Below are 142,692 nucleotides of genomic sequence, written 5' to 3' on the forward strand. Positions count from 1 at the left end.
GTCATGGGAAAAGATGGCCTCAAATTTTCTGTCATCGTCATTCTCATAAGGCTCAACCTGTTTGATTACTCCAGTCTCACATTGAGATTTTCAGTTACGGAGTTACATCTATAATGGCTGAGGATTCCTCTTCCGTTAGTATGACAAGGTCCAATATGTTTACACCCAGCGTAAGCCGAATCTATTCAGACCATTCTCCATAATTTTGCCCATTAATTTAATGACAGAGTTAGCATATGCATACAAATTTTATAAAGCTGCAACATTTATACATGCTTATCTATACGTGCTTGAGTTCTTTAACACAGATTCATAAACAGTAATAAAAACTTTAAATAACATGCATTCAAGTAACCTTTGGGTAATACTTAAGCACATGTACTTTCAACGATGCTAAATATATACTTTAACAATTAATCAAACTAAACATATATCAAATAAGCATGTTGCCTTTGGGTGTACATACTAAATGACACATGAATAAATAATTAATACACTTCGTATTTATTAACTATATACAACGATCCACCTTTGGGTGATCTCCTAATATACAGATAATAAAATAATTGATCAATCAAACTCTCATGTCATTTATAGCATCTCTATAATCATGATCAATCAATTAACATTTATCATTTTCAATAAATAAATGCAATATAACAGGACCACTTTGGTGATAAACAAGTTATATATTATTTAAATATTGAAATCTTTAATGGGTATAATATCCTAATATTGTTTTAACATTTCATAAAACAATTACCCAACACACAAGCGGAAGCATATTAACCAAAATTGAAAAATCCAAGACCATTCAAATTTCAATTTTGAAATGTGAATTAACCAAATCTAGATTGGCTCTGATACCAACTGTAAGTCATATCTCATCTTTAATGATTTCGATAATGAAATCTATGTCTAGATTTGAATTAATTCAACCATGACATTTATACTATAACGTAGAGATAAAATCATCAATCTCCATCCATGCTTTCTTCATTTTGATGTAGAGGTTGAAATCCACCCATTGATGTTCGTCCTATCTTTAATTGGATCCTGCATAATTGATATTAACCCCTCTTTGACCTCAACACTTTAATAATTTTTTTGATGGATAAAGAATCAATATCATCTATAGTATAACATATGTACCGTGAGTACGCCTTATATGAGCATATGTTTTGGTAATTGTGTATATCTTTCACACATAAACACACTCTTATATAGGCATCACATACCCTTTTTCGAATGATTGCGTCGATTCACATAAAAACTCATGCAGTTCATGTAAAAACCGAATTCCACAAAGGGAAGTGTCGGTTGGCAATTGTGAATTACTCCCTCCGTTCCACGTTACTTGAGTCACTTCTTTTTTGCACTCGTTTTGAAAAAATAATAATAAATAGTTAAAATGTAGAGAAAAATTCTCTTTTTTATTTTATTTTCTCTACATTTTAACTATTTATTATTATTTTTTCAAAATGAGTGCAAAAAAGAAGTGACTCAAGTAACGCGGGATGGAGGGAGTAGTTTACTAGCAATAAACTAATTGGCCCTTTTCATCACAATTTCATGCGTAACATTGATATACATTAATATTTAAAATGTATAGCAATTCCTCACGTAACATACTTATACACCTTAATATATAATGCGTATATATAATTCATTATCCTTCATATATATTATAATATATAATATATATTATAAAGAAACTTTTCATATATATATACAATTATATTACATAATTAGAGGTAAGAGAAGAGGGTTATCAATACACCCGATTCTAATTCTTTAATCGAAACCGGTCTATCGTCTTTTATATTAGAATCCTTAATTTATTATGAACTTAATCCTTAATATTAAACCAATAGATACATAGGTCACATAAGAATATAATATTCTTACACATCAGTCCATGAATTATTTGGTCAAACATGCGTCCATGATATTGAAAGTACAATCAAAAAAGTGTAAAGTAAAGTTAAAGATGCTAAACTTACCAAAAAGTGGTTCATCACATACATTACCAATCTGCATAATCTCATCTAATGACCTGAAACAAAAAAGCATTTTTGGAAATTGAGTCTCATTAACTTCAAACATTTGTGTGCTTGAAATCATCTTAATGTGGTATGCATGATTTGTAACTGGATTGCGAGGCCGATTTTACCTCACGAGAAAATTGTGTATACGAAAAATACTCCCTTCCCTAATTAGTGCACCAAACCTTGTGTGTAGAATTCGTGGAATAGTTGCTTGAATCTTTATGCCCTGAACACAAAAAAATTCCATAGCTAATGATTTCATATAACTTGCAAAAACATAACTAAAAAGCACAAAACAACGTACCATTCGATCGTGAAGAACACATTCTAAACTCACGATATTAGTTATGTCTCTAGGAGCGGCAACTTCATAGACATGGATGAGACGGACTTTTATAATCGAATTAGTTTTCGTTGGTTGTACATCATCGAGTAAGGTGTTGTATGGTTCCATGATATCAACTTTGTTATTCGTGGGAAGAACAAAAAGATGAAGTTTGAGCTGTATAAGGGAAAAATATCACGATATTGCCTATGTGGATAGATCAAATGTCATATTTATAGGGAAAAATAATTTTATGATATTTAACTTATCTAAACTTAAAAGTAATTTATTTATATCTTTGAATAAAATTTCAATTCCGGGTATATAAGTAGCCTGCTATATGAACAAATATTTAATGTAAGATTTAAAGTGATGATAATTATATTTATAGTACTTATTTGCAAATAGTAGCCATACTTATCATTTATAAAAAAAGTAACGACAATTCAAATACTTTTTGATTAAATGATACGATCTAAACATCAATATAGCGTTTTTTAAAAACTGTCAAGCTAATCTAATTTTAATGTCATCAAAGCTTTCTAACCTTTCATTTTCTAAACTAATACATGCTATTTTATAAATATTAATATTTATCCCCTAACTTATGCGGCTCTTTTCAAATTCTTCACATTCTTCACTTAGGTTAAAATTAAATTTGGCATAATATTATATTATTGTAAACGGTTAGTATAAATGACACGGATTTCAATGTGCAATTGATAAAATAAGATAGAGATAAGAAAAAAATAAAAGAGAAAAGAAAGAAAAAGGTAGTGGAATGAGTGTTGGGAGATTGTGAGGTCCACATTATAAATGATGTGTAAGATTATTACTCCCTCCGTTCCCGATTAATTGTCACTAAATGTAAAGACTAGTTAGTTGAAAAAGTAATAGAATGTGGGACCTATTTTTTAATATTATTTTATAATAAAATGTGAGTGAAGTGAGTTAGTGGAATGTGAGACCTATCTACCATTTATGGTATAAATGAAGTGCGACAATTCTTGAGGGACGGACTGAAATAGAAAAGAGTGACAATTAATCGGTGACCGAGGGAATATTTATTGAAAAACTTTCAATATTTAGACTTTGTCTAATTTTGGAGGACGACAAAAAATGGTGAAATTAGTTTGTTTTTTTTTTTGGGCAGAGGGAGTACTTAAAAAAAGAAGGTAGTACTATATAAGTCTTATGAGTCTCTCTATCCTAAAATCAATTGGTGATAGGAGGATAGACCATGAGATTTATATAGTAATTTCAATCATCTATGAACACTGATGTGGGATACTTATATTAGTAGATTTAGTTTCAATTGCTAATACACTCACTTACGGGAATGGATCCCCTGTTGTGCTCCTACCACAACAGGAAGTGTTGTGCTCTCACAGTCTATTTTTTTAATAATAAAATAAAATATTAAAATGTTAATTAATTTTTTTTTTAAATTGTGCTGTGAGAGCACATCACTCCCTGTTGTGGTGGAAGCACAGGGGATCCATCTCCCTCACTTACACATTCCAAGCTGGAGTTGGACTTATTTTTATGTTTAGTTGGACTACTGACCTAAATTTTAAGCCTAGATAATCACAATGGTCCCCGAACCCCAAATGCAATGAAGATTATCAACAATTTTGTGCCCTAAAAAATAACCTACAAGGAACATTATCACCAATTTTGTGCCCTAAGCTAATACTTCCTTCGTCCCATTAAATATAAAACATTTGTTTTTTAGCACAAGATTTTATCTAGTGTTGTTTTATCAGTTAATGAAGCGAGAAGAAAAAGTAGTGATGATGTTTCAATTTTAGCAAACTTCTCATTTCTAATAGGACAACTGAGAAAAGAAAATATTTATATTTTAATAGGGCAGAGGGAATTAGGGGTGGTTTCGGTACGGTATATCGTACTTTGAGTGTCATACCGTATACCGTACCGAAAATTACGGTATGAAAAAACCCCATACCGATACCATACCGAATTTTTCATTATACCGGAAATTCGGTATGGTAGTTTTTGATACCGTTACCATACTGTGTTTTCGGTATACCGTACCGCATTCCGGTATATTGTCCTTTTGCAGTATACCGAACTTCTGTACGACATGTCGTTATACCTGTTATAACGGAAAAATAATATATTATACCTAAAATATTTAAAAAAAACAATTATATCGTTCAACTACTTAAAAATGTATAAAACAATTAAAATTCGTACAGTCATTCTAATATTCAAATTTATAAAACTTTGACAACCAAATCAAAAACAAATTATAAAATCATGAGCAACATTATCTTCACTAGTATCACACCTCGTGCGATGCACGACCCAATTGATTTTCTATTTGCATTAATTCAAAACTGTGAATTCACATATACCGAATGAGAAACAATATTATTATTTCAAGTTCTAAAATCACAAATTTATACAATAGCAATTTATTGTACCAATAAAAACTCATATAATTAAATAAGTTTATAAACTAAAAATTGCACACAAATCACATACTCCATCATTTAAATCACTTTTCGATCTATACTACTCCACAAAAGATCAATTCCAAACACATGTCAATAAAAATAATATACAAATATATATTAGAAGATCAATGTACTTGAATAAAAGAAAAAAAAATCACATAATTAAGTTCGACACTTCAAAACATACATCACTTCCACCATAAGGACCTGCAAGGAGAACAACATAAACACCATGATTGATGATCCACCATTAAGAGTAGCAGTATTAAAAGAAAAATCTCTTCATATTGAAGTATGAAAGAATACCTCGGTACCTCCACTATAACCCAACATTGACAACTATATAAATTGCAAAGTTTATAGGTTAGTGAGTAAGTGGCAATGAATGTTATTAGTGGGTAGTTAATCATGAAAAAAATGAAAAGTCATAATATTAATATTTCATTTAGGTTATATAACTTAATATTTAAATTTAATAATATAGTGAGTATATTAGAAAAAAAAATTTATATTATCAATGGCATTCATGTAATCTTTTCGGTACCATTGGTAACATGAAAACAAAATTCCAAGGAATACATAAAATGGAAAAATTGGATGTATTTTCAACGGATCACATCTAGTAAGAAAAAAATATTTTGTTTTGGTTTGCCCTGTCGTCACCTTTGAAATAACGTATAGTATAACTTTAGGAACACTTTTCGCTTTTCTCTATGGATCTATTGTAAGAAAGGAACAATGTGGAACTTCGAGGTGTCAATTATATCAATTATGAGAATGGTAAACCAATTCGAAGAATTTCTGATACAAATATTCAATTAGTTCGGACTTGATAGTATGGTGTTACAAAATCTTTTTGATATCAAATACACAAAATCGAACCCTAAACCTTAAACTTAAACCTTCAAACCCGATTATTATATTATAACACCTTTTTAGCATCCATTAATCTTCTTTCAAAAACTTTCACTTTCTCCATTTATTTATCATAGGAACCTTATTGATCTCCCTCACTTATGACATGATTTTATAGCAATTATATGACAATTATGTTAATTTCCTCCAATTTATATCAAAATTGTATATAATACTCCTATATACTGAAAATTGCATAAATGAAAAAAAATCCTTCCTTCATTAATTAGTTCACCAAACCTCGCGTGAAAAGTTCATGATAAAGTTGCTTGAACTCTTACGCCTTGAAAAAAAAATAGTCCATAGTTAGTGATTTCATATAATTAGCAAACACAAGCAGCACAAAACAGCATACCATTTGGTCGTGAAAAACAAATTCTAAACTCACGACATTGGTTGTCTCTAGGAGCGGTAAAATCATAAACACGAACACAATGAATTTTGATAATCGAAGTAGTTGTGGAAAGATGTGGATCATGAAAAAGGTGTGGAATTTTTGCATGGAAGCAACCTTTCTTCCCATGATAATAACAAAAATATCAAATTTGAGTCGTATAAGATAAATAGAAATGTGTCTTACCAAATGTCATATTTATAGGCCAAAGAAATAACCATTAGGTTTTCGAAAACCCTTCACATCCTTTATGCAAACGTTTGTAAAGAGTAGTAGTGTGCATTAAATTTTACAATAAAGGTGAGATATAATGTTTTATAATAAATATGCACTCATGCACAATTTTCTAACGGGTGCTTGGTTATTTATGTATATAGACATTTAGGATGAGTATTTGCATTAAAATGCACAGAATGATGAGAATTGATGTTTTGTAATTGATTTAAAAACCGTGATGTTTAATTGGCATAACAAAGTTATGGGAATTTATTTTTTTTAATTGCATTCGACGCCATACTACTTTGCATTAGAATTGAATGTACAATAATGATGATTTGATGACAATTTAATTTCTTAATTTCGGTAAAATGTATTGTACGGTTCGTCCAATTACATGCATCTCTAAAATTGTGCGTGGAATACATCAAAATGTAGAAATTAAATAAAAACAGTTTTAATTAAATTGTAATTTTTCATTTAAAATGACACTCTTGTAAATATTTACAAAACTCATTGATATATGTATAAATAGATTACTCCAGAAATATTAAAATGCATTAAATCTATTTTTAATTAAATTATTAAATATCAAAATGATGAGAATCTCCAAAATTAGCCCAAGACTTGTTCTTGTAAAAGCAACACAAATAGAATGGACGAGGGGGATCGAAATGGAAGAAATTGAGGAGTGAACAAATGACCCCTTGAAGAACGAAGGACCTCCACCAAAAAGATGATGGCAACCCTTGGCAACTTTCATCCAAGTAACCATTTATATCGACTCACTCGCTAGCTACATGACACTAGGGTATACTTTCGTTCAAGCTCCGCCACTAGAGGTATACACTTTCGAGCTCCGCCCCTAGGGTATACTCTCACTCAAGCTCCGCCACTAGCTACATGGTGCTAGTTGTGAATTTACCAAATGGCTAACCCCGGGCTAACCACAAAGTAACCATAGCCCGGCCATGGATTTTTCCAAACATTCATCTCACCCAACATGGGGAGGGACTCTCACAAAGGAGACACTCTTTTTCTAAACTCAATCTAATCTCTAATCTATTACAAAAGATACAAAAGGCTCTATTTATAGATGTGGGAAATTGGGAGATGAAAAGTCACTCAAACTAGGGTTAGAATATGAAAAGGCCCTTCAAATAATTCAAAATCCCGCCTTTTGAATTCTTCCCGGGCACAAAACACCCGGTCGGGTGTTTTCATATATTAAAACACCCGCCCGCGTGAACCTTCTGAAGCCTCCTTTGTTTGACTGCGCGATTTTCGTAAAATGACCATAACTTCCTCATCCGAACTCCGATTGAGTCGTGCAAGATACGCACGCGAAGCTCTTTCGACGATGAAGACAATGGTGGTCTTTGACGAGCATTTGGACATCATATGGATAGGCGAATCTTTGCTCGAATCTGACCCAAGTTGCGGCTTGACTCTTTGTCACCTCTTTCACTTAACTCTCCTTGGTTTAGCGCTACCCGGATTCGTATCACAAAATTAACAGTAAATTTTATTATTAGATAGATTTTCAATCATAAACGAATGCACTATTAATTATTAGGTTGTCTTTCATAAAATAGCTACAATACAATTTATATTAATTACTAATGCAATTAACATAATTTGTAACGGACAGTTTCATTTCAAAAATATTCAAAAGTTAGCCAAATATTCCAGGACATATGATATAACACGTGAATTAATTAGATAAAATTGGTACAGTAAGAAAGATGAGGAGAAAGAAGTTAAAGTAATGTTTTGATAGTGGAACCCACATTATTAGTAGTGTTTTGATAGTGGTATAAGTTATAAATAACTTGATATATAATAAATTGGAATAACTTTTCATAAATGAAAATGCTCATATTTTTATAGGACAGACGAAAATGAAAAGTACATGTATTTTTATGAGACGGAGGGGTTATAATATTAATCAGACAAAAAGTTAATAAAATTATACTTTGTACTCTATTGGGTCATCATTAGCTATTTTTTTGCGATCGACGTGAATTTTAAGAAAGGTAAAAGAATATAATTCGAAAATTTTTATAAAATATGAATGAAATTATTAATGAAATACAATATCAGTGGCGTATTAGGGTCTTTACACCAGACTTTCTTAAGAGTAAAACAAAGCACAAATCACAGCTCTTGGATCAATAGATTAGATGGTTCTGATAATAATAGTCGGCCTACATTATTAGACTAAAAATTCATATTATTAGTCGAGTTACATTATTAAACTGAAAATTTATATTATTAGGCTAAAATTCTATGTACATTATTAATCTAATCATTTAAATCACATGATCCAATAAAGTAACAAGTAGTATTTTATACTCCCTCTATCGCACGTTACTTGAGTCATTTCTTTTTTGCACTCGTTTTGAAAAAATAATACTCTCTCTCCCAGAGAAGTTGGCATACTTTGAAAATGGCACGGGATTTTAGGAGGTTTTGTTTTGTGTGTTAAATGAAGAGAGAAAATATATTTTTTATATTCATGTGAGAGAGATCATTTTCCAAAAAGGGAAATATGACATCTTTTGTGGGACAAACTAAAAAGGAAAGTGTGTCATCTTTTGTGGGACGGAGGGAGTAATAAATAGTTAAAGTGGGGAGAAAGAAAAGTAAGAGAGAGAATAATGTAGAGAAGAGTCTTAACTATAGTATTCTCTTTTTTACTTTATTTTTTCTCCACTTTAACTATTTATTATTATTTTTTCAAAACGAGTGCGAAAAAGAAGTAACTCAAGTAACGTGAGACGGATGGAGTATTTTACATATATTTAGCATTAGAATTTGAATACATCCCTACATGATCAATTATCTAATATCACAAAATGACATAGAGTATTTAATAGAAAATGAAAGAATATGCAGTGGCATTATTTATTCAACAGTCAACATTATAGGTTTAATTTAAATCTCGCCGTCGGATGGATGGATGCCTCTTTCGCAACATATAAATTACAAAATGATATGCGATATAATGGTGTATTGAATCGGATGTAATCGAAGTACTAATTAGAGCGTCTCTAACAAGGACAAACGTAAATAAAAGAGTATATTATATACTTATATTCTTAAAAAGTGAAATAAACTCTTCCAAAAAATAATATACATTCTAAAGAAAAAAGATATATAAAACAGTAAATCATTTAAAAAAAATAAAATAATACTACAAAATGCATTAAAACATAAAGTTTAATATCTTCTCAAATACCTTCTTCCTTGGAAAATGATTTTTTCATGAAAAGAAGGTAAATATGATAGTTATAAGATTTTACCTCAATTAAAGGAGAGATAAAGACATCTCTTCAAAATGACAAAATATATAATATCTTCTCAAATACCTTTCTCATTAGAGAACGATTTTTCATAGAAAAAAGAAAATATGATAATTAAACTTTATCTCTCCATTTATTTTCCCTTGGTGATGCTCTTACTAGTAATTCGAACTTAACGATCATTTTAAATAAATATATATTCGAAATAAATTGATGGCAATTTACCTTCACTTCAAACTTTTAAATCATCAAGCCAAATTTTCAACCATTAGTATGTAAAAAGAGTATATTAATATATACTATACAATTTAATTAAAAATATCAGTAAATAGAATTTCAGTTGGTCAAACGACTCGAATAAGGTAGACAGATCATGTGGATTGAGTCGTTATCACGTCAACCCAATGTTGGCCTAATCCAACAAGGCAAATCCTAACCCAACCCAAAATCGTACAATTATTATCATGTTTTAATCCATTAACTTCGTGCTTGTTCGTGCGGATTATTGTGACATGTCGAAAATTGTCAGTCGCACCATTAATTAACCTAAGTTACTATACAATTTAACTTAACACGATACAATAACGACCAAAACATAATACTTCATAATTAAAACTTGATATTACACTACAAAATATGATATTACAATATTAAATCTTATTATAACATTATTAAAACTTTAACATAATTTAAATATAAATAATAAAATTAAAGTGTATATTTTTAATTATTAAAAATTATAATTCTATTTCATATCAGATATCCCAAATCTAACATGACCCTAATCGAACCAACCGAAAATCATCGGATATTTATTTGGTCGATCAGAAAGGATCCGAACCAATTAATTTTCTGCGAATTCATATCGAATGATCGTGTCGTATCAAAAATTGTCAAGCCTCCTGGATAAGAACGATGGAACCTGGATAAGATGGAGCATCCTGGATGACATGGGGTAGGTAATAGATGGATTTTGGATACTGAGCGTTGCTCCTGTTCAACATTCTTCTTATTCTACCATCTTTGGCTACGTACCCAAATATACTCATTCCATGTGCTCTCCTCCCTCTAGAATTGCATCTTTAATTAGGTTACACTTCCCGGTTCAACAATAGGAGTCACTCTTATTGTGGGCACGAGTTTTAAAAAATATAAAGAATAGTTGGTTGGAAAAATTAGTGGAATATGAGATCCACCTTTTTATATTTGTTTTATAATAAAATATGAGTGAAGTAAGTTAGTGGAATGTGAGATCTATTTATCATTTATTGTAAAAATAAAGTGTGACTCTTATTATGGGACGAAGAACTACCTAATTGATCAAATATGAACATTAATGATGAGCTCAAGTGTTGTCAAGCGCAACTCTTCTTCCTGATCACACATTTTTACTACTACATATGTATGGACGATCCTTTGATTCGGATTGTGGAGCTTAAATAAAGGATTCTTTTCATTTAATTAATCAGTATTTAAGATTTTCCAGTTTTATTAATTTGTATCAAATATGAACATTAATGATAGAGCTCAAGTGTTGTCAAGCGCAACTCTTCTTCCTGATCACACATTTTTACTACTACTTACGTAGATATGTATGGACGATCCTTTGATTCGGATTGTGGAGCTTAAATAAAGGATTCTTTTCATTTAATTAATCAGTATTTAAGATTTTCCAGTTTTATTAATTTGTTTTATCTTCATCACAATATTTTTATCAAACTAGTGGCCGTTAGAATTTTGCATGGTATTGTAGTATTCTACTTACTACATTAGTACAGTAGTATTCTTAAAGGTACAGTAATTAATAAGTAATAACCATTAAATACATAAAATATAATCCTAGCTAGTTGTTAATATATTGCTGTGAAAAACGGCGAAGCTGGCTTATCAATATTTGGGCTCGATAAAGTTATTAGCAATTAAAAGTGACGGCTGAAGTTCTGAATACTGAACTATTTAAGCCTATTTAATTGCATCTATATTTGCCGACGTAAGAGTTGTTAAACTATGGCTTTGAACAAACTGCTAAGTTTTGGGGCTAGATAAAGCTACTATTAGTAGAATTTAAAATTAACGTACGCCTATAAATAGCACATAAATATTGTGTCACTAGTCTATTACTATGTCAGTTGGTAAAAATATTGACATATGATATAATATATGAATTAAGATAAAATTGATAAAGTAAGAAAGATAAGGAGAAGAAAGTTATAGTGTTAGTGGATGGTTGAACTCACATTATTAGTAGTGTTTTAACGGTGGTATAAGTTATAAATAATTTGATATATATGGTTAATAAATTGGGGTAACTTTTCATAAATGAAAATGCACATATATTTATGAGACAGACGAAAATGAAAAGTTCACATATTTTTATAAGGCGGACGGCGTATAATATTAATGAGACGAAAAATTAATAAAATTATACTTTGTACTCTATTGGGTCATCATTAGCTATTTTATCTGGGATCAACATAAATTTTAAGAAATGTAAAAAAATATAACTAGAAAATTTTATAAAATATGAATGAAATTATTAATGGAATACAAGATCATAGGGTGTATTAGGGTCTTACCTTCTTAGTGTAAAATAAAGCACAAAGCATAAATCACAGTCCTTTAATCATCATTGGATGATTGTGATAACAATAGTTGGACTATGTTATTAGACTAAAAATTCATATTATTAGTCGAGCTACATTATTAGACTGAAAATCTACATTATTAGATTAAAAATCTCTATTATTAGATGATATGTTGCATTAATCTAATCATTAGATCACATATTCCAATAGAATGACAAATGTTTTGTATTTTACATATATTTAGCAATACTTCCCCAGAAGATCAATTATAATATGTTGAAACCACAAAATGACACATGGAATATTTAATAGAAAATGAAAGAATATGCAGTGGTGTTATTTATTCAACAATCTGTTATAGGTTTAATTTAAGTCTCGCCGTCGGATGATGAATGCCTCTTTCACAACATATACTGTAAATTACAAAATGATATGCGATAAAATGGTATTATATCAAAGTCCTAATTTGAGGGTCTCCAACAAGAAAAGGTAAATGAAGTAGATATATTATTTATTTATCTTCTCAAAAGAGTAAAATATATCCTTTAAAAAATAATATTCTAAAGAAAAAAATTACTATAAAAAAGTATATTATTTAAAAAAATAAAATAATACCATAAAATGCATTAAAAACATAAAATGTAATATCTTCTCAAAACCTTTAATTTGGAGAATAATTTTTCATGAAAAGAAGGCAAACATGGTAGTTATAACATTAAAGGAGAGGTATACCTCTTCAAAATGGAAAAATGTATAATTCCTTCTCAAATACCTCTTCCGTTAGAGAATGATTTTTCATTGAAAACAGATAAATATGATAATTAAACTTTACCTCTCCATTTACCTTTCCTTAGAGATGCTCTTAGTCTCTTACTAGTAATTCAAACTTAACGATCATTTTAAATAAATATATATTCGAAATAAATTGATGGCAATTTACCTTCGCTTCAACTTTAAATTCATCAATCCAACTTTTCAGCCATTAGTATGTAAAAAAGAGTATTTTAATATATACTACACAAATTTAATTAATAATATCACTAAATTGAATTTCAGTTGGTCAAATGACTCAAATGAAAGGAGGACAAATTAAGTAGATTGGGTCATTATCGCGTCAACTCAACATTGACCCATATAATAAGGCAAACCCTAACCTAACCCAAAAATTGTACGGTTATTATTAGGTTTCAACCCATTAACTTCGTGCATATTCGTGCGGATTATTGTTGCATGTCGAAAATTGTCAGTCACACCATTAATTAACCTATGTTACTATACAATTTAACTTAACATGACACAATAACGACTAAACCATGATACTCCATAATTAAAACTTGATATTACACTATAAAATAGTATAATATTACAATATTAAATCTTTTATAACATAATAAACTTTATCACAATTTAAATATAAATAATAAAATTAAAGTAGGAGTACATGTTTTTATATAATAAAAATTACTATAATTTTATTTCTTATCTGATATCCCGAATCTAACATGACCCCAATCGAACCAACCGAAAATCATCGGATATTTATTTGGTCGATCGGAAAGGATTCGAACCAACTAATTTCGTGCGAATTCATATCGGATGATCGTGTCGTATTAAAAATTGCCAAGCCTCGATCAAATGAGCTTATATCTATGATACAATATTCATATTCAGTTAAAAATATAATTTCTTTTCCATCATGTAGTAATTCTTATTTGTGCTTTTAATTGTATGCGATGCTATTGGGCCTATTTTGTTTGAAGAGCCCATATCCATGATTCAATGGGTTGAAAAGTTTTCCATGAAAAATATCTACGAAGCCCAGCCCATATTAAGCCGTGTTCCAAAACCCCCTTTTTTCCGTCCCCTCAAATTTCCCACTTTTAAATTCTCAAAGTTAAACCGCAAAAAAACATAAGAAAGAGGCAGCCTTTTGAATTCGCAGGAACAATTTCCCAAAATCAATTTAATCCCTCGGAATGAGCAGTAAATTGAGTCCGCTGTAAAGAAACGAAGAGTTGAGATGGATCCGAAGATGGAGGTGAAGCAAGAAGTGATCGAAATCAACGATTCCAGCCCTTCTCCCGTTCAAAACACCTCCCCTCTGAAACCTATATTTTGCCTGAAAAATAGAGAAGAAATCCAGAAATTCGAGGAGAAAGAAGAGTGTTTTATCCTCGAATTCGATCCCTACAATAGTTCAGATGTGTTAAAGTTGCCTACCACTGTGAATGGCGATATTGTTGACGCCGACTTGAGCGTAGTATCTGAGAAGGGGAAGGTAATTTTTCATGTATTTATATTTATATTTTTCACTTATTAGTTGGTTTTTATGTTTTTCTTGAAATTTCTTGAATCCATTGTAATTGTGTTTCTGGTAATTTTGTTTTTTTTGAGTTCTCTTGTTGTGGTGATCATTGGTTTGGAATTAAGTAGTCAATTGTTGGTGAATAATTATTGTTATGCCTCTAGTTTCAATTTCATACTAGCATTTAGATGATTTAAATTGACTGCATATTGGCAATAGGGTTACAAATTCATATAGTAGTTTACATATTCTTGTGTTAGGTTTTAGTTTTAGTTTGAGATTGGAGGTTTTGAAACAACTTAATTAGTTGGATGAATTCAAGTAGGTTGCCTGCAGAGACTATCCACATCCAAGGAACACTTGTGCAAGGTTTCCCTTCGATAAGACGCCCCACGACAAGCACTGCGAAATGGTAAAATTTGCCTATGTTGCTCCATTTTTTAAAAATTTGAATCTAAGCTAACATCATGTTTTTTTTAAAAATTTGCAGTGCTACTGTTATGTGTGTGATCTATCTGCTCCGTGTCTCAAGTGGACTGGGACAGTCGGCCATTGCCATGCGTTTAGCAATGAAGCTTGGGACGAGGAGAGGAAGGCAACAAGGCAACTAACCAAGACTGTATGGCATAGAATTGGTAGTGTGAATATGATGAAGCTGCAGGAAGAGGGCTGATGTTTTTTTTTTTGTTTAATGCTGAACCTGTTTCTAATGAAATGGGAGTCATTAGAAGGCGATTTTGTTACTTGAGCGAGCGTTTGTTTTTTTTCCTAAGAAGCTTCAATTGAATTATATGCATTAGTTATTTTACTTGTTGCCGTTGGTTTTCTTCTTGTTTCATACCTATCATTTTTTAATTTTCTAAGTCACTTTCATCAGATTTTTTTGTGTAGTAGTACTACATTTGGGAGGGAAACTAGTTGTACACTATATTACTATATCTATTGACTAAATTTAGTAATTCCAAAAGTCAGAAGATGTCATAATCATACTCCATTACTTGCTTTTATGTTAAACGTGTCTATTATTGTGAATTTATAATTTCCCTCGTCTGTTACTCACCCACATTATTATGATCAACATAAATGAGGGGAAGTTCTTAAGCCATCTGGTTCCAGATAAACATGATTTATTCCAAACAAACTTAATAGTTAAATAAATGTAAATCGTAATAATTACAAATTTATTAACTAACTATGCCATTAAGTATTAACTCTCACCCAAACATACTCAATAGTCAATACAAATAGGTCTAGAGGTGCCAACGGTTCCGAAACCGGTGGTGTTCGGAACCGCCGGTTTCGATTTTAGAAATTGCCGAATTGGAACCAAACCGCGAGGGTGTCTCACGGTTATGGTTTCAAATCGATGGTTTTCCGACAGTTTTTTACGGTTTTTCACGGTTTCGAATCGTCGATTTTCAGTGGTTTTTGCGATTCCTGCTCGGTTTCACGATTTTCTGGCGGTTTTTCACGATTCCGATTTAGAACTATCTGGTTTTGGTTCGGAAATTTTCAAACCTAAACCGAACCACAGTTCTAAAATTGATGGTTTTGGTTCGGGTAAATTCTCACGGCTCTGCTTCGGAATCGTAACCGACGATTACAGTTTTACGATTAACCGTAAACCATGGGCATCTTTAAATACAATACATTCTCATGATTATTCGATGTATTTTTGTCACAAAAGAGTTCGATTAATAAATTGAGTGGATTACTTTTAGTTGAGCTTCATTTCATGAAAACTCTCTTATTTCTCAATCAAATTCCAATAGCTCAACCACTTGAGCTTTTCATCTCATTATTACTTTAGAAGCAAGATTTTCTTATTAAAATAGTTATTTATCAGCTAAATTCTCTTAATTCGGCTTCGATATTTAAATACATAGTAATACAATACAGATGATGAAATCTGATACTCCTGCAATCTCATCCACGAAAAATAGATATATTTTTACCATTTTGGAGCGTCCACCAAAATTAACTAATTCTATAAATAAAAAAGTTTTAAATCAATATTAATCCTATGCATTATTTTAAATATGGATCCCATAAAATTTGTGTAATATACGACTTTATCCTTTTTTTTTTTTTTTACGGAGTTAGTATTTTGGGCCAAGTAACATTGCTTAAGTAATTATTGGGCTAAAGCCCGAAAACGAACCCTAGAAATAAAAGTAAAGGAACTGAAATACTCATTTCACTCTCATCTATTTTCACTCTCTAATCCATCCCTCATCTCCGACGCCATGCCTGGACCCGTTGTCGAAGAGACTGAAGCCGAGAAGAAGCTTCTGGTATAAATTTTCTCTCGCCTTATTTTTCATAGATTGATTTCGTTGTGTAAAAAAATTAAATTATTATTGTTCGGTGAAGGATGAGCCATTGGTGGAGGACGTGAAGGAAGACGAGGAGCATGATGATGATATAGATGACACCGACGATGAAGATGATGACAAGGACGACGAAATTATAGGTCTCTTCTATCTCTCTAGATCTATCTCTGCGTTTGTTTGCTTTTTGTTCAGAATCGCATCTACTTTTATTTTTCGTGAGCGTTTTGATTGTAGAATATTTTCGCTCTGTTGTTAATTTTTCTGGAAATGTTGGTGCTCAGATTATTTTTTTGAGATTTCTGGTTTTGTTGGTTAGAAAAATATTCTGTTTAATTAGAAGGAAGGATTAACATGTGAGATTATTGGATGTTTCTAAGAGCATTCACAATAGTGGAACATGATGTGATTTAGGAATAGTGATAGCTTACTGCAATGCATTTTATTTTTCGAAAAGCCACATCACATGTAAATTAAGTATGAAATTGTTTAAATCATTGGACTCATTAACAAAGGCTATTAGATATCTGCTTCCATTGTTCTTGAGCTTGTAACTAAGTTTTTGGAGATCTTATTTGTTCTAAATTCTGCAACAATGAATATTTGTGGTTACACTGTTTTAGCTAATAACCAAGTTATTGATGATAAGTGTAATTTGTTCTTAAATTGATTGATGAGTGTTCTTTGATTATTCGTAGATGTTATGTTGTACCCTTATATTGAGTTAGTTAGAGTATTGGTTTCTCTTTTCTCTTTTAGACTTATTATCTAGCTTGTTCAAATGGTTGCATTGCTCTATGTCAAACATGAACAGGAGGAGGAACTGAAGGTTCCAAGCAAAGTAGAAGTGAGAAAAAGAGCCGTAAGGCGATGCTAAAGCTTGGCATGAAGGCCGTTCTTGGTGTCAGCAGAGTCACTATTAAGAGAACCAAAAACGTAAATCCTTTGCTCATTATTTCTTGGCTTTAGATGTGCTTTGTCTAATCAGTTTTACATATCCGCAGATATTGTTTATCATCTCGAAACCTGATGTCTTCAAGAGCCCAAATTCCGAGACCTACATCATCTTCGGTGAGGCCAAGATTGAGGACTTGAGCTCTCAGCTCCAGGCCCAGGCTGCTCAACAGTTCAGGGTGCCAGACATCAGCTCTGTGACGACCAAGCCAGAACTGTCTGCTTCGGCTGCATCTGACCAAGTGGATGAAGATGAAGAAGAGGTTGATGAGACGGGTGTCGAGCCTCGTGACATTGATCTGATCATGACGCAAGCGGGGGTGACGAGGACCAAGGCTGTCAAGGCACTCAAAACTCACAGTGGAGACATTGTGAGTGCTATCATGGAGCTCACAACCTAGACATTATTATATTTTTGCATCTTGTTATATTTTTTTGGTACAATCTTAGTTTCATTGCTCGATTCTCTTGACAGTTTTGTTGAAGTTATGAAAATGTGCCCCCCATTTTTCTGTTGAACTGAAGTTTTGTCTTGATATTTGACACAATAAACATGACAAATACTTGGTTATTGGATTTCTTTTGATGTTGAATTCTAAGCATAATGTGGCAAATGATCAAGATTTGATATTGCATGAAGACAACTTTTTAGCTGGGTGTGTAGTACTATTAATTAAGCAAACGATTCAAACATACACAAAACTATTTGACCCACTGACGCTTGTAAGTTATTTTACCAAAATCAAAGATACTTAACAACCAAGATTAACAAGGAAATTTTCACCAAATATACATGAAATCAAGAATTTAGTTTCCTAAATTCCTAATATTCGGAGACCAGGTAACACATTATGTTCAAAGTGAAATTCGATCATCACAATATGTTTTCCCAATTTACAAAGTGATGTGACAATCTCAAGAGGGGGAAGAAGTCGTACTGGTATGTCCCGTTTAGTATATAGCAGTTAGCACACAATCAAATCCAACAACTTCCCTAGTTTTTCCAAGAAAAATCCTCTTTAAGCACATGCTCCCACTCCGACGAGGATGAACTATCGCGCCACCCCGACTTGTTCTCACCGACTGTCCTGCTCCCGCTCTTCACCAGATCGATTGCTGCATCGTTAGTGACAGAGCCGCTACTGTACTCAATGGGAGAATCATACCCAGAGTGCTCAAAATACGAGTCAAACTTACCACCCCCAACAAGGCTGCCAGCTTGATAATGGAAATTGGGCTGCATAGCCACCACCACGTCTGGGCCTGCATCTTCCAACTGACCTCTGACGAGTGGCCGGAAATATTTCTCGCCTGCAAACTCGTCACCGATCGCCTGAGGTGGTTTTTCCTCTTCCACATCAGCTAATTTTGAGCTCTCTCGCGATTTCAAGATGTTGAATCTGGCCATGATGGAATCTGCATGCTTATCGTCGATTATCTCAGGCTGTTGCTGCTCATCAGTATTTACTGGATTCGGGTTCTCCTCTCGAGATTTCAAGATATTGAATCTGGCTTGAACGGAGTCTTCCATATTTATGGGATTCGGGTTCTCATCTCGAGATTTCAAGATATTGAACCTGGCTAGAACGGAGTCTTCCATATTTATGGGATTTTGGTTCTCCTCTCTGGATTTCAAGATACTGAACCTGGCTAGGGCGGAAGACTCGTTACAACCAGCAGGGTCACTCATGCCCGAAGCAGATAAGCCCGGTGAGGTGGGTTTAGGCGATGTGTCAGCATGAGCCTTTGGAGCCAGCACCGACATGATAACAGAATCCGGAGAAATGCAAGGCTCAGATGCCACATCTGCAACATCTTCATCCTCTGATAACATTTTAAGCCATTATTAGGATCAATGTTATGGATGGCTTATCTAATTTAGGATCATAGCAAACGAAAAAGCCCACAACGCATATCTAACCTTTCGGAGCTTTAAGCTTGATGCCTTCCATCTGAATCTTCATTCTCTCAAAACGAGCTTTATAACTGATGGAACACAGTTTAGCCTCCGCCTCGAGCCACAGATTCTTGAACAGAAGTGCTTGCGAGTGCATGTCCTCATCTATCTCGAAATTCTTCTCAAGGACCTTCTTTATAGCCTGCAAGTGAGGCCTATTAAAATGGACAGACTGTATCTACAAACGAACACAGTGCTATGGCTTCTACACAAACGATGGGAATATTAAAAACACAGCACGTACCTTCGCCATATCATCGTCTCCGGTTATGTGAAAATCATCCCTCAAGGGTGAAACTATTGATGATATCTCATCTTTCTTACCATGATCGGTGCAAGAATTCAAAACATCACATTTCGTATGAAGACCTCTTGAAACAACACCCTGGCAAAGAAGGGAAAACATTCAAATTATTTGCTTAAGGAAGATAGAATTGTTGTTGCATGAGTAGGCTTACCTCACAACACGGCTTCCCTAGAGAGGAGGTTTCTCCATAAATATCTTTCGGTTCTGGCTTATTCTTTGGTTGGATCTGTATGCCGTTTTTACTCAAACAAGTACTAAGATTGCTTATTGCATGTTTAAGCATCTCAGTATTTTCTTCCCCTAAAGGGCATGCGTCACTTGAAATGTGAAACTGAAGCAACTCTGAGAGGCTATGCATCGACTTAACAATTGGTGACACATCCAGTCTCGGATCTGGTGCTGCACTATGCTCAATGGGATCTTCCTGAGAAGCAGGAGACGCGAGGACCTTCTCTGCTGCAAGGACTGCCATGGCAGCACCTTCAGAGACGTCATTTACCGTCATCCCAACACATCCTTCATCGAATAAATGCTTGGTGTCAGACACTTTCAAATCAAAAACACTAGTTAAGTCATTGAGTTGATTGGAATCCTTTGTAAAACCACCACTCAAATCAACTCCCTTGCTCCTCGTCGCAGGTGGCATCCAAACTCTGTCTGTTATACTATCCAATAAACTCGGTTCTGAAGTCGAGCAGCTTGCATCAAGAGTCTTCTCAAAACCAAGCTTCATGCCATTTCTTCCACATTCATTTTCATTTCCCATGTTGCACTCAACTTTCTCAGTAAAAACTCGGTTAGAATCAAATAAGGGGAGACTTGGATGCTCTCCGTGACCAAATCCATATTGTTCGACCAAATTTACCTTGACATTATCACAGTTTCCCGATTCAATATCAAATACTGAAAACGGAGAAGATGGTGCTCCTTTCCAACAGGGTGAATCTACCGCAGTGCTATGATGATCTATGGAATCCGAAGGCTCCTCAGTGGAATTAACAACTTGAATGTTATCACCAGTCTTTGGAAAACCACTCGATACATTAACATCGGATATTTGAGGTCCTAGCGTTGCTTTAACCTTGAAATCAGAAGATGATGAATCGGGAGAGTTCCCTTGCTTGAAGAACTTGAAAGGACTACTCTCAAAGAAGCCGTCTTTAGGTTTGCAGATGGGTTTTAGACCAGAATCCGTAGGCTTCGAGGGATTGGAATAATCAGAATCCACAGTGTGGATTCCAGCAGCATTCTCACTACCAGCAGGTTTACGAGAAGCATTACCTTGACCAAAACTGGAAGCTGGTGGTGGTCTAATGACCACTGTGGGCGACGATCTCCCTACTGAAACGTAAGCCTGATAGGATGTATCGATGGGCTTGCCACATTTTTCATATGGGCTGCATGAGTTTTTATAATTTGGAAAGATCTTCTCTGTTGCACATGACTCTAGAGGAGGATAAGGTTCAGGGTAGTGAAAGAACTCTAGGCACGATTTTTCTTCCATGTATCCAGTACTCGAGGACCCAGTATAGACTTCACGGTCGAGAACCTGATGGGGATTTTTATATAAAACACCAGAATCTTCCTTGAATTGGTTACGGTTTTCACTGCCACACCCACCTGATTAACAGAAAATAAATTTAAGATACAATATGATATTTCAGATAGCAGACTGCTTCACATAATAAAACCATTAAAGATAAACTACGTAATTCTAAACTGATGCTCATGGAGCGTCAATCTTTACTTAGGCATTGAAGATGTACCACCGTCTAACATCGACCATTATCCCTATTTCAAATAAGAAAAGTTAACATATTTACCAGAAGTCCGGTGAAATGAGATCATATAAAGACCTCAAAAGATATTGGAATACTATTGAAGATGTCACTCTTAGTTTTGCCTCGTTCCAAATAATTATTATCTTACAGTAATTCACACCATCTTTTGGAATCACACTTAACCACAGTCTAACAAAAACAAACTAATGAAAACCAAGGTTCAGAGATAAAAACCACTAGAGAATAACAAAAATTATGTTATTTTAATATCACTTTTAAAATTCATAAACTGATCAACTCTCGGTCGTGTTCTCTTCACTTGTATTTTGACGGTGGTTTATATTCTCTCATAGTTCCCCATTCACAACCAATTTTCACAAGAAAACAGAAGCACAAGGTTTGCACAAACTTGTAAACTTACTTGCTATCTGCCATCAATATAAAAATATTAACTTTCACAAGAAAACAACCAAATGCAAGGATTGAACAAAAAATCACGGCGTACGAGCTTGTAATCACTGAATAAGCATGCAATCTTTTATCAATATCACAGTATACACAAAGGCCGGGTTGTTCAGGAGATTAGGTTCTTATGAAGTTGCTACATATCAGCGAATGCGATCATGACTCAGAGATAAAGCATCTCAATTTCAACCGTTTTCAGAAGAGACTCTAAATGATCTCAGTAAGAGCTAAAACATCTTAGCAACAAATACAACATTTTTAGTACTAGTAAAACTGTAAAAGATAGAAAGACATACCTTGGTACAGTTGATTTTCATAGCCATGTGAACCACCGACAAATAGCTTCTCCGACGAGAATTTCCCATCAACCTCTGATCTTTTGGCCCGTTTTCCATCATCAAAGCCCAAACCATCCACCCAACGATGCGTGTACTCCAAGTCATACAAGCTTCGCATATATTCATGCTGAGGTGCCACACTCATTCCACGAGTAGGCACCACATCGTAACGAGACCCCCCACCATCCTCACCCAAAACCCTATCCTCTCCAACCAAGGGCGTGACATACGATGAATAATAAGGTTTCACATCACTGCCATAACCAGAATTATGAGTAGACCACTGGCTGCTAGGTGCATTAACAGAAGCAGAGGTAGACCAGCTAGGTGCATTAACAGAGGCAGAGGCCGAAAATCGATAATCATCTGGCGCAGGCACGCTAATCATCTCACTAGAATTGATTGCAGCCTCAGCTCTAATCAGATACTGAGAGGAATGGGGAAAGGGCTCAATCCCATAGTCGGAGTAATGCAACATAGGGTTTGAATTGGGCTTAGGGTTCAATCTATCGACAGTAAACGGAGGTGCAGAAGCAGATAGATTGGATGTTGATGAATTCCCACCTCCCCCAAAACCCATGGAGCTCAAACCCATCATTCTTGCTGAGAATCAATTCACTGATCAATCAAAGCCACCAAATAAAAATCCCAACTCGAGTCACAAACAGTGATCGCAACAAACCATAACATAAGGAATCAAACGTTAAAAGCATCAATCAGCACAAGATAACATGATTCTTGTTAAACCCATGTGAGAAAAAAGAGATATTAACACAGAAAAGGGGGAATTCATACCAGATAACGAAAGTGGAGATAGAGAAAACCCAGAAAAAAAGCGGCCCCTTTTCTCCTCTTGACTAAAAAACTTCACTCTTGTAACCGAAGTATCGCATGTGTCGTTGGTTTTGTTAAGGAATTGTTATCTCAAAAGCTTTTGAATTTTCACGGAAATTGCATTCCTAATTGAGTACTAAATAGAATCCAAAAAGGCTAGAATTTGGGGAAAATTATTTTTCCTAGTGAATTTAATTAGTCATGATAAGTTTTATTTTTTAGCTTAATAAAAATTAATTATTCAAGTAAACATTTTTTCTGGAATTGTATTCCTTCTCTTTTTATTAGGTATCAAGTATCTTACGTCTATTTGCTAGCATGAGATTTTATGTTATTTTGTATTGTGTGTTAAACAAAGACAAAAGTGTTTCTATTTCTAAAAATTACTCATTCCATCCCTTAAAGTTTGTGACATTTTTTTCTGCATTTATTTTATAAAAATAATACTAATAAATTAAAGTAGAGAAAAAATTAATTTAGTTAAGACTTTTCTCTACGTTATGGTCCTCTTACTTTACACTCCATTCACTTTAACTATTTATTACTATTCCCCCAGTCCCACAAGATTATGCACTCTTTTCTTTTTAGTCCGTCCCACAAAAATATGTACTTTCTATTTTTGGAACTCTTTTCTTTCTAATGAGGTGAAACCCAATCACCACTAACAATATTTTATTTACTTTTTCCTTTTACATCTCTCATACTTTACAAATTTTATATTAAAATTCGTACCGCACCTAAAGTGCATATTCTTTGGAGACAGAGGGAATATATTTTTATAATTAAAGCGTAGAAAAGAAGTATGATAACTTCCTGGGACGGATAAAGTAGTTGTTTTATTGGGACAAACTTAAGAGAGTAGGTTCTAAAAAACTTTGTACTATGAAGTTTGATGGAAAATTTTACTTTAAAGATCTTCTAAATCAATACTCTTTTTTGGATGACTTCTAAGTTGGAGAAGTGAAAGACCATTTAGAGAAAAGATGAGACCTACATTGAGAGAGTTTAATAAAATTGATTCATGACCTAAAAACAATTAAATACTCCATATAACAAAATCAATTAATCTAATATTAAATCCCTTGATTCAAACTAAATTAAATAATCTCATATTCCGTTTTGTGGATTCCCAACTCAAATAATTGATTTCTGTTTTTAGTAAAAAATAATAATCAACTCTCTTGTAGTTTTATTCTATCTCTTATTTTATAGAATTATAGTATTAATTTTCAAATACAGTAAACATACTAGTTCACAAATACAGTATGTATATTATATCCAACTGCTATTTAAATGTAGACTAAATGAATTTTTCATGCATATGTTCACCTACACTAGTTCTATAGCACTGGGCTCTACATAAAATCTTTTATATTTGTCCATACAAACGTAAATAAAATTATGATTATGTTTATATAAGTAGTAAATTATATGTGGATGTCACAAACCAATAATATTATTGAACTATTCATAAATTTGCTTGTTGTTTGACTTTGGATTCTTTATATGTGGTAGGCCGAAAATTTAATAGATGGACTAAAATTCAGTAATAGTTAAACAAATATAAACAAAAAGATATTGATCAGAAGCTCAATAATTTTAAATACGTGAAAGTTGAGTTATGATCAATGTCGAACTAATTTTAAAGACCGAACTAGAGATCAAATTTGGGCCATTAGATCTAGTTTTTTTATGAGATGTGCTGCTGTGAAAATTTTTTCGGCTTCATTACAAGCCCATTTTACTTCATTAAATAAGTTTATTACTTCATTCTATACTTCAAATGCTTCTACACATACTTCATTCCAATAATTTATTACATTATTCCATGTGTTTATTAAACCATATTAGCGCCATGGCGTTGGTGATAGATATTGTAGAGAGAAAGAACGGCACGCGACGGCGAAACCACATTTACGTATTGGAATGAAGTAAAAACCTACTGGAATGAAGTAAAAACCTACTAGAATGAAGTAATATATTCTGGAACGAAGTTAAATCTTCGTAACATATTAGTATGACTTATTTACCTTCGGATGAATTAAAATAGGCTCGTGATGAAGGCGAAAATAATTTATAAATTTCTGTATCTTATCCATAAAAAAACTAGATTTAAAAGCCCTAATTTGATAGGGTTCGGTGGTTCGATCTTTAAGAGTAGATTTGTGGATAATGGGACTCTGTTAAAGTTTGTATATTTATCACAACAATTGCTCTTAGTTTTGTAAATAAATATATAAAATGCAAAAGATTCCATTTTGGCCCCTTTTCAGAGATTTCCCGAAATTTTTAACTTCCAAGCTTATGACATTATTATTTTACTTTCTATCGTAATTTTTTGTTTTATTATTATTTTAATTAAACTATTTTAAATTGCACGTTTAAAAGTAGGATAAGTTGGAGGTTAATCGTCAATAATTATATTAAGGTCCAAAACCTTATGTATAAAAAATAGTTTCATCACATATTAATATTGTCCAAACTCAATCTAAGTATGAAATGCAGAACCAAATATACGGAATATCAGTTTATTTTTAGATAATTTTAGTAAAAATGACTTAAAATAATTTTAAATTCGAATTTTATAAAATAACCTAAAATTATTAACCATAAGATTTACAAATCTCATTATTAGAATTTGGCATGCGTTTTGTATTGAGACCAATTTTTATTTTGATCACTTTCCATGCGTTTTATATTAAGACCAATTTTTATTTTGATCACTTTCCCTATCTCTATATAATTATATGTTCTTAAAACATGTTCAAACCACATCAAGTTAAATTAGAAGAAAAAATCAATGAAAGTCACAGGCACATTTATAAATGCGTATAATATATGTTATCCATCTTATCTCATAAAAATAGCAACATGGTGTGGGACATGAGAATGATAATAAAAATGGGTCTAATTTGATTAAAATGAGTCCCACTGGGTATGATGAGCCAATTCATTAACGTGGAGGTCAAATCGCCATATCATACTAGTGGCTCTTAATCAAATCTACAAACCACAAAAACTCATCCTCATGTATATATTTCAATGCTAACATTTCATCAATTATTTTTAGCTAGTAGGAGTATTAAATTTAAAATTTTCTCATATTTCAATACAGTTTAATTAGATGCAATCCACTCGATTATATGGTAGTAATAAAATGCAAACTCTATATATTGTACAAGTTTCAAACTTTTCATCATAGCGTCAACACAACGTCAACACAATGTCAACACAATGTAAAATTTCAAGATTTTGATGTCAACACAATGTCAACACGGTGTCAACTGTTGACACTGTATAAATATTTTCTATTGCTATTATTTTGAAATCTGTTGACATTTTTTAATAGTCTAGATCAAAGTTTGAAGTTCGTAAAATATTTAGAATATGCATTAGATTATATTCCCTCGATTATATTCACATATATTTCAAGAAAATGCTAGTGGTGCAACTAATTTCACAATACATTGAGTTCAATGAATCCCGACTATATACATGTAGATATCATTATAGAGATAGCTTTTGAGGTTCCATTTTAATTATGGCCCATTAATCATTTATAGGATTTATATTTCATGACTACATACCTCTGAAAAATTAGAGTATTATTTACTTAAAAAATTTATGTTGGATTTGATGTGTGGGATAACATTTGAACATGGCGTGTTGGTAGGAATAGGGTTTCACAAATGATTGCCATCATCAAAAAAAATTGTCAAATGACTTCAAAAATTCTGCATTTACTTTAAGGGTCTGTTTGATAAGGCTGTAATACCAAAATAGAGATTTATATTTTGGCTTTTCTATTTATTTGATATGATTGAAATACTTACCTCAAAGCCCAGTATAACGCCTAAGCCCGTCTCGGCCCGACCAAATATACACATTAATGCTAAGCTATGTATTCCACCAATTTGGTGGGTTATAAAACTTTTCTCTCTCGATATCCGATTCTACCCTCTCTCTCTCTCCAGGACTACCCACATCTCATATTCCAATGATTCTCCCCCTTTCTCAATAAAGTTCACACCACCGTGGAGCAGGAACGCCGACGACCGCATCTGGAGGCACGATTTCGGATGCCAGAGAGCGGGTTGCAACGCGGCTGGAGTATTCTTCGATCAGACGCTGCACGATGACCTCTTTGAGGCAGACCACCGGAAAATAACCATGGATGGCGAACCCAAGCCGATGATGGAGCTGCGTTGGACAATGGCTGTGAGGAGGAAAAGAGGCAGAAATAGGGAGGCCAAACCGGATTTCGGGTGAGGAACGCCGGCGAGTCGGCGCCGTGCTGGACGAAGGTGCTAGAGTCCCGATTTTTGGGACTTGCCGTGAGAGAGAGAGAGAGAGATAGAGAAGAAGAATTTGATGTTTCTCTTTGATTGTCTGTGACAACTAGTACCTTTCTTCTTCAATTTCTTGTTAATGAAAGATGTAGCAGTGATGATTTTGTTGTTTACCAATTTTTCACTTCGATTTTTTCCATTCAAATGTCCAAATGATTCTTTGATTCTCGAAAGTAGTGATGATAATGTGGTTATATGAGCATATTTGATTTTCCAAATAAATTGCTCTTAAAAGGATTTTGGATCCACATGTTTGCTTTGTTTCTTTAGGCGAACTCCTACTACGACACATTTTTAAAGAAGGGCAATTATGTCATTTCATGTGTTATCTGGTACATAAATTTAGATAATATCTCGCCTACCAAACAACAACGTAAAAGTTTTATCTAGTCATATATTAACACAAAACCCATATTACTTATCTTAATTTACGTATCTTTTTATATCTCTATCTTTCTTATCAAACGGACCCTAAGTGTACCAACAAACAACATTTAATTAACTCCACGTTTTATGTGAAATTGTTAGAGTTTAAACATAATTAAAAACTTTAGAAATTACAAACACGTTATTGTATGCGTGTTTGACTTTTGAATATTGACATGTAAACTTATACAAGTAATATTATTATTCAAATATTAAATTTTGGACGTTAGGAAAGCCAATAGTAGATGCAGATACAGAACCGTAATTAATTTTTATTAAAATGATTGCATATAAAGTGTCATACGTTTGAATTTCATAATTGATTTTTAGGTTTAACTTTTTATACAAGATCACGCAATTCATGCTTATTTTGTTTTGTTATAATATGATTGATTTTAAAACGACAGCTTAAAATATCATTTTCGTTATCTAAATTCAATGAACCTATTAATCGTATGACTCTGGAATTATTAATGACTCAATTATGCCACCAGTAATTCTGTCAGGACCTAAAAAATGTGAATTACACTACAAAAACTTACACATAAATTATACACTAAAATTGAGAGATAATTACACAAAACGAAAAGGAAAAATTATACTCCATCCAACAAAAAATAAATAAAATTTTATTTCGATCATATCTCAGAATTTACAACAGCTCACTTAAAAATCACATTAAAATTCTCGCAGGTATAAAAAAGTATGAGAAAAAATGAAAGTGTAAATCAAAAATACATGAAAAAAGAAGAATCTGCAGAAGTGGAAGTAGAAGCAGAATGCAGAGATCTGAAGAACTGAAATTCGATACGACGTCGTGGCAGGAAATTGATCTGTTCTCTCATTCTTGCCATCATCAAGCTGTATTCTTCCATCAATTCAACCATTTTCCCCACTTTTATCATCTCTAATTCTCTCTCTATGTATGAGCTGATTTTGTCGTTGAAAACTGAAAAGCTTTGTGTAGGGGACTCACTATATAGAGCAAAGATGGGCCCTTTGGGTTTTCCAAATTTATTTCTATTTATTTTGTTTAATTTTGATCAATATAACTCAAAATAATTTTGATAAGTGTGACCGATGAAATAGGGAATACTGTATAATTTAGTTTGTTAATTTGGGATTGTAAATTTTATATGTTTGTATATAGGGTTAATTGGGAGATGGGATCATATAAAAAAATATCTTAAAATGTTGTCTTACTATTAAAAATAAAATTAAATAACATTTTCATTTTATATAAAATTTGAATCTGGATGTTGCACTCATCTTATAATTTGTGATAGGGATGAAAATAGTTTTCCGATCTTACATTATTTGTTGATTTCTCTCCTAATATTCTGTATTTTATCATTAGAACTGAAAACACTAAATTGAATATAAATGAAATTAATGTTATAATAATTCGCATCCATTATTTGATTACCACATGAGTAGAACTCTAGGTCGACGCTATCCTCTAATTCAATTTTTTATTATTAAAAGTAGTCATGACTATCCCAAAGCTCCTTTAATACTAGCAGAATTAAATTTGGTTTTACGTTCTTATCTTTTGACCAGTTTAAGTTACCACGTCAACGTTATTAGTCACTTCGAAATGTGCATCGCATTTTCATCTTTATATTAAATTAAGTTACCACGTCCACGTGATTAGTCACTGCGAAATGTGTATCGCATTTTCATCTTTATATATGCATCTCTCTTTTTATTATTGGTTTGGAAATTGAAAGGTTAATAATTCAATTTATCCAAATCTTTAGTGATTTTAATATTAATTTTAAAATTTATCTTACGTTTAATTAATAATTTTGATTTTATAAATGCTAGATGGAGAAACACATATTCTATATGAATGATTTTATCAGCAAATAGACTATATTTATTGACAGAAACAAAAAGGTTATATTAATTTTTAATTCCTTCAAATATCCTTTTGAATATCTAGAATTTGTTTTGTAATACTACACACTATTTCAACATAGCTTTTGCAACGTGTTCCTATTCTTGTTAAGGAATGACGTGTTTCGTTTAAGAGTTAGGTTAAGCCGTCATTGTTTAAAAAGGGATTTTGCCGACAAATTCGCATTCAAAGAATGTTAAAAGTACAAATATTCGATACACGATTTGGATTAGTAGATGATTCACATTCAGTTTGGATTTTTGCAGACAATTTCTTGAACTGCAGATTCACATTCATTGTGTCAAATCAAAATTTGAAAAAGAGCCCAATCATATAATTGGATCCACACTTGTTATACATGTATTGTGAAGGCCCAATCACATAATTTGGATCTGATATTAGCAAATTATATATTTTAATTTCAGGACATTGACGTCCAATATCACAAAAAAAAAAAAAAAAATCCCATGAACTTTGAACTTTGCGTGTAATATCACGAACTTAAATAGTTGTAGAATTTATTCCGGCAAAATCCAACTTCCATTAATTAAAATGATATGGATAATTAAATCAGACGTTGTAATCATATCATTATCATTTTTCAGTGGTAAACACATATCATATGTGGTGAAATAATGAATGTAATGTAGTCGGATTTTGTGGTCGGCGCGAAAAATTCAACAACTATTTAAATTCCTGATACTATATGCCAACTTCAGAGCTCATGGAAAAAAGTAGGTTTATGAAAAATTTTGTGATATTAGGCGCCAGTATCATACAGGTTGAAGGCGTTATTCATGACAGAAATCCCTCCATCAACCATAAGGTTATGCCCACTCACATACTTGGATTCATCACTCGCCAGAAACAGAGCCGCCTCCGCCACATCTTCCGGCACCAAACTCACTCCCTTTAAGTTGCTATAACACCCTCTGATCCAATCCCTCCCGAGCCCCGCCGTCATCGCCGTCTCCATAATATACGGCGACACGCAGTTGGCACGCACCCCGTGGGCCCCGAGCTCTGCGGCGGCGTTCCTCATCAGCCCCACCACCCCGTGCTTCGAGCTCGTGTACGCGTGCGTGGAGACGCCGCCCATCACGGAGCACACGCTCGCGGTCGCGACGATGCTCCCGCCCCGCTGCCGCGGGATCATCATGCGCGCCGCGTGCTTCGTCCCCAGGAATGCGCCCACGAGGTTCACCTCCACCACGCGCTTGAATTCCGAGAGGCGCGTCTCTGTGATCTTGGATTCGGGGGCGCCGCCGATGCCGGCGTTGTTTATCATGATGTCTAGCCAACCGTACGTCGAGACTGCTGCGTTGACCGCGCTCTCCACGTCGGATTCTTTGGTCACGTCGCAGTGGACGAACGTGGCCGGAGATAGTAAGTCTTTGCAGACGTCGCGGGCTAATTCGTCTTGGATGTCGGCGATAACAACCTTGGCTCCATGGCGGGAAAATAACCGGGCGGTGGCCTCTCCGATGCCGCTGGCGCCGCCGGTTATTAGGGCTACTTTCCCTTCAAGCCTACATCATTAATTGCACTAGTTTTTGTTAATTGTTATGACAAATCGTGTTCAAAGTGAGTTAAATGAAAGGAGAATTAAGTAGGAAAGTAAAAGCTAAAGAGATGAATAGAGAATAAAGTAAGAGAGAATAAAGTAAAAAAAAAGAAATAAGTTGTTTTTTTTGGCAAAAAATTAGAAATGGCTCAACTACAGCATGATAATAAAAAAATGAAAACGACTCAACTACAGAGGGACGGATTACAATCAGGATGAGGTCGATGATAATGGAAAATGTGAATGTTCAACATATATACCTTCTTAGAGAAGTTGAGGCCATATTGAGAAACCTTTTCTGTTATGAGTTTCTTTAGGTCATTGATACTATTTATTAATGAAATCTGGAGGGCTAAAACATGCGTGATACGTCTCTTGATTTTTGAGAATCACCAACCTAACTACCATTCTTATTTTTATTTGTATTAAATCTATCAAAATTACATGATTAGCTTTGCAATCTTCTCTACAACCTACTGCATTAATTTAATTTCTACTCTATTCTTACACTACCTTGTCTCTGTCTTCAATTATGAACAAATAGATATACTACTACAAGTTAACTGCATTATAATTTCGATAATAATTACCAAATACTCCAGTTCTAATGCTAGATCCTATTCCTAGATGCAAATTATGGAGATATTAAACGACATATATGGTAAAAAAAAATAAGAATAGAAAAGAAAAAAAAAATATTTATTTTAGTGAAAGTCATCGTTATGAACGTCATCAATATACAAACACACCAATGTGCTCGGAACATATCATGGCCGATATGAAACTTTCCGAGCACCCAAGTCATGTGCTAAAAAAATACTCAGCAAAAGTACTCAGCCGGCAACATTGTCAAGTAGCATAAACTAATACCCGGCACTTTAGCCTTTTACTGAGCATTTCGGTGCTCGGGAAACTAGCTAGTTTTTTCAGTATTAGAAGATTTTGTTGGATTGATAAACTGCATGATTATGAATGAGTCTGATAAGTTTAGTGAGGACTTATAAATTAGTATTCGAATTACTTTTAGTCAATCGGAAAGTCGGGATTATTATACTTTGGCCCATGTGGGATGTTTTTCTTAGCAAAGAAGTTGAAGCCCAATTTTGGTATTAAAGCATGTTTTGTTTGTACCACTTTAAATTGCATGCATGCACATGTTCCACCACCAAATTAATTTTAAAAATTAAATTTATTATAATGGAATACATCATTATTAATATTTATTTGAAAATTTTGAATAAAAAAAAATATATCGACTAATCATTTTTATCAACTTTACCAATCAATTTTTAACTAACAAAACTGATAATAATTTTTTAAACATACTACTACATCCGTTCTCTAATATGATTGGTTGGAGTAATTCTAAATTTGGTAGTCTGATTATGAGAAAAGCGGTTGGAATCGGGTCCTACCATGTTGGATCCGCCACATATACTCCAAAACTGTACACGTCGGATTTCTATCGGAAATTTCCCATGTGGCCAGTGATACAATTTCTTTTTTTTTTTCAACGATAATTTTGCTTTACCTTACATATTTTAAAATGATAAAATTCACGACTAATTTAAGGAATTTGTTTTCTTATGGAGTATATTTCGAAATTTGATTATTTTTTATGGCCATATTACTTTTTATGCCATTTATATTGTGTTTCGGAATTTGTTATTTTATGTATTAGTCAAACATACTCCTATCATTTTTCGAAATATTTAAACTGTACCAGATACAAATTATAGTTATTTTTTCAAAAATTCTCAACGCTTCTATTAATTTTTAAAATATTAGATAAATATTTGGTTACAATTATTTGTATAAGTGTATAACATTTAGTTTATTCATAGAGCACTTATTTGAGTTTATTCTATTTTTCCACTATAGGAGTGTGTTTTTATATTTCTTGTCACCGTTGTTGTCATACATAGAATTATAAACTAAACATAGATCTTGTTGGTCCAATAGCAAAGTACTCTTAAAATTAGAGATGTTGGTGGGAAAATGTAGGTTAATTTTGAGTTCGACATAATTAACTGGAATCCCCCAATTAAAGATTATGAAAGATTTGTTATTTATAGGCCTATCAAATGAAATTTTCAGAGTATTATTTTGTGCTTCTTTATATACTACTATATTTTAATTAAAAAAAACACATATTTTGACTATATTTATACATCTTTCATTTCTTTTTCTTTTTTTTTTCTTTCTAGATTCTATGCATGCATACTAGATCCATAGTGGCCACCTGACACTTTGTATTTTTTAAATTATGATTACGATTCTTGAATTAGCTTTATTTGAGAATCTGGAAATTTATAGCCTAATTAAACTCTGCAACTAATTAATAATCTTTCTTTGCTATATCAATAAAATAGGAATTTATGAGATTTATAATGTTTTAATTTCAAGAGAAACACTGATAAAAGCTGAGAATTTGCATAAATTTGGGAGATTAATTACAAACAAACACATTTAATTAAGATAGAAAATTCTGCAGTAATATCTTATTATAACAAAAACACAAATAAGATACTCATACAGAATCATAATAAGATTCCAATTTTTTGATCACATAATGAAACAAGCATTAGGATTTTCGTCGGAGAAAAGCTGCGGCGCCGGCGGGATTCTTTCAATCACATACATTGGCTGATAATGATAGGAGTGCATCATTTTGTACATCCCTTGCTCCTCCATACTCCTCTCCTCCTCCTCCGCTTCTCCGCCGCCCTCTTCCGGCGCCGGATCTTTTTTGTCTTTCTTCTCCTCCTCCGCCGGCTTTGCTTCCTCCCCCTCGGCCGGTTTTTCTTCCTTCTTCTCCTCTGCCGGCTTCTCCGGCTCTGGCTCGGGCTGCGGCACAACCTTGGCTTGCTTTTTAGTCCGCCGGTACACGTAGTCAACGAGGCGGTCGCCGTCCATGGTTCCCGTCACCGTCACTTTTCCGGAGCTCAGCTCAGTCTCCGCCGTTCTAACTCCTGCATTTTTTTTATTTTTTTTTAAATGTTCACTTTTATAAGAAAAATTGGACCTTTTATAGAATTTTATTGTTTGAACACTACTCCTCTGTTGTTAATACAATTTTTTTTTCGTTCCCTCCACCAATACTTGGTCGCATGTACTTTTTACTAATTTTGGTAAATGCTTATTTCATTCATACTGTTCCACTATTTTATTCCACTAACTTCATTTACTCATTTTTCTTTACATTTTCTAAACCGGAGTAGAAAAAGAGTGTACCTTTCATTTTGAGTATCTTCTTCTTGAGTTGTTCGGCACAAGCCTCGCAATGCATGTTGACATTGAGCTCTATCGTAGCCAATCCACTAACCTGCAATCGCAAAAATATTTATTTATATTATTCCGAACATAATCACACTCGTAATTGCAGAAAGAGAAACGACTATTTTTGCAATTGTGGTTGATTTCACACTCTACATGACAATATGCATGTCTGGACCATTAAATTCGAATTTGACCCAAAAAAGGTTCCTTTTTGAAATACTCCATACATTTATTTCTGAAAAGTAGGTACCTGGGAAGCAACAATATCCGGCATGGGTTCACCTTCAGCTTGAGGCAATGGTGATAAAACTTTAGCTCTTCTCTTGGTTTTCTTCATGATTCTGCTGCACACAGCTTGAGGCTCAATCACCCCTTTTATTGTCACCTCATTCTTCGCCATGTCCATTGCCACTCCCTCCACTCCTGCAATTTCATTCATAATTTAATTAGAAAATTTTCACTTAATTAATTTCATGTACTTAAAATTCTAGTAGAAAATAGATGACCTCTAATCTTGAGTATAGAGCGCTCAATCTTCTTGGCACATCCCACACAATGCAAGTCCACAAACAACACAAATGGCATTGGCGGCTTCGGCTTCTCTTCTTCTTCTTTGGTGGCTTCTTCTTCTTTTTTCTCTTCTGCTTTTGGCTCTTCCTTCTTCTCCTCAGGCTTCGTTTCCTCCTGTTAAATTAACCCAAAAAATAGGGTTTCAAGTTCATGCACATTTATATAGTAACGAGTTAATTCATGAAAGAAAAGATTACGAACCTCTACTTTAGCTTCTTCGCCCATTGTGATGAACAATAAATATTTAATAAAATTATAAAGGAGAATTTTGTGTTAGAGGGAGAAGGGGGGAGAATTTTGAGAGAACGATGAGCAGAATTTATATGGGAATTGAAACTTCAAAAAAAGACATGATGGATTTGTAAAGAAATGGACGGTGTGGATTGTAGTGCTTTAAAGTAGTCTGTGTGATGGCATAGCACATGCAGAGTTACAAACTAGACAAGGAAACCTCTAAAACAAATTTAAATACTATTTATTTAGTTGATTAGTTAAAGAAAATAGTTGGTATATTTGGTGAGGTATAACTAATATAGACCCCCACAGGGGTGTGATCAATTGCTAACTTGCTAACTCATCAATGCAGTGTATTAAAAATGTCAACACGATGACATTAAAATGTCAATACATAATTTTGTTGAACTTCAATATAATGTGTTGATATTACGCATTGACATTTTGATGTCACCGTGTTGACATTTTTAATATACTGCATTGATGAGTTAGCAAGTTAGCAACTTAAGAAAGTTAGCAATATAACGCACTCCTACACACATAAATATATATATATATATATATATAGCAAAAATAATTGTGTGTGTGAGATTTTGAATGGTGCAAATTGGAAAAAGGGTAGGCCTAGGTTTGAATGGAGTTTGGTGTATGTCCCCTCTGGAAATTTCATAATCACATGCCTAATAGAAGATTAACCACTGTAGTAATTAGGTAACTACACAGTAAAGGGTCTAAATTCGATGTGTTGTGCATGTATGCACACTTAATGGTATGATTTTTTTGTGTGCATGTTAGGTGTATGGGTTGTAATTAAGAGTATAAAATAAAAAAATATGTATACCATATCGAAATATGTTTTTTTTATGATAAAATCACAAACTTTTGCCGAAATTTCAAATCGTAGTATATTCACCACACTTAATAAGTTCGTGATTATTGCGAGCAGGTTTTATGTTCCTGAGAAATGTACCAAATTTCAAAAGTTTATGATTTTATACACCAATAGCTCTTTTTTAAATTTTATAGTGCGTCACAGACATAGACTTGCAGATGTCCAAATTTTCATTGGCACACATAAGAGTTAAATTACAGCAAAAATGCCATATCTATATCATCTCCACTCAAAATAAGTTGCATATAATGTTGAATAAAAAGTATGCCTTTTACATGAAAAATTCATGGTTTGGTTAAACTCTGGTATACTCCTACATTCTCTTTCTCAAAAAAGGAAAAAAGAAAAAGCAAAAGAAAAGGGGCTACCTACTCTACTGAAAAGAGTTAATGTAAACTATAAAATTGAAGTGGTATATAATTTCTTGATTAGGGGAAACAGCCATTTCATTGATAGATTTGGAAGCAAAGGATAAGCCATCCATTAATCAAAAGTGACTTTTGATGGCACATTTTTCACAAGCGGATCATTTGGTATATAAGCATTAAAATTATATCTTGTTGTACTGTTTTTTAGATCTTTGGTAATTGGAATAGATTAAAACTTGTAGGAATGTTAAAGTGATTACGCATTGCGTGTAATTAAATATGTTAATCACGATTAGTTGGTGTCACATGGGTGGTTTATATATCACATCTTAGTAGTTCAAATAAAAATTGGAAACTTGTATTTTTTCTCAAAAAGATGAAACAAATAGGAAAAGTCCCTTTTAAAATTGAACTAACATTAATAAGGTTGCTAATTCATTTTTAACTGTGGAGTGCTATATGGACCGTTATCAATTCGAGTTGATGGAAATATTATATTATTGATCATAATTAATCGGTAAGAACTTGGATGCATGTCAGTTACCTATATTAGTGTTTCATCCTTACCTACCTTAACTCATCAAAATGAAATGATCTTCACCCCAAATTGGAGTAATATTGTTGGTACCCTACATGTGTTAACTCCAGACATGACCCTTACCAAACAACAATGGTGTGTTGGCGTAACTTTATTTATATTATTATATCTACTCATATAACTTTAACAATGAAGAATTTCTACACCGTCCGTCCTGCCATAAGCAAAGTGCTTAGTTTAGATACGAGATTTAAGAAGTTGGTATTTAAAGAGTTAAGTAAAGAGATAATAAAGTATGAGAGAGAATAAGTGGACGGGTGAAGAAAGAATAAAGTGGCTTGCTTACTCAAAAAAGAAAAGTGACTTGCTTATGATGGGACGAATAAAGTACTCCCTCCGTCCTAATATATTAGACCCTTTCTTTTGGGCGCAGGAATTTAGGAGATGCTATTTAGTGATGTAAGTGGAGTTGGTTATAAAGTAAATTTTTACCATAAATAAAAATGACTCAAGTATGTTGGGACATCCCAAAATGGTATATGAGTCTAATATCTTGGGACGGAGGGAGTACTTTAAATTCCTTTAGATTCGACACGATTGATCTTCTCAATCTAACACATCAATAAAATCGACATGTAATCCAGGGGTATGGTTGAATCTTGACTGATATTGGACTCGTCCATCCTTAAACAAATGGTCAGATAATCAATTCTTGCTTTTGAGTATGAAACAATCTTAAATCCTTGGATCAGTTGCCACATTCTTTGAGGGACCTGCAAATCAACACTTGGAATAGTCACCGGATCCACTAGCCTTTGGTATGAAAGAGAGTACTTACTTAAAACGTTCTCTATTATTCCTGTATTTCTATTTCATGAATCCATCTTTTCCTCTTACATCAAAATCAACCCTATACTTTCATGTCAAAGACTTGAAAGGTGACTTCTCTCACTCTATTTTTGTTGCGTGGAAATGAGTCAGCAATGTTAGTAGCACCAAAAGTTGCCACCTCCAAAGTCCATGCCAAAGGGTTTCTTTCTCTAATATGGGATGTCCACAAAAAAGATATCATCAGCATGCAGTTGTGCCAAAAAGGGGCTGCCAAATTTTGATTTTTAGGTCCACCCCCATTAATTTGACATCATTTACAGTGAAAATTGTTGAATTAATCAAGAATTGTCGATTATGGTTTTTAAGAATGTAATTAAGTATGATTAGTGAGGGCAACTGTCATTCCAAGAAAGGCCCATACACATTGTCTCTGTGGCTATAAATACAATTCTAATCTTAACCATTCATTCTTTTCTTGAACTTTTTCTTGCTACTAGTTTCCCTACACTTAATTAGTGCGTGTGTGTGTGTGTTTTCATAAAGCATTAATAAGTGTATCATACAAGTGGCAGTGGATGTAAAGAAAAGAAGAAGGGCCTCTCTCTCGGTAATAGAAGCCACATGAATTTCTATCTAAATAATTAAGATATGATGGATGACAATCTCTTAATTTGGACATTGTTGAGTCAAATAAAAACAATTTTCAAAGAATTTAAAAGTTGATTATCCTACTATATATGCTCCCTCCTTCCCCTATTAATTGTCCACTTTCGTTATTTTCGTTCGTTCCCATTAATTGTCCATTTTCACTTTTTTCTATAAATAATAGTGGGTCCCACATTTACTAACTCATTTCACTTACATTCTATTATAAAACCAATTTATAAAAGTGGGACCCACATTCCACTAATTTTTCTATCCACTTTCCTTTATATTTTTTAAAATCCGTGCCGGAACCAATATGGACAATTATTGGGAGACGGAGAGAGTATATTGAACAAATAAATAAATTGCTAGCAATGAATAAAAATGTTTATTATCTAGATAAAAGGAATGCTCTCGTTTCATAATATATTTGCATTCTCCTTTAATTCGTTTTTGAAATGATAAAAAATCGAACTCAATCAAGTTTGTGCGCATTGCTTTCCAACCTGGAATTGTGGACTTTAGACAAAGACATGTGTATTTAAAGTGAAAGTGTAGACAGAGATACAGTCAGTCGTAGGTGGTATGATTGGTAATTGGTATATCCTTTGAATATTTGATCACATAAAGCCTTGGTTATAAGTTTATAGGCATAGAATCTTGGTATTTGAACAAAAGCCAAATTGGAAGGATAAATTGGATTCATGCATTGAATGTATGGAGAAAGCATGGATCTCCATGTATTTTCGTTGTCCTTGATGGGTGTTTCACAAGAAAATTGATTTGGGGGAATTGATCTCTCTTAATATAATAGCCTCAAATTGAGGAACTTCTCGAGATGGACAACTTTCTCCCCCTCACTCTTTTGTTGTGCTTTATATATCGAGTAAATTACAATATATTACTCATTTCATAAACAAATTATTGGGCCTAATATAGTTTTAACAAATTGAGGAAGAAAAAGTACATGGAAATGGAACTGCAAAATTGGAGGGCTATTAAATAAAACAAAGAGTTGTAATATTACGCCGAGTAGAGGAAGGGCATCTGTCCGTGAGATGAGATACACCCTGATAGAAATATCGATTTGGCTTGTCTTATGCTAAGATGAAATGACCTTGTTTTGAATGTGCTAACACTGTAGACAAACGAGCTCCGACGAACTAAATGAAATGAAGACATAACTTTGTCAGTGGACGTATGCAGAGTTTGTGGAATGTAGATAAAAGTGTGATGAAATGCATGCAGTAACTATCCTAATTACATGCATAGTTCACTGCAATGAGATCTTGCATGGAGCACAGTTAATTGTGTCATCATGACTGGCGTTCGACCGAGAGTTACGAACATTATAGACATGTGCAGATCGTGATGTATCTAGACATGATAAATTTGAACATGTATTCACGTGTAGATCGTTTGAGGGACCTACATGTTGGGACCTATTCATCTCCGTTTGTTGTCATAGTCCAAGAAGATAAAGTTAGGTTCAAGCCAAGTTCGACAATCAGATTCAAAAAATAGCCCAAAAAACAATTTTCAAGATCCAAGTCTAAGGCTCAAGGCATAAGGCTCTTGTCACACGGTGCACGAGGCCATGGTGCCACGACTCGCAGTGTCTAGCACGCACCTGTCACTTGTGCACATAATTATTACATTTCATAATGCAGCCCAGTTGATAGTACTCTACTTGATTAATGAAGGCTCATTTTCCAATGTGAAATTAATTTATTTCTAACCCAACAAAGCTACACTCACTTCTCTTGAAAAGTTTAATTTCTGAGTTTTAGTACTTCTTTCGTTCTGTCATAAACAACATGATTTAAGAAAATGATATTTAGAGAGTAAAGTGGAGAGATTGTTTAAACAGTGAGAGCTAGCTAGGGGGATTAACAAGTGTAAAAACAAGAATAAACAAGTTGTTAAACAGATGACTTTGGATTTTACTCAATCAAGAGTGGATTAACATGCACATGCTGATGATTTAAATGAGAGTCTGATTCACAACCCTATGTAAGTTTGTAATATTATTTACCAAAGTTGAAGTTCACTAAAAAAAATAATAGGAGTACTGTATTTTGGATAGCTGCGTGATATTAGGCACTAAGGTCATCTCCAACCATTTACATGAAACTAAAACTCAATTTTGAGTTATGTTACACCAGAAAGTTAATTTACTCCAATCATTTGCATCAAATTCTAATTTAACATCATTTTTTAGTATGTCTTATAAATTTTTTGCCGTAGCTACATTGCACACCTATATTTGGTGTTGTTTCATTCAAAAATACAAAAAATGAGTGTTTGGATTTGCAGTGTGATCGGAGAAGTTTCTATACGAAAAATGAAATTTGGTACTATATATGGTTGAAGATTGCCTAATAACTTTATTTTTAAAATGATGTGGCATTTGATTTATTGTCCTAATAATCAAATTTTTTTGCATAATCTTCACTTCATTGCTGCATAGTACAAATAAAGACGGAATATGTCACTGATGTAATTTAACAACGCAAGGCTAGTTCATGATACTAGTTACCAACTTAGAAGTTCATTATTGAAAATAAATAGTATTTTTGTAGATATGTGATATTATTCGCTAATAACCCTAGTTATTAACTTAAATATAGTTCCTATTTCCTTTGGGGGTGTTCGGTTAGTAAGATTGTATCACTACTAAAAATAGCAAATTTACCGATGGAATATTCCGTCTGTAATACCTATTTTTCTGTCGGTAAACCTGTTTAGCACAGGCTTACCGACGGAGTTCTCCGTTGGTAATTTGCTCGTCGGTAATTTGCTTTTAGCTATGGACAACGAAAATTCTGTCGGTAAATCCGTCGGTAAATTATCCAATCCGACGATAACACTGTTTTCCGTCGGTAATTACCGATGGATTGTTCTTTCTGTAATAGAACTTTTTTTTGTAGTGTATCCGGATTAAATATGTAATGTGTTTGGTTCATGAGATTCAATCTCACAATTCAATCCTAGATGGATAATCATGAGATAGTTAGTCATAGCTAATCCCCTATGATTAAAATAATATCACAACTCAATCCTAGATCGTATATTGTTATTATTTTATCTAGGAAACCGAACACCACCTTTATAAATTTAGAATAAGGTACGCTAACAACAAAGGTTGAAGAGAATACAGCTTGTAAACAAAACAACAAAGGGGTGGTGGCGCAGTTGGCTAGCGCGTAGGTCTCATAGCTTCTGAGTTATCCTGAGGTCGAGAGTTCGAGCCTCTCTCACCCCATTAAATATTTTTATTCTTTGCTTTTGTTTTTTATTTTTGCTTTCTTCTTTATTTTGGAATCTTACCTTTTTTTTTTTAATTTGCTCGTTCATATTTTTCACTGTATTCTTTGCTTTTATTTCTATTTTCGCCTTTTATTTTTTTAATTTGGGAATCTTAGACTCTTTTTACTTGCTCGTTCATTTTGTTCATTGATCATGTGTTGGTATGTATTGGATAGTTATTTGTCTTCATCAGAAACAATATTAATCACTATTCTTTAGGTATAATTCGATTTTATATGCCTCTTATATATACGCATTTGGCAAGGACACTTCTAGTTCAGCTTTGCCTATGATAACATGTTGGATTTGAATCAGTATTCAGGTTTAAAATGGGAAGATCCTCATAGGAAAGATACTTGAAATTTCTCTATTCACAAAATCTAATTTTTACAAAATTTCTACTTCAGAGAAGCATATGAGAAAATGAAGAATGTAGCCTCCACCATCCAAGACAACATCTACAAGGAAAGCAGCATTAACACCTAGCAATCACAAAAAACCACAATTGTATCCTGTAAATCTCTATAAACATATACGACAAAAAAAGTTAATCCCCAATATATGTTACATAACCATGTACAGAAACGATCATCCATAAAGCTAAGCAATAAGCAAAATCCAAAGCACCCAGGCGTAACATTTAGCTTTAAAACGACAAAATATCAGGCACCGGTGTTAACCTATTGAACTAAACGAAAAAAGGGTTGATTATTTCTAGTTAGTTTCATTTATAGGTAGAAAATGCCCACACAGCAAGAAGCACGACTATGAGACTCATGGCCATGAGTACCTTAGGCATGTATCTCGATGATGAAACTGAAAGTGCACAACCGGAGCGCTGTGAAACAGTATCTTCTGATTTATCATATGGTGATTCGGCTTTGACCTTTGGGTTTGTGCTTGTGTCATTTGAGTTTCCATTTGTATTTGCATCGACAGAAGTTGAAGCCCTCGATTCATCAGGAGAGACCATAGAAGCCTTCCCATCATCCTGTAGTACCAATGATTATGTGAGGTTAGATAGCCATAAACTAGACAACGGTATTGATTGGAATTAACGATCAGAATCGCACCTGGGCTGTGTCGTCTTCTTGCTTTACTTTAGTTGGCTCGTTAAGAAGGCCACACTGAACCGATCCAACTTGAAATTTACTCTGTAGACGAATTCTTCTTGGAGCAGTGCCTGATGCAGTATGCTGCACAGTGCTTTGATTAGGAGTCTGACGCTGCCTTATCACAATGCCAGTTCCGGAATTCGTGTCTTCCACTGCAGGGCTATAGAGACCAGTGTTTTCAACATTTGACACGTGTCCGATGTAATTGACAGAAGCGAAAGTTGAGGAATCATTTGGTAATCCAAAAAGGTTAGTTGCGTAACCCAAGTTCCCCTGGTTGTGACCACTGCTAACATAAGAACTATGGCCATCAAGATCAACAGCTAGCATTTTAGAAGAAACTTCACTCTGGAATGGAGATTCTTGCTTGATATTGTCCTCGAACGCCTCAACTGGTAGCATAAACAGATCACCCTAGAGTAGAGATAATATTTGCTATCAGGTCTCCGTTAAGAAAGTAAATCCAGCTCTAAGACGATATTATTTGCAGTATAATTAGTCTTTAATACAAGTAAAGTAACAAAGAAACTTCCTTACCTGTTTCTGAGACACCTCACCCTCCGACTCACTACATGAGTTACTGGCTTTTACATGACTGTTAACATAGTTGTCACCATTGTTGATGCTCTCCTCAAAATCAACTAAAACAGAGTTCAAGAACTTTTCAATATCGTCAGTAGCATTGGTTCCATACTGGAACGGGAACGTTTGTTGACTATCGCTGATATCACCATTAATGTTGTTATAGAAGTATGGGTTTCCAGGCTCTGACTGCATCTGGGAATGCAATGGGGAAAACATTTTCCCTTCTGTGGTCTGGGGCACAGGGTAGCAAAACTCATCCAATAGTTTCTCCAGTTCAGAGTTAGGCTGAATCAAAGAAGTGGCAACTATAAGTAGAGTCTCAGGTTATTAAAGGAAAAATAAAAGGTTAGTTAAATGATTACAGCTGGTGAAACTGTTAGAAAGCTGGGTAGTTAATTATTTCACTCACAGGAATAGATTTAATGTCTTGTACATTGTCCTCAATCTCATAAGTAATGCCGCTGTCACTCTGCCAATCAATAGGTATAGCAGTGCCACCTACAGCTTTCTGAGTACTAATGTTCCAATGGCTTCCAGCACTAGAAGGTTGTGGTTCAGCAGTGCCGCCTAAACTGGGATTCACCAATTCTGATTGTTCATGTTCAGCAGATCGAACTTCAGGAGGGGAAGCAATTATCTCTTCAACTTCATCTTGTTTCAGCTCAGCCTTTCTAAACAAACGGCAGAGTATATACGCGCCCTAGCAAGAGAAATCACCTCATTTAGTTAGTACAAGAAAATGGAAGAAATCAATGCATACTGTTATATTCCTTGTGCAATGCGACAATATTCAAGATACATACTCAATCCAATAGTGTCACAATACAAGCAAAGGGTTTCTTCACAAGTTCTCAAATTTCTTATAGAATCTGAATGACTATACAACTAAAGCTGCAAACTTTCGAAATTAGTCAACATTTACTTAGAGTAAGAAAATGTGTATCTTTCAATCAATTAACCATGAACAAACTACTATACAAAACTAACCATGGCAACAGAAAATATAGCTCGCTCTTAGAGAAAAAGACTGACTATAAGCATAATAACAAAGTTCCAACCTGGCCAGGATGCGTGCCATCCAGAGACTTATCAGTAGCACGATACTCATGAATCACCCAGTTGGTCCTCTTTCCATCGGGTGCACGACCAATGTAGAAAACCAAAGTCTTTTTCATCCCAATCTTTACTCCCTTTCGGGTAGTTATATTCCTATCCTTACCGGTCGCCTTCCAGTAACCTTTCTCCGTGGCCCGGTTCAATCTCTGACCATTTTGATATTTCCGATCTTTCGGGCAGAAGAAGAACCAATCATTGTCAGTAGACTCTACCACAGACAAATCTGCAAGACAGGGAAGAAACACAAGTTATGATCACCTCCAAGTTCAAAGCCAGGTGTAATCTATGATAGGCAACAACAACTAATAACAATAAACATCATCAGTATGGCTGTGTACGAGACAGATAACATAATCATATTAGCTTCCACTAACAATCAATCGGATAATTACTCAGAAAACTCAATTTCCATCAAAATCCTAAATTAAAAGATAATGCATTCGGTAGTGCTTAAATTATGCTATACTACATAGCAAACCAAGTCATGCTGAGTTGAAGCATAAAACTCGCACCGGACGAACCCTAAGGCCATCTCCAACCATTTACACCAAATTCAAACTCATTTTTTCAATATATGTCACACCAAACATCCAACCATTTACACTAAACTCAAAACCAAAAGAATATTTCATATTCACCTACTTTTTTGACTTTTTCATTCTTACCTACATTACACATTAACCCCACAACACTTATTCTTATTTGATTTATTTACTTTAAGTGCATGTTTGGTATGAACACAATCCACGTAACCTTAGATCCACATAATCTTAACCAACCCACAACACAATCCTATTTTAACAAGCTAACAAAAATCAACGCACATTACCAAGAAGCCACACATTAGAATTACTTATTTCAACAATACCAGCAAAATAAAAGCGCACAAACTTACCAGGTAAATCCCAGGGCTCCCATTTACAGACATCAATTTCACGAATAACAGAGACTTCCTTATCCCGCCTATTGATTTTAAGCCTCAGATAGTGATCGATCAGCTCCTCGTCGGTCGGCCGGAATCTATACCCCACCGGTAAAGCTTCAACCGGAAGCACAGCCATTGAACAGTATTGCTTTTTGCAAAATTGAGGGTAAAAATAAAGATGAGTGTTAATGGTAAAGTAACTACTATATGCAAAGAGGATGAGATTCAGGGGAAATTCAGAGTTGAGGATCAGATATTATTTGAGAGAGAGAGAGAGAAAGAGACGAAGAAAGAGATATAGAGAGATAGGAAAAGATTGTTATTTCTGAGAAAAGAGCGAAGCGCGTTCAAATTCAGTGTATATACCGTGTGAGACTAAGATACCCATTTTAGCCCTGCCAAACAAGTAAAACTGCATTATGAATTTATCCCATATTATAATCATTATGATTTCTATTTGTTTTTTACCTTGGTTTTAAGAGACTTAAAATTGTTTATAATCTCCACAAAATTTTACACTACAATAATTAAAAAATGTAAATGACGATTTCATTAATTAACGATAGAAAATTTTCATTAATATATTTTTTAGGGTTGTTGCAAGTTATAACTACTACAAAAAAGGATATAGTAGAAATCATTAATTCGGATAAAAACGATATTATTTGAAGCTTCTTTAAGGGCATATTGGGAAATCTGTCAAGCCGTAACGATGAAGTTAGAAGTAGGAGAGTAATATAGTCATTCAACCAACAAGAGATCTCCACGTATTCGTAACATATGTGGGCCCTTAATCATACTCATTTCATTTTTCCTCTTTTCGCTTTTGCAAATTAACAGCCGTAACTTATTTTAACAGATGAATAAATCAACTCACGTTATTAGGGGACTATCCATATTTAATGTCAAATTAGCAGAGAAATAAACAGAAAAAATCAATTGAAATACAATTATTAAATAATGATATTGTTTCTAATATAAATTTTTTTATTAATAATAAAAAAATGAACGTTTTTAATAGACTGTTTAAAAACAAGAATATTAGATAAATCTATAATCGTAAAAATAGTAGTAGAAAATTTGACTTATTGAAACCTACTAGTGTAATAAAGCTTAGGGTGTCCACTATAGGCGAGCCGCGGCTCCCTATAGTTAGGGGGCGTGGGCAGCCGCGCAGCTGGGGGGGGGATGGACGTGGGCGCGCCACGATCGTGGCCCGGCCGCGGCGCTTGGGCGCGAGCCACGGCCCTCCTATAAGCACTGGCCACAAGCCGCGGCTCCCCTTTTTCGATTTTTTTTTTTTTTTATTATTTCTACAAATATACCCATTTTTTCCCAATTTTTTACACCATTCCAATCTCCACTCTTTTCATTTTATCACCAATTCTACTTTTGAAAAATGAGTTCCGACAATGAGTTCCAACAATTGGTGGATAGGGAGTTCGATGAACTCGTTCAAGAGGTGCAACGGGAAGCCAGAAGAGGAGGAGGCGGCGGCGGCGGCGTTCGTCCGTTCTATCATCGGCGGACCATCTGGCGTGACCATGTCTGGGGCACACCAACGGTTGATAGAAGACTACTTTGGCGATAACCCCCGTTACCCAGCAGAGATTTTCCGTCGCGCTTCAGAATGTCGCAACGGCTATTCATCCATATAGCGACTACATTGGCACAACAGTACAGTGTGCTTCACATTGCGCAATGATGCTAGCGGCCGACCCGAGGTTGTCGACATATCGAAGTGTACCGCACGCAATTAGGCAGCTTGCCTATGCCGGACCCGCTCGATATGTTCGACGAATACCTACAGGATTGGGTGAAACAACTGCTCTGGGCGCTGAGGCAGTTTTGTAATTGTATCCAGGCCATCTTCGGTCCGGAGTATCTACGGAAGCCAAATGCCGATGAGTGCCAGAGATTGATAGATATGCACGGGCGAGTGCATAATTTTCCGGGGATGATGGGCAGCATCGATTGCATGCACTGGGAGTGGAGGAACTGCCCGGTTGCTTGGAAGGGGCAGTTCACATCTGGATTCAAAGGAAGACACGCAACAATGATACTGGAAGCTGTTGCTAACTACCGAATGCGAATTTGGCATGCCTATTTTGGTGTCGCAGGTCGAACAACGACATCAACGTACTGGATTCGTCCCATCTCTTCAATGATGAGTGTCGGGGTGAGGGTCCGACGGTCAGATGCATGGCCAACGGGACGCAGTACAACAGGGCATACTACTTAGCCGATGGGATATACCCTCGTTGGCCCGTGTTTGTCAAGACGATCCGGCAGCCGGTTGGGCCGAAACAAACCTATTTTGCGGCCAAACAAGAGAGTGCTAGGAAGGACGTAGAGCGTGCTTTTGGTGTCCTCCAATCGCGATGGGCCATTCTTCGGTGCCCGGTTTGACAATGGCACGAAAATGATGTCGCCTCCATCATGTATTCATGTATCATATTGCACAATATGATAATAGAGGACGAAGGATATTCTGCAGAGAACTGGGCACCGGAAGAGGGTGCAAGTACGAGTCACGGTGTTGCAACCGCCCCACTGCAAATGGGTGTGTTAGGTTTGGTATACTGAAAAGCATGTTTCGAGTAAGTTTCGCGCGAATAGAATCTTGCTTGTATACGTAAAACTCTACAATCCACTTTTAACCCGATTCAGTATTATTCGAGCAGTCTCGCACACGAATAGAATCACTATTATTATTACATTGTGTTTGCTTGTGCATTTATATCATGTTTTATAAACATTTAAATGCATAAGAAGTAAACAAAGTCTAAGTCTTTTGCTTAGTAGACCGGTTGTGGGCGTCGTCCACTTTAAAGTAACACGGTCATATCTATGCAATGCTTTGCAAAAGAAAAAGAAGAATTTCACAACCTAGATAGGCTTAGACTACCTATCGTGAAAGGTTGCAATGTCGGTCCGCATATTTCTAAGCCTTACTGAAATAAGATGACATTGGTGTGGTATAGCACTGAACGGATCTAACAGCAAGACGAGTCTTTGTGCTATCTACTGAAAGACTTGGTCTTGATAAAATACTATTTCTTAATCTACATATGTTATCATTGAGCATACGGTATTGATTATGCACTACTTTGACATATCAAATGGTGCGGGTTTTTCGCAACCCAATAATCCCGATATATTGGGTAGTGGTGATTAATATCTAGCGGTGCTAGGATTGTTATTATGTTGAAACGTGCACGAGGTGAGTCTCGTTTGATAATGTCCTCAAGAGGAGCTCGAACAAGGTTTTATTATTCGGAAAACTGGCCAGTTGGAGTTTTATTACTCTATGAATAATAAATAAGTGTTTCTTGCTAAGTCCACTCTTAGAATTAATAAGACATTAATTAATTAAGTCCATAGCAGACATTAATTAATTAATGGACATTTATATCTTAAGCGCGAAAAATAAATAATAAAAGTGAAAACCTGGATTACTTGTAATTTCGGATTTGGATGGGGAGAGTTCAATATTACTTCTGTAGTGGCTGCTCGTAATATTCCAATATAAGCTTGTATTAAATTGTGGGTTCAATTTAATTAGTAAAAAAGCTAATTGGGCGAGCCCATATCCAAAACCTTCCATAGATCCCTGTCTGGGCCCAAAATGAACTTAATATAAATAGGAGAATAAAGGAGACAGAAATTATTATTATCATTACTCATAATTTTCGTCCCCCTCTACCTAGAGGAGTTCGAATTTCTCTCCTAATTGGAGAAGGATTTCTTCTGTCTTCTTTATTCGAGTCCTAGTATTTTGATAAGATCAGCCCACCCTGATATCAAGATACAGTTCGGGAACCAGAGAGAAGATCGTGGTCTAGTATTGAAGATCATCACGTGAAGAAGGCGCGAGCAATCGACTATTCTTTGGAGAATCAAATCGGTAACCCTAAACCGTAGAATTCATGTTTTAGGATTTACTTTCTTTGAGCATGAATTATTTGCGTTCTAGCATGCAATTATCTGTTTAACATGTGAATTGATTAATCGCATAATCGGTCAAATAGATCCTACGTCTGATTTATTTGTTTTGTACAAGTCTTCCGCTGTGCAAGGGGCACCAAAACCCCATCATGGGTGTACCGCGTAGTGATGCATACTTGATCCAACGGTTCGCCGATATGCGGAGGGAAACATCACATACGACACTGCAGGCTGATATGATAGAAGAGGTTTGGAATCGTAGGGGAGGAGGGCGTAGAGCGTGATATGCGTTAGGAAAGTAGTTTATTAGAAGTCGAAAATTTTCGTTGTATAATTTTACCCCTTTGTATAATACAACAAAGATTTTGTTTTAATTTTAGTTCGTATGCATTTTTTCAATTATTATTGTAGTAGAATTAAAATATAAACAAAATGGAAAAAATAAAATTTTTGGTGGCTTGGCCATGTCCACTATAGTGGGAAACATGGGCATTGGTGGCCCGACCACGATTTTGTGGCCTGACCACACTTTGTGGCTTGGCCTGGCCAACTATAGTGGACACCCTTATGCTACACGTACATTACAACCCGATCCTCAAACTATAATATTTATAATTTGAAATCCATCGTTTGGAAAGAATTTTAACTCTAACTAATTAGTACACTTAAAAATGTTCCGTATACAAGATTATATCACATGTAAATTATTACGTATTATATTTGGTATATGAGATTAAATTTCATGACTTAATCCTAGATGTATAGTCACGTGATAATTAGAATCTAGTCACAGTCAACTCCCTTCTACTAAATAATCTTATAACTTAATCCTAGATTATATCTCGCTACTCTTTTATCTCAAAATCAAAACACCACTTTATTTAATTGAATAGGATTGTGATCGATGACTAACTAACTAACAATTTCAAATTAAGACTAATTCTTAGTCAGGAAATCATGTGGTTCAAAAAATAATACAAAAGTATTATTTTTTAAATTTAAATAATTAGTAAAAGAATATTAATGTTGATGATGTGGCAGTTAAAACTAACTATTTTCTCTTTATTCAAAATCACCAAAAAAAACTTTAAATTTCAGTAACTCTTTTGATTTAAATTATTTTTTGACAAAAAATTATCAAATTAAAGATATTGATGAATAGTAAGTGCCCGTTTGATAAGCTAGTAATGTCTAGATATAGATATTTATATGGTCATTTTCAAGTGTTTGATATCATATTTAAGTTACCATCTTGGCCCTTGTTTTATCTCCATGGCCCATCCGAGCCCGTAGATTTACCCCCAAAATGCTATGACATGTATCTCACAAATTTGGTCGGATAGCATATCTCCCTTAATTTATTTACCTAGAAAAGAAAAAATTTCTCCTTCATGCCCTGCGTCAATCATCCTACAAGTAAATCTGTATCAACTCTTCCTTCAAGTAAATTTGCATTAAAATGAACAAGCAAATCCAAAGTTCATTGCCAAAATTTTCCTTCGGTGCTCATTCATCTCCAAATCTTTCTCTCGTTTTTTTAAAATAATAAAATTCTTTGTGAGCTATTCAATTTGTGGCCTTTTTGTGATGATATTATTTTTATTTGTTTCCTTCAATTCAATATAACCGATTCAATTTGTTTGATTTGGAATAACTTTCTTCTCGTAGGTTTTTGAAGAGTTCTATTTGTTGCTTATAAACCCTACATGTGTGATTACGTGCACTTCTTCTCTAGGATTTGTTTAAGGGTTTCTCACAATTGAGGTGAACTCATTATCTTCCTTCCACAATTGTGCACTGTTCTATTTCTTTGTGCAAATATTATAGCATTACTTATTCAATAATTTGGTTTATATCTTGTTTGTTTTTTTTGTATTCATACACCAACAATCTATTGTGCATAATTCAGGAATATGATAATTGGCATTTAGAAACTTATCATAGTATATTTTTATAATTTTGTACAGGTTTGCCTTATATCTTTTAGAAATTAAATCATTTATAAGTGAATACTCTTTTTGTTCCCGCCTAGATTATATAGGAAATAAGAATTAATTAGGTCAATGCAACAAGGACAATTTAGGAAATAATTGAATTTAATTAGGACAAATTTGTCATTACATATTTATTTCTGATTTCATAACTTTCCTATCAAACAAAGTAGCTTATTAGAAAACCAATTAACTAGGATATCAAACATGTGTTATTAAAATCATATCTTTCCCTAACATGATCCTAAATCTTGGTCACTAACTAGCCTAGACATATCTCACATCACCTATCAAACAGGCCCTAAGGAGATTGATGAATGGCATGTGATATTATTTATAAGATGGTGTGCGACCAATGAATAATAAAAAATTGTGAATTCAAGATATATTGGAGATGTGGACCTTTTGAAAAAAGTTTCATTTCTAATTGCTAATTTTGCAAGAGGCTGACAACTCCACTCACTACTATAAAATGAGAGAGAGCTGTGATTTCCTATCACAACATTCATTGTAGTAGTAATCTTAGGAGGTTTTCCTGTCTATAAACGACGTCGTCAGCAACGGGGCGAGCGCATACTCATGTGGTTGCACAAGCAGCCGACGCCATTATGATGCCCGGCCATATCGGAACTCTTTCTGGTTCTATTCGCTGGTGTTACCCCGACATAATGATCTTTCGATCCGACAACCCAAGCCCTCAGTGATTTCTAGTTTGTTGGTGTGTGAGTCCTGTGACGAGCAACGGGTAGTGATCAGTCGAGGGCATGGCATTCTGACCGGCGAGAACACCACTGTGAGCCGAGCATGGTCAGAAAGAGAGTAGTCTTCCGGCCACATCCCCTTCTCTACCTCCGTGGGGAAGAGGACTGCATTCTTGACACTGAATCCGATTGCCTGCTCTGCATCCGTGGAGAAAGCATCATCGTTTTTCACCTCAACTCCCTGCTCGAACCACGAGGTGCTCCATATCCGTTGCTGAAAAGTTGAGCGTATGATTAAGGAACCCTTCGAAAAAGTTGAGCGTATGTACCGTTGATCCGATTCATAAACAAAGTAAACGCGCAATACCTTAAATTCTTTGTAGTCAACTACGCCATTCCCATCCATGTCCGTCTGCACCCACAGCCCTTGTATCTCCTCATCGCTCAATCCGTTACAATGGCCAATCAAATTGAGCTGCAACGACACCCAAATAACACGTTTCATTAGTATTCCGTTGAAAAACAAACAGAGAGAGTAATATGTAACAGCGAAGAACTATGTACCTGTCGTAGTGCTTCACAGAAACCCGCGTATGTGATGCAATCACCGTCATTATCAGCCTTCAGAAACGCGAAGGCATCTTCTTCCGTCAGTGAAGCTCGCTTAAGTTGATACTGCAACGAGATATATCAAACCATCAAACAACTTTAAATGTCACATATATGACCTCTAAGCAATGGGAGCAGCCTAAACAAGAAAATCGGGTTTTCTAAACGTCTATACACGTGCTAGGTTGGACGAGTTGCATGTTGTTAAAAGACTCGAAAATTAGGTACCTCACCTTAAACATCCCCAACACCGCCTCGCTCCAACTAGCATTTAGCAATTTCCGGTACCTATTGGGGTTGAGAAGCCATATAAAATCAACACCACAGATGTTGCCACGGTGGTTGCGGTGGCTCACCCACTGCACGAAGGTGTGATACTAATCGTAACAATTTTTCAAGTGACAAAATTCAAATACACGAGAAACAATTGAAGCTTCAAGGAAACGGTAATTTACCTTGTGCGCGTCTGCATCAGTATACTGATGAGCAGTATCATATGATGACACGAATCCCTGAGATCTGAGAAACTTATAAATATGTCCCCTCTTACTGCCATTCCAATCACTGTTACACCAAGAGAAATGAACACAAGATTCTTGAGTCTCATATCGTTTTAGAATGGTTCACGAAAATACGAGAGTGGGAGGAATATATACCCGCATAATAAAATAGGCAAAGGTTTTAGTTTGTTTTCCTTTTGATATGATTCCACATATTGCAATATTTTGTAGACCTGTCACAAGAAAACATTGCATTACTGAAAAACTAATAATAAAATTGACCTGAAAAACATGATAGATAAGGTATAGAATCGAGCATACCTGACGCAACCGCTCCAAGCACATACTCGAATTGTGTGGAAACAGCAAGTGTGTGTTCACTATGAGAAGTTCTTGATGAACATGACAGTTCAGATTTTGTGAAAAGGGCGCATTCAGCTCAACATGCAATAACTGAGCAACTCGATCTCCAAAATCATTGAACAGCAGCTCCCGGTGGTTGATGACCCTAAAATAGTCCTTATGCACGGCGGTCAGCAGACCTGTAAAATTCAAAGAATCACTTCATAAATTGCTTAAATTGCTTAAAGAATCACTCGAAGTTATAAATTGCTTCTTAAAAGATTCTTCTAGCAAGATGTAAACACAAAAGGCTTTTCATTGGCATCCACTACCTTGTGATTCACATCTTGTTCCTGTTCTATCCCTACAAAAACCCCAAACACATCTGCAAAAACAGATGCATTATCTACACATAGATCCTCGAAAGGAAAATTCTCGATATAACAAGGACAACTAAAAAATCCATTATGCAAGGAGAGGGCCAAATTCAACATGTCTAGATGATATCCACGGATTCCACCATACTTCCACTTTGATCAAACACATCCACAATAGCAGAGGCTACAAACACTACATCACAACGTTTATAACCACGGAAAAGGATTAAAAATCATACCATCTCCACGATTATTTGTCCTGGCAAGCTTGAAATTGAGGTAACCAGCATCACCAAGCCTCTTGTCATAGATGCTCACTAACTCCTCATTCCCAACCCAGAATTCCTGTAACCGACATGATCAAATTGACATTTTTAAACAATAAATCAAAGAAAACAGCTGCTAAAATTGAATCAAACAAAGGAAAAAAGAGCAAAACCTGAAGACAGATTATGGAAGATCTCTCACACAATAACCAATTCAAAATTCTCTGATTTCTATCCATCCAATAATCTTTAACATCACTTTCTCTGAAGCTGGGATCCTGCCAATCCACATTTCAAAGCATTAAACAAAAACAACCAAAACACATAGCAATATAGAAATTGATGCTAAAACACAATAACCTTAGTAAAGCAACAGCTCATTTTCCAACAAAACATAATAAAGAAAGCAACTTCCCCCAGAATCTACATAATCTGGCAACAAAAATCAAGACCCACTTTTTTTCTGAAAACACACAACAATACAGCAATTAATGCCAAAAAATCAACCTTAGTTTCGAGCAAAACACAATCAAGAAAGCAGCTTTTTCTCAGAATCCACATAATTTAGCAACAAAATCAAGCCCTTTTCTCAAAACACACAACAACATACCAATCAATGCAAAAAAAACAGCAACCTTAGTAGAGAAAAGCCCACATAATCAAGAAAGCATCTTTTTACCAAAATCCACACAATTCAGCAACGAAAATCAAGCCAATTTGTCGAATTCTGACCTCGTGATTGAGTCTTTTGTAAATAGGCGCGAGAATGTTGAAGGTCGTGCAGGAAATACAAGAGGGGTCCTTAATCGACGAAGCTATGGCGTAGCTGCCAATTCTTGACAATCTCCCGTTGTTCAAGGCTCTGTTCTTCCTCCCCATTTACCACAATGTGCGGTTTTTCAGAATAAATGTGTTTCCGTGTTAACGATTGATGAAAGATGAACTGAAAAGTGGGGAATTTCAAGAATCAAGAAAAAAGACTGAACTTTTCCTTAGAAGGATTTTTTTTATTGTGTTTTGTAATATTGCAAAGGTTTGTATGTATGGGGACGATTAACTCAATGAGGATGATAATCAATATTAACTCACTATGCAAACCATATATATATTGGAGGAGGGCAACAGACAAGAGTGAGTTGGACAGGAGATAGAATCGTTTATTATTTTAGTTTTTATATTTTAATTTTAAGTGGGTATAAATTTATTCAAAGATTAATTGAATATAAATATATTAAATACTAGTAATAAAATATTATCGCGAGTGCGCCACCATTTTAATAATTTCATGCTGCCATTTGTTGATTCAAAGTTACGCACACGACGCCACCACTCCTTTAGAAATTAGAATCTTCACACTTTTACATTTATTAATCAAATATATTCAAACAAGTGGAAAATAGAGCAAATATAAATCGAGTTATACCAAAATAGATTAGAGATATTTTCTTACATTCTATGCAACAAACGAGTTAGGACACATGGCATCTGATCAAATCATATACTTTTAGGCCACATGGCATCTGATGACTATAAAATATAAATACTCGTAGATAATAAAACGAATTTGAACCAATTTTATTTAATTATATATATTGTACAAACAAAATGACACTATGGACTACTATTATTATTCACCCAATTAATTGCGACCCAAATTTCAGATTTTTCTTCTTTAGAATATTGGAAATTAGTACCACTATTTATATGGAGTATAATATATATAGATTTACATTTTACGCAACAAAATACTACTACCAGTTTAGAACATTATATTGATGAAACCTGTCGCACCAATTATCTGCCTAAAATCTGGTTATTGAGTTTCGAAACTTTCATTTAGTCGTGACTCGTGAAAGGAAAGACGGTTACGATTGAATCTATTTAGCTCTTTAGTGATTTTATATAATTATATTTTAACTAATTAATTTTGTATAGTATATTATCTTTACAAATTTTATCAGTTTTATGATTAAAATTTCACTCCACGATAGAGCCGTGACATGTCAATGACCTTATTATTTTGTTCCAAAAAAAGTGCTCCTATAATTTGCTTAATCGGATTTAGAATAGTTAAAAGCAAATTAGTTGAAAGCACCGTAAACTTTATGGAATCCTTAATATGCAACTAGAACTTATAAATAGACAATATTTAGGTCTCTTAAGAATGAAAGAAGGATTTGTTTTGATTATAATGGAATTGAAGTAAAACAAGTCAACAAATGAATAAAAGAAGCTTGTGTTGATCGATATTGTTGTGCTTAAGTGTTTGATTAAATATAGGTCAAGAATTGTGCTTTTGATTTATTTTTTTTACTGAAATATAAGAAAGGATTTTTTTTGGTTAGTGTAAATAATTTCACATAGATTTCAACGTTGTACAAAGTTGGGCGGAATTATTTTATATTTGGGTGTTTGTCTTCGCAGATCCAGAAAATAAAACTTGTGAGTCGAAGTTATTAGATATGGGGCGGGCTACGGCTCAGTAACCAAATTTTTAAACCGTCTGGCCCTTTGTCACTTAAGATTGTCAACGCATGGTATTGTAGGAACTATCGCAAAGTCTCGATATAATTGCAAATATTCTAAATTTATAAATATTAAAGCAAATAATCTTAACCTATAGTATTATTTTCAAGTTACATAATTGTCACAGCTCTTTCTCTTTGCTTTTAACGAACGGTGATTAAAAAAAAAAAGTACTAGCATTGTTCGACTTGAGTTCAAAGTATGGAATATTGCCTTAATTGATGAATCTATTGAGCATGGCATATATAAAAGGTGTATTGCTAACTTAGGTTAAAAGTGTAAGCAAGCATTAATTGAATTTGGCCTTAGTATCAATTACGCGCAAGCATTAATATAAAGTGTTTCCCATAATAGTTTATTAGTTTTATTGAATTTTTGTCACGCGAATGTTATTAGATAAAGATAAGTTTGGTCACTATTATGTGGTTTTATAGCTTATGTTTATAATTATGTCTTAGTTTAATAGGTAAGAAGATTATTGTCTAACTCCTGAAATTCTTTTAATATCTAATACTCTCTTTGTCCCATTAAAAATATTTTTTTTTTGGATTGTCTCATTAAAAATAAAATATTTTATAAAATAGAAATAACATCATCTATTTATTTCTCTTTCTTACTTTATCTCTTTTTCATTTACTTATAAAATAATATTACATAAAATTTCATATTAAAAAGTTTCATGTTTAATATTTAATAGGACAGAGACAGGTATATCGATAGTCAATGGAATACTAGCTATCATATGATCAATGTATTTATAAACTTGGTCACTAGAAAAAAGATGATAGTGTTTATCCTAATACTCATGTTTAAATAGTAGACTTTTGAGTTTAACATTCTAAACTTTACTCCCTACATCTCATCCATTCTGTTATTCTAAGGTAGTGCCTTGTTTCTTTGAAAATGAAAACTGTATAATATTCCTATTAAAAAAGTATTAGTATTATTCTCGGGAATGGAATAAATTATTATTTTACTAAATCGAATAAAGCATATTAATTGGAATAATGCAAATGAGTGCTCAGAATTGATTTTGCAATTTTTTGGCCGAAAGGTACCCTTGAATACAAAGTTACCTATCATTAAAATAATTAATAAATGGAAGGTAGACAGAATTGATGGATATTAGAGATCCAAACACGGTTTAAGAGGGCTCCACACCCCACTATTAACAACTGCTCTAAATCAAATCCGACTGAAGAATTTTATTTGCCACTGAAAAAATCTATTTTTCTAAGCAATGTCCAATGAAAAAGTTGGGGTTGTATGATAAAACAGTCCACTTTTGTTTAGGATAAAATGTTTATTCAATAAAATCAATCAAATTATGTTTTAGCTAGAACTCTATTATATTGCATATATTTAAGGTCAATTTCAAGAGTATATTTTATAGTTGAGAGTCTTAAATTCGAATTCCATAAATGTTAGTAGTAGTATTAAAGTTGTGCATGTCACAAGTAATTTCTCAATTGTGATTGAACATCACATAAACAGAATATGCTATTGCTAATGCAGAGCTGAATAGGAGCAACGTATATTTGTCAATATATAAAATAATATCTTAGTGTAATGAATGACATTCTTTTATCCATAAAAGAAACACAGAATCTTTCTATTTGTCCTTTTTTTCACACCATAGTCCAATATTATGAACTATCGTGCTTTAATGATGGGATATTAGTTTAGTTGCTGCATGTAGTGGTTTAATGGTCCTAAGATAATGATGTATGTTTGTTCTTTTCACATTTAAATAAGATTTTGTTAGTACTGTACTACTTTTCATGAAATTAATCAAAAAACAATTCTTTCTTAAACTAAAATAAGACATTAATTAAAATTTTTCATCATATAATAGTCATGATTTTTGAGGTACAATTGAAAACAAATATATATGTTATAGTAATATTGTGCATGCTTTCAACAAGTGAATTTCAAATCTAAGTTTTATTGGGTTTCAAATCTAGTAATGTTGCCTACAAAGCAAGTTTTAAAATAATTTCTTATTATGCTATTACATACCACGTTAATATGTGGTTCCCATTAAAGGATTTTAGCATATGCTTTTGCCTTGCTCGATAAGTATCCTCCTGATACATGTGGATACTAAAATTTGTGCTTGTTTACATACATATATACGCGTAAATTATGAGGATAAGCACCATTGAAATATGAGTTTAATAGAGATAGTGGATAGAATTGAGAATCTAAAATAGGTAGGCATTATTATTACTATTATTATTATTATAGTTTTCGATATCAACACAGAGTGTATATATCTAACAAAATTGTTTTCGATTTCAAATCAAGATTAAGAAAGAATTGAAAAAATAGTAAAAAGATTATGATTAATTATTTTTATGCCCAGGGACTATTATTGCTAGTAAAATTATTGGGAATTGAAAATGTTAGAACCTCATTGTTTAAGAATTAATTTTGTAATTGACTCTGTTTAGGTTCGGCGGTGCAAACTCGAACTCCACATTAGTATGATATTATTCGTTCTGGGTAAAGCTCTCATGGTTCTGCTCTTGAGGAGAGTACCCCAAAAGGCCTCAAAACTCCAGAGTTGGAGTAGCTCATATATACTTGCAATTCTTGTTCATTGGGAGATATGATTTACTCCCCGACTCTAAATATTTTATGTTTTCTAGACCTTATGATTGCGGGTATATAAAATTAGGGGCAAGATAAATAATTAAAGCAGTGACTTTTACTGCAACCGAAGATTTGGCCATGTGATTTCAGTTGCTGATTATAATTTTTTTATAATATACTAGTATAGATTATGACATATAAGGGACACCTTGGAGTGTATATGTTTTCAAAATGGGGAGCATATATTGGAAAAAATAAGTTGATGGTAGTTATGCAGCTAACTATTTTATATGAATATATATTACTACTAAGAAAGCCTGCTTTATTATTGTATAGTACTAGTATATATGTAGTCAAATTAATTATGTCAGACATAAGTTAGATTATGGTATTACGGCAGCGCCAAAAGGTAAAGTACAAATCGATTTTAAATATTAAGAAGATTGAATTTTAGACAAGTGGATGAGTTTGGGTTGTCAATTAAATGATAAATTGATTAATTGAGAAAAAAAAACATGCTCACAACCCCTAGCAAATCGGTAATATATACTGACTAATATTTAGATTAATCGTCTACTTAGGTAATGGTTGATGAGCAAGGCAGACTGATAGAGGCTATATATTTTTACATATGAACTTAGAATATAGAAAAGAAATTCTTACTGTATATTTTATAGGGCCGCCTTTCATACTACTCTATTTACATAAAATCCTTACAAACTCGACAAAATATATAATTAAAAAATTACCTTGGTAAAGGGGAATAATTAACCCCCTTCTCGGATCAATGTAAATGCTTGTTGATAAGTCCTGTTTGTGGCTGAATTTGAAGTTAACGAATATGCACGAGTGAAATTAGATCGAAGATCAATTGGAAGAAAATCAAAAACACATTTTCTCGAATATGTATGTGTGACAAGCTGCCTGCCTTTTTGCATAAACAGGTGCACCGCCCCACAGTTGATAGTTGATAAATTGACCCATGCATGATTTAATGATTTTAATCTTGCCGACAATATTTGAGTAATAATTCAAAATTTTAGCTTATGCAGTTTCAACATTGACACCGACTATAAAGTATAAGAACAGTTAACAATGATTAAATATCTGGGAGAATTATTTAAAATTTTCCTTTCCCACCTTTCCAAGTTGGTTTAGAGTAATTAAAGTAATTTCTTGAATCGGTTAAGACGAATTAAGTACTAGTAGAAGTACAAGGCCATTTTCTAAATTTTATTTTTATGAACTTATGATGCTGAGTGTCACGCTCTCGTAATATTTCCACTTATCAAATACTAGTACTATAATTTATTTGGATAATATGTATGTGCCATAATGCCCCTATCATTTTACCATAAACTTAATTAAAATATGTACTAATATACCTTTAATTTAAATAAAAGGAAATTATATAAATATTTATGTTGAGTGAATAGATATGTTTTCCAGGTTTTCACTCAAAATTCTTAGCCACGTTTCTCTGTTTTTAAGTGAATATTTTGCTAGCTTTTCTGGAAAATACTGATACCCAAATGTTCGACGATGGTGGATGTGACTGCTTGAAATTGTGTTTTTATTTATTTCCAAAACTTTTCCTGTGCTCCTTATTGTTGCAACTTTCTTGATGAGATGTTTGCAAGAAAAGTTGTTAGTTTCAATTGATCTGGAGCTATTTTTGTTAATGAGTTTCTTGTATGGCCTGTGACATAAAACTCTAGCATTCCATCTGGACAAAAGCATGTTGGATTTGTAAGCATTGATAAGTGTAAGGTAATTCCCTTTCGCTCCATTGTGATTAAAGAAGAAGATGGAGGCCCTTACACGACATCAATCCCGTTGATTCTGATGTTTTACTAGCTTATGATGTATTAACGCAGAGAATTGTTATTATATAAATACACAGATCTTAGCTGCCGTTTTGCTTGTGCAAAGACTCTTAACAGGCCGGGATCATGAATATATTGAAATTGATATCCAAGAGAGAAGAGGAAGAAGACATTGTAGGAGAATTGTTTTCTTTTTCGTATTTCATCGTTTGGAGTAAGCCTCTTAATATAGAGGCTTACCCTACAGATAATAGAATTCTCACTGTGCTCATCTTGGCTACTGGTGAGAAGGTCTCGGCGTAATCCACCCCATAAGTCTGAGTATAGCCTTTTGCTACCAGTCTTGCCTTATATCTCTCAATCGATCCATCTGCCCGCCTTTTTATAGTAAAGATCCATCTGCATCCGACTGGCCGTTTTCCCTCTGGCAGTACACATTTCTCCCATGTCTTGTTTTTGAGGAGAGCATCCATCTCCTTCTTCATGGCTTCCCTCCAGTGTTTGTGCTTCATTGCTTCTTCTACTGAGTTTGGTATTTCATCCTCATACAAGGCAGCTTCAAATGCTCGTGCCATTTCAGTCATCTGTGCAGTCATGGAGCAGGCCATAGGGTAGCGAGCTTTTCTTCCCTTCCAATCTGGGGAGTATTTCTTTGGGGGCACTCCTCTATTGCATCGTGGAGGCAGGATAGGCTGTCCGGAGGTGTCTGACTCCTCTTGGATGGTTTCCCCTTTATGCTCAAGGTCAGTCTCAATAACAGGGAATTCACTAGGATCAGAATTCCTTACCTCAGGATAATCAGTCAGAGATATTGGGGCCTTGTCACTGAGCGCAGTGGTCTCTGCCGGTGTGTTTGAGGCCTGCTCGGTGGTAAAGCTAACCTTCTCTGTTAGATCCACTTCGGGAACAGGACTTGGTATAGGACTGATGATTAGGTTCTGGAACAAACTTAGCGGGTCAATCGAAGTTTCTTTTTGATTTCCCTCCCCCTGACTGCTAAGTTGGTGATAGAAGTACTCATTTTCAACGAAATCACAGTTCATTGTGATAAACATGCGTTTGGCTTTGGGGTCGTAGCATCGATAACCTTTTTGTTGTTGGGCATATCCTAGGAAAACGCCTTTTACGGCACAAGGGGAAAATTTGGATCTTTCGTGTTTTGGTATATGAATAAAGGTAGAGCATCCAAAAACTCTAGGCTCAAGAGTAAGTGGGAGAGGTATCTGTGTTTGGGTAGATAGGACTTGTATGGGGGATTTGTTTTCGAGGCCTTTAGTGGGTAGGCGATTCAGGGTATAGACAGAAGTGGCTAGGGCTTCAGGCCAAAAAGTCTTTGGGACTTTGGATTCTATAAGATGGGCTCTGGTCATTTCAAGGAGTTTCCTATTCTTTCGTTCTGCTACCCCATTTTGTTCTGGTGTGTGAGGGCAAGTGGTTTGGTGTACAAGGCCATTTTTCGCAAAGAATTGTTGCATTTGGGTATTAACATACTCCCCCCCATTATCAGACCTAAGGATTTGTATGTTTTTCTTATACTGGGTTTGAACAAAGGTATAGAAAAGGACAAATTTATCAAATACTTCTGACTTAGATTTCATAAAATATATCCATGTCATGCGTGAAAAATCATCGATAAAAAAGCACAAAATATTTAAGACCTTGACCTCCCGTAATAGGTGCTGGTCCCCACACATCAGAATGAATAAGGGAAAAAACTTGGTCCACACGGGTATTATTAGCTTTAAAAGAATGTCGATGACTCTTAGCCAAAAAACAAGTATCACAATCCATACGAGTAATTTTATCAAAACTAGGGAATAAAATTTTAAGATAACCTAGCGATGGGTGTCCTAATCGACGATGCCATAGCCAAGCCTGTCTGTCCGCGGATCCGTGAGTCAGCAACACAATACTCTGTTGAGCTACCTCATCCACATAGTAAAGACCACGTCGCTCAGTGCCACGCCCAACAATCGTCCCCGTCTGAGTATCCTGTAACATGCAAAAAGAAGGTTGCATTAGTAAGGTGCAATTCAGTTCTTTCGTGACATGACTAACAGAAAGTAACTTATGGGACAAGGTTGGGACATATAGGCAATTTGAGATTTTTAGAGCGGGTGAAATATTAATGGTTCCGGTTCCCTTGACAGTAAGCAATTCCCCATTGGCAGTCTGGACATATTTTTTATGAGGTTCGGACATCCCAGTAAAATCAGATTCATCAAATGACATAGTGTCAGTAGCCCCACAATCAAAAATCCAGTCCTTATCCTTATATGAAGATTCAGACATACTACAGGCTGCAGATAAATTTTCTAGAACTTGAAACCTATTTTTGCAATCAATTTGAGGTTCAAATTCCAATTTTCTAGAGTCTGGGGGTCTTTTTCCAACAATATGAGAGTAAATGGGGTCAATATTTAATTTAGGAGTGTTTGAGGACTGCATAAAAAGAGAATGGGGTATATTTTCATATTCTACGGAACTGGAGGGACTGGAATATAATAAAGGTGGATGTGAGGGGTTTAATTTAAAATTAAACCCCCCATTACCTTTCCCAACCCTTGCCGATGCCATTTCTTCTCCAGAAGGCGCCGCTGCAGTCCCAATTCCAATCGCCTCATCTCGACCGGTGACAGTGGTGGCTCCGGTGCTGCCCGCTGCATTCGCAGCGCTGGTAGCCCGGTCTCGCTCCCCTGTTGCCGGTGGTCCCCTGTTTCCCTTGTTCGCCCAATTTCGAGCAGCCCGTCGCTTCTTCATCTCATCCCACCAATCAGGATATCCGACGAGGTGGAAGCACTGCTCCTTGGTGTGTTTCCGGCCTCCACAGTGAGAGCACAAGAGCTTGTTCTTATCTTCCTCGAAACGACGATCCTCTCCACGGTGCGGAGTCTGCCCGCCTCGTCCGCCGCTGCCGCGAATCGCCAAGCCCGCTGCAATTCCGCCACTGTCAGCGCCGGCGGGTGTGGGTTTGAGCACGTTTTCGTTCGTCGCCTCCCTTCGGACGATGGCGTAGGCGTTCTTCACCGACGGGAGTGGATCCCGTTTTAGGATGTCCTTCCTTGTTACTTCGTGGCTTTCATTCAGAGCCATCAAGAATTGGTACAATCTTTCCTCTTGTATTTCTGCATTGCGAATTGCAATATCCTCTGCGTATATCATTTTATTTGGTTTCTTCCTGTCAATCGACATCCATATGTTTTGGAGACGAAACCACAATTGCTCCAAGGTCATATCGCCTTGTTTGATGGTGCTTGCTTTCACGTGTAGGTCGTATACCTGTAGCGAATCTCCTCCGCTGCCATAGGTCACGGCCAGTGCCTCCCATAGCTCCCTCGCCGTCGGATATTGCGAGACCTCATTTACGAGTTCGGGTTCTATGCTGTTAATTATCCACCCGAACACGCAATGATCCAGCGTCTGCCATGTTTCATGATCTGGATCTGTGATTGGTGGAGGCTCTGAATCCCGAGAGATGTGGGAGGATAATCTCTTCCCACCAATAGCTCGTTTTACGAGGGTCGCCCAGAGAGGGTAGTTATCCCCGGACAGTTTTGTGGCAATAACTATCTCGCCTAGGTTGTTTGGATTGGCCGTTGGCTTTGGTTTTGAAGTTGGAGTTGGGGATTTCTGCATGGTTTGACGGATGAATTCTGCGAATTTTTCTGCAAAATCACCGGAAAAATTCATGATTGAGTTTTGGTCCTCCTTGTGATCTTCTGTGTCTGACATCGCTGCTGTTTGTTTTTGGATGTAGGTTTCTACTCTTGGTTGAAAGGTCGGGATTGGTATGGACGGTGATGAAATTATATTCTGAGTCCATTTTTCTCAACCTGCTCTGGTACCATATTGAAATTGATATCCAAGAGAGAAGAGGAAGAAGACATTGTAGGAGAATTGTTTTCTTTTTCGTATTTCATCGTTTGGAGTAAGCCTCTTAATATAGAGGCTTACCCTAATTTACAAATGGTAATACTATCTCCTATTTTTGGTGGTATCAATCACACATTAATTACAAGATCAATCACTCACTAATTACATGATCCTTGCCTTACTTACATTATTTCTTTTCCTTATTCTAACAGAATATCCATTGCGTGTTCTGTTAAATGGCTTGATTGCATCATCATTATTGTAGAAGAAACTGCTTTACTCGTGGCCGGAGGTATTCGATCCATGGCTTCAAGAAATTTCTTTATGTAAAGAGATTATAAAATGTTTCCACCTTCAGTTGATTGGAACAACATCGAGGCGTCCACATTTCTAAAAGATATCCCTAGAAGAACAATAAGAAATGGGTCCTCTATTGAAAATAGTATAGCCTTTACATGGGCAATTCTTGCTATTACAAAAGAATCAAAAACTAGAAGGTAAATAAAACAAAAGAAATACAATAAAAGAACAAGATGCAAACTATTATCTTCTTCAAGTCGAGTCGAGGTAACCCTCTCTCCGCAAGACGAGATACGCCCCGGCTAGTGCTCACGGATTGGCGCAACGTCCCCAAAGATGAAACGACTTTCCTCCTACCGAGTTGAAGCACCTCAAACTCGTAGGCTCCGGCGAACTTGAATTGGAGGCAAGAACCGAGCTATGCAATGCTTCTAAGATGGAACTAGAATGCTTGAGAGATAAGAGAGAAGAGAGAATGATTGTTGGTGTGTTATCCTCTCCCAAACTCCACCTATTTATAGGATAGGGGAGACCACCTCAAAGGTCTTGACATTAAGGCATACCATAATGATTATTTTCTTTGCTGATTTGCTCAAAGATAAACGATTCTTGACTGATTGGTGCTATGTCCTTGCAGAGTGCAATATATTCTCTGGAAGATGCAAACTTGGTGAAACCCTGAAAGGTGTGCAATTCCGACTCCTACCCTTCCCTGTACTTAAATGTAACACTGACGGAGAAACCAACCACTTCATTAGACTAAAAGACAACTATCCAGCCTCTATGATTGCATCAACTGGAACTTGAGGGGGATACTAAATACTTCATGGCATCGGGTCCAAGTCCGTATTGGTCGCTCAAACCTATAGGTTAACTTCCTGATTACTGTTACAACTGCTTGAATTCTCTTCGAGGGCTTGAGAAGGGTGGTTCGATTTTATCATGAGTGTAACATGCACACACATTTTCTGATCACGGACACGCTGCTAGACTGAGATACTGATATTTTCGCGCTTGTCCTCCTGGGACAGTTTCAAGGACAAGACGCAGTCTGGCCCTTCGATCTGTCCTGTGTTAGTTTTTTTCTTTTTTATTGCTAAGTCTTGAACTATTGAAACGAGAGTATGTTGGTAGTTGCTTAATGTTGTTATATGGATTCTAACATCGCTGTTGTATATTGTATGATCGGTGTTAAATAACATGTGTGTGACATGCAGTGACGGAACCAGAAAATTGAGTAAGCCGGGGCTAATTTTTTCTTTAAAAAAACTCCATATTTTTATATTATTTAATTTTCCCTACAAATGTATTTAATAAATAGACTAATAATGAACAATTCATCGTTGTATTAATCATTGGAAAATATAATACAACGAGAAAAAAAAAAACTACAAATAAAAAACGCAAATAAACAAAGATTTAAAAAAAAAAAAATCTAAGACGGAGGGGCCGGAGGGGCGTCGGGATCGAGCCCCAGCGTACTCTGCAGGTGTTGGATGCATTTCCAGAGGGCCGCCTTTTCTTCAGGGGTCCCGCCGCCGGTGAAGTACAGCGTGTACATCTGGGTCAGATTGGCGACATTGCTCGAATAAGTGGCTTTTTCTAAGTCGATGACGGATTCCGACGCGACTTCCGACGTTGCGCCCTTCCCCTTCCGCCTCCCCTTCGCCTTCTTCACTCCCTCCGGGCGCTCGTGCGGACCATCCCCACTCAAGTCGATGTGGGCCGCGCTCCCCTCGCTCTCCGAAACGCTAAGTCGCGAGCGCACCGATTTCCTTAAGTTTATAATAAAATGGAAATAGAAATGAGTTAGAGGGATGTAGGGTCCATTACCAAAAATGGTAAATAGTGAAATGAGAATGGGACAAACTTTCAGTGACGGAGGGAGTAACTGTTTTTGACGAGTCGCCATGTTTTGTAATTTCTGTTTCCGTATTGCCCGATCACTATTTATGTTTTCCGCAATACTACTATCATCTGGAGCACTTCTAGTCAAATCATTCATTTGTATTTTGGAAAAATACTGATGCATAACTATAACTAATAACAACAAGATTAATTAGTGTTAGATAGTAGTATATATTAATTCAAATGCTAATAAATTCACTAACTACAACAAGATTATTTAGTGTTAAATAGTACTTCTAGTATATTTTAATTCATATGCAAATAAATTCACTAACTGCTACAGTACTACTTGGCTTGCACAATACATCAGTTCTAATTTAATAAAAAAATCTATCAAGTGGTTCAAATCTAAAGACCAATTAAATTAATAAGCATTCAGGCAAACAAAGTATATCAAAAATCACGTACTGCACTACACTATTGCTGCAAATACAAATACCGAATTATATAGTCCTGATAACCGTGCGTTGTCGTATTGCGTAAGAATTTCTGACTTATAAGGATTTGGGCATATACTATTCGGGGACTTAAGGCAACATTAAAAGGCAAAAGGGCAAAAATAAAAATAGCCCAACAATAAATTATTAGGCCCAAAACTAGTAAGCCCAAAGTTGTCTTCTCCTTCCCTAATCGTGAATCCTGATTCAATTTTCAATTCAGAAGAACGGCGCAGCGGCTGGATTGCAGGGCTGCTCTGGGGCGGAGACCGGTCGGAGGGCGGCTGTATAGGTGGGGGTCGGGGTTTGGTGCTGGACAAGCCCCCGCTGGCGCGGGGGCTTGGCCCTATGTAGTTCCGTCACTGGTGCCATGAACAAAACGATTCGAACCACATGGATTATAATATCGTCGTTATATATTGTTGATATTTACATTCACAATCCAATATAAAACTAATACTTTAAATAAGTCTCACATTCCAATCACTTTCTTCCTTTACTTTTCTTCACAAGATCAAACAATTTCTTAAAACTCGTGCCGAGTCAAAAGGATTCTTTTAATGGTACACGGAGTGAGTAATAAAATTGTATTTTCAAAATCTCACCAACATGCCTAGGAGCACATGCATGGACATGCTAACCCACTCCACCTTCTCACCATCCGACCCCACAAACACTCACATTCCCATCCCCTCATTTACATCACATGACACATCCCGCGCCATGCACCATCACATGCACGCACCTCCATTTACTTTCTCACAACACAGCACACACATATATAAATGTAGGAACTCTTTCACTTATTTCAACATGGCGATTCAGAATCAAGAAGTCACCACCTTCACACAACTGATGAAGCAAAAGTATTTGGCGGCGCGGCAGAGCTCCAAGACCGTGAGTTTCTCGGCCGAGTTGCCCCCCGACATCGGCGCGGCCTTGCGGGAGCGCTGCGTGTGCGCGGTGAAGTACTCGGCGAATCCTCTTTCGGATATCAGATTCTCCATAGTTGAGATGATACAGAAAATGGGGATCCGTGATTGGGAAGAGATGGAGGAGTTGATATACTGTTATATTGTTCTTAATTCTAGTGACCTTCGTCACTTCATTCAGGAGGCTTTCCTTAGCATTCGCTTTTCTAAATCATCATAAAAAATTAACAATGGTGTGGCTTTGATTACAACTATTAAATTTTGTTTACTATTTTTAAAAATTTATTGTTTTGAGTTGTCCTTTTGTACTTATAGTCAATTTAGTAGTTTTAATTACTCACTCCGTCTCCCATTAGGAGTAACACTTTGACCGGACACGGGTTTTAAGAAATATAAAGAAAAGTTGGTTGAAAAAGTTAATGAAATGTGAGACCTACTTTTTTATATTGGTTTTATAATAAAATGTAAGTGAAATAAGTTAGTGGAATGTGGGGCCTATTTACCATTTATGATAAAAATGAAGTGCTACTCTTAATTGGGGACGAACCAAAATGGAAATTAGTAACTCTTATTTGGGGACGGAGGAAGTAATTTCCAATTAAATTTTAGTAATTCAAATTTACAAAATGTGATCACTAGTTATTACTATTGGTTAAATGGCTATTTAAATCACCAAGTTTGGTCAAAATCTGGTTTATCCCACAAAGTTTCAATTTTTCTAGTTTATTTCAGGGGTCGAATTTTAGGAGTCGTCTTAGCATCTCTACATTGAAACCCATCTTGAAATCTTAATCCACGTCAACAAAGATTCCACCTAAAATTCGACTCATGGGATAAACTAGAAAAATTAAAACTTTGTGATTTAATTAGCGGATTTTAAACTTTGTGGAATAGACCAGATTTTGACTTGACGATTTAAATGACTATTTACTCTTATTGTTTTTGTTAAATAGTTAGTATGTTAAATTTGTGGATCTAATCGGTCCGCATGGGCATGGTCATACTCATACCCCTGAATAAGTGTTTGTAGTAATATCATTTTCATAATGAATTTAGCATTTTCTAGAATAAAAAAATGCGGTAATTAACTAGTAGTAGTTGGAGCAATCGTGGCGGAGCCAGATTCCATTCTCTCCTCCACATATCCGCCGCTGCCGATTTCTTTGAGGGGGAGCGGCGGCGGCGTGGCTTTCCTATCATTATCACTTCCCCACAAGAATGAATACAGCCCAGCTACGATCAATGCCATGCCTATCAAGCTGCATATGTGCATTAACATATATTTTCATCAATTATAAACCATATAGTATAAATATTTACAATTTTATTTACAGAAATTGCCGTATTTTAACATTCTATAATTATTACTCTATTAACCTTAATGTGAAAAAATAGATATAGTACCTTCCAACATAGAGCTCTTCACCAAAGAAAATAGCTTCGATTATGAGGATGAATAGGAGAGATAAAGGATTGAACATGGAAGGATATGTCGGCCCTTTCTCTGCTACAGCCATCGAAATCAAAGCATACGTTACACCTGTCGCTAGTGTAGCCTGTCATAAATTCATATTTATATTATTATTATTTTTTATTTACATGAATTTATGTCAGTCGAGTTGCATTAGAATGTTAACTAACTTAATATCAATAAATTATAACCCTATTTCAGCATGTGTCGGTATAGTGACATTGGGCCTAATGTATATCTATGTAGAATGGGCCTAATTCAGGAAAAAGAATCCAATAGATATGATGAAAGTCAAAACAAGTAGTATTATCTTATGTAATTGAATTAAAAGTAGAAAAAATACTATTCACTTCAGTCACCCTATTCCTTTTCACACAAATATTATCTTATGTAATTGAATTAAAAGTAGAAAAATAGGTGATAAAATAGAAAATATTACCGAGTATAAAATTGTAAGAAGCTGAAGATTCCAACCCAATCGCCATGACTTAACTTTTGCATCCATGCACAAACCTACCACTGTGGCTTGAACTGATGCTATGCAGCATATAATCATGGTAGAAGAATATCTATAGGGAAATACTTTGAATAATTTCACCTGTTCATGATAGATGGTAAGTCAATTATAATTATAATTCTTGAAAAGCTACATTCTATAGGAAAAGGCTCATATCAATATTCTGCACACACACGTATTGCTCCTAAAAACACTACACTTTCACTATTAATTGGTAAAATTATATTAAGCGGCTTTGATCAAATTTATAATTTAATCTGACTTCTGAACTGTAGCATTAATGTTTTATTGTATTAGCAAATTAGGGGTTCCCTATTTTTTTGTGGAGAGGTCATCCACCATAAAAAATTTTGGACCCAAAATTTGTAATGGATATAATTTGACATTAACCAACCCTAGGTGAATTTAGGATAATCTCCGTTGCATTAGTGTTGGAACATTTCTTTTGAGCATAGAGATTAAAGAATACATATTTAATAAGTTAAATGGAGTGAGAATAACGTAGAAGAGAGAAAAGGTACGAGAGAATATAATAAGACATATAAGTGTTGAATTTTTCCAAAAGAGTTAATGACTCAATTCTAATGGAACGATCCAAAATGAAAAATATGACCCAATACTAATACTAGAATAAAGTGATGGGTAGTGAGTGATAAAATGCAAACTTTATATTGTACAAACTCCAAACCAAACTCAATGTAAATTTTTTAGATTTTGATGTCAACACACTGTCAACTGTTGACACTGTGTTGACATTTTTTGTTGTTGTTATTTTGTCACCTGTTGACATTTTCTAACGGTTTAGATCATAATTTGAAATTTGTACAATATTTAGAGTTTTCATTTTATTATATTTCATTTTCATGTAATATATTTGTGTACCTGTAGAATGAACCAAAATCCATAAGAAATTGCACTTCCAATCAAGAGTAAGGTTCCTCTAGTGTTGTTTTGGTGGGTTTTGATAACAATTTTATGATGATTGTGAGCACTAAGGTTGAAAGATTTGCCTTTGTGAGCCATTGTTAATATTCCAGCAAAGCATAGAATCGCTCCCAAGCTTTTTATCTTACCACCCCTCGTATGCAGATTCAACTTTTCTATCCTTCAATTAATTCCAACTTTTAGCATTCACTAATTTGCAATTTATAATAAATTAATGAAATTCACAATATCGATATATATGTATTACCTTAGAATAATTGAGAAGATAAAGGTGAATATTGGAATAAGGTTAAGGAAGTTGGTAGCATATGTAGCTGACGTGTCCTTCAAACCATAGTAAAATAGTCCCATAGCCAGCAATATCCTGCATTTTATTTATGCAAAATATACAAATATATATTTTAAAATTAAATACGCAACAGAAAAAAAATGGTCCTTTAATTTAGTCCTTAAAAAAGCGTCACCATAATCTTTTTATTAGGTAGTTTAAGAGAAAAGCGCGTGATTTTTTGATTTGGCCTAGATAATAGAAATTTAATAAGTTTGGCGACGAATATTTTTATGTCATTTCTAATTTTATAGTATGTGTGAATATTATTGAGGTAAGGATTAGGCTTCCCGCCACCTTCGCGTGCCATTAATAAATTAATTTAAATATTATTATTACCATAAATAGCACCGTATATCATAGTTTCAGAATATTTATTGTCATTAAATTTATTAAATTATTGGTATTACTAAAAATTGAAGTTTAAGAATATCATATACACCGTACCTAATACATTAGTTACAGAATAGTCAACCCCAAACATTAATTAGTACTACTATAGAATTAAAAATTATAGTTCCTTGATTTTGTCTTTCTTTTTACAGAATCTTTGAAAGATGTTAATATTTAATCAAAGGGATTACTAATCCTTGCAAAAAAATTTGCAGATTAAATAAAGAAACTATATGTAAGGAATTTAAATTTGAGAGATGTTATATGCCTTAAAGAAAAAACAAAACAAAATGCACAAATTAATCACAACAAAATACAGGTTTCAAAATTCTCAAAGTAAACTATATTTATCTTATATACAATCAATTGCTTTTCTACATAATAAAATTATCTCATTTCATTTCTTAATTTCCCATATATTTAAAATAATATATTTGAACGGTTATTTTTACCGTATCTGTAGATTGTACATGCTTGCAAATAAATAAAATCTGATGCAATAAGATAAACTAACTGCAAGACCTCAAAAAAAAAAAAAAGTGTACCACACTGATGAAAATTGAAATAGTTAAAGATGTATATGCATGGAAACTAAGAATGTATGCAATTAATGAACTGTTAATAGTGATACTCAAGAGGAAAACAAAATCACACATTAAGAAAACTCAAAATCAGCAAATCTTGAGATGCTGTTTTTAGTAAATTAAAGTTTGTGCATGCAAGAAAAATAAAAGACCAAATCTTACTTACCCTGTTAGTGCTACCATGAAAAGCCAGAAAAATGCTGCAAAATTGATTTTCTTGAGAGCGCCTCTGCACACCACAAAATTAAAACTCCAAATTAAAAGATTGATCGGTTTTCGACACTTGTTGTGACTCGTAACGAACATACCTCTCGAAATAGAGCGCAAAGGGCGCGACGCATAAGGCTGCGAGGATGTTACGATAGGTTAAGAGAGCAAAAATGAAGGTGCCCTCACTCAGTATAACTCTAGAAAGTAATTGCAACCCCGCTGCAATTACTTGTACCACTAGCATCCCCAGTAGTACTCTTGCATCCATCATCCCTTTCCACAAATCCATACCACCCTCCTCTACTCACTCTGTGTTAATTAATCTGAGAGAGAGAGAGAGATGAGATGAGATGTAGCCTTCATCTATAAATAGTACACAAAATAACCCCTATTAAAGTCTGATATTTGACCTGTGCGAATTTTAAGATGTTGTTGGACTTTATGAAGAAAAATAAGAGGAAAAAGTTAGTGGAATTGTAGTGAATAGTTTTATAATAATTGTGAATAAAAGTGGTGAAATATGAAATGAGACGTATACTGGAGATTGTCTGGAAAAAAACACATGGGACATTTAATGGGGACGAGAGTGTTAGTTGTTTTACCGTGATGTAATAGAATTGAATGAAGAAAACGCGAAAGATGCCTCAAATTAGAAGGAGATGGACACGAATTTTCTTGTACAGGTTTAATATGTGTGAGGAGAGAAACTAAACTATTGAGAGAGAGAGAGAGTGATTTTTTTTTCTTTTAAAAATCTGATTAATTTCGAGATTAATAATCGTTGAGCAGTTGAGATACTCTACCATACTTTTTGGTGCTTTGCAGTCAACATGTTTTAATTATTTATTAACTTAATTGTTCAATTTTAATCTCTAGTTATTTGCTTTAATGTTAAAATAAAAAAAACGTGATCAAGTGAAAATTAAATCTACAAGTAAACATTAAATCTTAAACCTCAAGTGAAACACAGATTTTAGTTATTTAGTACTACTACATACGTGCTGGTAAGATTTTATTATTCCATATAAGTAATATTTCCAAAGTATACACGTTTGATAAGATTTATTAACATAGTGTCAAACACAGAACAAAATTATATATAAAAATGGATGCAGAAAAAGTATTATTAAGAATATTATTAAGTTTATTTTTATATAGTCGGGTGTATACATATTACTCATGTATCACTAAATAGTAGTAGTAGTATATTTCATACTACATTTTAAAACTATTCTAATAGCACATTAACTTAGCTTAAATCACATTTTTGTAAAACACTTCTCCACTATTCTTTTACTTTAAACAATTTTTTTGTAATTATTTTTTAGTTCCTTCTCTAATTTCACTTCTTTTAATCCTAAAAAGTCAAATCTGATGCAATTGGATATTACGTGTGTCATCCTGATAAAATCTAAAGAAAAAGAAGCAGTTATGGCAAGAGTTTGAACCAACTAAGACTTTTATTTTTGTTCGCCCCTAATTACTTACAATAAATTGAAATGATGCGAAGTTGTCACCAAATCATACCGTGTACGATAAATTGAAATGACAAACTTGGCATTTATCTACAAGTGAACTGATAGTAAATAAATTAGAAAGTGCCAAATCCACCTATCAAACTTTTACCAGAAACAGTATATCTTTAAAAAAAAGGTCAACTTAAGCAAATTCCCATATGGTATATTGATGGAATGAACTAATTATATGGTCAACAGATTATCACGTCATAAATACCACTCGTTTAATACGCATTCCGCCACTAATTTGTACTTATAGATTAGCATCAGTTTACAGTTAGCCAAAGAAATTCCGCCATTAAAAATTAAAAGTAGTGGTGGATTAGAAGCACTAGTTCTGTCGCTAATACTAGTAGATATGTTTCATCATTAAATTTAGCCACTAGGGGCGGAATAGTATCCACCAATATATATTTCGCCAATAATCCGTCACAAATGTTTAAAATGATATTAGTGGCGAAATAGAATCCGCAATCCACCACTAATATTTTTTACAAATTTTAGTTTTATTTGATTTATTATTTACCTACCCTGTTACAATAATTTTTTTAACAATACTCCATATTTCATGGTCAAAATAACAATAGATGAACTCGTTAATTACGTGTAATATTAAGCATTAGTGAAAATTCATAAATTCAGTTAATTACAAAATAACGATTCATTGAGATCATGTTCCTGTTGAATGATTGTCGGGTCGGGCAACAAAGTAACTTCACCGATTGGCGTGTTATTGGCTCATCAACTGTTCCACATCTTTTGCATATTGATCAAATCCCAACTTTAATCAATATCCAAGCTCTTCGTTGAGATTTTGTTGCATTACACTCTTTCCCTCATAATCAAGTTGTTGAATACTAGACGATGCAGCCTTCATAGAGTGACTCTCCATGAGCATTGGTCTGAGGACTCCAGTTCCATCCATCCGTTTCATCTTGTAAAAGCAGCCTCTCACGACTTGATTGACAAAGATATGGCTGGCGAAACGGGAAACCTCCAATTTCGGCCAAATGCCCTATCCTGATACCCGTCTTGCACCATGTCGGATAATCCCGATACCCAAGTCAGCTATTCCATACCCGATGTTGCGGGTACCCAACCCTAACCCTGCAATTTTTTTAATCTAATTTTTGTGTTGGTGCAATGATAGGAACTGTTTGCTTTTAAACAACACCATTCTAGCTAAACATTAGATTCTTAGATTTGCTACCGTGGGTGGAGGTGTCGGTAGGGTGGAAGGCGGAAGGTGTAACTACGGGTGAATGAGTGGAAGAGAAGAGATTATAGAAATAACCATAAAACAATCCTAAATTCCTAATAAAACTAAAATTAAAAATTAAAAATCTCTAAATTATTAAAAATCGGGTATTAGGCAGGTGTATCGGGTATTCCCGTTTGGCTATATACGATACTTTCAAAACACATAATTATACCAAAAATATGCTACATAACCGAAATGGTCTTAAATTAATAACATGCCCCAAGTTCATGATACTACATACCAAGTCGAATGTTCAAAAAAGAACTAATGACAGTTCTGTAATATTGGGTTCTAATAACCCTTATTTTATTCAAGATAGTCTTAATTAATAAAAAATAATTATAAATTTATAATTAATTAATCATATAATCAACAATCCCCAATTGAAAATTGCTTCCCGCGATCCAACAACAGAAATCTCTCCCCATTCGTTCTGAGTACATCTTCAGTTCTCCTCCTTTTTCCTAAATTGTCAAATGAGATCTATAATGAGTAAAATTTTTAAAAAAAAGTACTATAAGAGCATCCGCAGCGGTGCTCAACGCACCGCTCGTCCGTCCGTGCCGCTGAGCACCAAGCCGTCCGTCCGCCAATGGAGCTTGTCCGTCCGTGCCGCTGAGCACAATTACGTGGCAATTGCTGATTGGCCAACGGCATAGCCGTTGGCAATTTCATTTTTTTTTAAATTCGAAATTTATTTTAAAAAATTTTTTTAAATAAAAAAAAAATATTTTCCCACTTCCCAAAAAAAATATATCCGTTTTCTACCCACTTATAATTAATTTTTCAAATTTTTTTCCCCAAAATTCACATTTTCATCTATAAATACCCCCACTCCAACACAAAAAAAATCACATTCTCATCTATTATCTATACTATCATCATCTACATTCTCTCATCTTTTTTCCTCCTACTCTATCATCTAAATTCCCACCACACTACACAATGTCCGGCTCCGGCGATCACCCTTCCGGCAATCGCGGTTGGAACCACGATTGGTTCGACTCCGAGGCCGGATATAGTCCGAAACCCAATTTACGGCCCCTCCTCAAACCCAAGGTTCGCAAGCTCCGGGTGGCTACCGTCCTTACCCGGTGCACGACCTAAACGCCCCGGGTTCGGGTGGGCACCCGAACCCGGATCGAGAGGGAGCAGCAGCTCTACTCCTACTCCTACTCCTCTGTTCCTACTCCTCATGTTCGTGGCACCCGCACCCCGTACACTCCGGGTGAGATGATGGCGATGTTCAAAGCCTACTTGGCAAACTCTCCGAAGATCCGGACGTCGGCACGAACCAAACCGGGGAAACTTATTGGTGGCGCATCACTCGCCTCTTACAATGAAACTCCGGCGGGAGGGAACCATATATCGCAATGATAGTATGGTTTGCAATTGCATCTACAGATGCAACGAGGCAATCGGGAAGTTCCAGGGGATTTACCTCCAGGAAGAGCGGTCGGCGGGGAGCGGCACGAACGAGCTCGACATCATCACCGCCGCCTTGGCGGCATACCAAAGGGAGGAGTACAAACCGTTCAAGTACCTCGATTGTTGGCGGGAGGGCGCCTAACATCCGAAGTATAGGGCGGCATAGCAAAGATCCTCCTCCAAATGCCCCTCCTCCAGCAAACGGTCGAGGTCTGGTAGCTCTATCCTCCTCCGATGATGTGGCTACCCGGCCTGCCGGGAACTTAACTTCAGGTAGCCCCGAGCCTTCAGCCTCGAGCGGGCCTCCGCACCGGTCGGAAGGAAAGAAGGCGACGACCACCGCCGCCGCGCCCCCAGACTCCATCCGCCGCCGCCGCTTCTCCCTTTGTGCCTCCTCCACCCCGACCAACTCGTTGTGGGCCATATTAAGTCAACTTCATATGACCGATACGTCTCACATGACTCCGGAACAACTTGCAACACACGAGCAATTGATCCGGGGTCTCAAGAGGCAATTGGGGTTAGAAGAATAGTCTTCCACGTTTGTAATTTTTAATTTGTAGGATTTTAATTATGTATTTTTTATTTTAATTATGTATTTTTATTTTTAGTATTTTAATTATGTAATTTGTATTTTTTAGGATTTTAATTATGTAATTTTTATTTTATAATGTATTTTTATAATGTAGAAATGTTTTTAATAATTGGAGTATTTAAATTGAATAATAGAATGGTGGGACCCTTGAGCTTGTCCTTAGCTAAGAGCACGGATGTGGGTGTTGTGCTCTTAGCTAAGGACAAGAGAATAAAAGTGGGTCCGGGCCCACCTCCGTGCTCTTAGCTAAGAGCATGGATGGGGATGCTCTAATGAGTACTCCCTCCGTCCACGATTAAGAGTCCCATTTCTAAATGGCGCGAGTTTTAAGAAATGTTAAAAAAAGTGGGTGGAAGAAAGTTAGTGGAATAGGGGTCCCACTTATATATATTAGTTTTAAATGATATGTGAGTGAAATGAGTTAGTGGAATGTGGGGTCTCTTTACCATTTATGGTAATTATAAACCGGGACTCTTATTCGTGGACGGACTAAAATAGAAAAACGGGACTCTTATTCGTGGACGGAGGGAGTATAACGGTGTACCAAAAGAATTAGTCATTCTTATATACACCGTACATTGAAATGATAAAAGTTATTATTGGGTCATACTAGGCCCAATAGAGTAGAAACAAAAAGCCTGGTAACAAAGCCCAAAATGAACTAGGGTTTTACGATTCCATCATTCTTTCTTCTCCTAATATAAATATGTTTCTCCTGGATTTCGCCCATTTGCTCTAAACCTTCTTCTCTTTCTCTACAGAGCACCCAAATACTTGACCTCTCAAAATGAAGACGATTTTGTCCTCCGACACCATGGACATTCCCGACGGCATCAAGATCAAGGTCAAGGCGAAGGTCATCGAAGTCGAAGGCCCGAGGGGAACGCTCTCAAAGAATTTCAAGCATCTAAATCTCGATTTCCAGCTCATCACCGACGAGGAGACCGGGAAGAAGAAGCTGAAGATCGACGCCTGGTTCGGAAGCAGGAAAACCACCGCCTCCATCCGTACGGCGCTCAGCCACGTCAACAATCTGATCAACGGCGTTACCAAGGGTTACCGCTACAAGATGAGATTCGTGTACGCTCATTTCCCTATCAACGCCTCAATCACTAACAATGGAACCGCTATCGAGATCCGAAACTTTCTCGGGGAGAAGAAGGTAAAGTTTGTTTATTTCAGCGTTTTGTTTACCGTGTTTATAATTTAATTAGTTTGCTCATTGATTTGCTTGATACATTTTTAGTCTGCTATTTGCAATTTAATTAATTTTCTCACTTCTGTATTTTCATTATTCAATCGTTATTTGGTAATTTTTTTCCATCATATATTAATTCATATTTCATGCAATATGTTCAAGCTGCTTGATTCTATGTGTTCTGAATTTAATTTTAAGTTGAAACTCTAGATTTATTGGTGATTTTATATGCTTATTGTCGAATGGGATTGTAATGAGAAATAGTAAGAGATTATAATTATGTGAACATGCCATGTATTCCTCTATGTTTGCACCAATGCTATTGTTTTGAATTTGTCTTATGTTTTAATGTTTGGTACAATGTTATGTCATCAGTAAGGGTTGTTGATGATATCATGTGCATAAACTAGCCTTTTTTTGTTTGGGTGTTAAATGGCTTAGTTGTTTTTTTAATTTGTGCTCTGTGTGATGATTTGCAATTCCTCCTACAATAGGTTAGGAAGGTTGATATGCTTGAGGGAGTGTCGATTGTGCGATCAGAGAAGGTCAAGGATGAGTTGGTGTTGGAAGGTAACGACATTGAGCTCGTTTCTAGGTCTTGTGCCTTGATAAACCAGGTAATGAACACCCCAAAAACTCTGTGGTTTTTTGTTTTATTGTCAATATAGAGCTGCATAGCTGTGGAAGATCAAGTCCAAGCCTTGTTTTCTTTGTCCTTACCACTCCTTGTTTTGTTTGTTGGACAGAAATGCCATGTCAAGAACAAGGATATCAGGAAGTTCCTTGATGGTATCTATGTGAGTGAGAAGGGAGCTATTGCGACTGAGGAATGAAGTCACAAATTTATGTTTTTATCACTTATTTCCCTTTTCTATATCTTGTTTCGCTGTTGACTGCTGAGACTTATATAAATGATGAATCTGCAAATTTTGTGTTTGTTACTCTGATTGAGTGTATTGTTCTCTTTTTGTGCCAAAATCTATATTGCGGTCTGCCATTTATATAAGTATGTTGCTTATTTATGCATATGGATTGCTTGCTCAGGATAATCTTAATCTGTGTTTAGTAATTTTGTTTAATTTGTTTTAAATATTTTAATTTTGCTTAATTTTGTTTGCTAACCTCACATGCCTTTTATATCAATAATTTTCAAAATTTCAAATACACATCTGAAATTTACCTGTATTTCTAATTTTTCGGTTATATTATCATGAAATTACACTAGTAAAAATGCTACTAGTGCCTAATAATTACCAGAGAGGGTTATGAATTTCCGTCGTTGGCAACGAAAAGCCGTTCACTGGGGTCAAAAGTTCAAATACTCTGTTAAAATGCTACTAGTGCCTAATCAAAAGTTCTACTTCTAGAATTATACTGACACATACTCCATTCATTTTAACGAAATTGAGACGTTTCTTTTGGATATTAAGATTAATAAATTTTTGTTTGGTGAGTTAAAGTTGATAAAGAATAGAGTAAATAAGTGAAGATGAAATAAATTATGTCAAAAATGAATTAGAAACCAATTGTGACAGTACATAGTAACTGATCGTTTCTACATGTTAAACCAATTTATTTTGCAATGACTAGTACATGACTAATAATTTTAGTTGTTTATATGATCGACCTTAAATAAATCATATGTAAAGTGTTGGAGAAAAAACCTGTTCAACAGTAATTTAGTAGTTTCCGGTAAATAACACACTTTTATTATGACATGATTTTTCAAACAACCTAGAAATGCAAGTGAATGTAGTTGGATATGTTCATTTCATAAAGATTATAAATAAAATAAATAAAGGTTATATAAGAAGAAGTCAATCTGGGTTTAACTAGGGCTTTTCAAAATATACACTGCTGCTCAATTCCCCAAACCAATCCCACACAGATTTCTCTCCGAATTTGAGGATGAATATTGTCAAATCTAACTCTTTCAACAAACTCGCTCGATCGGCGCTCAATTGCCGCCGAATCTCCACCGCTCCTCCTCGCCTTCTCAACGAGCTGACTGCTAACGCTTCGCCGTATTTCTCCACCGTCCGCCATATTCGTCATTTGCGCGACCCGGACACTAGGTATTCTCGATAGCATTTTATAGATTTCCCCCTTTATATTTCCTTCTGTTTGAATTCGTTTGTTTTTTTCTTTCTATTCCTTCGATACATCTTCATCTATGTCGTGGTAGCTGCTGTTAAATCAAGTTTAGCTATTTATCCGACATTTCCGATTTACTATGTGTCATCTTCCAAGGGGCGGTGCGATTAAGTATTTTTTATCCCAGTCATTAGGATTTCTCCAATGCTACTCTCTCTTTCAAAGGATAATGTTAAATTCTTCAAATCATTGTCCCACATCGGCTTGGTGATGATCCTAGCTTATCTATATAAGTGTGGATAACCCTCCCCCTTATGAGGCCTTTTAAGGGGTGAGTGGCCCATTTCTAATATGGTATCAGAGGGCCCAAGTCGATGATGGTTTATCTCTTTATCTCTTCTCTTGCCTACCCACGTGATGGAAGTCCGATGTGTCATTCCGGCCCACACGTGAGGGAGCGTGTTAAATTCTTCAAATCATTGTCCCACATCGGCTTGGTGATGATCCTAGCTTATCTATATAAGTGTGGATAACCCTCCCCCTTATGAGGCCTTTTAAGGGGTGAGTGGCCCATTTCTAATAGATAAACCCCCCAAAATTACAAAGTTTCAATCCTGCTCTAATCTACTACGGATAATTACCAACAATGTTAGTTTTTCACAAAACTACTACGGATTTACAATTATCTTCTAACTGTGATATATGTGGCAATTTGTATGAGAGTCGAAATTTTCGAAAAATAAGATTCTAGGTTTGGATAAATATTTGGAATGCTTGTTATTTAATGAAGAGTTTTTAGAATAAGGCTTATACAGAGTTCCTCCTATGACTAGATTTCCTGATTATTGGAATGATATTTGATACTCCATTAATTAGACACCTGATAAAAGATTGTGCTGACTTGTGGTGAAGGTATGAGATTGCCCCGCCCATAAACTGGGGAGTCCGAATTGTGCCAGAGAAGAAGGCCTATGTTATTGAGAGGTTTGGGAAATATTTGAAGACTTTGACTCCTGGAATCCACTTGCTGGTTCCATTTGTCGACAAAATTGCTTATGTGCATTCACTGAAAGAAGAGGCAATTCCTATTCCAGACCAGTCTGCTATTACCAAGGACAATGTCAGCATTCTAATTGACGGAGTCCTCTATGTCAAGGCATGTAGGCTTGTGGTGCTATGTCTTGTTATTTGACATGTGTATGAATTACTATGTTGAATATATGGATTGTTAACATTGCTATTTCCTTTTTTCTCATTTGCAGATAATGGACCCACAGTTGGCATCGTATGGGGTTGAGAATCCATTTTATGCTGTGATTCAGCTTGCACAGACTACCATGCGAAGTGAGCTAGGTAAGATCACACTTGACAAGACCTTTGAGGAAAGGGACACTCTCAACGAGAAGATAGTGGTGAGTTATTGATATCTGGTTTTTAAACTCTGATTCTTTTGTTTATTGGTAAAATCTTAGGCTTTCCTGCCTAGTGTGGTAGTTTATAATCAATGTTCCTTTTGTTCCTCTAGTGTGTCATGCAGTATCTTTACTTGTGAAAATTACATTGAACAGCTACGAATCTGCTGAAAGTTACATTGAACAGCTACTATGGACTTGTTTACATTGAACAGTGGAAAATTACATCGAACAGCTTCCATGAACTCATTATTTATTAACAGAAAATAAACTGAAGAGGTCTAACAGATTGATTGGTGGGTACATTATGTCCCACATTTACTTGAAAATTGCCTTCATCAAGTTCTTATATCCATTTTGGCGCATCATAAAATATGTATCAGCGTTCAGAAAACATATGTAGATATTTGTTAGTTGTTGGTAATTCATTCTGCATATTATGCATATCATCTAGAAGTCTAGAATTGCTGATTAAGCTTTCACCTTATGCACATACTGGACTGACTGTTCTACATGTGTGTGGTGCAGATTTCCATCAATGAAGCTGCGAAAAGTTGGGGATTACAATGCCTTCGTTATGAAATTAGTGGGTTGATTTTATCAGAAGAAATATTTGTGTGTGCATTTGGAAAAAATCATACAAGTTTCTGCTCCATCTAATTTATTTTCCGGGGTACTTTTTTACCAAATTAGGGGATATATCTCCGCCAAGAGGAGTTAAGGCCGCCATGGAGATGCAAGCTGAAGCAGAGCGCAAGAGAAGAGCTCAAGTTTTAGAATCTGAAGGTAATTTGTCTTAAACTTAAGCCCGCTCATGTCTTACAATTGTTCTGTCTGTGAAAGCTATCCTGCATCCACAATAATCACAAGTTTCGTTAATATGACTGACAGAAAATTCTGACTATTATCATATTAATGAATTAATTATTTGCAATATTTTCTTGATCATTAATGATTAGGCTAAATTCATTTATTCCAAAAAATATATTTCTGAAAAAGTAAAGGTATGTATTAGCTCTTATCTGGCCAATAATGAAAAATTACATGCTGCTTGTGGTGTTAGCATGTGCAATATATAAGGAATTTAAGGTGGTGCATGCATATTTATGCTTCTTTCCATTCACGAAATTAATTGTCTGATCTTAAACAGGAGAAAGACAGGCAAATATTAATATCGCAGATGGAAAGAAAACCTCTGTGATCCTTCAATCTGAAGCTGCAAAGATGGACCAAGTCAACAGAGCTCTAGGTCAGTTATCTCATTTGTGTTTGCACTTTTATGCTGGTGATACAATTTCCATGGTTAATTGATATTTATGCCTAAAAAGTTGAAGTTGGGAGTACGCTTGCCTTTTGTATTCCTTTAAAGGGATTTTAGCCATTTGATGCTTCAAGTTTTTATTTTTATATAAAAAATTGGGTTCTCCAATTATGCTTATCCCTTAAATTTTTGCTATATCAGGAGAAGCAGAAGCTATCCGTGCTAGAGCACAAGCAACTGCAGAAGGGATAGCTGTGGTATCAAAAGCCCTAAAGGAACATGGTGGTGTTGAGGTGAATCTCTTTTCTTTATTGATTAAGTATTATTTTTCTGTTTTTATTTATTTTTGTTTGGGGTGTCCTGTAAGCACTACAAGTTTGAGACACACACATACACACATCATCTGGATCGGGTATTGTGTAATGCATGATAAGACCGTAATGCACTGAGTATGCAGGCAGCAAGTTTAAGAGTTGCTGAGCAATATATTCAGGCCTTCAGTCAGCTTGCAAAGAAGGTAAAAGTCAAAAGCTTAGTGTCAAATTATAGAGTCACCTCTTTCAGTGAAAACTTTGAAATTACTATTTTGTCGAGTTCATTCTTTCCTTATGATTCTTCTAGGGCACAACTATGTTACTACCCTCGAATCCTGCCCAACCTGCAAGCATGATGGCCCAAGCCTTTTCAATATACAAGAGCATGATCGTTGATCAGGCTGGCATTGAGAAAACTGAAAGTTCAGAATCCAAAGCTGAAGCTGAGACAGAAGATCCTAGTCCGCCTTTGGAGCTTGGTGAGGAGAGTTCCCCGGCAACTAAACCTGATGTAGAAAAGCGGACGAGTGCACCCATATTTTCTCTACAAAGCACGAAGAACAAGAAGTAAAAGTGAGGGCGCTGTATTTTGTGGTTCCATGCCTGTCTGTGTGTTTCATTTTGAGATAGGTGAACTAATAGCTGTAGAGATAGAGAGTAAAAGATGTGCTGCAATATTTTTGTGCGGAGTTTATATTGCATTCATTAATCATGGCAAGCATTACGAGCCAGCACCAGAATTTTAGAAAATAATTGGCCATTTTTCAGTCGGGATTAATCTGATCTGTACACAGATATTTACATCTTTGTGAATTTCTTTCTTGATTGGGAATCATATGGATTTTTTGTGCGTTCTTGCTACCTAAAAGATATGTATTTGTTATACTGTACATAAACTCCAATAAAATAAAATTAGGCCTCAATGATATTCTTTGTCAGCCATTTTAGATATATTTAGCGTTGACACCAAAATGATTTATTTTCTTCTCGTTAAATATACGAGTAAATTATTCATTTATTTCGAAAGGATAAATTGTTCACTATTATTGCATCGCCATTTAGAGTAGCTGGATGGATCCACATTTGGACTTTTCTTCTTTGTATGCAGATATTAATTTTGTATTTTGTGATAAATTTCTGCTCTATTTCCTATCACGATATTGACAATCAATAGTGTAGCATGGTACTATCATGGTCCAAAAAAGTAATTCTTGATCGACAATGATATTACTTAATGAAGGCTTTTGTCACTGCCCCAAATAGTCACATTAATTTCTTGAAAATGTTATTCTCACTTCTCAGGGGAGCTTTGATTTTAGTTTTATCACTACCCTTTTGTTGTATTATTGCACAAGAGCATCTGCAATGAATCTATTTAACGAGATTATTTAGACAAAATCTATTAGCGTAATTATCACATGTATCATGCCTCATAACTTGAATTAATCATACTTTAAGAATATTGAAAACCTAAAACATGCTTTTACGGAGTAGAATAATACCTAATTAATTCTCAAAGAATTGAAGATGGCTAGTGACCTTCTCCACGTGTAGCTTTAAGTACTAGACCACAAATCTTATATCTGGTTTCCAGGCGTACTCTAATATCGGTGTGTCTTGAAATGCTTTAGAATCTTAGGACTTAAATAAAGAAGACGAAGAAATCCTTTTTGGAATAGGACTCAAATTCGAAATCTCCTAATTGGGAGAGATCGAAATTTTGAAAATTGCAATATGAGAGATGTGTGTATTTTTAAATATAATTTTGTCTATTTATATTAAGTTCGCTTTGGCGGAACGGGGATCTATGGAAGAGCGGATATAGAGTACAGCTGCACGATTTCTTTCTTAATTAAATTGAGCCGCGATTTAATATAAGTTATAATTGGAATATTACGACGGCCACTACGAAGTAATGTGAACTCTCCCAATCCAGTCCGAAATTATAAATGTGTCAGGTTTCCGTTTATCTTTCATTTCCGTGCTTAAGATTAATATGTCCATTAATTAATTAATGTACAGCAATGACTTAATTAATTACTTTCTTAATAATTCAGTGGACTTAGCATGAAACACTCATTTATTATTAAGTAGAGTAATCATACTCAGTAGCTAGGTTAGAATAACAAAAGCAAGATTTGTGGCTATAACAAGGGACATTATCAAACGAGACTCACCTGGGTGCACGATTCAATATAATAGCAATCCTAGCACCGTGATACTTCGATCTGCTTGCCCAATGCTCAGGGATAATTGGAGCTCACAGCTTCCTTGAATTTGATAGAGAGTCGAACGTCATGTCAATCTAGTATGCTCAATGTAACCTACATTGATTAAGAAATAATGTTATCAAGACCTCGCCTTTCGAGTAGATAGCCCAAGAGGCAAGTCTTCTTTGTTAGATGATCAAGTTCGTTAGCATACCACACCAATGCGTCTTATTTCGGTAAAGACTTGAAATGTCTGGGCCCGACATTGCAACCTTTCTCGATGGGTAGTCTAATTCCATCTAGGTTGTGAAATTCATATTTTTCTTTGTTTTAGAACTGGCCGTATTGCCTTAAAGTGAATAAGCGCCCTGGCTTCGGTCTACTAAAACAAGACTTAGACTTTGTTAAGTTAGCTTTACCACATTTAAACATGCATTAACATCCATTAAATGTAAAACATAACAACATTATGACAAAAATAATGTGTTTTATTCATTGGAAAATAAAATAAGAGTTTCGGTATTCAATCACTCGAAAGCATTGATTTCTAGTATACAAACTCTAACAATCTCCCACTTATGCTCAAAACACTTTCGAGTATCACAAAATGTGCTAACGTACAAAAATCTCCCGCTTATGCGAAGCGGATTGAGGTCTTGAATTGGTGAACTCCCATTCCTTCAACATGGCTTTCATACGGCACCGCCTAACGCCTTCGTGAAAGGATCTGCCAGGTTGTTTCGACTCAATCTTGACCACTTGTGTATGTCTCCCTCTACGCACTATATCTCGAATGATATGAAATCTTCACTCTCTACATGTGCTTGCTCGCCTTATGAGCCGTGGTTCCCTCAATTTGCCCACGGCACGAGTTATCACAATAAACGTGCGCTTGGGCATGGTCGTAACCCTAAGTCGAGAAGGAAGTTCTTAAGCCATCTGACCTCGCTGCATTATCAGCGGCTACGTACCTCGCGCAGCTTCCATGGTAGAGTGCGCAATGTTTAAACACCTTTCTTTAAACTAGCTCCACCTCTAAGGTAAACACATATCCGGAAGTTGATTTCTCGAATCAGTCGGCTGAAAGTCGAATGCGCCCATATCCTAAGAGACCAGAGCTGTGCATTGTAACTAGAACATAGTCCTTAGTCGATTAAGTCTTGAGTATGTTCTTTTCACCGACGTCCCGATGTCATGGCGAGGACTGATTGATATCTTGCTACCATGCAGCCGGCTTCATGAGATATCGGGTCTAGTACAAAGCATAGCATACATGAGACTACCAGGCTGCCGAGGCATATGGTATTCTTCTCATCTACCTTTATCTCGGATGTTTGTCTTAGGACACATCTCTTGAAGGCATGGATGCCATGTCTAAGGTAGGAAACCTTTCTTGGCATCTTGCATGCTAAAACGTCCTAGTACCGTTTCGATGTAAGATTCTTGGGATAAGCACAACATTTTTCTTACCTCGGTTCTAAGAACCTTGATACCGAGAATGTGTCCTGCATCACCCATATCTTTCATCTCGGCCCAGGCCCGGACAACCCAAGTTCGCAACGATGACAACATCTTTTTATTGTTTCCCGATTAGAAGAATGTCATCTACATACAAAATAAGAACCTGACATTTCCTTTTTCAACCTTAACGCCTGCAGCAGCTTTCATTAGGGCATTTTTCGAATCCAAACTTTTGAGCAGTTTAGTGGCTCTTAGTTCCATGATCTGATCTTTTTACTTGAGATCATAAATGGCCTTAAGCTTCCCGAACCATGTGTTCCTTGCCCTTCACTACATAGCCTTCGGGTTGTTCCATGTAGATGGTCTCCTGAGACTCCCGTTTAGAAACGCGGTCTTAACGTCCATCGCCGCCCTACTTCCCAATCCATGTAAAATTTTATAGACAAAAGATATCCCCGGATCGATTTGAGCATGGCCACTGGGGAGAGGTCATTACGTGGCCGATACCTTTCACTGGGTATACCGCATACTTAGTCTTGCCTTGAAGACTTTAACTTTCGTCCATCGGGTCCACGTTTACGTTTGTATATCCACTTGCTCCCAATGGCGGTACAGCCTTGGGTAGGGCGGACAAATCGTGAAGCGTCTTTGTCTAACATAGATTGTAGTTCCCGAATCCATTGCTTTCACCCGTTACTTATTATTGATCGACATCAGCCCTGCTGCAAAATTCAGGATCCCGGTACATTCTTTGTCCGAGGGTGATCCATACACTCACCCAAACCAATGTATCATCGGGCTCATGTGAGAGACCCTCCCGCTGCCGGCGCGGCTTTCTGATATCACGGGTATTAGTTGAAGTTTACGGAATTGTTGTTACACTTGGTAATTATTCTTGGGGTAATGGAAGTTGAAACTTGAGTTAGCTCTTACAAATGATCTCCTTCTTCCGAGACTTATGATTCATTACATAGTCTTCCTCTAAGAATGTGGCATGAGTGCTCACAATCACTTTGATCTGAGACTATAGAATTCATAAGCTTTCGTTCCTCTGGAACATCTACATAACACAGGCTTCGTCTAGATTCCCTGACTTAGTTGGATCCTTTTCAATACATGGCCGGACACCCCTCAGATATTCCCAGATTTGACTACGCCCATTCCACAACTTTCATGTAAAATTTAGTAGACAGATTTAGAAGGTAAGACGTCTAAGAGATATTAGTTTTGCGAGAAAGCAAGCATGACCCCAAACAAGCAGGTAACCGTCGTAACTCAAATCGTGATCGACCATATTTAATAAGGTCTATTCCTTAACTCGACCACGCCATTCTGTGGGAATTGTGCCAGTAGCGATCGTTTGGGATTGATCAGCTACCGATAAATAGTCCAAAAACTCGGCACTTAGGTATTCGCCTCAACGATCAGATCAGCGAGCGTTGATACTCTTACCATGTTGCGTCTCTACTTTAGCCTTAAAGCTGCTTGAAGCTTGTCAAAAGTTTCGAGACTTGTAGCGCATCAAATAGATGTATGCGATTTTCGAGTAATTATACGTAAGGTGGCGAAATATCGCTCGCCCTTGCCTCTCATGACATTGGTCCACACATCGGTATGAATGAGCTCAAGTACTTCTTTGGCCCTATTCCCCTTTGATCTAAAAGATCTCTTGAGTAATCTTGCCTTCGAGGAACGGGACTCGCACTTCGAAAACGGTTCCTTCTCAAGACCTTTAATAAAGATCTTGATCAACCATCATAAATCCTTCTTTCGTTGGCATGACTCCAAGTCTAAGGTGCCATAAATGCGTTTCATTCATTGAAGTTGAAGGTTCTTTCTTTTCTTAGAAATTTTCGATGTAGCATTGAGTTGATTTCGTTGATTAAATTGTGTAGAAGTGATCGTGCAGATTGTTTTCCATGATACGCAAACAGAATATAAGAACCATCTTTCTTAATAACGCAATTGTCATTAAAAGAAATCGAATATCCATCATAAGACAATTTAGAAACTGAAATTAAATTTCTTCTAAAAGAAATTTATCAACAAAACATTCTTCAAAATCAAAAATCTGCTCTATTTAGAAAACGTAAATAACGTACCATTTACGGCCGCCGCCGTAAACGTCGCCCAGGCCCCAGACCTCTATCTCACGATCATGTAGCCGTCTTGTCACCTGCATCGAAGTCGGGATCAAAACATATATGATCAGTTGCTCCGGTATCAATAACCCAAGTATGAGTAGATGTAAAGCGAACATGACTCGGCTACTAGAGCGTAGTGCATGCAGCAGCCTTGCCCTTTTTAGGACAATACGGCTTCCAATGACCTTTCTCTCCACACTTGAAGCATTTTTCGAGTTTGCTTCTTGTCACCTTGTTTCTTCTTTCCCTTAGCATTGTTGGCTGCTACTTGGTTCGGTGCCTTTTCTTTCCTCTTAGCATAGAGCCCGAGGAGGAATTGAGCGCGTGCTCATCATGGCTACTTTAGCTTGAACCATGGAGTCCTCCTTCGGCCCGAAGTTCGATCGGCAACTACGCTAAAGTATAATTCCGTTTGTTCATCTCAAAGTTGAGCTTGAACTGCTGGAAGCTGGGAGGAAGACTGCGAAGGATTATAGTAACACGGGACTCAGGATCGTCGTCCCTCCCAATACCTCCAATCTGGTTGAAATTTATTCATCATCTCGAGGACGTAACCGATGGAGACCATATATAAACTATAAGTTCATAATTATCGCTTAGACATTTGGGTTATGGTTTTAATTAATTATCCTTTAGCCTTAAGGCAGATTAAGACTAATTAAATTCTGTTGGTATTTAATTTACTGGATAATTAAATCTTTTATTATCTTTAATATCTTAGTTTAGGAATTATTGTTCTAGAATTTAATTCTTATTCACGTCATTCTATAAGATATATCTAAAATAAAGTACATTATTTATAATCTTAATTAGACATGAAAAATTAAATTCATATAATTTCCAAGTTCAAGATTAGGAAGAAAATTAAAATATATTATTTAATGTAATCTTATATATATCTTATCTTATTATAGATTCTAGATATATTATATTTAGGAAACTATTAAATTATTCTTATCTATATCATCTAGGATATAAAATATTCATAGATATAGAAAATAATCCAAATATTCCTAAAATCTAGGGAAATCTTCCCAAAATATTTTATTTCATTAAATAATATTATTTTTAATGATTTCTATTAATTTAGGAATTAAATAATCATTAAAATAATCTTTCGTCATTATCTTGCGATTCGAGGTTTGCACGAATCAACACGACGAAGATTTGAAGACTCCTCCCGGAGATGCTCGCCGGAGCGGCGTGTTCGCCGCCCGACCACCGCCGACAGTTCGCACCGATGGCGCGCTGCTTCCTTCTCCCTTCCGCGGCATCGCCGCATCTCCCTCCGTCAACGTCAAGCCAGAAAGCACAGCCGGAGCCGCGACTTTCCGGCGATCTCCCACTGCCCAACGAGCTCGCGCGCTCCAGCAGACGCCGCCTGCCGGCGTTGCTGCTCTCGGTTGCGCCTCGTTAGGGCTGGGTCGACTAGGATTCTAGGGTTAGGGTTAGGGTTTCGTCGGATTCTTGGCGCCTCGGCAGCTCTCGGACGAGCCACCACGCCGTTTGATCGGGGCCGGCTAGGGTTTGGCGGGCTTGGCCGGTGGCGCGCGCGAGCCCTTGCTCGCCGGCGCGTCGCCCCATGCCCGTCGCCCTCGGCTCCCACTCGATTGGCAACCCTCTTCGATCGATCATAGCGCAATTCGTCCCGGCGCAAGCGCCGACGAATCGCACATCTAGTTCGTTCGAATAATTCAAGTTCTATGATTCGAATGTTCTTGAGTTCAACATGCATAAACATAAAAAAAAATAAAAACACAAGAACATGCTTCGTAATCAATCAAGACATGCATACATGAATTTCGCGAAATTTAAATCCAAATAATCAGAGCCAAAGACTGGCTCTGATACCAATTGTTGGTGCACGCAGCGGAAGAGCATGTAAATAAATCACATAATAATCAGATCTATTTAGCAGATTATTTAGACAAAATCTATTCGCGTAATTATCACATGTATCATGCTCATAACTTGAATTAATCATGCTTTAAGAATATTGAAAACCTAAAACATGCTTTTCTACGGAGTAGAATAATACCTAATTAATTCTCCAAAGAATTGAAGATACATGCATTAACATCCATTAAATGTAAAACATAACAACATTATGACAAAAATAATCTGTTTTATTCATTGGAAAATAAAATAAGAGTTTTACAGTATTCAATCACTCGAAACGTGATTTCTAGTATACAAACTCTAACAGTATGCTCCAGATGCTGCAGTAGATGATGGGGATGATGTGGCGGGGGGGGATGCCGCACGGTATGCATCCGGGATAAGAAGGAGGAGGTGGGGTCACGGGAGGAGCCAAAGGTATATGGCTACTCGCTTGATTTTTGGCCGGCCGTCTCACACGTCGACAGTGGAAGCACTGAGTTCTCTGGCAGTGACCTTGTCATTGCATGATATGAGATCGATCTCGGGGCCGATGATACTCCCCGTTCAACGACGCCGGCCGCGCCGAAGAAGAGTCGAGGAAGGGGAAGGGCAAGGCGATTGTGGCCAGTGCAGCCAGCATAACAGTGGGCCGGGAGGATGATGCGCCAGCGGTGGCCAAGGGGTGAGCACCATTGCGGATGCTCTAACATACAAGCACATATTTACTTAAAAAACTGATTGGCACTTCAAAAATCATCTACTTCATATATAGGTCGTAAACCATTTTCATATGTTTTCATTTCATATATTAATTGATGATAACAAATAGGGATATTGGCACCTAATACCAAGAAATTTTTAAAAAGTTGGGTTTTTTCCCACGAACTTTGAAATTGACAAATAATATTAGGAACTTTACCCCGAGTTTGTTATTCACCACCAATGAAAAAATTCCGAAAAATAATATCATGATACAATTTTTTTTTCGTTATTTCTCGACAACAACTTCGAGAGTTTCAAGTTTTTCAATCTTTGAGAATAGTTTTTCTTGATGCACACCCTCCAAATTTGTTCTTCTATATTTTAATATAGCCATAATTTTTTTATTGGTAAAAAATAACAAACTCAGGGTAAAATCTATGATATTAGGCGTCAATATCCCTAACAAATCTGATGATCAAATTTTTTTTTCCATGTGTTTGAAACTAAAAATCAGTGTGGACCATTGATATGATAGTCAATGGTTTTTAAGATGTCGTATTAGTATTATGTTTAATTATATGTATATCAAATTATTTATAGAACTACGAAAATGAAAACAAAATTTTGGAAATTAAAATTTATCCCATCAAGATTCTAGAAGGATACTTGATCTACAATCTAAGTAGTACATAATAAGTACAGCTTAATGTATTAGAATCTCATCTTCTAAAAGAGTCTATGCTTTGAAATAAATGTGATACTACTATTTATTTGTGGAGGAAGGAAGCAGTATTAATGAACTAATATATACAATCATTGTTTAAAAGATGTTAAGATTCAAGAATTTCGAGATAAGGAATCTCAGCCTACAACAGTTGCAATGACTGCAATCTTACAATAGGCATTTGTTGCTTCAGGCTCAGTTAAAAACATCTTCTTTCAATTAATGCCAACCAAACACACTGTTTGTGTTTCATACTAATCCTACAAAATCTCCTACTGTCAGTTGCATCGTCAATCTCAATCCCAACATAGTATTTTATGAAATCTCCAGTTTAAATCTCAAGCCAGCTTCTTGGGCTAGTAAGCTACCAGTTTGAACAATTCAATGTCAGGACTAGGGGCCTGAACAATGTGTTTTACTGGGCTGCTTAGATGATTGACTCGGTTTTGATTGGTTGTTGCTGTATTTGGGGGGGGGGCTCGCGAAGCAGCTTGATTATGACCGTGGTGATGTAAAATGGAAGCGTGTTAGGCTGTTGGATTTCAAGAATGGGAGTGATTTTGCAGGGCCTTTTGTGTTATATTGGGTGATTGGAGAATTGGCTGATGATACTGAGATTCTTAGCAGGTGGGATTTTCTTGGGTTCTGTCATGTCTTGCTGTTGTTGCTTTTGGTGTTTTTTTGTAGGTTTACGGGATTCTGTGCAGAGCGACTCACATAAAGTGCCCTTTGTGAACGAGCTGGCAGCTAACTAGGTACATATCCGTTGTTGGTTTTGAAGGCTGTGAAAGATGATGATTATAGTGATGATGTAGATGAAGGAAAATCTAAGGGATACATTGATGTTTTTGTGTCTTGGGATTGAATCTTTTGCATCTTGGGTTATTGATTAAGAAAGGTGCTTGTTCATTCTTAAGGAACACCAATGCGTTCCACTTGAACAAAGTGTGAGTGTAGAATTTTGTGGTTTTCTTCTTATGTACTACTAATTGTTTAGTGATGCTTTATCAATTATGCTATGATATTGTTTTATAGCTCCTGCTGTAGTTAGTTTTCCTTGCTGCTGTCGTCTTTGCCAGATTCCTAGTCGTGTTACAGTTTTGTTGTGACTCTTCTGTCCTATTAGCACTGTATTTGATTTCCTTTAGTGTTGTTCGTAATGACTTTTGCTATGATGAGAGGTTTGCAGAACTGAATGTGCTGCTTTACACCTCTGTGATGTTGATCTGCAGGAGTATGTTCTTGAGCATTGTTGATACTCGATCATCTCAGGTGCGCGTCTCTGATAAACTTGTGTTAGACAAAGGCACACGAAAAGGAGAAAATAACGGGACATTATTTATGAAATGAGTGTTGAAATTATGAGTTATGAATGTAAACTAAATGTGCAGCATCAAGTTAAGTGGGAATGAAAGAGCAGCTTCTAGACCAATTCACACACACAACCTTATTAAATTAGGAACAATGTTACCCAAGCGTAAGGGAGGCGAGAGGAGAAAATTTGAGAATCTTATGAGCTTTGTTCTTCCATCTGGAGAGAGTTTCTATCTAATTCCCACGATTGATTGAATATCAATTGATTAAATCAAGTATGAGCTGCATCAAAGGGCTTATGAATTCCTTTGGCTAGTGGAGCCATTAGTTGAATTTAGTATGTTGAAGATTGCTTAGTGTGATTTTCTAAGTCAAATTTTGCTAATATCAAATTCACACTTGTCCATATTTTGTCTTCCATCAAATCATTTTGGATTTAGTTGAGTTAATGGATTCTGAACTAAGTGATCCATATCTACTTACACTAAAATGGATTTTCGTTTAGTGAAAATGGTTAGAGATGCTTTTAGACAAAATATGCACGTGTATCCAAAATCCAAATCAATTAATCAAATCGACCCACAAACATATCGAAATCGAGCAAACTACAACTGGGTGACTTATTCATTTAATATGGAAAGTAGGAAAGCATATAAAATGATTAGGGAAAGAATCATGTGACTCATTCGTTTATGCCGATCACGGTCGTGGATGGGCGGCGGAGGAGCCAGAGGTGGTAGGATAGCATCTCCAGGAGTCCCAGCGGGACGAGTGTGTAGTTCCAGAATCTGTTTCTCCATGTACTCAGATGAAATGAAATGGTTAATCGATGTCCAAATAAATAGAGGAGGATGGAAGATAAAAAGTTCAAATACCGAACTCGCCATTGCTCTTCAAAAGAATCTTCACCAACACCACAGTATTACTACTCCCGTCCTACTTTAAGAGTTCCGGTTGAGTTGGGTGGGAGTTTTAAGAAAATGTTGGAGTTTGTAGAAAATGAGGGTGATAGTGGACTTTGGGACCCACTTTTTAGTCATTTTTAATTCAAATTTTATTCTCTTATAATGAAGTGCCAATTCTACCCTTTGATGATTTAAATAAAATTTGTATCTATATTTACTCCCTAAAAACTGCCGAAATATACCCTATGGATTCAAATTTTTGTTATTCTCTTTTTGTTATTCTCAAAAACTGCCGAAATGCACAACCTTTCATTGGAAATCAAAGGTCACTTATATTTTAAAAAATGAGGGAATTACGTTTGGCTAAGTTTAGGGCTAACAAATCGTGCGGATTGGGTCGCTATCGGGTCAACGCAATATCGACCCAACCTTATCGGGTCCCAACCCTACCCTACCCAAACCATTGTGTTCTTATCGGGTTCAAACCAAACAGATTCGTGTCGGATTCGTGCGGATTTCGTGTCATCCAAAAAAATATCGGTCATCTTTTAATGACAGTAAGTTACTACACAATATAAACGCTATACGATAACGACCAACATATGATATTATATAATTAAAATATGATATTACACGATAAATTAAGATATTAAAAAATTAAAATAATATATTTACATAATTTTTAAATTCAATTAATAAAATTAAAGTATGTTAAAATTAAATCTAACTAATAAAGTAAAAAATAATTAAAATAATTATTTTTTAATAAAATTTTAAGGATGCAGTAATATTTTTTTATCATAAAAAATAATTAATAATAGAATTAATCATATTTTTACTAATAAAATTAAAATTATAATATTTTTTAATTAATAAAAATAATTAAAATTAAAATTTAATATATTATTTTAATTAATAGAAATAATCAAAATAATAATTTTTTTTTTCGTAACGGATAACCCAAACCGACCCAAATCCGACCCGACCCAACCCAACCCAAAATTTCTGGGTCTTATTGGGTCGACCCTATAAGGACCCAAACTCTAACCGTGCGTGTTCGTGTCAGGTTAACTTCGTGCGGATTCGTGTCGGATCAATAATTGTCAGCCCTAGCTAAGTTCCCTCTTAAATATTTTAGAGGGAAACTGAAATTTTGTTTGCCTATCCAAATTCAACATCTAAACTGATAAATACATTCATCTCTTCATCTACTTCATCCAACTACCACTACCATAAAAAAAAAAATCCAAAAATCCCACTGCATTTTCTTCAAAAAAAAATTCCCTCAGAATTTTTTTTTCATTGGAAATGGAGGAGGGACTAGCGGCATGGAGAGCAGAGAGTCAGCAAGTTCTTGAGCAGCAACATCAAGAACAATATTGTGCAGCACTTGCTCAAGAATAGTGATGTTGGTGTTCTTCACAAAGGGGCAGTGGTTAAGGCGGCAAAGACCTTTGGAGTGAATAGGAAGATCATCTACAGGTTGTGGAAGGCAGTCTCACAGCAAATGAAAAATGGAGAACCTGCAATCATGGTAGCAAAGTTACAGGGTATAAAAGAGCAGATAAAATAGTACTCCCTCCGTCCCATAAAAGTTGAGACAAAACTTTTAGGCACGGAGGTTAAGAATTTATATTAAATAAATAGGAGAGATGAAAAAAAGTAGGAAAGATAAGAGAGAGTAAAGTAAATGATGGAATAAAAAAGAGTGATTAGATGTTTTGTCTTTTCTTCAAAAAGGAAATGACTCAACTTTGTTGGGACGGACTAAAAAGGAATACGACTCAACTTTTATGGGACGGAGGGAGTAGTGGATAAGGAAAAGATAAAATCTTTATCTGTCCTTAAGAGGTCATTCTATAGGAAGATGGCACCAAAGGTTGGAGTAAGCAAAAGCACCATTTGCAGATGGGTGAAGGGGGGCCATCTTAGAGTACATACAAGTGCAGTGAAACCTCATCTCACTGATCAGAACAAGCTGGCAAGGCTATGATGGTGCCTCAGTCAGCTCCAACCCATCATAAATGAAGGTAAAGTACCATATCATGATATGCGGAACATTGTTCACATTGACGAAAAATGGTTCTACATGACAAGAAGTACAGATAGGTACTACCATTTTCTTGATGAAGAGGACCCATGCAGATCATGTAAATCAAAGAGGTTCATTACCAAGGTAATGTCATGTGTGTTGTTGCTAGGCCACAGTTTGGGGAAAATGGGGACACAATTTTTGATGGGAAGCTTGGTATCTTTCCATTCACTAAACAAGTTCCAGCACAGAGAAACTCAAAGAATAGAGTGAGAGGCACACTGGAAACAAAGGCAATTCCAACAATTACAAAGGAAGTCACAAGGGATTGGATCATCAACAAGGTATTCTTTCTTTTTAACACTATCATACCATCCATCAGGAATTCTCATCATAGGTCATCATTTATTGTGCCTTTTATTTTCCAGATTATTCCATCAATTCAAGCCAACTGGCCCATACATGCAAGCAAGGTGATATACATTCAGCAGGATAATGACAAACCACACATCATCACAACAGATCCAGAATTTCAGGTAGCTGCCAACTCAAATGGATTTAAAATCCAGCTGGTTTGTCAACCACCCAACTCTCCAGATACAAACATATTAGACCTTGATTTTTTCAGGGCAATTCAGTCATTGTAGGATGACAAACCATGACTCCTAAAATAGGACACCCTAAAGTATTAATTGGGACTTCTAAAGTGGAACGGAAGGAGTCCTATTTACTATACAAGTAGTGTAAATAACAGCTATACATGCACACCAAAAATGAAATCAAGTTGCTAATTATATTTTGCTTTGCCACCCGATTTGAGTATATATGCCGTAGTATTACTCAATCCCATCATTCACGGACTCAACAAGGGAGATTAAAAGAAAGTAAATGTGTATTTTTCTATTCATTAATAGTATGCAGTGCAACAAAAAGAGTATTTTGTATGCATATAATATGTGAGAAAATTCGGTACCAACCCAATCTAATTTTGAAACACAATAAATTCCCTGTGTATTTAAATCAAAATTAATGTGTCATAAATTTGACAATAATAAACAAAATTAATGTGGGATTTAATTGTTTATATCTTTGTATTCTACTTTGAGATATGTTACTAGTCGAGACTCAAGATGTACGGACCAAAATGATACTCCATCCGTCCCTTAAAATTTGGCACTATTTGATCCAACACGGATTTTAAGAAATGTAATAAAAAATTAGTTGAAAAAATTGGTGGCATGTGGATCCTACTTTCATATATTAGTTTTAAAATAAAATGTGAGTGAGAATGAGTTAGTGGAATATGAGATCCACTAACCAAAATGGTAGAAGTGAAAGGTAACAAATTTTTAGGGACGGACGAAAAAAGAAATAAGTGATAAATTTTTAGGGACGGAGGGATTAATATAGCGTGGTATACCTAGCCAATATTTAAATAAAAAGTGAGAATAAATTAACACCCAAATAAATCTCGTCAAATGAGACATTCACATTTTTGAAAACAAAGCGAAATATGGTGCTCCCTCTGTTCCCTCTATTTTGGACTTATTACAATATAAATTATGTCATCCAATATATGGCTGTATAGTTAAAGCATCCCCTTCCATCTTTGGTTTATCATACCGGAAATAGATTGAACTAAATTTCCTAAAAGATCTCTATTATTTATTCTGACGTTAAAAAGTGACATGTTTACGAAAAATTATATACCATAAACTACTATAAATACATTTGATATTCTCATCATACATGATAGGCGTCATATCCTCTGTCACATCAGTATTTTATTTTCTGCCTCATCCATCTATAGTGGGGCGTCCTATAGACCGCTCTATAGTTTTAACTACTCCATCCATCTCGCTTAAGATGACACATTTTCTTTTTTAGTTTGTCTCAACAAAAATGACACATTTCCTTTTTTGGAAACTTTCTCTCTCCAATTAATACACTCTACCACTTTTTCTCACTCATATTAAAATATTTATCTATCTTTCTCTCTATTTTAATACTTACACACATCTTTTCACTCTCCAATTAAACACTTTAAACAAAAACTCCTAAAATTCCTTGCCGACCAAGAAATGTTTCATCTTAGCCGGGACGGAGGGAGTACTATTTTATATTTATTTTTTATGTTTGCAAATATGTCAATTAGCAAAAAAATATAAAAGCACCACAAACTAAAGGCAAACCCTATATTTACTTAATTAAAAAAAAGTTACAATGATAGGAAGAATAGGAAGAATGAAAATAAAAACAAGTGCACTACAAATAAAAACTAAAGGCGGCTGGTCTACATCATTCCCAACTGGCGCTAGAGATCATCGATCATCTTCTTGAAGTATTGGGCTTCACCCGCGTCCTCGCACTGCCTAAAGGGAATTGTTCGTGTCCAACAACGTCTTTTGCGTGGCGACCCTCACCAAGTCCCCGTAGAAAACGCGTCGCATCATCCGCGACTATCGTATGTACCCCCCCCCAATGGGCGGACGATACCGCGGACGATGTGTGATCCGAGGGCATCGTCCGCGGAGGATGGATAGGACGCGGACGAAGGGCGTCGCATCATCTGCTGCGGTACAGTGGCGGACGATGGAGCAGACGATGCATTGGTGAGCTATCGTGCCCCATTGCAGATGCTCTAAGTTGGCTCATTTTTTAATTAACTTAACTAAAAAAACAATGAATTCTCGATTTCTCATCCATATCTATATCTATATCTTACTAATACAAAGTATCAATTGGGTGAAATAACTAATATACCCTTTTAGGCGGGAAATGTGAGCTGATTGTGTAATTATATTTTTTATTTGTTTTAAAAATGTTGTAAATATTTAGCTTATACTCCCTCTGTCCCGCTTTAGCAGTCCCATTGATTTTTTTGCCATCTTTTTGTAAAAATGATAAAAAAATAGTTAAAGTGGAGAAATGGTAAAATAAGAGAGACAATAATGTAGATAAGACTCTTCTCTATATTATTCTCTCTCTTAATTTACCATTTCTCCTTTTTAACTATTTTTTATCATTTTTACAAAAAGATGGCAGAAAAGTTAATGGGACTGCTAAAGCGGGACAGAGGGGTAAGTATATATTTTGTTGTATAGATGTTGTCATGTTGAGAATGTGTATTGTAGGGAGTATAAAATACACGTGAAGTCGGTTAGACCTCGGAAATTTGTTACACAATAAATTCCATTGAATGATTTGAATCTTGCATGCACTAGGTGACGCTATAATTTAGAGCATTATTTCGTCTTCCTATTTCGGTTTAAAGGTGCAACATTTATTGTTAGCATTTGTAATTTATTTCTATGCATGCCCATTTGTATAGAATAATATTCAAATAAAAAACTCAACATGTAATATTCAAATTTAAACTCATATGTGTACGCAATGGTACACTAAATAGGGACATAAATCGAGAATATTCATTTTGGTTTAAATTTAGTGTAAATGCGTTTAGTGTAATGTAAATAGTTGGAGATGCTCTTATTACACAAAATGTGCAAGGATGTACCAAAATCTGAGCCATCTCTTTAAAATCATGTTAAATACTAAGGTTTCGTTTGATGGCTAGATAGGCCTAGATAGTTCTTCTTATCTATGCTTATTTCTTTGTTTGGTTGCCTTGATACAATTAGGCTTGTCAAAATGGATATCGGGTATTGGATACTCGATATCCAAATCCGAAAAAGTCAGGTAATTGGATACCCAAAACCTGATTTTTCGGATATCGGATCGGGATCGGGTAGTGAGAATTTTGGATGATCGGGTATCGGGTAACCCGATACCCGATCGGATATACCCGAATATCCGATTTGTTTTTAAAATTAATAAATTATATTTTTTATTATAATTAAATGTAATTTAATTTCTTAATTATATGTGGATGGATGAAAGATGTTAATATGTAATTTAATTTCTTATTGTGGATGAATGAAAGATGTAATTTTATGTAATTTCTTATTTTGGAGGGATGAAAAATGAAAATATAATTTAATTTCTTAATTACATGTGGATGGATGAAAGATGTTAATATGTAATTTAATTTCTTACATGTGGATGGATGAAAGACGTTAATATGTAATTTAATTTCTTAATGTAATTTAACTTATGAATTTGGTTTCTCAAAGTTTGTAATTATTTTCTCTAAAATTCGATCTGTAACACGAATTTTGTATTTCTAAAAATTTGTAGTTATTTTCTCTTAAATTGAAACTACTACGACAATTTTGTATTTCTAAAGTTTGTAGTTATTTCCCTTGAATACTACTTCAACTTTGTATTAAATTTGAACTAAATATTAGTATTAAATAATCTCTAAAAATTATAGTTAATTTTCTAAAAAATCAAAAATCAAAATCACAATCGGGACTGGATATCCGATTTTTCGGGACTGGATACCCGAGTCGGGTATTTGGGTACCCGAAATCAAATTCGGATCGGATATCGGATAATGAATTTTGGGAATTTCAGGATCGGGTACCCGAAAATTTCGGATCGAGTATCCGCGGATACCCGATTTGACAGGCCTAGATACAATTATCTCTAAGCCCGAAAAAATATAAAAAGCCTGCTAGGTCCGGTGGCCTAACAAAAAAATTGAGATTACACTATACCAGCCTTACCATATGTAAATTAAGAGGATCGCCTCCATCAATCAATATACAGAAATTGTATCCCAATCAAAAACAATTAATCAAATAAACCAACAAAAACTATCTTTTAAGTACTATTATAAGATTAATTGTCCCATATCAAAATTAAAAAAAAAAAATTGGAATTGAAAACCTATCTAGAAAACAATAATTTATTCCCACATCGAAGTCATAACGAAAGTTGGAGTTGAAAACCTATCTATAAAAGATTAGTCAAGCAATGCAAAACTTCTCATTTACTAATTTACGGACCTGTCTTTTAATATGGATTATTGTGAAACTATAGTCTTTTTTATTTTAATTTAATAATTGATTTTTCAATTAAAATCACTTTTTATAATTAAAAAATGACTTTTTTTATAGTTAAAATTGAGTTTGTATCATCTGGGCCTCTGCAGTGGCCGAACGATAGGTCAGACGATGCTAGTGTGACGTGTCGTCTATGTATGTCCAAAAGTTCGGGCGTGGCGATCGTTCGTGCGGTCATTCGTTGGCCTGCAGTGGCCGAGCAAGCGCGCTTACGAGGACCATCCGGACGATTTATCCATCATTAATTGTAGATGCTCTATTGAGTTTGGGTGTGTGTGTTAGAGAGAATTTCGGTACCAACACGGTCTAATTTTGAAACACAAAAAATTCCCTGGGTACTAATATGTCAATATCAAAAGTTAGTGTGTTGTAAATTTGACAATTATATAAACAAAATTAAAGTACTAGTATGACTTAATTGCTTAATTATAGGTTTGTAGTCTATTTTTATCTTTCTTCTACACCTTTGGACTTACGAATGCTGGGAAACCAATATGCGATGTTACAAGTTATATTCTACTTACTAATGTGATGAAGCAAAAGTATTCGGCGGCGCGGCGGAGCTCCAAGACCGTGAGCTTCTCCGCCGAGCTGCCCCGACGTCGGCCCGGCCTTGCGCGAGCGCGGTGAAGCACTCCACCAATCCCCTTTCCGTATCAGTCTCCATAGCAGAGATGATACAGAAATTGGGGATTCGTGATTGGGAAGAGATGGATGAGTTGGTATATTGCTATAGTGACATTCGTCACTTCATCGAGGTGGCTTTCCTTAGCATTCAATTTTGTAAATCATCATAAAAATTTAACTATAGTGTGGGTTTGATTACCACCATTTGTACGTAGGGCGTGGTTGATAAGTTAGTAATACCAAGATAAAGAATTATACATGGACATTTCTAACTGTTTGATATCATAATTAACTTAACTTAAAGCCCAATATAAGACAAGGGCCCTACCCAATCTTACCAAAATTATAACTTTAACCATGTTTATGTAACCCACCAATTTATCAAGTTAAGCCATGTTATATAATATTACTATACAAATTTAGATAATTTCTTTTCAATCAAACAACAATGAAAAAAAATCATATCTGTGCATACCTTGACATAAAGCCCGTATTTCTTATCTTGTTTTACATATCTTCTCATATCTCATCTTTTTTATCAAACGAGTTACAATGTTAATCTAGTACTAGTAATAACTAATTTCCAATTAAATTTTAGTAATTCAAATTCACAAAATTTGATCACTAATTATTATTTTTGTTAAGAGTAAATAGTCATTTAAACCATCAAGTTTGGTCAAAATTTGGTCTATCCCCCAAAGTTTGAAATCCGCTAATTAAATCACGAAGTTTCAATTTTTCTAGTTTATCCCATGAATCGAATTTTAGGTGGAATCTTTGTTGACGTGGATTGAGATTTCAAGATGGATTGAGATTTAAATTACGATAAAGATGCTTAAATAATCCAAATTCCAAAGTGTAACCACAAGGAGCTTGATCTTAAATGTTGAATTTTGAGATTTCAAGATGGATTTTAATGTAGAGATGCAAAGATTCCACCTTAAATTCAACACTAGAAAAATTGAAACTTCGTGGTGATTCAATTAGCGGAATTTAAACTTTATGGGATATACCAGATTTTGACCAAACTTGGTGATTTAAATGACTATTTACCCTTTTTATAAATATATATAGTGTTGTTTTGTGAGTTAAGTGAAAAAATAAAGTATGAAAGATAAAAAAAAGAATAAAAAAAGTAGAGAGAGTTGTGTATATTTTGGAATGTGTTATTTAGAGTGAGACGTTCAAAAAAGGAAAATGCGTCCATTAGAATGAAACGAGGGAAGTAAAATTCAATTATAACAATAACGTTATATCCCCTGCCATTAGTGTAATCTACATCTAACGCCAAATTATCAATTTTGCATTCTAGATTGCAATTACTCTAAATAGAGTTCCACAAATAAAATTTAAAGAAAGAAAAATAGTAGGAAGGCGTTATTTGGAGACTACCGACTTCAAAATAGCTCCATGTTGATGTCTCGGACTAAAATATATACTCCATTTAATATCTTAAAATAAATAAATGATAAGCCTTTGTAATTTCGCACTTGCATATTCTATTCTTTTGGCGTTATGGATAGTACTTGATTTTGTGCATCGTTCATATAAAAACACAACTTTGGTATTGTATGATATGTTTGTTGGCCTAAACCGGAGCTAGTTCGTGACTACTAATGCCATTTATAGGAGGCGGTGAGTTCCCTGCTTCGATGGATGTTGATGCCGATTGCTGGTTTTGGCATGGACAAACTAGTTCGATTACACGTTCTATCACACTAGAGTCAACTTGAAATTGTACGTAGCACCCATTGTGCTCCTCTCTTGGTTCAGTGTTCTTATAAGTGTGACAGCTGAGGTCCTTGTTGTTGAACCTTCTGCATAACTCAATTGATTTGCTTCCTAATGTCACCTCTGCATCACGTATAATGTGCCGATTCTCGTGTAGGAAACTAGACACATAGACTATCAAGGCTAGAACTCCGGCTATTCCTACAATCATGAAGAGCCCCCAGAAACTTTCTAGCCCAAGACTGTCTAATGAGGAGTCCGCATAAGGGTCTGCACACTTGGTATCATTTTCAAACCATTTCTTCTCAATCTCCAGCATCTTCCTTCCCTCGGTCACATTTAATATCGCTCTTGAGATATCGGGTGCTAGTGGAGATCCTATAGGAAAGACCTGTTTTGAATTGATCAGTAAAGAACAAGCATGTGTAATGCAATGGATATATGAAAGGGATGAGTTTTCATACAAAGCCGAAACCATTTGTCTTGTACGTTGGGCCAGCCATGATGTATTTCGAACAGTACTTGGCGAGGAAAAGCTTCATATAAGGCAACTCATCAAAAGCAGCTGCAATACCACCATTTCCACTCCCCTTTCTGAAAAGCTCATCCATTTCCTCTGGCATGTTATATGCCAAAAGTCTGGATTCATCAAAATTCATACTTTTAAGAAGTTCAAAAACAATTGATCCATTATGGCAGCCCACAGTTTGTTTGCTTCTTATGAGCTCATTGACATCTGTGATGGTCGGCCGCAGCTCTTGCACTGTCAACATGGAAGTAAGACTAGCTGTGTAGCTTTGAGTCAGTATCAGAACCACCATGAACCATATGATAAGCAGAAACCTAGACAGGTTGCTTATCACCCTCTCCTCTACAAAATCAATCCAAATGAAATTACGTACTACTACTATTAGATTAGTGTATTATGCATGCCTAATGCTGACATAAATTGTTACTTACTGTGTGCAAACACCACTGTTGAGAAGGCGAACCAGAATATCGTGCCTACTTGATGCCAAAGAGGACCCCTGAAATCTTCGTTGATACGATGTTCTAGAATCCAAATAAGGAAGCCCATGAAAACGAATGAGCACAAGCTTGTCAACCAAAGTTTCCATGTCAGTGGCTTTAGAAATACCCATGCTTTTTTGCTCTTGCTGCTTTTCAATGCTACAACCATTGCAAAACCAGTCTCTGAATAAGGCGCAGTGAAGTCCACGTACTGTGACCTATTTGCTAAGATAGTTACATCTCCAACTGCTGCATCAAAAATCTGCCCAGGAATCAGAAAAAGGTTATATATGTACACTAACAGGCTAAGCAAAACATATAGTATATCTTTGAAATCATACTTACTCCTTGGGATACTGCATAGATCAAATCATCGTAATTACCGGCACTCCTGTTGTCAGACGTGGCAAAAGGAACATACTGATATTGCACAGCATATGGTAGTGCTTCGATTACCATTTGAAAAACATCCAAGGAATGACCGTGCATCTCTATGGAATTGTTTGAATTCCACGTGACCTGCACGAAATCAGGAAACCGAGAGTTTACAGGTATTCCTATTCTCAATCTCTTCCCGTTAATCGGAATGACCCAACCCTTGGGTGGAGATACTTTATAGCCTGGCCATATAATGGACCCAATGTCGGAGCTGGAAGTGGAGTATCTGTTTGTGGTAGACTTTGCCAAGTTTAGATCTCTAACAATTCCATTATCTTTTGTCCAATATCCTACAACTCGGGCTCCTCCACCGATCACATTGACTATCTGGTAAGGGGGTGATTGGAGTTGTCCTTGAACAAGTTCAAACTCTCCAGCAAGGCCTCTGAATGTCGTACTTGATAATGCCCGAATGAGTTCAGGTCCACTGCCCGAGACTCCAAAGCCTTGGAGATCTGTTGATGTTGTAGTGACATTTTGTTTATTCAGAAAGGTAGCATTTCTTATTCTTGCCTTTTCAACTGCCATTGCTAGTGCAACAGCAGAATCATAAGCCCAGAGTCCAAAGATGTTCAAATCCAGATCAGGCTTTGCTGGGCTTTGCTGCTGAAGCTCTTTCTTGTATTGGATTATGAAGTTATCAAGCTCTTTCGTACTTGGAATATGGGGTCTTACACCTACAACTCCTTGCATAGCTTCCACAACTGAAGGATCAACTGAGTTTAACTTGTTTGCCATGCCATCAGTGATGATCCACGCGTAGTCTTCACTCGTCATTCCAAGCAGTTTAGCTTTGGTGAATAGGCGAGAACCAAGACCCGTCAACATGTGGACAACGAAGACTCTAGTTTTCATTGCCATAAGCTTGTGAAGCTCTGCAACAATCTGATCAAGGGATGGAACTCCTGTAAGGCACGTGCACAGCTACATGTTCTTAGGCATCTGCTAAAAATGGCAAAATCCCCTGTCCAAACTCATTATCCACATAGATAGGCACAACCTCTCTCCATCCAAAAGCTTGGACTATTGCACCTATGGCCTTCAACTGGGAAGAGTCACTTGAGGCAGCCCGAACAAAGTATGGACTTCGGATTGACATGAGAGACGGGCTTGAGGCTGAAAATGTCATGATCGGTACTTGAGCTTTATCCATAAAATTTGCCTGCATTGAGGACAAGGGACCTAGAATGGCTTGCACTTCAACATTCTTCAGTAGATCTAGAGCTGCATTTCATATGTAGATTGCAGGAAAATTATGCAATGAGTTGAACCATAACTGCTTCAGTAACAGCACATATGATTACTTCTATCAGTACAACATCAACCATCATAAGTTTGGAATGCAAATAATTTGTTAAAAAAAAATTAATCATACATGTCTAATATATGTAATTGTAGGTGTTGATTTAATACCTGCTGCAGCTGCCACAACAGCATCATTTTTCGAGTCTCTCGTGTTGAGGACCAGCCTAGTCCGGTAGTACCCATGTCCCGCGTAGAAATCCGAGAGCGCCATAACGATGCAGTTCAACCCCATTTTTCCGACATAATCGTCCATGTCTACCACCACTCCAACTCTTACAGGGAAAGGTGCACTCTGCCTCTGCGACATGGACAATGACATGCTATTCAGCAAGAGAATAATAGCAAGAAATGGAAGATTTGCTAACATGGCATGAGCCTCCAACTTCATCATGTGCAAATTTGTTAATTTGGGCATCACTACGAGTTTATAATTTTGTCAATGGTCGCATCCACTGTTGACTACACAGCAAATAAAGTCATAGTACTCCATTAAAATCGGGTTGTTAATTGTGACACATGAAAATTCCTACATACTGCATAGGAGATTTCGAAGTAATGTATGGTGATGGGACCGGAGTTATTGCGATTTGCGAATGTTAGTATATTTGTAAACTAGCGTTTACCTTGACTATATGTCTATATGTGAAGTGAGAAAAATGAAGTGTGAAAAATGAAGTGAATTTGATATATATAGGTTTTGAAAATTTAATAAAATTAAAAAAAAAAAAACTAAACCGCGTCGCATCGTCCGTGACCCATCGTCCGCCTCGTCCACAGTGGCGGACGATGCGACGGACGATGGGTATCCTCCGCGCATCGTCCGCGGACGATGTATCGGGCGCGGACGATGGGTAATCCATCGTCCGCAATGCTGCAGTGACGGACGATGCGACGGACAATGCATCGTCCGTCGCATCGTCCGCCCCATTGCGGATGCCCTAAACAAGAATGACATAATGGAGTTGTATTTTATTAATTAAGTGCTGACTCATTTTTGCTATATTTGTGAATGGATATTTGAATTTGTAAAATTAAATAGCTCAACAAAATGATTGAGTTTATTAGTAGTAATTTACGTAAATCGGATTTTTGGTGACTGAAAATAAATATTTACTTGAAAGTGAAATTGTAAAATAAAGTGAATACTCTATTGGGGTGCACCCGCACGGTATGTGTAGAAAATATGCTATAGTAAACTTCATCCTTCATTTAATTTATTCCGTTTCCACTCAACAAAGTAATTATGTGCATAAAATCTCGTGCCGAATAGAAAATATTTCATTTAGAGTGGGATGATAAAGTGTATTTCTTTTTCTTTAAAATGTACATAATAATATTAGTTTTTATTCCTGTTGAATTATTTAAAACTTATATTCATTAAGTGAAAATTATATAATCCTTGTACAACACGAGTATTGTATAACTCGTTCTTAGCTCCACCTCTGAGTTTATATTAACATGTACGTATCATCTCGTACAAAAAGTTACGGTACTGAAAATTAGGTAAGTTTTGTATTTTTTTGGTACGATAAGTATGGTATAACGATATTTCAGTATATTTACTTATCCCTAATTATTTGAAGCAAACTCTCCCCTATTTACTGTTGGAATTCTTGTATTCATCTAATGAGCGCAGCGGAAATTGCATACAAGAATAACAGATCTAGATTCATAATCATATTGCAAGTTGAGCATGTTAATCATATTGCGATTGAATCCTGCAAGTTGAATCCACTACTATCGAGGTCCACGTGCAATCCAATCCGATGCAGGAACTATCCTGGTACAATTGCTCCGTAGAAGAATGCTAGGAATTCTCTCTACAAAGCTTTACGTATTTTCTCTCTAATGTTACGTTATTTCACCTATCCCACAATGGAGAATAAATAACCATTATATAGATGAAGAGTCACTAGGGTTTCATGATTGTTGGGCTTATGGACTATTATAATTATAGCCCAACTATAATTACTTAATCCATATTAATCTAATTCTAGCCCATTTCCTTTCAATCTCCCACTTGGACTAGCATTAGATATAATACGCAGTTCCAACTTTGTACCCTTGAGCGGATCAAAATACACTTATAGTGTGACCCTTTAGGCCCTCATTATCGACGACGATCTAATCGAAGTCTGCACAAAACTCCTAGACTGCGTTTACGTGAATTCGGTAAACATGCCTTTACATAAAGTTTATAGTAATATCCTTTCATTCACGAACCACCCGATTGAGCCTAAGATTTGCTATGTGTCATCCAAATAGCTCAATCACTTTATCTCATCTTTATTAAATGACCCATTCGATTATATTCAATTACTTTAATCGAATATATCTTTGCATTGGCCAATGACTTAATGGTCAAGTAATATAGAGAATTTGAGTGTTCTCTCGAAATTCTAATCGAGGAATGAATCTCATTCTTGGCTCATTTCGCGTTTACTATAAACACATGGATCTGTTTCTTGACAAACGAATGATTTTGATTGTTAAATAGGAAACAAATATTCCAACTCCTAGAAGCTTCCTTAAGTCCATAAATGGACTTCTTGAAACTACTGCTTGTATTCGGCCTTTCTTTCGATACAAAACCTTCGAGTTTGTGTCATATAGACATCGCGCTTCTAGTCTCCGTTGAAATCAGTTTGACATCCGCTCTTTCAAAGTTGTAGTATGCGGCTAATATTGCAAGTAATATCTAATGGACTTGATCTTAACCATTGACGAAAAGGTTTCATCATAGTCAATGCCTTCGTTGACTATAGCCCTTGCCACTAACCTAGCCTTGTAGGTTTGTACTTTGCCGTCTAACGTCTCTGCTTAACTTTGGTCATTTGCGGCCTATAGGGTAAACCCCTTTTGGCAAGTCGACTTGTTCCGAGACCAAGTTGGAAGTACACATGATCCATTTCGGATATCAAGGCTTCAAGCCACTTCTCTCGTCGATTGTCGACACCGCCGGTATAGGTCTTGAAGCTTCGTCGTCATCTAAATCAACTTCATCATCTTGGTTCTCAACCATTAGATTCGATCTCTCGAATTGGAACAGATCCTTCTAGGCCTATTGAGTTGGTTTTCTTCGGCTCGAGAGTTGTTCATTACGAATGTGAGTAGGTTCGGGAATATCCATGATCTTCTTGAGGTAAAGGTGATGCAACTATTGTATCATCTTGTCTTTGATGCATCTCATTGTCTTGAGGAGGTTCTTCGAAGTCCTCTAAGATCTCATCTAATAGTAATTTCCCCCTCCCAATAGATCATCAAAAACTCCCATTGAGTTATTGTTGAGCCGTTGAAAATACTTAAATCCCTCAATGTTATCTTGTGGTTCTTGAATTTCTTCAAGATCTCTGATATTGTGACCTTGCTCCTTTAAGACATAATTGTCTTCAGAAAGCGTCACATTCCTAGAGATTATCACCTTGTGATCTCTAGAGCGGTAAATTCATATCCTCTAGTTTGTTTAGGATATCTGGCAATGCCCTTCTCACTTTTAGATTCCAACTTATCGAGTCATTTGTTTCTTAACAAAGAGTTTGGACGGCCAGTCGTATATAGTTAAGGTCTAGGCTTTGCATACTCATATGGTGTTTTCTCCAAGCTGATTTAGATGGAACTCTATTCGGAGATGTAAATAGCGATCGATAAGCGTGACCCAGGAAAATAAAGAGGCTTAGCTAAACTCATCATGGATCGAACCATATCTAATAATGTTCGGTTTCTCCTTTCGAGATACCCCGTTCATTTGTGTTATACCGGGAGGTGTCGGTCGGCGAATTCCATGTAATTTCAAGAAGTAATCAAGAAATTCTCGACTCGAAGTATTCCACCTCGATACGATCGAAGAGTTTTGATACTTTTTCCAAGTTGTTTCTCAACTTCACACTTAAACTCTTTAAATTTCTCAAGGCCTCGAGATTTGTGTTTCCATAAAAGATAAGTAGCATTATCCGTATTACTTAGCTTAAGTCTTTTATTTTGCACATTGAGAATATTCTGTTTGTATTCAAGCATATATAATCCATTCTCTAAAGAGGCATTTCCATAAAATACTCCATTATTAGAAAATGAGCATCTGCTGTTTGCAAAATGGAAGGAGAAACCCTCGATGTCCAACATCGGAATGGATATAATATTCTTTGAGATATAATATTCTTTGAAATAACTGGAACAAAATAACAATTATGTAAATCTAGTCTATGTCCTGAGGGAAGATCTAATCTATAAGTTCTCATGCGTTCGGCAACAACTCTTGCTCCATTTCCAACACGTGAGTGCTCATAGGCACTCAGCCTCATTGTCCCCATTAGACCTTCCACATTATTATAAATGTGTGAACCACAAGCGGTATCCAATACCCGTGATTGTAGTTATTCATAGACATATTTATCTGATGACAAACATAGTTGAGCTCCTCATTGCGCCTTGTGCCTTGAGTTTTAGGCGATCTCTACGCATTTCCGTGAAATTTGACCTAATTCGATTTGTTTCATCATTATTTCATAAGATAAGTTTGACGTATTATACAACCCAGGAAAATAAAATGAAAAGTAAATTAGAAAAGCATACGAGATCACATTCGCATCACTAATCAAACAAGAGTTTATTGTATTGATTAGCTTCCGCCTAATTTTAACATATATTATGCCCCCGAACATAAAATACGAATTTATATCGGAAATATAAATTATAGTGGTCCAGATCAATGCATATAGTTGTAGCCTGCGGGGCTGATGACTTCTGATAATATCACTAGGTAGGCCTCAGACGGTGTAGCAACAATTTTACAGATACTTGGTTTATTAATCTAATTAATATACGCCCGCTAAATTATTTTGGTTGTGAGGGTACACAAAATAATTTAAGCAAGTCAGCCCCCATCACACGATGCCAACCATGCATCTATGAATGAGCCTAAACCTTGTGGATTTAGAGTAACGCGAGAGACTTATAAAGCTCGGTAGTCGAAAAGTACAAGACATCGAACAATTATGATGGACGACGCGTTGTTTTCAAAACAAGACTTATATTTTATTGGAAAAAGTGTGATACTAGTTATGTGAATATAATATCTGATATTAAATTTCAAACGGTGCGGCGCAGCTGCGAGACGTAGTATAACACGGACTACAAATGCGGGGCGTAGCTAGGACATAGTATAACACGCACTACACATGCGAGCGCGCTACCCCAGACAAATAAAAACGGTCTCTAATACATAGTTAAAATAAATAAGCATAAATCAAATAGCATGCTTATCACATAGGATATCAAATAATGCTCAATGAATAAAATCAAATTTTATTCTCTAATTAAATGTGGACTTAAACAATTCAAGTATTAATTCTAAAATAAAATAATCATATATTTAATATTAATTCCAAATTAATATTAACAATATATTTATTATTATTAGTATTCAGTAATCGAATTAATGAATTTAAATAATAATCTATATTATAATAATTGTACACGAATAATTCAAAATCAATATAAGATACACAATATTATTATTTCTAAAATAATAACGATGAATCACAATCTATTAATCTAATTAATATATTAACTATCTGATCTATATTAATTCCAAATTAATATAATATGTACAATTACCGTCAGTTCCAAACTAACAAGGTACATATTCATTCAAAGTTGAATAAAATTTCACAAACCAATTAAATGAATCAAATAAGTGTAGTGCAGCTACTGCACAATCATAGCACCAGCACAATCATCCTCACGGGGGGCTTAAACCCGCGGCCCGAATCGGGTATAACCCGATCCAGTCCTAAGACCCGTTAGGGTTTGAGGCAGTAGCTTTTGCGCCGACTTCCTTTTCTCCTTCTCGTCGGTCACAACGTCTGCAGAAGTGGCTCTTCTAGGTCCGTTTTCCCGGCAATCAATCGTCATCTCCGAGATGTCGAGCAAAGTACGTTATTTCACCTATCCCACAATGGAGAATAAATAACCATTATATAGATGAAGAGTCACTAGGGTTTCATGATTGTTGAGCATATGGACTATTATAATTATAGCCCAACTATAATTACTTAATCCATATTAATCTAATTCTAGCCCATTTCCTTTCATTTACATACTGCAAACAATCCAAAATTTGTCCTAACATTACACATCAATTCCAAAACATATCTAACAAGTGCATATATAGATGTATGATGCATTATTTATTAGCACCAAAAATACCTGCAAATTTACAGAGTAGAATTGATATTAGACTCAATCCCTCACAAAGGGTCCCCTGTGCAGATAAACCTATGTGTTGTACTCGTTCCTTTTACCACGTAAAACTAACTATCTCTCCATTAATCTAGTTAAACAGATATAGTTCTAAAGTTGGCCTGACAAAAGAACAATAAAAGCACAAGAACAAGCAAAACAATCACAAGAGCTATGAAAAGTACATGTTTATAATAGTCTTCACCAAAAAAAAAACTACAAAGGATGTTTAACTACTCATAGACAAGTAGTAAAAACAATAAAATTACGAGACATGAAAGAAATTGATAAAACTTAACTACAAAGAAATTGTTGGTTTTGTTGATCATGAAGGCTGTGAAAGATGATGATTATGGTGATGATGTAGATAAAGGAAAATCAAAGGGAGGGGCAGTTATCCCCGGAATACATTGATGTTTTAGTGTGTTGGGATTGAATCTTTTGCTTCTAGGGTTATTGATTAAGACTAGTACTTGTTCATTCTAAGGAACACCAATGTGTTTCACTTGAACAAGTGTGATTGATTATTTTTGCAAAAGATGTAGAATTTTGTGGTTTTCTTCTTATGTACTAGTAATTGTTTAGTGATGCTTTATCAACTATGATATGCTAAGATAATGATATTGAATCACTTTGAGACCTCATAAATGGATGCTAAAAGCTACTCCAGTATTTACAAGTTAGATTTAGGACCTTAAAAATGAAAAGGCTTGTGAGATGAAGCAACTACACAGATTTGCTAGATGTAGTAGCTTTCCCAGTCCGATCACCTACTTGACTGCATTCATAAGTCCAAATAAGTAACTGAAAACATAATAGAGCTGTCGGAGATAAGTTAACGAGGCACTTTCAAGCTCTAGAATTCCTCGATGTCTTCATCTTTGCCAGTTTCTTTCAAACCCTCATTGAGTCTACATCCATTTTGACAGTTTTTGTTTAGTCTATTGAATGATAGTAGTACTATATTTTTATAACTCCTACTGTAGTTAGTTTTCGTTTTTGCCAAATTCGTTGTGGCTCTTCTGTCCAATTAACACTGTATTTGATCTCCCTTTCATCTGCATCTATTTTGACAGGTTGTTTGAGTTTATTGAATGTTATAGTGTTTGTAGCTCACTAGATTTCATAAATTAGACTTTCTGAACTTAGTTTTTACTTGTTGTTTTATCTTTGCAAGTTTGTTTGATGATGATATGCAATATTTCTAGCTTATTATTAAATTTCAAGAATTGGACTTTCTAATTTGTTGATTTCTCCTAGTATTGTTAGTAATGACTTTTAGTACTACTGTATGATTAGAAGCTTAATATATCTGTAACACTGCAGAGCTGAATTTGCTACTCTACACCTCTGTGTTGTTGATCATCTCAGGTACTCGTCCCTGATAAACTTGCATTAGACAAAGGCATCAATCGAGCTTAGAAAACATGTAATTTGACACACGAAAGGTGGAAAATGGGACATTATTTATGAAATGAGTACTGAAATTATGAGATATGAATGTAAACTAATCCAATGTTTTTGTCACGTAATGTGCAGCATCAAGTGGAATGAAAGGAGCAACTTCTAGCCGGATGGCTTCTTTGGTTTCTACATATATCAAAACAAGATCACTACATTGTATCATAATAATCAAGTGTATAAATTACAGTAAAACAAATGGTATAACATGGTTATTACATTGTAATATAGTCGAATGTATTGACTACTTGTCAAAACAGGATCACTACATTGTATCATAATAATCAAGTGTATAAATTACAGTAAAACAAATGGTATAACATGGTTATTACATTGTAATATAGTCGAATGTATTGACTACTTGTCGTTTTCTTATTTAGCTTATGAATACTGAATTTTCGATTTCTAGTAGCCACCACATAATCATGCTTTATCAGTTTTGATGTGAATCCGCTACGTGCCAAACAATTAGAAGAAACGAAGGCATTCAATGAACCACACCGGAGCTGGGGTCCGTTTCAAACATCAATATACCTATCAAGATGGTGTCCAAATGCTGATCCAAGACCACCATCGTCTTCATCGTCGAAATACCTTCGCGTGGGTACCTCACACGCCCCAAACGGAGTTCGGATGAGAGACATATGATCGTTTTAAGAAAGTCGCGCAATGCAGAAAGAAACACGCGGGCGGGTGTTTTGCCAACACGAAAACACCCAGTCGGGCGTTTTTGCCGAGAGATCAATTTTTGTCCAGAAACTTCACGCGGGCGGAGGAAATGAGCCGTGGGAATCACCTGGTCGGGTGTTTTGTCCGGAATGTGACTTTTTGACCAAGACTTGTTTTGTTTTGTTTCTTTTTAACTCCTAATATAAATATTTTTGCTAGGGTTCATTTCAAGCAGCTTTTGAATATTTGTACGAGACAACTTCTCCATATTTGAGAGTTCACCTTCTTCATCTTTTGAAGACTTATCAAATTCCTTCGGGTTGCATTCGATCTTTTGCTAGGCTAAGGTTGATTGTAAAGGTATGCTTGCTAGTTCTTGTGTTGCTAGTTTGTGGAGTTATTTGGTGTTTGTATGTGAAAGTGCCTTTGGGATTTCTTTATTGTTCTTCACCTAACTCATAACACTAATCCTTCCTCTATCCTTTTATCCATTTTTCTTGTTCCATTTCTTGGTTTATCTTATTTATTTGTTGGGTTTATTTACAAGAATAAGTCCAAGGCAAATTCATGAGTCTTCAATTTATAAGATTCACATTAAGTTTAGTGCAATGCAGATTTGTATATCGTGTATATATCGAGTACTGATGCACCTTGATAAGGGTATCTCCCTTATCACGATACCTTTATCACGAAGCCGGAGACGATAAAAGAAATAAAAGAGAAGTCACGGAGGCAGAATCCGACAACTCAAGCTTAAACAAAGTGCGTAAAATAAAATAAAAATAATAGGAGACGTAAATTCATATATTTATTCATTCGTTCAATGATACGTTAGATCAAAACTAACGGAGTACTTAGTATAGATATGAGGAAATATATGCACGTATCATCCTCTACTTTTTGTTTGATTACTCAATTTAATTGCATTGAATGATTCGAATCTTTCATGCACTCGGTGCGCTTTAAATTAGAGCATTATTTCGTCTTCCTATTTTTGTTGAAAGGTGCGACATTTATTGTTAGCTTTTGTATCTTTTTCCTATGCATGCCCATTTGTATACAGTAATATTCAAATCTCAAACTCAGCATGTACTAATATACAATAAAGAATATTCTTTTCAATTTGAATTTAGCGTAAATGGTGGTGGTAAAATCACCCTTTATACTATGCTCTTAGACAAAATGTGCAAGTTTACCCAAAATCCAAGCCATCTCTTTAAGATGATGATAAACAGTAATGATTAAGTTGGTCCAATCCAATCAATTAATCCAGTCGATCGACGAACATATTGAAATCGAGCAAACTACAACTAGATGACTTATTCATTAAAAGAAATCGGAGCTATCTCTATAACTATAAGGTATGTTAAACGATAGTATTATCTAAATTGGTCCATGTTGGATTATAGAAACCGTATAATATGATTAGGGAAAAAAATCATGTGATTAGTATGTAATTGATAGCCCTCTTTAATAGAGAAGCTCCTTACCATATGTAAATTAGGGCAATCCCAATCATGTCTACTACACCATCCCTCTCAATCATCCAATTCAACAGGCCAATCAAAAACAAAAACTGAAATTGAGCAAATTAGTAGAACCATAATTCATACTAATAAAAAAAAAAACTAAACAGCATTCTCCAAAGCAACAGAGTAGTCCAAGTGTTGAGGCGCAGAAGTAGTGAAGACAGTAGTGATGTCAGCAGCCACATCCAGAAAATAAAGCATGAAAACCAGAGCAAGAGACGAGACAAACATAGGAATGGGCCCAAAGATCCACAAAAACAGGGGAAACGAAACGTAGAAGGAATGCAGCCCCACCGACCAGAAATAGCTCCCCCTGTTGACCGTCCGGCACACATACTCCGCCGTCTTGAAATCCCCCGTCGCCGTCGGCACGTTGATGAGCATGCTCGCGTGGCTGTAGTATCTTATCGACTGCACGTTCAGCATGAACGCCAACAGGAAGCACACCAGTATCGATAAAAACTTCACAGAAAACTCATCTCCGCTGCCGTTTCTGTTTGACATGAGGACGGCGATGATGGAGCTGAGCATGATGGCGGTGGACGCCAGCACGGTGGACGCCATGATGTTGTTGCGCAGCGTCTGCACGGCTAGGATGCCGTTCTTCGCCGTGTCGGCCATCATGGCGCCCACCCACGCCCGCCGGCTCGCGGCGTTGATGCCGATTACGGTTGTGGATGGGCGGCGGAGGACCTGCCGGAGGAGCCAGAGGTGGTAGGATAGCATTATTAACAGACCCAGCGGGACGAGTATGTAATCAAGAATCTGCTTATCCATGTGTAGGAAAAAAAATTAAGAAGATGAAATGTTTGATTTTGATTCAATTAAACACAGGATTGGAGATGAAAAGTTTAATGCTGCTTCTTCTCCTTCCTTTGTGTAATTATATACTCAACTCGCCCTCGCTTTAAATACACTTCTACTGCTATTTAGGAATTTGGAGTAATACTTGGTTATTGATTTTTCTTTTTACAAAATTTTAGAAAAGGAAATAAAGCAGATGAGATGATAGAGTAGGAAAGATAAATATTGGGATGCAAATCATATCTCATATAGAATTGCAAGTAATATATCATATATGGACTACCCAATTCCAATAGATGATCTCCAAGAGGAAAAAGTATATTGAAAATGTATATCTTTTATTTACTTTTAAAAAAGGAAATATATTCTTCCAAAAAGCAATTAATTTTAAAGGAAAAAGATATATAAATAGGAATTAATTTCACAATAATCCATTTGAATATTAATTTGAGAGTTTTATTTATGTGTGAATATTTTATTTTTAATGATTTTCGTATTTTAATTAAATTGATAAAATAGTTTAATTATATTTTATAATAAATAAATTAAAATAGAAAATAAAATGAAATTGAAATAGTGTGATCCACAAATAGTGAACACAAGAGCTGTAGGCAGGCGATGTCTCTTAAATAAAAGACGGAACAAAAAGTGGTGTGGAACCCATGAAAAGTGAAGTGAAGAGATAAATAAGAGACAGATAAGAGACAAGAGATAATGTTATTGTTGTTAAATTATACTAATATATTGTGGAGTTCGGGTGTGCACCAATGAACCCTAACAACAAAATATAGTAAAGTAGTAGTAAGAAAGATTAATTATTTTGATTATATTTAAAAGTAAAAATCAATAATTTATAATGTGATAACTAAGAAAGGGAAATCAAATCACGTCCGCATGCAATGTCATAAATAGAGTATTTATGTAGGCATACGTGTGTATGTGAGAGAGAGATTTTTGGTACCAGCCCACTCTAATTTTGAAACACAAAATATTCCCTGGGTGCTAATATGTTAAAATAAAAAGTATTGTGTCGTAAATTTGACAAGTATAAAGTAAAAGAGGAAATGTCAATTTTTGTTCTAAACATAACCAAAATATGAATTTGGTTTAAAATATTTTCTTTTTGAAAAATAGATCCATAATAAAGGAAATCTTTGTCGGAGTGGTCCTTTTTTTACGGTTCCATAAAAAACTAACAGTCATGTCACTGTGCAATTAGTGTTAACGTTAGTTTTTTGACGGAATCGTAAAAAAAATTGACTACTTCGGCGACGTTTTCATTTCTTATGGACTCGTTTTTAAAAAAGTGAATGTTTTAAACAAAATTTGTATTTTGGTAATTTATTCAGGAGTAAAAGTAACATTTACGCTTATATAAACAAAATTAATGTATGACTTAATTGCTTAGTAGCTTTGTAGTTCATTTTTACCTTTCTCTACACCTTTGGGCTTACGTAAGCTGGGAAAACAATATGCCATGTTATTAAGTTATACTACTGTCTTGTCAATTTATCATAGTGATTTAGTAAAGAATAAATTAACCTTAAGAGCAGTAGTAGTATTGAAATAAGTAGAAAATGAAGATATGAAAGCAGATTTGACTTTTGAGCATTGAATAGAATTAATTTATACTCCTACGGTCCTACATAAAAACCAATATCATTTTATAGTAAATCCCATATTGCGGTTGGGCAGCTTTATTCAACAATTTAAGGTTTGTTTTAGTAAAAAATACTCCCTCCGTCTCATAAAGATAGCCCTCTTTGACCCGGCACGGGTTTTAAAAAATGTAATTGAAAGTGAGTTGAAAAAGTTGATGGGACGTGAGTCCTATTTTTAAAGTATTAGTTTTATAATAAAATGTGAGTAGGAATGAGTTAGTGGAATATGAAGTCCACTATCAAAAATGGTAAAAATGAAATGAGATAAACTTTGTGGGACAGAGGGAAATAGAAAAATGGGACAATCTTTATGGGACGAAGGGAGTAACAAATGTTTAACATAAGTTGAAAACACAAAGTCAAATATAAGTTGACAATTTCTTTTTGGAATTGAAAACAACCGTATGCACTTATGAATTCATTTAAGCACAACAGACAAAAGGTTAATCTAATTTCCAAATAGTAGCAAGTGTTTATTTTGTCGATTATCGTGTTCATGAGGCTCTCTTGGTAATAATCTCTCTCACACACACAATGTTTAAAGCAATGTTTTAAAATCGGATCGCCCGGTGAACCGGTGAGGCTACTGGTTCACGGTTCAATCGGTCCGATCGGTTCAATCACTGGTTGAACCGTTTTACCTTGCAAATATAAAATTAAATATACTCTTACAAAATATATTAAATTTAGTGGGTAATATATTACAATTAATATTAACATATAACAAAAATATATATTAAACATTTTAAGAAAATTAAATATTAAGAGTATTTAAAGTAAGTGAATGGTAAAATTTAAATATTTATTAAATATATAAATTTTTAATTAATGTAGCAAAAAGAGTACATATTTTACATATAATAAATTAGTAAAATTCATATTATCTCAAAACATTTATGTGGTGAAATAATATTATAGGTAATATATAAAACTAAACATCAATTTTTAGTTAATTTGGATAAATATATACTATAATAGTATTATTAGTTAATACATAAAATTAAACTTGAATTAATAGTAAGTTTGGAGTAATATTTAGTAAATATGGAGTAATAAACTATATTAATAATATATATATTACATCAATAAAAAATAAAATTTAGTGACTTATAATTAAAATTAAACATATGAAAACTAAAAATTATTTTAAAGTATAAAACTAAACACAAATTATTAATTTGTGTGGAAAAAAAATTATAGAGTTAATATATAAAAATAATTAATGTTCACAATATTTCATTCAAGACCATGTGGTGGGGTGGTAGAGGTGTTGGTTTCTTACCTAGAGGTCTAGGGTTCAATCCTCTCTAGTCTCATATTTTAAACAAGCTTTTAAACATAAAAATCGGTTCCCGGTTTCCGGTTCAACCGGTCCGACCGGCCGGTTCTGGCAGTTCAAGGCGGCTTAATAAACTAACGGTTTTAGGGGCCAAACCGGACCGGACCAGCTGCCGGTCGAACCGGCCGGTCCGGTTGGATTGGTGGCCGGGCAACGAACTCGCCGTGACCAACGAGTACGTTTGGGGCCGACTCGGAGTGGTGTTCGGGCAAAGAATCCGCCGTGACTCGGAGTGGTGGCCGTTACCAACAAGGACGTTGGCCCTTAAAGGAGGGCCGAATGTTATGTCGAATGTTATGGACTCAATTCTCACATCAGTTGTGAGAATAAGTGATGTGAGGTATATAGACTAAATGGAGTCTCTCCTAACATCCTAGTCTTTTGGGTTTGAGTTTTTCTCTTGTTTGGTTAGTATCATACTCCCTCCGTCCCAAGGTATTAGACCAACTTTCCTTTTTGGGATGTCCCAACATATTAGACTCGTTTCCTTTTTTAGCAAAAAGCATTTATCTTATTTTATTCTCCACCTACTTTTTCTCTCTTATCTCTCCTACTTTTTCCCTCTCTCATACTTTACTCTCTCCACTTTAACTATTTAAATATCAATTCCTTAAATCATGTGCCCAAAAGAAGTGAGTCTAATACTCCGGGACGGAGGGAGTAGTATATTCGCCTCATTGATCATTTGATTCTTTTGGCAGTGTCTAATTAACTCTTAACCACACTAATTTCTTGAGCATACGATTCAAACTCTTATAAAGTATTGGTAGAATATGTATTTGATACCTTTGGCTTCAAGACTAACTATTCATGGTAAAGAAGATTAATAATGGTTTCTTAATTTGATAGACGAATCAGACATATTTGATAGACGAAAAGAGACTTACCGGCTATATTTGTGGCGCCAATTTTTATGTACCATTATTTTTTTTTATAAATTGGATCTAAACGTACATTTTTATACTCAATTACTATATCATACTAGTAATTAACTTGGTTGCAAATTCGGAAATTGCCAAAATTTTCTTACGCATTCATATATTACTCCTACTTATTTTAATTCTTGGACTCTTCTTATTTACGTTAATGACAAATATGATCATGGTCCAGTTTCTTCTACTACGTGGCTGTTCGGTTTATGAAACAAAATTATCTTGAGATGAAGTTTAAGATACACTAAAATAGACCTTGGCTAGAATTAAATTAGTCTTATGCATGGTAGTAGAGTAGGGTGGAGAGGAGAATAATGAGGAGAGCGAGATGGACAAATTAGTAGGAGGGGGGTGGGGTGAGATGGTTAGTCATGAGATTAGGGGAAAATGAGTCCATTCAAATAGGCTGAAACAGGCTCAAATCTACAATTGTTAGCTAAGATTTGGTTAAAAAGTGTGAATGGAAAAGATAAAAGTTATCTTGAGAACCGAACGGACACTATATGAATTCCTTATTCTTAAAGATGGTAATCGAGAGAGGTAGATGAAGATTTGATAGCCATTTTGGAGTAGAGAATATTTCTTGTATGTTTTTCACTATTGTTGTTGTGTATTACATTTGCTCATCACCCTAATATTTAGGGATTTTTGAGACTCTTCAAGTACATCAATAAATGAAGATTGGAACTCTACACAACATAGGAACTCTCTACTACTTAGAAACTCTCCTACAATAAATGAATAACGGCTAGTTTAAGTCTTGTCTTTCCAACACTCCCCCTCAAGTTGAGCGACGGTATCTCCGATACTCAACTTGCCAAGAAATTCTTTGAAAACTTTAGGACTCAGCGCCTTGGTAAGTATGTCTGCAAGTTGTTCCTCAGATCGGACAAATGGAAATTCTATAATGCCGCTTTCGAGTTTCTCTTTAATGAAGTGACGATCAACTTCGACATGTTTAGTTCTGTCATGTTGTACAGGGTTTTCTGATATACTGATCGCTGCTTTATTGTCACAAAACAGTTGACTTTTCCGAGTAGGAGGAAAGCCAATCTCTGTTAGCAATCTCCTGAGCCAAAGTATCTCCATTAGGCCACTTCTGATCCCTCGAAATTCAGCTTCCGCACTTGAAAGGGCTACGACTTTCTGTTTTTTGCTCCTCCATGTAACTAAGTTACCTCCAACAAAGGTAAAATATCCTCCAGTGGATTTTCTATCAACTGGATTGCTTGCCCAATCAGCATCGGTAAAACCATCAATTTCCAAGTCCTCCTTTTTTTCTAAGAAAACTCCATAGCCGACTGTTCCCTTTAAATACCTCACAATCCTCATGGCTGCATCCATATGGTCTTCTTGAGGTTGATGCATGAATTGACTGACAACTCCAACTGCATATGTGATGTCGGGCCTAGTGTGAGAAAGATAGATGAGCTTCCCAACTAATCGTTGGTATTTCTCGCGGTCAGTATGTTTAGCTCCATCCACAATCTTCAACCCGTGGTTTGGTACCATTGGAGTTTCAGCGGGCTTGCAGTCTAACAAGCCTGTTTCGGCTAGCAAATCAAGAACGTACTTTTTCTGCCTCAGGAATATTCCGTGCCCGGATCTTAGCACTTCAATTCCTAGAAAGTATTTCAAAGCTCCCAAATCCTTCATCTCAAATTCTTTGAAGAGGCTCTCCTTTAGATTTTGGATTTCTTCATTATCATCTCCTGTTATGATCATGTCGTCCACATAGATAATCAAACATGTTATTTTTCCGTTTCTCTTCTTTAGAAAGAGTGTGTGATCTGAATGACTCTGTTTGAAGTCGTGCTTGAACATTGCTTGGCAAAATCTTCTAAACCATACTCTGGAGGACTGCTTTAACCCATATAGAGTTTTTCTAAGTCTGCATACTTGCCCTTTTTCGAATTCCTCATAACACCCTGGGAGAACCTCCATGTAGACTTCCTTATCTTCCTCAAGCTCTCCGTGAAGAAAGGCATTTGTAACATCAAACTGGTATAATGGCCATTCCTTACATGCTACAGCAGAGAGAAGGGCTCTTACAGTGTTCAGTTTGGCGACATGAGAGAATGTTTCTTCATAGTCTACTCTATATACTTGAGTATATCCCTTAGCTACCAATCTTGTTTTGTATCTCTCGATTGAACCATCTGCACGCCTTTTTATGGTGAAGATCCATCGACAACCTACAGGTTTCTTTCCTGGAGGTAGAGTACATTTCTCCCATGTTCCATTTTTGATCAAGGCATCAATCTCCTTCTTCATAGCTTCTCTCCAATGCTTATGTTTCATCGCCATCTCGAAGGATTGAGGAATTTCCTCTTCTTCATAAAGTGCGGCTTCAAATGCCCTAGCCATTTCTGTGAGGTAACCCTGTGTTAGATTTGAAATTGAGTATCGAGATTTCGGCCCTTTCCAATCTGGCGAATATCTCCGGGGAGGAATACCCCTCGTGCTTCTGTGAGGTAATCCATACTGTCTTGTATGTTGTTCCATGGGTGGCTCATCAGTACTACTCCTGTCACTGTTAGGGGTTTCATGTGAAGTACCAATATTAAGATCAGAAGAATTTACCTCAGGAGTCAAAGACGGGTCAGATAGTTGGGCGGTGTTACTTTCTTGGGAATTGGACTGCTCGATGGTACTGCTGACTCCTTCCGTTGGACTAAATTCTATGACAGGATTTTGGACTGACAGATTCATTTGGTTGTTCTCTCCCTCCCCCTGAATAGTTTCTCCCCAAAGAGATGGCGATGTTAATCGGGTTTGTGATGCCGTTGCTGCCTGTATCGGCACCGCTGCCGTTTGGGAATTGTGGCGGCGGTGTGATGGAGTTGCCGCCGCCGCCTGTGGAGTTGCCGACCCCGCTCACCGTTCCTTCGGTGTAGGTGGCTCTGTCGCCTCCTACCACAATTGCCGCTGCTGCCCTTCCATTTCCGCCACTGGCGCCGCCTCCTCCGCCGCCACGTTTGCCATTTTGTCGAGCTTTCTTCATTTCTAGCCACCATTTGGGATATCCGTGGAGGTGGAAGCACGTTTCATGTGTGTGTTTCTTTCCTCCACAGTGTGAGCAAACAAGCTTGCTCTTGTCTTCATCCTGTCTCCGACTTGGTGGGAATTTTGTTGGTGGTGGGAATGGTCGGCTCCGATCGAAGGCGCCAAGTCCAGTGGCGATTCCGGCAGGCTCGGGTTCTGGTTTGAGCACCTTCTCATTAACTGCCTCTCTTCTTACCATTCCGTAAGCTTTGCGAACACTTGGTAAAGGATCTTGGTTGAGTATTTCTCTTCTGATTTTGTCGTATTTTTCATCTAGGGCCCATATGAATTGATAAAGTCTGTGTCTTTGAGTTACCTTGTTATACTTGTCAATGCTCTTTGGACTATCCATAGGATTTGGATCCCTGGTATCAATAGACAGCCACAAATCTTGAAATTTGTTCCAGAGAAATAAGAAAATTATTACAATTATAAAGAAATTTTGCATGTATTATAAAAAAATAATAACGACGTCATAAAATAATAGCGAGATATAAAAAAAACTCATAAAACCTTCATTTTACTTTATATATGTAATTTTTTCTTTATCCATATTCCTAAAATATGATTTTTTCTCTTCATAGACTTAAAATGTACAACCTACATTTACAAGAAATTTATTATGAAGTTCCCTCCTCCATTTAAATGTTGTATTTTGATTAGTTTTCAACATTTACCCCCATTTATTATAGTTTGGTGTCTTTTTATGAAACTAAAATCATATTACTACTAAATGTTCTTTCTCGATGGTTGCATACAAAATTATATACTTATATCGGAACAAACAAAACTCTTAACTCAAAAAACTCCAAATTTTGGACTTATTACAATATAAGTTATGTCATCCAATATATTGCTGTATATCTAAAGCATACCCTTTCATCCTTGGTTAATCATACCGGAAATAGACTGAAATAAATTTCTTAAAAAATCTCTATTATTTATTCTGACGTTCAAAAATGACGTGTTTCCGAATAATTAAGTACCATTAACTACTATAAAATACATTTTATATTCTCATGCTAAGTTGGCTCGTTTTTCAATTAATTTAACAATGTGATTAGTAACACAAACACAATGGATTCTCAATCTTTGAAGACATTAAAGAAAATCAAAATAAATTTTAATAGATTCTCTCAACAATATTATTAATAAAGATTTGCCCAATTGAATTCAATTTTCTCTCTGAAGCTCACGCACCACCAGGCTGAGGATCTCTCTACTGTATCTTCTACTTTCCCTCTTTCCCTCTTTCCCTTTATATGTAAAAAACCAATGAGAAGCCTCATCGAAACTTCCAACCCTCCAAAAAGAGAGAAATAAATCAACAAAGGAAAAAGAGACTCAAAGTCAAAACTGGGTTGCAGTAATTTCTCTCTCCCTCCACACCACTTCATTTCCCTTTGATCTCATTCTCTCTGCTTTCACTACTTTCTCTCTACCTGTATTTGGTAATAGGACTTCCAATTTCTGCGACCCATATGAGATAGCCAGGTAAAGTTTTAATCTTTTTCGTTTTCCCTTCTTTATTTATTTAATTTCCCATGCTGGGGTTCGATTAATGCGCTTCTGGGTGGTGGGATTGAGGCAAATGATTTGCTAGTTCAGAAAAGATGTGGTTTTGGCTGTGGATTGAGCTTGGAATTGGTTTTTTGCTGAAGATTATTTTGTCATAGAATTTTGCTAATGCGAATGAGATCCAGATTATATTGATGTGTGCATATGCTTGCTTTTGTATGTGTATTTATGTACAAACCAGTTAATCTTTTAAAAGCTTTATTAAGTATTCATCTGCAGATGTAATAAAAAGGGTTAAGATTCGAATGCTAGCTTATATTAGTAGCCTTTTCCCCTGATTCTTGATTAATTTCGTGACAATGAATAGTTTCTGTGAAAAGACGGGGCATCTAAATTTAGGTTTTGGCTGAAGCGATGAATAATTTCTATTTAATTGAAAAAAATAGTAGTAGTAAAATATTTCAAGGACAGTGTTATTTATTTGGTTTAATGGTTGGGGGAAGATATTTTGTATATTCAGTTGTGCAGTGATGTTGATAATTTAATGCTGGACAGTCATTAAGATTGCTTATCTAGTTGCTCGATGGTCTACTTTTTTGTTTTCTTTTGAATTCTTGTTGTCGTATATAAGTGCAGAGAAGCATTCTGCAGTTTGTAGAGGATTTAAGTGACATTGGGTACTGAATCTCCTCGCTCCCAACAGTGATGCATGTACGTGTTTCAGATTGAAGCGTCAATCTTGGAGATTTTCAAGATTCCAAAATGGAAGATAATAGTCCTAGGACGGATTCGTCCACTGATGCTGATACGGAAGATAAAATGGTACTTATAATGCAGTATGATGTTTGTTTCCGTTTTTCAGAAGTGTATACGTATATATGATATGAAATATGAAGTGATGCTTGGATTCGGCTTTTAATTTATGTTTGATGTCTTATGTTTACATTCTTCTAACACTTAAAGCTATTGAAGTTAGTTGATGATTTGATCATGGGATCTGTTCTTGTGCAGAGCAATCAATTACAGGGAATAGGTGCTTCCGATGGCAGTGATAAGTCTAGAGATCAAAAGGTTCTTGAACTCTAAATTTTCCCCCACATGTTTTATTTTATTTAATGCAGATGTGTAATTGCCACATCCTTCTGTAGACTCTCCGTAGGCTTGCTCAAAACCGGGAAGCTGCAAGGAAAAGCCGCTTGAGAAAAAAGGTAGGTTTGTTGGTATTTTTAGTAAATCCCTTTTACTTTCAATCAATAACAAAATGCCACCTTTTAGGTCTTCAATGGTATCAAGTTGTGGCTCTAGTAGTTCCGATAGTTTTTTGCTTTATTGGTATAGTTGTATATTGTCAATTCTTAGTAATTTTCTAAATTTGAAGTTGATTTACATTATAAAGATCCAGTGAAATTCCATGTTTAGAAAATCTTGGTTATTCTTCTTTGATATGATCCTAAGAAAACCAGTTATTTCATGTGATATGTGGTTGTAGATTTTTGTTTTCCTGGCATAATGCATAGACGGGTTTCTGGGTATTGGATAGTTGCAGTCGACGGATTGATGCTGAGATGGGGTAATTGATTGGGGAGTTTAAATAATTTAGTCAGATACAGATGATAAGTGAGGATCAGTATGTGAGTTCGGCTAAGTAATCCAGTACCCCAAGTGTTCATTCAAACAAACTTTTTCTTTTTACGAATGTAGGACTGCCAAATTTGTCTGTCTTTCAAGTTTCAACAAAACTACCACCCATCCTATCCAGCTGTGCTCCAGGTTCCCACCACCGCCGATCTCTCATTGCCAGTTTCTAGTGCTGTCTGCTGACAGCCTAACATAATTATTTTTTCCGACTAGGGAAATGCTCCGTGAGCATAAGTTAATTTTCTAGGTTTGGGTGGGAGCTTGGCAAAGGTAATTTTATCTCTGTCCAAAAAAACAGACTACTTTTACCATTTTGGGCCGTCCACCAAAATTAGTTCAATTCTGAATATGGAAAGTTTTAAACGGCATATTAACCCTACACATCATATTATAATGTGGACCGCACAATCCACTAACACTACTTCCACCACCTTTTCTTTCTCTCACTCTTACTTTACCAATTGCACATTAAAACCCGTGCCATTTACAACTTTGTCTATTTTTTGTGGATGGAGGTAGTATAAAAAAAGAGAACACTTAGACATAGATTTGGTACACGTAAGACAAAATCCAAGGAAGATGAATGTGTCTAAAGCAAATAAAGCCAAAACACCGAGTTTGTACAAGATAAAGTTTTGTTCATGCATTGTGTCAGAAGTGATATATCTATGTTATCAATGATTACGAAAATCCTCTTTCCAGTTGAGTGATCGAGATTTTGGGTGAGCCTGGCTTTTCCAAGCATATTAATATCATTGTGGTTTCATTCATTTATGACTTTCTTAAGCATTCAGCTTTTAGGGCTTCAGAAATTATGTAATGGTGTACCCATTATAGTTGGATAGTTTTATAGGCGAATTTGGTTAATCAAGAGGAATTCATCATTAGTATTGAATAGTGATATCTTGGATTATTAGTAAGCCTGCTAATAGTAATCTTACTAAGAGTCTATCTGCCTCTCCAGCAAGGTCACTCACATCTTGCTGCCGGGCTCTATAAAGAAATAGAAAACTGTTATATTCATATCTTTGTTACTTAAAATGCTTTAGATGGAGTCTTGGAGTGATAATTTTATTTGTTCCTTTTTCCTTTACTCGGAAACTGTTTGAGGACACTCACCCGCACAATATTTGTACTATGATTCTTCAGAGGTGCTTTTCCAATACGGAGTTTAATTTATTGCTACTTTGATTTTTCCCGATTTCATTGATAACTTGCTTCTGTATTTGTGATATAGGCCTATGTTCAACAGCTAGAAAGCAGCAGAATGAAATTGACACAACTCGAGCAAGAGCTTCAACGAGCTAGACAGCAGGTTTCTCGCTGTTTTCTTCTTACAAATATGCGATTCCCATTTCGTCTCTTTTGTTTTTCAATTTAGTGAATGAATGTTTTTTTCTGAAGGGAATATTTATTTCGAGTTCAGGAGATCAATCTCAATCAATTGGTGGAAACGGTATGCGAAACTTATTTTGACTGTTTATTTCTGTTCCTTATATAAGAAGATTTTCCGTCCAAATTTGTAGATGTGTTATTGTCTTGTTTCGTTTTTGAAGAGGAAAAAGGTTATAAGCTTCTGTCTTTTGCATGCTAGAGCTTTCTGTCTGACCTAATAATAAAAAGAGTAGAAATCGATAATCTAGGAGGCAAGTCTGTGAGTCTTGGTTTGGGGCCGTTGCTTGTCATTTGGAGTTTCTAGATTTGAAAAACATCGCATCCCAAAATGAGGAATCTTTATAGCCAGCTCGGTACTTGAAACTACTTTTTCCTAAAAATTCCGTTTCAGCGACTTTGACTTCCGTGAATATCCACTTCTAGGTGCCTTGGCCTTTGATGTTGAGTACGCGAGGTGGCTGGAGGAGCACAACAAACGGATTAATGAGCTTAGAGGCGCTGTCAATTCGCACGCGGGGGATGGTGAACTCCGCATAATCGTTGACGGCGTTGTGTCTCAGCATGACGACATCTTTAGGATAAAAGGTGATGCTGCAAAGGCCGACGTCTTCCACATCTTGTCAGGCATGTGGAAGACGCCTGCTGAAAGATGCTTCCTCTGGCTTGGTGGCTTCCGCTCATCTGAACTTCTTAAGGTAAGTCACATTCTGATATTGACCAACCTTGAAGGGTTTAAGATATAGATCAAACTTAGCTAGAGATAGATCTCCATTATCTCTTGAGATTATTATGGAGATTTTGATAATTACTTTACATGTTTGAGAATTTCTTTCATTTGTTATACTTAAGTTGATTTACTTTCCTAGTTTAGAGTTCGTACGAGTCCTATAAACACCTCGAAAAACAAATGATTCAGTACGATATCAACCATAGGCCTCCTCGGAGGATTGTTCTTCTTGAGCTTAAATTTCAATTGTTGTCTTCCGTTTTCGTTTGGTTCCTTTTATTTTGTGTAGAATGCCTCACGTTCTATCATTTCAAGTTTCTTGATTCCCTTATTTGATTTCTGGCTATTATATTTAGTTTTTTTATTTGTTTTTTGCAATAATCTTGGTTGCAGCTTCTAATTAATCAGTTAGAGCCATTGACTGAGCAGCAATTATTGGCAATCAACAACTTGCAACAATCGTCTCAACAAGCCGAAGATGCTCTATCTCAAGGAATGGAAGCGTTGCAGCAGTCGTTGGCCGAGACGTTAGCTGGTTCCCTCGCTCCAACAGGCTCTTCTGGTAACGTTGCGAACTACATGGGCCAAATGGCAATGGCGATGGGAAAGTTGGGAACTCTCGAGGGCTTCATTCGTCAGGTTAGCTACCACTCGCCTTAGCATTTTTCAAAGTAACACCGTGTTCTTCTTGCCTACGCTGAGTTTACATATAACGTGACGAAAGGAAAAATGTTGGGTTTCAGGCAGATAATTTGCGGCAGCAGACCCTCCAACAAATGCACCGGATATTAACAACTCGCCAGTCAGCCCGTGCTCTCTTAGCTATCAGCGACTACTTCTCCCGTCTGCGGGCCCTCAGCTCCCTCTGGCTTGCGCGTCCCCGGGAATAGTAACTTAGATGGGATATTGCCTTATTGATGACTGAGTTTGTTGATTTAAAACTTGGAAGCAGCAGCAGTGTGGGAGTTGATGCTGATTTATTTAGCTCTCCTGCAATTTTAATAGTGGAAGTGCATATGTCTTGACTGATTGTATAATTTCTCCTCCCATTGTATAATTTGTAGCATTTTTAGTAGTAAGTGACTGGTTTAACAATTTAGCTTAATATAAATCCAAGAAATTGTTTATTAATCAATTTGTCAAGTTAAAAATATGAATTTAACTTATGTTGAATTTTCGATATAATGTACGCCTATACGGTTTGAGAGTTTTGACATTGTGTACCATACCGACCCACTCATACTTCTATCCTCCGATTTGATCCTCTCATTTTGTTTAATTTTCTCTCCCTTCACTCTTTCTTATTTTTGTTATAGATATTGGATTATTGAATTGTTGTGTAGTGAAGAAATGAGTTGTGCATAAATCAACTATGCATATGCATACTAAATAATTGGCTTTGGTGTTAAAATTGAAATTGTGGAATATGATTAATAATAATATTAGAAATTGAGATACGATTTGATCCTTTATTCCAATGTGTGTATGCGTGTAAGGTAGAACTAGCCAAACTTTGGGACTCCTCTAGGTAGTGATATTATTTAATTAAAGATACTAGGTTTGGCGTGCAATTTTAATTCATCATTTAACTTCTAATGTCTTTATGTTTATGCATTAAATGCCTAAATTCGTGGGGTGAATTTTATCCTAGCAATTTAAATTCTCGTGATTACTTTTCTCACATTTGCATTAATTATCTAAATACGTAGGTGCATACGTATACCTAAAACAAACGTCATGGACACAAAATACATACATATTTTATAGCACTCCACTATAAAAAGAAATTGTAATAAAATATGTGTAGACTCTTATTAGGTATAGTAAATTATACGAACGTGGATGATAAATGATATTGCCCATGATATGTGAATTCTCATATTAGGGGATTTACTTCTATAACTAATTTTTTTCTTAAGTTATAATTTTAAAACAAGCAAATGTCAAGAATTGCGTTGAATGTGAAATAAAATAATACTAGTGTGTATGTGATCACTAAAGTCAAGAATTAGACTTTCAGTTATACGCTCAACTTTGATTATTGGCGCAATATTATTGCATTTCCACTCCTCTTACACAACCATATCTTGAATTTCGCTTTGAACATTTATTAATACTATATTTGGTCAAATGACGATGAACGTACTTACCTATTTTGGGTATAGTATTTGACAATGCGTTTTAAACAAGAATGTCAATCCAGATCAAGTTGTATCTCTTTGATTTGGTTTAATTTAATTTAGAATATAGGATTTAGTTATCTTATATATTACTTATATTGTTAATTATTTATGGCATGTAAATTTTCTTGTTTCTAACGTTTGATATATATTTACATAGAAATGCTATATTACAGACTTTATATGAGCCTCATTTATGAGGATTACTTTTGATAAACTTATGTTTAGCATTGTTTATTCTTTTATACATTTAGTTTGTTTATAGGGAAAAATTGTTCACTAAAATCATAATTTTTGGTTGATTTCTTATCAATTCCACATCTTTCAAAATTAGCAAATTAAATTACAATTTTTGTACATCTCTCAAATCTCAATTATACATTCAATTAAAATTTTAATGAAATTTGTCGTTAAAATCATATAATTTTTTTTGTTAACATCTGAATAAATTTAGCATTTTCTATATTATAACGGTCTATTTAGATGGAAAATATACTTTAATTTTATTATATTTTCTATGAAGTTGTACTTCCGTTTTTATTATCTATGGAGTCATTTCAATTTATATATTGTGTACTGGTTTTCGATTTTTGAATTGAAAATAATGAATAGTCAAATTAAATGTTGTGACGTGAGAAGAAGCCTAAGAAGAGAGTGTATATTGTGAGAGACCACAGTTATATAGTAGTTTGGAACAGAAAAAAAAAGGAAGGAATAATGAGAGAGAGTTGAAGGCCTTGACAAAACATGTGATTTGATTATAATAAAACAGTATAATTTGATTATCACCAAACTTACACGTGTAGTAATTGTATCTACACCACAACTTTAGTCAACCACTAAATATTTTGCATTACTTATTTGGGAAAAGCTATAGCTGATATTCAATTAGCAAACTCTCTGCCAATCGCAAACAATTGGCCACGCCGGAGCTATTCCACTCCGCCGCCGAGTATGTTTCCCTCACCTCAAATATCTGTATTCGCATCTCGATTTTGTTATGATTTCTGCCTGTATTTCTGATGTTTCATTCATTCGAGTTGATGTGTGTGTTTCAGCATTCGGCTATTGGATTGGATACTTCCTTCGTTATTGAGGATTTCTTCAGATCTCTTCTGATTTTCAATTAACATCATTTTCATGAAAAGAAAATAAATTTATCTCCCACCGACCAATTGCGTTCTGCATTTTAGTTCACAAATTTCCTCCGACTTTTTATCTTGCTTTTAGTTTCAATTATTGATCAATTGAAGCTTTCTTTGCATAAACAATAATTTATTCATACTTTATTTCCACGTTTTATTGTGATTTATCCAGTTAGTTGAGCTCGATTAAGAAATTAGATCCAAATCAGATGTGGCTGGCTGAATTTTGCCTCGGTTTGCTGCTTTTTGAGCTGGAATTTGTTAGGAAATATGCTCAAATTGACTAATATTTCTTGTTTTGTGATGATGAATTCTGATAATCTAAATTATAATCACCGGCAGCGACGAATTCATGAAATTTGATGCTCACTATTTCCTGAGTTTTGTTTGAGTTATTAATTATATCTTTTAGAATAAGTGTATGCATAAACATTAATTAATTATTTCATATCTTCCACGTTTTTTGTTTGCTTCATCTAGTCTACTTGAATTTGATTAAGAAATCCGCAATTTGTTTTAAATTATATGCACAGCTTGTACAAGTTGACTACAAAGATGCACAGCTTTTTATAACTTACTTAATTTGTGAATCCATAGGCTAGTTTAGTGTTTTATATCTGCACACAAATTTATCCTTTGTTTTGTGACATTATTGATCTCAGTTTGACATGCTTAGAACAGCTTTGCAAGATCGATCCTGCACTCTGATGATATGGTCACTGACAACGAAGATCTGTTGATCGAGATCCTCCTCTGGCTGCCGGCTAAATCCCTCATCAGATTCAAATTGGTGAGCAAGAAATGGTTCAATTTGATATCGAGCCATCATTTCTCCGAACAGCATACTCTGCAGCAGCGCCACAGACGCCGTCATTCAAAGTTGAGGCCTTCCCTCCTCCTCCATCTCGCAGAGGCATCAAGCTACTTGTATCTTCACAGCAGCCCCAATGGTGAAAATTTGGTGCCATATGCTTTCTCCTCGGCTCTAGCTTCTCCAACTATTCGGAGCTTCTCCAACGGCCTTTTTCTGCTCCAGTGCCGCAATGTCGAGAGCCCTTTTGAAGTCTGTCGCGTCTACAATCCAGCCACAAAGCAGTCCAAGAAGATCTTGCTCAACGTGGATCGCATGTATAGAAGTGTTTTGGGGCTCAACTTGGTATTCGATCCCCTGAAATCGCCTCATTACAAGATTGTTTGCATCAAGTCTACTCCGAGGAGGTCATTCAGCCTCTGCCGGAGTTGGTGGAGGCGCTGTCAGATTGAGGTGTACGAGTCTGAAACGAGCACCTGGAAGGTGTGTGGCGAACCTTTTCTGGCTCCACGTGAACTGCTGTTTGATCACGGGATAGAGTGGAAAGACTGCATCCACTGGTGTGGGGTCTTCTTTGATCTTCAAGAGTGTAATATTGGACAGCATCCAGAAATTGTGGTTCCCGGGGATGCTGAAACGGGGGGTTTTCTCCAGAAATATGTAGAGTCGAACGGGTTTTTGCACAATGTTGCTCACTTCCCCACAAAGAAATCTGTTATGGTCTTTGAACTGCAACGTGACTACTCTGAATGGTCGTTGAAGTATCACATTAACCTTGGTGGAGCTTTGGCGCCACTGTCCGTGCTGAGCTACATCAGGGGAGATAGCGAAAAGGAAGAAGATAGCAAGTTGGTGCTTCATGAACCGGGCAAGATTAAGTTTTACGCGCTGCAAGAGAATTGCGTGAAGGGGCTGGTTGATTTCGAAGGGAAGGAGTTTTACAAAGAGGGACAGGCTCAATCAACTGTGAACCGTAGTTTTCAAGTCATTGAAACTCTAGCTTCTGTTTGATCCGGTAGTTTCAAGGTTATGTTTTTCATGTTTCTTGATCTCACAACATGGTTATCTTGTTTATTTATGTATTGGGAAAATTCTTAAACTCCCAAAGTTTGTGATTCATGTCTTGGGCACAACTCATGAATATTACCCAAAACTTATGTTGTTCATGGCTGTCATTTCTAGCAAGTGTGCTTTACATATGCGCATATAATTTGTCATTACGACAAACTTATGTTGTTCATGGCTGTCATTTCTAGCAAGTGTGCTTTACATATGCACATATAATTTGTCATTACGACAATGTAAATGTAATGATGATTGCTCACCAACTTTGAAACACAAATATAGATGAAATCATTTCTCATTGATAACTAATTTAGGCCACAAGAGAGAGTATGAAGTTTTATTGATATACAACCTTCTTGTTAGTTGTTACGGTAATCAATAATTCAAGATTGAATAATCATGCTAAAAACTCATCTTTCTCATTCAAAACAATAATTAATCCATGGTTCCAAGTAAGATATGATGGTGTTTCCAATTATTAATGAAGAGTTGAAAGACTACAAAATCATGTCCATTCAACATGTATCCTTTTTTCAATCTAAGAATGTTTCTATTCTACATTAAACTAACCATATTTTCTTATGCAAAGATTGGGAATCCTAGACATTGTGATTCAATACAAACATACTATTAGGTTAAAAAAATTATAGAGTTTCAAGGCCGATTGGTGCAACGGGGGTTATCCCGAAACTCTGAAATTTTAGGGTTATAGTTGAAAATATATAACTTGAAAACTTATAATCCGAATGACATGTAATTCAATAGCTCGACAACTCGACAATCGAACCGAGTTGACCAGATGGACATCCCTAGTCCTTATTTTTCGCCCCTTCCATTTTCCGACTCCGATACTACCACAGTTCGCTGTTTGAATCACCCATTATAGAGAAGCAATCTTAAAATATACTGTAGTAAAAAACTTGTACTACCACAGTTAGAGCATCCACAATAGCGGCTAGCCCACCGGCTAGCCGATTCGCGTCGCTAGCCGGTCGGCTAGCCGAACTATTGCAATCGGCCAGCCGAGAATCGGGGAAAAAATCGGCGTGGGCTAGCCGAATTGAGGGCGCTGGCCGCCATTGTGGCGTGCCGACCGGCCAGCGCCAATTTTCGTTTTTTTTTATTTTTTTTAAACCGATATATACGTGATTTTAGTTTCATTTTCATTTGCACCACTTGTTTTAACGAGTTTTCTCTCTCTCTAAATTTCTATACAAAAGCAATATCGAGCGATAGACAACAACAACGAGTCCAGCCCGACGACGAGCAGATCTCGACTCCCACGGTACCCGTGGGATCTGGATGGGGCCAGATGGGCGGGAAAACGTCCCTTGACAACAATTGATGGGGATGATGGCTGGAGCGCAGGGGAGGATGCAGGGGGGGATGCCGGGCGGAGTGCGAGGCCAGCGGCGGGCAGGCGACGCCGGGGTGGGGAGGTATGCCCCGGATGCAGCAGCGAGATGATGCAGCAGATGATGGGGATGATGCCGGTATGGCAGGGAGGGATGCAGCCCGGTATACATCCCGGGATGCAGGGGTCACCGGGGGGACACGGTCTATCGTCCCTCTCTTGATTTTTTGACGGCTTCGTCTCACACGTCGACCCAAGTGGAGACGCAATTCACTGGTGATGACCTTTTGTCATTACATGAGATGGGGATCGATCTCGGGAGCCGAACACTCCCGTTCCAGCGGGTCGGGCCGCGCCGAAGAAGAAGAAGGCCAAGGGGAAGGGCAAGGTGGTCGGCGAGTCGTCGCAGCCCGCTGATCACGACACCCCCACGCGGAGGAAGTGGACGAAGGATGAGTACGCCGGCGTGGCCAAGGCGTGGTTGTCGGTCTCGCGACGATCCGCTGGTTGCGAACAACCAGCGGGTCGTCAACATGTGGGCGAAGATTAGAGCAGCCTTCAGGAGGAACTGCCCGCACGGGAAGGGCTACAGCGGGAGGAGTGTCGGAAGGGGTGGGAACACATCAGGACCGTGGTCGGACGATTTTCGGGGTTGTACGCCAACGCCCTCCGCCAGCTGACTAGTGGGCAGAATGAGGAGGACGCCCGGAGGATAGCGGAGAGTCAGTTCCCCTTGCCGGGAAAGTATAAGAAGTTCACTTTCTGGGAATGCTATGTGTTGCTGAAGGACTCCGAGAAGTTCCGGGCCGGGTGCGACGCCGGTTGGCCGAAGAAGCAGAGGCTGAACTATTCCGGCGACTACAGCGGCAAGCAGCGGCGGATCCCACAACCTCTACTCGTCGCCCTCGCCCGGTTGGCCAAAAGCGGGCGCAACGGGCAGCGAGGGGAGGATCCTCCCTATCGCCCCAGGAGGTCATCTCGGCACCCCCCCCCCACACGCGCGTACACCTTATTCTCGCGTCAAAACGGAGGAACGGATGTACAAGGTCTTCCAAGAGTGGAAGGCCGCAACTGACCCACGGAGAAGAGGTTTCTCCACTCGATGCTCGAGAACATGCGGGTGGATTTGGATGCCTCGAGGGCACTGGTGGGGGGTTCGGACGGCGGGCTCGGATACCCTGGGTGGCGGCGGCGAGGACGGCGGCGGCGGCGACGAGGAGTAGAGAGTGGCGGGGCTCGTGTGTGGAAGCCCATTTTTTTTTAAAAAAAATCATGTATTTTTTTTTATCTATGTACCCTTTTTTTAATGAAATGAATGGAATTCTTTTTAAAAAAAAAAAATTAATTTTTTTTTTTTTTTTAATTTTTGAAAAACTATATAAACGCGATTTTCTCTATCTCTAAATTTCTGTACAAAAGTAACATCTAGCGATGGACAACAACAACTAGCCCAATACAAAATTAAGACCTAAAACAAAAACATGTCATATCGTCGGGACCCCCGTTCGGCTAGCGGCAAACTATAACAGATTCAAGGCGGCTCGTGTGTGGAAGCCCGGATTTTTTTTTATTATGTTATTTTTATGATTTTTAGTTAATGTACTTTTTTCTTATTTAAATAAAATTAATGAATTTTCCCGTATATGTCTCGTAAATTTAATTCCGTATTTTAATCGTAATTTTAATTCCGTAAATATAGTATATTTTGAATTATTTTTATTTCGGTTGGCCTATGGCTGACCTAAATCTGATGTGGCAGGTAGATTTTTTAGTGTTGCTGACCTGGAAGGGGAGAGAATAGCTGGCCTATTGCTGGCCTAAGCACCATTGCGAATGCTCTTATTGTGGATGCTCTCATTATAGTAGTTTAAGTCCAACTTTATTTATATAGACTTGGTAACACAAGTTGTTTAGTCTAGTTGCTCTTTTGTTGATGTTATATGTAGACTGAAATTATTGGAAGTGATTGTTTATATTTTTAGTTTTTTGCTGATCATGGTATTTAGTTGTATATGATGATATTAATCAAACTGATACTCCCCCATCTCATAAAAATAGAGACCATTTTCTTTTGGTCTGTCTTATAAAAATAACTCATTTACATTTTTGGAAAATTCTCCCCAATACATTACCCATATACATAAATTTATATATTTAAAACTTATATCACTAAAGCCTACCATTAAACACCAATAATAATATGAGTTTCACTATCCATTAATACTATTTTAATTACCATTTTCATTCCCTCTCTTACCAATTATGCATTTCATGTGCCGTCCCAAATGTCATTTTTATTATGGAACGGAGGAAGTATACTCTTTCTAGAAGCGATAGTGTCTCATGTTAAAATTCTTAATATCTTGTCCCATATCGACTTGGTAACTATCCTAACTCACCTATAAAAGTATGGATAATCCTCCCTCTTATACGGCCTTTTAAGGGATGAGTGACTTATTTCTAATATGGTCTCAGAGCGGGCCCAAGTCGACTATGAATTTTATCCTTCTCTTGCCTACTCATGTGATGGAAGTCCGATATGTCATTACGCCCCACACATGAAGGTCGACGATGAATTTTATCCTTCTCTTGCCTACCCACGTGATGGAAGTCCGATGTATCATTACGGCCCACATATAAAGGGGCGTGTTAAAATTCTTAATATCTTGTCCCACATTGACTTGGTAACGATCCTAGCTCACCTATAAAAGTATGGATAACTCTCTCCCTTATAACGCATTTTAAGGGATGAGTGACTGTAACAACCCGAATTTTTCTATCTTTTTAATTATCATCGAAAGATGTCGGTTGTGCGTTTGAAAATTTTTCGCCTTAATTTCTTTTGTCGAGAAAATGATTCTACATTTTTGCGCCAAAATAATTATTCTTTTCAAGCCCAAATTATTCATATAAATTAAATTCTTTTGAGAAGGCCCATATACCCATCCCTTTTTCAAATTATGCAGTCAAATAGTTGGTCAAATATATCTCAACTCCCTTCCCATGGCTCTTCACCCATCTTCCCCTTTTATTTGAAAAAAAATCTTCAACCAAAATTAAATCAAATCTTTGAGATATATACATAGATATCTTTTCCAACTATAGTATAAATAGTCCATGTTTCCACGTTCTTCCGCAACTAAAAATCTGAGAGAGAAGCCACCAATCTACGAGAAGAAATAGTTTGGAGAGAAGAAACCGAGAGTTGAGGAGATAAAAAAAAGAGAGTGAGGCAGCGACGGTTGAGAAAGAAAATTGACCATGTTAGGAGCGTGACGGCTCCGTTCAACCAAACGTAGCAGCGGCGAGGCTGCTGAGCGACGTGCTGGAGGAAGGCGGCGCCGGCTCTGTGCTGGCAGCAGCGACCACGGCAGCACAATCTGCAACGAGTTTCGGAATCAAGAGCAGCAGCAGCAACGGCGGACAGCAGCTGCGAGGGCGACGGCGTGAAGGGGAAGAAAGAGAGGAGATGACGGAGACGGAGGGGTGAACAGCGCGTCGATCTTGTAAACTCGACGGGTGGAAACGGGCGGCGTGGAGATGGCAGCGGCGAGCAGCAAGAGTGGCGGTGCGAAGCTGATCGAGACAGCGATGGCACTTCTCGCGTCTGCTCGATGAATTCCGAACAGCAGCAGCAACGACTGAGCGGCGGTTGTGGCCGAGACGGGCTGAATTTTGATAGACAACCACGACTTGTCTCAAGGCGACGGTGAAGGGGCTAGAACGGCAGTCCGTCGCCGCTGTGATTACCACTGCAACGGTGCTGCAAATTCAGTGAAGAAGAGAGAAAGGCGACAGAGGATGTGTTTCAAATGGAGAAGAGAAGTCTTTTTCTTAGTTTCTGTTTGGGCCAAGGAAATAATGGAGATGATTGTGTTAAACTTGGGCCAGCAGCTAGTAGCGTAAGGGATTGGATTAAGGTGTCTGGCTGCTTTAGATCAAAGTGCGTGGATTTCAGATTTTCTCAAGTAAAGATCGAAGGGTAAGAATTTAACCTCCATAGAATATATGCATTGTTTAGTTAAATGTATTTTCCCAAAGTCTAATTTATTGCAATATTATTTTCTTTCATAAAAGGGTGAATTTTTGCAAGCTATTTGAGAATGGAACAGAAAACAAATTGAGGATTTAAGAGAACGAGGTGGACTTTCTTTTTAAATAAGGGCAATGCCTAAGTATATTTTTATGAATATTTGCCATGCCATGTTTTGTTTTATCTATGGAACCTGTGTTTTGTTTTATCTATGGAACCTATCTGCGGTGGCTTTTGCCATCTATGGATAATCGAATTCGGTTCTGACTAGAGAGTGAATCCCTACAATACTCTGATTTTTTTCGATATACTCTATTTATTTTGAGCTATGGTCGAGTTTTGTTGTTTTCCCCCTTTCTTTCCCGCTTCTTTACCCATTTCTAATATCTCACTTTCTCTGCTTGGTATTTTTGTAATTTCCACTGTTAATAATTAATAAGGTGTTAAGATTTTGCTTTCAGAATTTGGTCAAAGCAAACTTGTATAGTTTTTCTCTGTCTGTTTAGTAAAGTAATAAAACTTTGCGTGTTTAAAATATCTTTTGAGTGTAATTATTATAATTGGAGATTAGTTAAACTATCTCTGTCTGTTTAGTAAGGTAATAAAACTTTGCGTGTTTAAAATATCTTTGAGTGTAATTATTATAATTGGAGATTAGTTAAACTAAGTTAAGACTCCAGATATGTGGATTCTTCCTTGGTTTTTCCATCATATTCTGTCGCGTATAAAAAAGGTTATATGGCATTGCAAGAATCATCTGCCTGTTTTAATTTAATGATAGTCTTACTAATAAAAGGAGTGAAGGACTAATCTGGAATTATATGGACAAATAAGTGAAGGAGTGAAGGACTAA

General features: G+C 35.9%; 14 protein-coding genes, 1 long non-coding RNA gene, 1 other non-coding gene and 1 pseudogene across 26 annotated transcripts; 9 read left to right on the forward strand and 8 right to left on the reverse strand.

Annotated features, from left to right (window-relative positions):
- The first annotated feature begins 14,161 nt into the window (after positions 1-14,161).
- LOC125201644 lies at positions 14,162-15,389 on the forward strand. The gene is made up of 3 exons (XM_048099843.1): positions 14,162-14,546; positions 14,899-14,985; positions 15,064-15,389. The coding sequence occupies exons 1-3, from the start codon at positions 14,289-14,291 to the stop codon at positions 15,244-15,246; spliced, it is 528 nt and encodes a 175-aa protein (XP_047955800.1). The 5' UTR covers positions 14,162-14,288; the 3' UTR covers positions 15,247-15,389.
- Positions 15,390-16,717: 1,328 nt separating this feature from the next.
- LOC125201643 (nascent polypeptide-associated complex subunit alpha-like protein 2) lies at positions 16,718-18,376 on the forward strand. Its single transcript, XM_048099842.1, has 4 exons — positions 16,718-16,867; positions 16,947-17,046; positions 17,718-17,839; positions 17,908-18,376. The coding sequence occupies exons 1-4, from the start codon at positions 16,820-16,822 to the stop codon at positions 18,256-18,258; spliced, it is 621 nt and encodes a 206-aa protein (XP_047955799.1). The 5' UTR covers positions 16,718-16,819; the 3' UTR covers positions 18,259-18,376.
- A 246-nt stretch (positions 18,377-18,622) lies between these two features.
- Positions 18,623-23,638, reverse strand: LOC125201642. 2 transcript variants are annotated; one of them, XM_048099840.1, is made up of 6 exons: positions 23,501-23,638; positions 22,664-23,323; positions 20,273-21,741; positions 20,059-20,199; positions 19,779-19,956; positions 18,623-19,681 (listed from the first exon to the last, which is right to left on the reverse strand). In XM_048099840.1, the coding sequence occupies exons 2-6, from the start codon at positions 23,301-23,303 to the stop codon at positions 18,852-18,854; spliced, it is 3,258 nt and encodes a 1,085-aa protein (XP_047955797.1). In that variant the 5' UTR covers positions 23,304-23,323; positions 23,501-23,638; the 3' UTR covers positions 18,623-18,851. The 2 variants fall into 2 exon arrangements, with proteins under 2 accessions (XP_047955797.1, XP_047955798.1); XM_048099841.1 differs by lacking the exon at positions 23,501-23,638 and having other exon boundaries at positions 18,623-18,956; positions 19,055-19,681; positions 22,664-23,482.
- A 7,050-nt stretch (positions 23,639-30,688) lies between these two features.
- On the reverse strand, positions 30,689-32,098 carry LOC125222016 (momilactone A synthase-like). The gene is made up of 2 exons (XM_048124399.1): positions 32,039-32,098; positions 30,689-31,743 (listed from the first exon to the last, which is right to left on the reverse strand). The coding sequence occupies exons 1-2, from the start codon at positions 32,059-32,061 to the stop codon at positions 30,975-30,977; spliced, it is 792 nt and encodes a 263-aa protein (XP_047980356.1). The 5' UTR covers positions 32,062-32,098; the 3' UTR covers positions 30,689-30,974.
- A 2,133-nt stretch (positions 32,099-34,231) lies between these two features.
- On the reverse strand, positions 34,232-35,951 carry LOC125222009 (heavy metal-associated isoprenylated plant protein 9). The gene is made up of 5 exons (XM_048124388.1): positions 35,829-35,951; positions 35,564-35,741; positions 35,308-35,480; positions 35,013-35,103; positions 34,232-34,750 (listed from the first exon to the last, which is right to left on the reverse strand). The coding sequence occupies exons 1-5, from the start codon at positions 35,850-35,852 to the stop codon at positions 34,344-34,346; spliced, it is 873 nt and encodes a 290-aa protein (XP_047980345.1). The 5' UTR covers positions 35,853-35,951; the 3' UTR covers positions 34,232-34,343.
- A 6,364-nt stretch (positions 35,952-42,315) lies between these two features.
- Positions 42,316-42,400, forward strand: TRNAM-CAU. The gene is given in 2 exon segments: positions 42,316-42,353; positions 42,365-42,400. It is a non-coding gene; the product is annotated as a tRNA-Met (tRNA).
- Positions 42,401-42,785: 385 nt separating this feature from the next.
- LOC125221996 (NAC domain-containing protein 62-like) lies at positions 42,786-46,486 on the reverse strand. Of its 2 annotated transcripts, XM_048124375.1 has the most exons (7): positions 46,156-46,486; positions 45,203-45,483; positions 44,554-44,844; positions 44,097-44,429; positions 43,518-43,973; positions 43,235-43,435; positions 42,786-42,926 (listed from the first exon to the last, which is right to left on the reverse strand). In XM_048124375.1, exons 1-7 carry the CDS (start codon positions 46,319-46,321, stop codon positions 42,903-42,905), a joined length of 1,752 nt encoding a protein of 583 aa, XP_047980332.1. In that variant the 5' UTR covers positions 46,322-46,486; the 3' UTR covers positions 42,786-42,902. The 2 variants fall into 2 exon arrangements, with proteins under 2 accessions (XP_047980332.1, XP_047980328.1); XM_048124371.1 differs by having other exon boundaries at positions 42,786-43,435; positions 46,156-46,485.
- A 1,470-nt stretch (positions 46,487-47,956) lies between these two features.
- Positions 47,957-48,594, forward strand: LOC125198069. Its single transcript, XM_048096522.1, has 2 exons — positions 47,957-48,207; positions 48,306-48,594. Exons 1-2 carry the CDS (start codon positions 47,957-47,959, stop codon positions 48,592-48,594), a joined length of 540 nt encoding a protein of 179 aa, XP_047952479.1.
- Positions 48,595-52,484: 3,890 nt separating this feature from the next.
- Positions 52,485-55,995, reverse strand: LOC125221323 (uncharacterized calcium-binding protein At1g02270-like). 2 transcript variants are annotated; one of them, XM_048123769.1, is made up of 10 exons: positions 55,652-55,995; positions 55,093-55,197; positions 54,893-54,998; positions 54,256-54,476; positions 54,091-54,167; positions 53,890-53,998; positions 53,668-53,811; positions 53,390-53,500; positions 53,193-53,300; positions 52,485-53,099 (listed from the first exon to the last, which is right to left on the reverse strand). In XM_048123769.1, exons 1-10 carry the CDS (start codon positions 55,796-55,798, stop codon positions 52,767-52,769), a joined length of 1,461 nt encoding a protein of 486 aa, XP_047979726.1. In that variant the 5' UTR covers positions 55,799-55,995; the 3' UTR covers positions 52,485-52,766. The 2 variants fall into 2 exon arrangements, with proteins under 2 accessions (XP_047979726.1, XP_047980523.1); XM_048124566.1 differs by having other exon boundaries at positions 53,668-53,793; positions 55,652-55,994.
- Positions 55,996-64,458: 8,463 nt separating this feature from the next.
- LOC125208393 lies at positions 64,459-65,834 on the forward strand. The gene is made up of 3 exons (XR_007174114.1): positions 64,459-64,968; positions 65,137-65,400; positions 65,624-65,834. It is a non-coding gene; the product is annotated as an uncharacterized LOC125208393 (long non-coding RNA).
- A 4,497-nt stretch (positions 65,835-70,331) lies between these two features.
- Positions 70,332-74,291, reverse strand: LOC125201973 (WAT1-related protein At5g64700-like). Its single transcript, XM_048100285.1, has 8 exons — positions 74,175-74,291; positions 73,863-74,087; positions 73,721-73,783; positions 72,497-72,613; positions 72,187-72,409; positions 71,227-71,385; positions 70,721-70,872; positions 70,332-70,575 (listed from the first exon to the last, which is right to left on the reverse strand). Exons 2-8 carry the CDS (start codon positions 74,051-74,053, stop codon positions 70,401-70,403), a joined length of 1,080 nt encoding a protein of 359 aa, XP_047956242.1. The 5' UTR covers positions 74,054-74,087; positions 74,175-74,291; the 3' UTR covers positions 70,332-70,400.
- Positions 74,292-79,290: 4,999 nt separating this feature from the next.
- LOC125202526 (60S ribosomal protein L9) lies at positions 79,291-80,704 on the forward strand. Its single transcript, XM_048100931.1, has 3 exons — positions 79,291-79,727; positions 80,258-80,380; positions 80,510-80,704. Exons 1-3 carry the CDS (start codon positions 79,353-79,355, stop codon positions 80,594-80,596), a joined length of 585 nt encoding a protein of 194 aa, XP_047956888.1. The 5' UTR covers positions 79,291-79,352; the 3' UTR covers positions 80,597-80,704.
- Positions 80,705-81,584: 880 nt separating this feature from the next.
- Positions 81,585-85,681, forward strand: LOC125190497 (stomatin-like protein 2, mitochondrial). The gene is made up of 9 exons (XM_048087852.1): positions 81,585-81,838; positions 82,770-83,013; positions 83,120-83,269; positions 83,798-83,855; positions 83,963-84,055; positions 84,420-84,518; positions 84,732-84,823; positions 84,988-85,047; positions 85,152-85,681. Exons 1-9 carry the CDS (start codon positions 81,672-81,674, stop codon positions 85,413-85,415), a joined length of 1,227 nt encoding a protein of 408 aa, XP_047943809.1. The 5' UTR covers positions 81,585-81,671; the 3' UTR covers positions 85,416-85,681.
- Positions 85,682-105,269: 19,588 nt separating this feature from the next.
- On the reverse strand, positions 105,270-108,660 carry LOC125218750 (annotated as a pseudogene).
- Positions 108,661-118,281: 9,621 nt separating this feature from the next.
- Positions 118,282-118,969, reverse strand: LOC125202820. Its single transcript, XM_048101296.1, has one exon. It carries the CDS (start codon positions 118,967-118,969, stop codon positions 118,292-118,294), a length of 678 nt encoding a protein of 225 aa, XP_047957253.1. The 3' UTR covers positions 118,282-118,291.
- An 8,212-nt stretch (positions 118,970-127,181) lies between these two features.
- LOC125201342 (transcription factor TGA2.2-like) lies at positions 127,182-132,380 on the forward strand. 5 transcript variants are annotated; one of them, XM_048099409.1, is made up of 9 exons: positions 127,182-127,467; positions 128,123-128,313; positions 128,503-128,562; positions 128,640-128,699; positions 130,367-130,444; positions 130,534-130,585; positions 130,948-131,219; positions 131,645-131,890; positions 131,995-132,380. In XM_048099409.1, the coding sequence occupies exons 2-9, from the start codon at positions 128,254-128,256 to the stop codon at positions 132,139-132,141; spliced, it is 975 nt and encodes a 324-aa protein (XP_047955366.1). In that variant the 5' UTR covers positions 127,182-127,467; positions 128,123-128,253; the 3' UTR covers positions 132,142-132,380. The 5 variants fall into 5 exon arrangements, with proteins under 5 accessions (XP_047955366.1, XP_047955365.1, XP_047955369.1 ...); XM_048099408.1 differs by having other exon boundaries at positions 128,128-128,313; XM_048099412.1 differs by having other exon boundaries at positions 128,143-128,313.
- A 1,877-nt stretch (positions 132,381-134,257) lies between these two features.
- Positions 134,258-136,562, forward strand: LOC125201611 (F-box protein At5g07610-like). Of its 4 annotated transcripts, none has more exons than XM_048099793.1 (2): positions 134,258-134,383; positions 135,258-136,562. In XM_048099793.1, the coding sequence occupies exon 2, from the start codon at positions 135,289-135,291 to the stop codon at positions 136,396-136,398; it is 1,110 nt and encodes a 369-aa protein (XP_047955750.1). In that variant the 5' UTR covers positions 134,258-134,383; positions 135,258-135,288; the 3' UTR covers positions 136,399-136,562. The 4 variants fall into 4 exon arrangements, with proteins under 4 accessions (XP_047955750.1, XP_047955749.1, XP_047955751.1 ...); XM_048099792.1 differs by having other exon boundaries at positions 134,263-134,383; positions 135,239-136,562; XM_048099794.1 differs by having other exon boundaries at positions 134,281-134,383; positions 135,253-136,562.
- The last annotated feature ends 6,130 nt before the right edge of the window (positions 136,563-142,692 follow it).

This window comes from Salvia hispanica, chromosome 1 (genome assembly GCF_023119035.1).
Source record: "Salvia hispanica cultivar TCC Black 2014 chromosome 1, UniMelb_Shisp_WGS_1.0, whole genome shotgun sequence".
NCBI lineage: Eukaryota > Viridiplantae > Streptophyta > Magnoliopsida > Lamiales > Lamiaceae > Salvia > Salvia hispanica.

Coding starts and splice junctions, on each gene's coding strand:
- LOC125201643 (XM_048099842.1), top strand. CDS start 16,820: ATGCCTGGACCCGTTGTCGAAGAGACTGAAGCCGAGAAGAAGCTTCTG. Junction 17,047..17,717: donor CAAGGACGACGAAATTATAG/GTCTCTTCTATC, acceptor AAACATGAACAG/GAGGAGGAACTGAAGGTTCC. Junction 17,840..17,907: donor CTATTAAGAGAACCAAAAAC/GTAAATCCTTTG, acceptor ACATATCCGCAG/ATATTGTTTATCATCTCGAA.
- LOC125201342 (XM_048099409.1), top strand. CDS start 128,254: ATGGAAGATAATAGTCCTAGGACGGATTCGTCCACTGATGCTGATACG. Junction 128,314..128,502: donor CTGATACGGAAGATAAAATG/GTACTTATAATG, acceptor GTTCTTGTGCAG/AGCAATCAATTACAGGGAAT. Junction 131,891..131,994: donor TCGAGGGCTTCATTCGTCAG/GTTAGCTACCAC, acceptor GTTGGGTTTCAG/GCAGATAATTTGCGGCAGCA.
- LOC125202820 (XM_048101296.1), bottom strand. CDS start 118,969: ATGGATAAGCAGATTCTTGATTACATACTCGTCCCGCTGGGTCTGTTA.
- LOC125201611 (XM_048099793.1), top strand. CDS start 135,289: ATGGTCACTGACAACGAAGATCTGTTGATCGAGATCCTCCTCTGGCTG.
- LOC125198069 (XM_048096522.1), top strand. CDS start 47,957: ATGCCGGACCCGCTCGATATGTTCGACGAATACCTACAGGATTGGGTG. Junction 48,208..48,305: donor CCGGTTGCTTGGAAGGGGCA/GTTCACATCTGG, acceptor TTGGTGTCGCAG/GTCGAACAACGACATCAACG.
- LOC125222009 (XM_048124388.1), bottom strand. CDS start 35,852: ATGGGCGAAGAAGCTAAAGTAGAG. Junction 35,481..35,563: donor CTCTATACTCAAGATTAGAG/GTCATCTATTTT, acceptor ATGAAATTGCAG/GAGTGGAGGGAGTGGCAATG. Junction 34,751..35,012: donor GAAGATACTCAAAATGAAAG/GTACACTCTTTT, acceptor AAAAAAATGCAG/GAGTTAGAACGGCGGAGACT.
- LOC125190497 (XM_048087852.1), top strand. CDS start 81,672: ATGAATATTGTCAAATCTAACTCTTTCAACAAACTCGCTCGATCGGCG. Junction 83,014..83,119: donor ACGGAGTCCTCTATGTCAAG/GCATGTAGGCTT, acceptor TCTCATTTGCAG/ATAATGGACCCACAGTTGGC. Junction 83,270..83,797: donor CTCTCAACGAGAAGATAGTG/GTGAGTTATTGA, acceptor TGTGTGGTGCAG/ATTTCCATCAATGAAGCTGC.
- LOC125222016 (XM_048124399.1), bottom strand. CDS start 32,061: ATGGCCTCAACTTCTCTAAGAAG. Junction 31,744..32,038: donor GCCTCAACTTCTCTAAGAAG/GTATATATGTTG, acceptor TTAATGATGTAG/GCTTGAAGGGAAAGTAGCCC.
- LOC125202526 (XM_048100931.1), top strand. CDS start 79,353: ATGAAGACGATTTTGTCCTCCGACACCATGGACATTCCCGACGGCATC. Junction 79,728..80,257: donor ACTTTCTCGGGGAGAAGAAG/GTAAAGTTTGTT, acceptor CTCCTACAATAG/GTTAGGAAGGTTGATATGCT. Junction 80,381..80,509: donor CTTGTGCCTTGATAAACCAG/GTAATGAACACC, acceptor TTTGTTGGACAG/AAATGCCATGTCAAGAACAA.
- LOC125201644 (XM_048099843.1), top strand. CDS start 14,289: ATGGATCCGAAGATGGAGGTGAAGCAAGAAGTGATCGAAATCAACGAT. Junction 14,547..14,898: donor TAGTATCTGAGAAGGGGAAG/GTAATTTTTCAT, acceptor GAATTCAAGTAG/GTTGCCTGCAGAGACTATCC. Junction 14,986..15,063: donor ACGACAAGCACTGCGAAATG/GTAAAATTTGCC, acceptor AAAAATTTGCAG/TGCTACTGTTATGTGTGTGA.
- LOC125221996 (XM_048124371.1), bottom strand. CDS start 46,321: ATGGCTGTGCTTCCGGTTGAAGCTTTACCGGTGGGGTATAGATTCCGG. Junction 44,845..45,202: donor ATGGCACGCATCCTGGCCAG/GTTGGAACTTTG, acceptor TTCTCTTGCTAG/GGCGCGTATATACTCTGCCG. Junction 43,436..43,517: donor AAGAAGACGACACAGCCCAG/GTGCGATTCTGA, acceptor TTGGTACTACAG/GATGATGGGAAGGCTTCTAT.
- LOC125221323 (XM_048123769.1), bottom strand. CDS start 55,798: ATGGGGAGGAAGAACAGAGCCTTGAACAACGGGAGATTGTCAAGAATT. Junction 54,168..54,255: donor GCTTGGAGCGGTTGCGTCAG/GTATGCTCGATT, acceptor TTCTTGTGACAG/GTCTACAAAATATTGCAATA. Junction 53,999..54,090: donor TTGCCTATTTTATTATGCGG/GTATATATTCCT, acceptor TTGGTGTAACAG/TGATTGGAATGGCAGTAAGA.
- LOC125201973 (XM_048100285.1), bottom strand. CDS start 74,053: ATGGATTTGTGGAAAGGGATGATGGATGCAAGAGTACTACTGGGGATG. Junction 72,410..72,496: donor ATCTTCTCAATTATTCTAAG/GTAATACATATA, acceptor AATTAATTGAAG/GATAGAAAAGTTGAATCTGC. Junction 70,576..70,720: donor GAAGAGCTCTATGTTGGAAG/GTACTATATCTA, acceptor GCACATATGCAG/CTTGATAGGCATGGCATTGA.
- LOC125201642 (XM_048099840.1), bottom strand. CDS start 23,303: ATGATGGGTTTGAGCTCCATGGGTTTTGGGGGAGGTGGGAATTCATCA. Junction 19,957..20,058: donor GAGACGATGATATGGCGAAG/GTACGTGCTGTG, acceptor CCTCACTTGCAG/GCTATAAAGAAGGTCCTTGA. Junction 19,682..19,778: donor CAAGCTTAAAGCTCCGAAAG/GTTAGATATGCG, acceptor AAATGTTATCAG/AGGATGAAGATGTTGCAGAT.